Genomic DNA, 144,179 nt, shown 5'->3' with positions numbered 1-144,179 from the left:
CAATGCAAAAAAATCTGGGAACCGATTATTATTTTAAGGAGAAATAAAAGTGACATCATTGAGCTCTAAACAAGGCAGTAAATGGTCTGCTTTCCTCCTGAAATCTCGCCAGCCTTAGAATAAGAAGTATCAGGGATCCCCATCACTTTAATGTCCCCCACTCAGCAATTCAGTATCGCTCCTTCTATTGATACCACTATTACTATATGGAACCTATTGCAAGGTATCAGAGAAGAGTGATTTCAGTGCTGTAGGATTGTAGGGATAGTGGGGGTAATTCAGACCTGATCACTAGCAAGCAATTTTTGCACTGCTTAGATTAGATAGTCGCCACCTACAGGGGGAGTATAGTTTAGCTGTCCAGGGGGTATATTTACTAATATTCGTGTTTTAGCCATTTTTAAGGGTGTTTGATCTCGAATGGTATCGGGTGCATTTTACTGCAACTTTTTGAATCCTGATACAGTCATTTACTAAGCTGCCGAGTTTTCCACATTCGCTCAGTTTAGATGGCTGGCCAGGTCTAGAAAGAGTCCTGGTGGTTCCAAACGTCTTCCATTAACGGATGATGGAGGCCACTGTGCTCATTGGGACCTTCAAAGCAGCAGATATTTTTCTGTAGCCTTCCCCAGATTTGTGCCTCGAGCCAATCCTGTCTCGGAGGTCTATAGACAATTCCTTTGACTTCATGCTTGGTTTGTGCTCAGACATGCACTGTCAAGTGTGGGACCTTATATAGACAGGTGTGTGCCTTTCCAAATCATGTCCAATCAACTGAATTTACAACACTTCAGCTGTAGGAACATCTCAAGGATGATCAGTGGAAACAAGATGCACCTGAGCTCAATTTTGAGCTTCATGGCAAAGGCTGTGAATACTTATGTACATGTGATTTCTTAGTTTTTTATTTTTAATAAATTTGCAAAAATCTCAAAAAAGCGTTTTTCACATTGTCATCATGGGGCATTGTGTGTAGAATTTTGGTGGAAAAAATGAATTTATTCCATTTTGGAATAAGGCTGTAACATAACAAAATGTGAAGCGCTGCAAATACTTTCTGGATGCACTGTAAGTATCAGTGAAGACAAAACATAATAAGAGAAGTATTGATTTCCACATTCATTTGTTTGACCTTGATTATGGGACATAACTAACCATTTCTATAAGAAATGGCAGCAGTAGGTAGAGGATGGAACATAAAAGAAATAGGAAAGTCACACACTACATTGAGTTTACGCACAGGAAGGGTCATGTTTAAAATGATAACAGCTGAAAATCATATCCATATCATATTTTCACCAACACTGTAATTTCAGTAGCGTAAATGCTTTAATTAGTGTCTAGTTACCATATGTTACCAAATGTTCTCACTACTGCATAAAGGAAATAGATGATAGGAGTGGATGAAGTCAATGCAAAAAAATCTGGGAACCGATTATTATTTTAAGGAGAAATAAAAGTGACATCATTGAGCTCTAAACAAGGCAGTAAATGGTCTGCTTTCCTCCTGAAATCTCGCCAGCCTTAGAATAAGAAGTATCAGGGATCCCCATCACTTTAATGTCCCCCACTCAGCAATTCAGTATCGCTCCTTCTATTGATACCACTATTACTATATGGAACCTATTGCAAGGTATCAGAGAAGAGTGATTTCAGTGCTGTAGGATTGTAGGGATAGTGGGGGTAATTCAGACCTGATCACTAGCAAGCAATTTTTGCACTGCTTAGATTAGATAGTCGCCACCTACAGGGGGAGTATAGTTTAGCTGTCCAGGGGGTATATTTACTAATATTTGTGTTTTAGCCATTTTTAAGGGTGTTTGATCTCGAATGGTATCGGGTGCATTTTACTGCAACTTTTTGAATCCTGATACAGTCATTTACTAAGCTGCCGAGTTTTCCACATTCGTTTTTTCCGATGTCGATGTGATTCGTAATGTCAGGCAGTGTTTTACGGGAGTGATGAGTAAAACACTGCCTGACAAAACACAAGGAATCCCGGACGGATCTGTGAGATCCGTGCAGGGCTTCATTGTGTGCATTGTGAGCAGTGCAGAATGGGTTAAAAACAGATAAAAAAATTGCGTGGGGTCCCCCCTCCTAAGCATAACCAGCCTCTGGCTCTTTGAGCTGGTCCTGGTTGTAAAAATACAGGGAAAAAATTGACAGGGGTTCCCCCATATTTTAACAACCAGCACCGGGCTCTGCGCCTGGTCCTGGTGCAAAAAATACGGGGGACAAAAGACGTAGGGGTCCCCCGTATTTTTTTACACCAACACGGGCTCCACTAGTCAGAGAGATAATGCCACAGCCGGGGGACACTTTTATATTGGTCCCTGCGGCCCTGGCATTAAATCCCCAACTAGTCACCCCTGGCCGGGGTACCCTGGAGTAATGGGAATCCCCTAAATCAAGGGGTCCCGCCCTCCAGCCACCCAAGGGCCAGGGGTGAAGCCCGAGGCTGTCCCCCCATTCACGGGCGGCGGATGGAGGGCTGATAGCCTTTTGTGTAAAAAAAAGAATATTGTTTTTTGTAGCAGAACTACAAGTCCCAGCAACCCTCCCCCGCAAGCTGGTACTTGGAGAACCACAAGTACCAGCATGAGGGGGGGAAACGGGCCCGCTGGTACCTGTAGTTCTACTACAAAAAAATACCCAAATAAAAACGATGGAGGAGGGGCATAGAGGGAGGAGCCAGTTCACACCCAGTCTTAAGTCTTTTTAGTGTGCCCAAGCTCCTGCGGATCCCGTCTATACCCCATGGTCCTTTTGGAGTCCCCAGCATCCTCTACGGACTAGGAGAAAAGTATTTAACAGTGAGTACCAAAATCCTATTTTCTCTTACGTCCTAGAGGATGCTGGGGACTCCAAAAGGACCATGGGGATTATACCAAAGCTCCAGAACGGGCGGGAGAGTGCGGACGACTCTGCAGCACCGACTGAGCAAACGCCAGGTCCTCACCGGCCAGAGTATCGAACTTATAGAATTTAGCAAAAGTGTTCGAACCCGACCAAGTAGCCGCTCGGCAAAGCTGTAGTGCCGAAACACCTCGGGCAGCCGCCCAAGATGAGCCCACCTTTCTGGTAGAATGGGCTTTAACTGACTTCGGCACCGGCAACCCCACCGAAGAATGAGCTTGCTGGATCGTATTACAAATCCAGCGTGCAATAGTCTGTTTTGACGCGGGATGACCAACCTTGTTGGCCGCATACAAAACAAACAACGCTTCAGTTTTCCTAGTAACAGCTGTCCTAGAAACGTAAATTTTTAACGCTCTTACAACATCCAGAGATTTTGGAATCGCCACTTCTTCCATAGCTACCGGAACCACAATAGGTTGGTTAATGTGAAATGACGAAACCACCTTTGGTAGAAATTGTTGACGAGTCCTCAATTCCGCCCTATCTGCATGAAAAATCAAGTACGGACTCTTATGAGATAAAGCTGCCAATTCCGATACTCGCCTGGCAGATGCCAGCGCCAAAAGCATAACTACCTTCCAAGTGAGAAATTTTAATTCAACCGTCCGCAAAGGTTCAAACCAGGAAGACATGAGGAACCGAAGGATGACATCAAGGTCCCATGGCGCTACAGGCGGTACAAACGGTGGATTGATACGCATTACACCCTTCACAAAAGTCTGAACCTCTGGGAGGGCAGCTAACTCTTTTTGAAAGAAAATAGACAAAGCCGAAATTTGCACTTTGATGGAACCCAATTTCAGGCCTGCATCTACACCCGCCTGTAAAAAGTGGAGAAAACGACCCAAGTGAAAATCCTCCACAGGAGTCTTCTTAACCTCACACCAGGAAACTTATTTCCTCCAGATACGGTGATAGTGTTTCGCCGTAACCTCTTTCCTAGCCTTAATGAGAGTTGGAATGACCTCCCTGGGAATACCCTTACGAGCTAAGATCTGGCGCTCAACCTCCATGCCGTCAAACGCAGCCGCGGTAAGTCCGGAAATACGCATGGACCCTGTAACAACAGATCCTCTCTTAGAGGAAGCGGCCAAGGATCTTCCACCAGTAAGTCCTGAAGATCCGGGTACCAGGCCCTTCTTGGCCAGTCTGGAACGACGAGAATCGCCTGAACCCTTGCTCGACGAATGATCCCCAGCACCTTTGGGATGAGAGGAAGAGCAGGGAACACATACACCGACTGGAAACCCACGGAGACACCAGGGCGTCCACTGCCGTGGCTTGAGGGTCCCTTGACCTGGAACAATACCCCGGGAGCTTCTTGTTGAGCCGAGACACCATCATGTCTATCAACGGAATTCCCCAGCGTCTTGTCACTTCTGCAAAAACCTCTTGGTGCAGAGCCCACTCTCCCAGATGGAGGTCGTGTCTGCTGAGGAAATCCGCTTCCCAGTTGTCCACCCCCAGTAGGGAAACTGCTGACAGTGCGCTGACGTGTTGTTCCGCCCAGCGAAGTATATTTGTGGCCTCCGCCATTGCCGCTCTGCTCCTCGTTCCGCCTTACCGGTTTATATGGGCCACCGCTGTGATGTTGTCTGACTGTTGCTTGGAGTAGGCCGTTGTAAATGGCTCTTAACTCTAGAACATTTATGTGGAGACAGGCTTCCTGGAGCGACCATTTTCCCTGGAAATTTCTTCCTTGGGTGACTGCGCCCCAGCCCCGGAGACTTGCATCTGTTGTCAGAAGTACCCACTCCTGGATACCGAATCGGCGTACCCCAAGGAGGTGATGAGCTTGTAGCCACCACAGGAGAGAAATCCTGGCTCTGGGAGATAGACTTATCTTCCGGTGAATGTGTAGGTGAGACCCGGACCATTTGCTCAGCAAGTCCCACTGAAACACGTGGGCATGAAATCTGCCGTATGGAATGGCTTCGTACGCCGCAACCATCTTCCCCAGAACCCGAGTACAATGATGGATTGACACACTTGACGGCTTCAGAAGTTCTCTGACCATCGTCTGCAATTCCAGAGCCTTTTCTTCTGGAAGGAATACCTTCTGTAACTCCGTGTCCAGAATCATGCCCAGAAAAGTAAGCCGAGTGGTCAGGATCAACTGGGATTTCGGCAAATTGAGGACCCATCCGTGTTGTCGCATAACCGATAGAGACAACTCTACACTTTTCAGCAATCGTTCCTTGGACCTCGCCTTTATCAGGAGATCGTCCAAGTACGGGATAATTGAAACCCCTTGTTTGCGCAGAAGAACCATCATTTCCGCCATGACCTTGGTGAAAATCCTCGGAGCCGTGGAAAGCCCAAACGGCAACGTCTGAAATTGGTAATGAGAATCCTGTATCGCAAACCTGAGGAAAGCCTGATGCGGAGGATATATCGGGACATGTAAGTAGGCATCCTTTATGTCGACTGACGCCATAAAATCCCCCCCCTTCTAGCCTGGAGATCACAGCTCGAAGGGATTCCATCTTGAACTTGAAAACTTTCAAGTATGGATTGAGGGATTTTAGATTTAGAATTGGTCTGACCAAACCGTCCGGTTTCGGCACAACAAAGAGGCTCGAGTAGAAACCCTCCCCCCGCTGAGACGAGGGAACGAGAATAATGACCCTCTGTAGACACAGTTTTTGAATCACTGCTAGCACCACCTCCCTGTCCGGAAGAACTACTGGTAATGCCGAAATGAAGAACCGGTGAGGGGGCATCTCCTGAAACTCCAGTTTGTATTCCTGAGACACGATCTCTAGTACCCAAGGATCCAGGCCTGATTGAATCCAGACCTGACTGAAAATTCGTAGACGGCCCCCCACCGGTTCGGACTCCCCCAGGGAAGCCCCAGTGTCATGCGGTGGACTTGGTAGTAGCAGGGGAGGAGTTTTGGTCCTGGGCGCCCGAACCTGCAGAAGGTTTCCTTCCCCTTCCTCTACCTTTTGAAGCGAGGAAGGACGAGCCTTTTCCACGCATGTATCTATTGTGACAAAAGGACTGCATTTGCTGATGTGGTGCCTTTTTCTGTTGTGTGGGAACATAAGGAAGAAACGAGGACTTACCCGCAGTCGCGGTCGAGACCAGGTCAGCCAAGCCGTCCCCAAACAAGACAGTACCTTTGAAGGGTAGCGCTTCCATAGCCCTCTTGGAGTCGGCATCAGCGTTCCATTGATGGATCCACAGGGCCCTCCTGGCAGATATCGACATAGCATTGGTTCTTGAACCCAAGAGACAGACGTCCCTCGCTGCATCTTTTATGTAATCTGCAGCGTCCTTAATATAACCAAGAGTTAGAAGGACATTATCTTTATCAAGAGTATCCATATCATTAGCTAAATTCTCAGCCCATTTAGCAATAGCACCACTCACCCATACCGACGCCTCGGCGGGTCTGAGCAATGCACCCGAATTAGCGAAAATGGACTTCAGAGACGTCTCCAGCTTGCGATCCACCGGATCTTTGAGAGCTGCTGTGTCAGGCAACGGAAGTGCCACTTTCTTAGACAAACGAGATAAAGCTTTGTCAACATTTGGAGATGCCTCCCATTTTTCCTTGTCCTCAGAGGGGAAAGGATACGCCATGTAAATTCTCTTGGGAATCTGCCATTTCTTATCCGGCGACTCCCAAGCCTTTTCACAAAGAGTATTCATTTCATGAGAGGGGGGAAATTTTACCTCAGGTTTTTTTCCCTTGAACAAGCAAATCCTTGTTTCCTGAACCGCAGGTTCATCAGAAATGTGCAAAACATCTTTTATAGCCACAATCATGTACTGAACACTCTTAACTAAACGTGGATGTAACGCTGCCTCAGTGAAATCGACGTCGGAATCAGAGTCCGTGTCGGTATCAGTATCCACCACTTGAGTAAATGGACGCTTTTGCGACCCGGATGGGGTCTGTACCTGAGACAAAGCCTCTTCCATGGACTTTTTCCACACCTGCGTCTGTGACTCAGACTTATCTAACCTCTTTGATAAGAAAGCAATGCTAGCAAATCAGGTGTCGGCTGCGTCGACAGTCCCAACTCTAGCCCCGCATCCGCTCCCCCAATAACCTCCTCCGGTGAATAACCTTCAGCCTCGGACATGCCGACACGTAGTACCGACACACCACAACACCCAGAACGTCCCTGCTAGGTGACAGGCCTACAACAAAGCCCAGATAGAGGACACAGAGAGAATATGCCAGCTCACATCCCAGCGCCCATATATCGCAAAAACCGATATATGTACCCAGCGCTGCCCACTATTAAGCACCACACTGCGGCCCCCCTCTGAAAATGCCCCCCCCCCGTTACTTGGAGAAGCATGGAGGTCCCGCCAGCGTCTATCCCTCAGCCGCGTGGAGCAGGGAAAATGGCGCCGGTGAGCTGCGGGTCGAAGCTCCGCCCCCTTCCCGGAGCGCTTCGGCCAGACAAATTCAAACAGTGTAAAAATGCCGGCGGGGGTCCGTACACGGTGCCGAGGCACCCACAATCTTTCTGCCGCCCCAAAAAAAAGCTCCAGTAACATGCTGCCCAGGGCGCCCCCCCCCCTCCCCCCCCCCCTCCCCCCCAAGCGCCCTGCACCCAGTGAATACCGTTGGTGATGTGTGTGGGAGCATGGAGCACAGCGTCACCGCTGTGCTTTACCTTCCGTTACTGAAGTCTTCTGCCGTCCTGAAGTCTTCTGATCTTCTCATACTCACCCGACTTCTTTCTTCTGGTTTCTGTGAGGGGGTGATGGCGTGGCTCCTGGAACAAGCAGCTAGGCGCACCAAGTGATCGAACCCTCTGGAGCTAATGGTGTCCAGTAGCCGAGAAGCAGAGCCTTGAAACTCACAGAAGTAGGTCCTGCTTCTCTCCCCTCACTCCCACGCTGCAGGGAACCTGTAGCCAGCAGGTCTCCCTGAAAATAAAAAACCTAACAAAAGTATTTTCTAGAGAAACTCTGTAGAGCTCCCCTAGTGTGCATCCAGTCACTCCTGGGCACAAAGTCTAACTGAGGTCTGGAGGAGGGGCATAGAGGGAGGAGCCAGTTCACACCCAGTCTTAAGTCTTTTTAGTGTGCCCAAGCTCCTGCGGATCCCGTCTATACCCCATGGTCCTTTTGGAGTCCCCAGCATCGTCTAGGACATAAGAGAAAACAATATTTTTTTTGACACAAAAGGCTATCAGCCCTCAATTCGCCGCCCGTGGATGGGGGGACAGCCTCGGGCTTCACCCCTGGCCCTTGGGTGGCTGGAGGGGGGGACCCCTTGATTTAAGGGGTCCTTACTCCTCCGGGGTACCCCGGCCAGGGATGACTAGTTGGGGATTTAATGCAAGGATCGCTGGGACCAATATAAAAGTGTCCCCCAGCTGTGGCATTATCTCGCTGACTAGTGGAGCCCGGTGCTGGTGTTAAAAATATGGGGGACCCCTACGTCTTTTGTACCCCGTATTTTCTGCACCAGGACCAGGCGCAGAGCCCGGTGCTGGTTGTTAAAATATGGGGGAACCCCTGTCAATTTTTCCCCCGTATTTTTACAACCAGGACAAGCTCAAAGAGCCCGAGGCTGGTTACACATAGGAGGGGGGACCCACGCAAATTTTTTTTTCAATTTTTACACTAAACAGACCCTTTCCCATAGATAACCATGCACAGATCTCACTGATCCGTGCCCGATTATCCAAACTCGCCTGGAAAAAGCAGGTCTATGTTTTTGCAGCTTTTTTTAACGAATCGCAAAAAAATACACCCGCAATTAAGCATTCAGAGACTAACACCCAAATACGAATTAATAGTAAATTCCCGTGTTGTATGAACAAACAGCCGCGTTTGACCGATGGTCTATTCATTCGTATTTCTGAACTTTGCCGTCAAAACCATTACGAATAGCCCAAACACTGCAGAGATTTGTGCTTAGTAAATTCCCATGTTGCCACTTTGAAAAAAAAAAAAAACAAATCGGACAAACACTAAATTTTTGTAAATATACCCCCAAGTGTGCGAACGCATGTGTAGCAGAGCTGTACAAACAGATTTTGTTCAGTCTCTGCACAGCCCAGGACTTACTCAGCCGCTGCGATCACATCAGCCTGTTCGGGACCAGAATTGACGTCAGGAACCCTCCCTGCAAACGCATCGACACGGCTGCGTTTTTCCAGACACTCCCTGAAAACTGTCAGTTGACACCCACAAATGACTTCTTCCTGTCAAACTCCTTGCCATCGCTGAGCAGCGATCCGCTATGTACCTGTGCGATGTGTCTGCGTATTTGGTGCATACACATGCGCAGTTTGGACCTGATCGCCCGCTGTGCAAAAACGCACAGCAGCGATCAGGTCTGAATTACCCCCCGAGAACCAATGTCATACAAATACTAGAGGGTAAATATACTTTGTGCCCTTTATAAAGCACCTTCAGCAGATGGAATTTAAATTGAAAATAATATTAACTACATAACCAACCGTTTCCTACTTTATATTATTCCCCACCTTAAATGCAATGGCTGAAACCGAAACTGTGGCAGTCTGGAAAAGCAGTGCTTAATAAATTTAGCCCTGGCATGTAAATGAAGTAAAGTTTGAGTATCCTATATCTGTTATTCTAACTGAAATATTCCAAAAAATAAAGATTTTGCACGCTGACATGTCATATGACACTGACATTATGTGAGAGGCCAGTTAGCAGTATTGTTTAGTATAAAGGTGGTCATTCCGAGTTGTTCGCTCGTTGCCGATTTTCGCTATGCTGCGGTTTGCTGCTAAATGCGCATGCGCATAGTACGCAGCGCGCATGCGCTTAGTTATTTAACTAAAAACTTAGCAGTTTTGCTGTTGTTCGTGTGGCGCTTTTCATTCGCACTGCTGATCGGTGAGTGATTGACAGGAAAGGGGCGTTTCTGGGTGGTAACTGAGCGTTTTCCGGGAGTGTGCTAAAAAACGCAGGCGTGCCAGGTAAAAATGCGGGAGTGTCTTGAGAAACGGGGGAGTGGCTGGCCGAACGCAGGGCGTGTTTGTGATGTCAAACCAGGAACTAAATGGACCGAGCTGATCACAATCTAGAAGTAGGTCTGGAGCTACTCAGAAACTGCAAAGAATTATTTAGTAGCAGTTTTGCTAATCTTTCGTTCGCTATTCTGCTAAGCTAAGATACACTCCCAGAGGGCGGCGGCCTAGCGTTTGCAATGCTGCTAAAAGCAGCTAGCGAGCGAACAACTCGGAATGACCACCAAAGACCGGGTCCAACTCATGACATACAAAAACAAAGGTGTTGGATGTGTTAGCGTTTCATTAGCACATTTTGAAGGAACTTCAAGGAGTGCAGGAGAGGTGGGAAAAATTAAAAAGTGTAATACTACTATTACTACTCCTCATTGGGGCCGCCTGATTGCGGTGAGGTGGGCAAGATCAAACATTGATTACCTAGGTATTCGTCTCCCCAAACGCCCAGCCGACCTATACAGATTGAACTTCTCTAGAGCATTGACAGATACGGCGAGAGAACTAGAGGGTTGGGCCCACCTTATGCTATCATATGTGGGGAGAGCGAATCTCATCAAGATGGTGACGTTTCCAAGATGGTTGTATGTTTTGCAGGCTTTGCCTCTTCTTTTATCCCAAAAAGATATTGGCTCCTTAAACGCACTCTTTAGAAAGTTTATTTGGGGAGCTAAAAGACGAATAGGGCTGATAAAGTTGCAGCAACCAGTCACCAATGGGGGTATTAATTTTCCGAATATATTACATTACAATCATGCGGCAATATTACGATACCTGTGAGACTGGTTATCTGATAAGGACCTTTACGCTAACACTTCGCTGGAAGGACAGTTTTTAACGAACTGTAACCTGACAGGTCTGTTACACTTACATGATAGCGAAGTAGGAGACAACATACGTAATAACCCCTTACTGTGGACTACAAAACGAATTTGGCATATACTCCGACATAGACGAAACTTAAACCCCTATAATACCCTCTTCTCACAATTTCTACACAATCCGGACTTTCAGGGCGGATTGGCGGCATCACCTTATGATAGACTTAAATCAGAGGGTCTGTACAATGTGGGGACACTTGTAGACAGGGGTACCAGGACACCACTTTCATATACATCAGCATCAGAAAAATTCCCTAGTTTCCAACGATACCCGTTTGCCTATATTCAGGCTAAACATTATGCCATATCAGTGATAAGAAAATTATCTGATGATGACTGGAATAACGCACTAGATGTGTTGCTAGCATCTGATCTAACTGTAAAGGGAGCGATCTCACACCATTATGCTTTTTTGAGACAAAGTATTGATCATAACCAAATTCGGTCGGGCATGCACTCATGGGTGCGCACTATCCCCTCATTGACTTGTGAAGGATTGTTGAAGTCACTTTGTTGGTCAAGAAAAACAATTCCGGCGATGCATTATCAAGAAATATTTTTGAATATTTATTATAAGGCTTACTTTTCACCCCACCGGCAACATTTGGCAGGGTTGATACCATTCGCATCTTGTCCCAGATGTAATGCTGATATAGCAGATATGTACCATTACTTTTGGAAATGCCCCTTGCTACGAATATTCTGGCTTAAAGTTAGACGATTTGTTCTTGATAATTTGGTAAACTATGTTCCATTGACAGATAAATTGGCAATATTTGGTATGCTACCAGAGGAGCAACGTATAGAGAGAGGATGTAAACGCCTGTTATTGATTATAAGCGCAACAGCCCGCAAAGCTATTTTGCAGACATGGATTGAGGCAACTCCCCCCCACTCTGAAACTATTTACAGATAAACTACATCATGTGTTTAACATGGAGTGGATTGACACTATATTGGAGAAAGAGAAGCGTTCGTCAGGGTTCTTTGGAACCTGGGAAAGCTATATTAATATTTTACCGATTGATTTGCGTACCAGAATACGTGAATCCCTGAAATTTACACAATGGTATGCTATCCGAGAATTAGCGGATGATCCACCGGTGAATGTGTTACCCTAATTACCTTACCTGAGCCCACTGAATTATTGAGATAAAAGAGACGGATAGAGACACGGGAGGAGGATGGGAGATAGGTCTTGAGTGCGCGGTCTTATGGGAAGGGACATAACACTGTATTCATGTATAACGGACATATATTGGTTACGTGTTTGAATATTATGCTGATTAGAAGTATTTGAGATGTATATTTGGATTAATATCTGGCTGATGCATTGCAAGCCGCACTGCACTGAGCTTTTTCAAAGTGTTTTAAGGTTATGAAGGAAAATGTATGTATTATGGATCTTTGAGTGTTTCAATAAAAATTGTATTAAAAAAAAAAGTGTAATACTAAAAGCAACAGACCTTTGTATCAAAAGAGTTAGGAAAAGCATCACAAAAAAAGGAAGCCAGTGTGGTTTACAAAAGAGGTAACAACTAGTGTGAAAGCAAAAGAAGAGTCATTTAGGAAATATAAGCAGACTCAAAATAATAACGACAAAGAGGTGTTTCTTGCAGGTAGAATGAGGCTAGAAGTAGAGATGAGCGCCTGAAATTTTTCGGGTTTTGTGTTTTGGTTTTGGGTTCGGTTCCGCGGCCGTGTTTTGGGTTCGACCGCGTTTTGGCAAAACCTCACCGAATTTTTTTTGTCGGATTCGGGTGTGTTTTGGATTCGGGTGTTTTTTTCAAAAAACCCTAAAAAACAGCTTAAATCATAGAATTTGGGGGTAATTTTGATCCCAAAGTATTATTAACCTCAAAAAACATAATTTACACTCATTTTCAGCCTATTCTGAACACATCACACCTCACAATATTATTTTTAGTCCTAAAATTTGCACCGAGGTCGCTGTGTGAGTAAGATAAGCGACCCTAGTGGCCGACACAAACACCGGGCCCATCTAGGAGTGGCACTGCAGTGTCACGCAGGATGTCCCTTCCAAAAAACCCTCCCCAAACAGCACATGACGCAAAGAAAAAAAGAGGCGCAATGAGGTAGCTGACTGTGTGAGAAAGATAAGCGACCCTAGTGGCCGACACAAACACCGGGCCCATCTAGGAGTGGCACTGCAGTGTCACGCAGGATGTCCCTTCCAAAAAACCCTCCCCAATCAGCACATGATGCAAAGAAAAAGAAAAGAAAAAAGAGGTGCAAGATGGAATTATCCTTGGGCCCTCCCACCCACCCTTATGTTGTATAAACAAAACAGGACATGCACACTTTAACCAACCCATCATTTCAGTGACAGGGTCTGCCACACGACTGTGACTGATATGACGGGTTGGTTTGGACCCCCCCCAAAAAAGAAGCAATTAATCTCTCCTTGCACAAACTGGCTCTACAGAGGCAAGATGTCCACCTCATCTTCACCCTCCGATATATCACCGTGTACATCCCCCTCCTCACAGATTATCAATTCGTCCCCACTGGAATCCACCATCTCAGCTCCCTGTGTACTTTGTGGAGGCAATTGCTGCTGGTCAATGTCTCCGCGGAGGAATTGATTATAATTCATTTTAATGAACATCATCTTCTCCACATTTTCTGGATGTAACCTCGTACGCCGATTGCTGACAAGGTGAGCGGCGGCACTAAACACTCTTTCGGAGTACACACTTGTGGGAGGGCAACTTAGGTAGAATAAAGCCAGTTTGTGCAAGGGCCTCCAAATTGCCTCTTTTTCCTGCCAGTATAAGTACGGACTGTGTGACGTGCCTACTTGGATGCGGTCACTCATATAATCCTCCACCATTCTATCAATGTTGAGAGAATCATATGCAGTGACAGTAGACGACATGTCCGTAATCGTTGTCAGGTCCTTCAGTCCGGACCAGATGTCAGCATCAGCAGTCGCTCCAGACTGCCCTGCATCACCGCCAGCGGGTGGGCTCGGAATTCTGAGCCTTTTCCTCGCACCCCCAGTTGCGGGAGAATGTGAAGGAGGAGATGTTGACAGGTCGCGTTCCGCTTGACTTGACAATTTTGTCACCAGCAGGTCTTTCAACCCCAGCAGACCTGTGTCTGCCGGAAAGAGAGATCCAAGGTAGGCTTTAAATCTAGGATCGAGCACGGTGGCCAAAATGTAGTGCTCTGATTTCAACAGATTGACCACCCGTGAATCCTTGTTAAGCGAATTAAGGGCTGCATCCACAAGTCCCACATGCCTAGCGGAATCGCTCCGTGTTAGCTCCTTCTTCAATGCCTCCAGCTTCTTCTGCAAAAGCCTGATGAGGGGAATGACCTGACTCAGGCTGGCAGTGTCTGAACTGACTTCACGTGTGGCAAGTTCAAAGGGCATCAGAACCTTGCACAACGTTGAAATCATTCTCCACTGCACTTGAGACAGGTGCATTCCATCTCCTATATCGTGCTCAATTGTATAGGCTTGAATGGCCTTTTGCTGCTCCTCCAACCTCTGAAGCATATAGAGGGTTGAATTCCACCTCGTTACCACTTCTTGCTTCAGATGATGGCAGGGCAGGTTCAGTAGTTTTTGGTGGTGCTCCAGTCTTCTGTACGTGGTGCCTGTACGCCGAAAGTGTCCCGCAATTTTTCTGGCCACCGACAGCATCTCTTGCACGCCCCTGTCGTTTTTTAAAAAATTCTGCACCACCAAATTCAAGGTATGTGCAAAACATGGGACGTGCTGGAATTTGCCCATATTTAATGCACACACAATATTGCTGGCGTTGTCCGATGCCACAAATCCACAGGAGAGTCCAATTGGGGTAAGCCATTCCGCGATGATCTTCCTCAGTTGCCGTAAGAGGTTTTCAGCTGTGTGCGTATTCTGGAAAGCGGTGATACAAAGCGTAGCCTGCCTAGGAAAGAGTTGGCGTTTGCGAGATGCTGCTACTGGTGCCGCCGCTGCTGTTCTTGCGGCGGGAGTCCATACATCTACCCAGTGGGCTGTCACAGTCATATAGTCCTGACCCTGCCCTGCTCCACTTGTCCACATGTCCGTGGTTAAGTGGACATTGGGTACAACTGCATTTTTTAGGACACTGGTGAGTCTTTTTCTGACGTCCGTGTACATTCTCGGTATCGCCTGCCTAGAGAAGTGGAACCTAGATGGTATTTGGTAACGGGGGCACACTGCCTCAATAAATTGTCTAGTTCCCTGTGAACTAACGGCGGATACCGGACGCACGTCTAACACCAACATAGTTGTCAAGGACTCAGTTATCCGCTTTGCAGTAGGATGACTGCTGTGATATTTCATCTTCCTCGCAAAGGACTGTTGAACAGTCAATTGCTTACTGGAAGTAGTACAAGTGGGCTTACGACTTCCCCTCTGGGATGACCATCGACTCCCAGCGGCAACAACAGCAGCGCCAGCAGCAGTAGGCGTTACACGCAAGGATGCATCGGAGGAATCACAGGCAGGAGAGGACTCGTCAGACTTGCCAGTGACATGGCCTGCAGGACTATTGGCATTCCTGGGGAAGGAGGAAATTGACACTGAGGGAGTTGGTGGGGTGGTTTGCGTGAGCTTGGTTACAAGAGGAAGGGATTTACTGGTCAGTGGACTGCTTCCGCTGTCACCCAAAGTTTTTGAACTTGTCACTGACTTATTATGAATGCGCTGCAGGTGACGTATAAGGGAGGATGTTCCGAGGTGGTTAACGTCCTTACCCCTACTTATTACAGCTTGACAAAGGGAACACACGGCTTGACACCTGTTGTCCGCATTTCTGGTGAAATACCTCCACACCGAAGAGCTGATTTTTTTTGGTATTTTCACCTGGCATGTCAACGGCCATATTCCTCCCACGGACAACAGGTGTCTCCCCGGGTGCCTGACTTAAACAAACCACCTCACCATCAGAATCCTCCTGGTCAATTTCCTCCCCAGCGCCAGCAACACCCATATCCTCCTCATCCTGGTGTACTTCAACACTGACATCTTCAATCTGACTATCAGGAACTGGACTGCGGGTGCTCCTTCCAGCACTTGCAGGGGGCATGCAAATAGTGGAAGGCGCATGCTCTTCACGTCCAGTGTTGGGAAGGTCAGGCATCGCAAACGACACAATTGGACTCTCCTTGTGGATTTGGGATTTCAAAGAACGCACAGTTCTTTGCGGTGCTTTTGCCAGCTTGAGTCTTTTCAGTTTTCTAGCGAGAGGCTGAGTGCTTCCATCCTCATGTGAAGCTGAACCACTAGCCATGAACATAGGCCAGGGCCTCAGCCGTTCCTTGCCACTCCGTGTGGTAAATGGCATATTGGCAAGTTTACGCTTCTCCTCCGACAATTTTATTTTAGGTTTTGGAGTCCTTTTTTTTCTGATATTTGGTGTTTTGGATTTGACATGCTCTGTACTATGACATTGGGCATCGGCCTTGGCAGACGACGTTGCTGGCATTTCATCGTCTCGGCCATGACTAGTGGCAGCAGCTTCAGCACGAGGTGGAAGTGGATCTTGATCTTTCCCTAATTTTGGAACCTCAACTTTTTTGTTCTCCATATTTTATAGGCAGAACTAAAAGGCACCTCAGGTAAACAATGGAGATGGATGGATTGGATACTAGTATACAATTATGGACGGACTGCCACGGTTAGGTGGTATAAAAAAACCACGGTTAGGTGGTATATATTATAATAATAATACAATTATGGATGGACGGACTGCCTGCCGACTGCCGACACAGAGGTAGCCACAGCCGTGAACTACCGCACTGTACACTGGTTGATAAAGAGATAGTAGTATACTCGTAACAACTAGTATGACACTATGACGACGGTATAAAGAAAGAAAAAAAAATACCACAGTTAGGTGGTATATATTATAATAATAATACAATTATGGATGGACGGACTGCCTGCCGACTGCCGACACAGAGGTAGCCACAGCCGTGAACTACCGCACTGTACACTGGTTGATAAAGAGATAGTAGTATACTCGTAACAACTAGTATGACACTATGACGACGGTATAAAGAATGAAAAAAAAACCACGGTTAGGTGGTATATATTATAATAATAATACAATTATGGATGGACGGACTGCCTGCCGAGTGCCGACACAGAGGTAGCCACAGCCGTGAACTACCGCACTGTACACTGGTTGATAAAGAGATAGTAGTATACTCGTAACAACTAGTATGACACTATGACGGTATAAAGAATGAAAAAAAAACCACGGTTAGGTGGTATATATTATAATAATAATACAATTATGGATGGACGGACTGCCTGCCGACTGCCGACACAGAGGTAGCCACAGCCGTGAACTACCGCACTGTACACTGGTTGATAAAGAGATAGTAGTATACTCGTAACAACTAGTATGACACTATGACGACGGTATAAAGAAAGAAAAAAAAATACCACAGTTAGGTGGTATATATTATAATAATAATACAATTATGGATGGACGGACTGCCTGCCGACTGCCGACACAGAGGTAGCCACAGCCGTGAACTACCGCACTGTACACTGGTTGATAAAGAGATAGTAGTATACTCGTAACAACTAGTATGACACTATGACGACGGTATAAAGAATGAAAAAAAAACCACGGTTAGGTGGTATATATTATAATAATAATACAATTATGGATGGACGGACTGCCTGCCGACTGCCGACACAGAGGTAGCCACAGCCGTGAACTACCGCACTGTACACTGGTTGATAAAGAGATAGTAGTATACTCGTAACAACTAGTATGACACTATGACGACGGTATAAAGAAAGAAAAAAAAATACCACAGTTAGGTGGTATATATTATAATAATAATACAATTATGGATGGACGGACTGCCTGCCGACTGCCGACACAGAGGTAGCCACAGCCGTGAACTACCGCACTGTACACTGGTTGATAAAGAGATAGTAGTATACTCGTAACAACTAGTATGACACTATGACGACGGTATAAAGAAAGAAAAAAAAATACCACAGTTAGGTGGTATATATTATAATAATAATACAATTATGGATGGACGGACTGCCTGCCGACTGCCGACACAGAGGTAGCCACAGCCGTGAACTACCGCACTGTACACTGGTTGATAAAGAGATAGTAGTATACTCGTAACAACTAGTATGACACTATGACGACGGTATAAAGAATGAAAAAAAAACCACGGTTAGGTGGTATATATTATAATAATAATACAATTATGGATGGACGGACTGCCTGCCGACTGCCGACACAGAGGTAGCCACAGCCGTGAACTACCGCACTGTACACTGGTTGATAAAGAGATAGTAGTATACTCGTAACAACTAGTATGACACTATGACGACGGTATAAAGAATGAAAAAAAAACCACGGTTAGGTGGTATATATTATAATAATAATACAATTATGGATGGACGGACTGCCTGCCGACTGCCGACACAGAGGTAGCCACAGCCGTGAACTACCGCACTGTACACTGGTTGATAAAGAGATAGTAGTATACTCGTAACAACTAGTATGACACTATGACGGTATAAAGAATGAAAAAAAAACCACGGTTAGGTGGTATATATTATAATAATAATACAATTATGGATGGACGGACTGCCTGCCGACTGCCGACACAGAGGTAGCCACAGCCGTGAACTACCGCACTGTACACTGGTTGATAAAGAGATAGTAGTATACTCGTAACAACTAGTATGACACTATGACGACGGTATAAAGAAAGAAAAAAAAATACCACGGTTAGGTGGTATATATTGTAATACAATTATGGATGGACGGACTGCCTGCCGAGTTCCGACTGCCGACACAGAGGTAGCCACAGCCGTGAACTACCGCACTGTACTGTGTCTGCTGCTAATATAGACTGGTTGATAAAGAGATAGTATACAATACATACAACAATATACTACTATACTGGTGGTCAGGCACTGGTCACCACTAGTCACACTGGCAGTGGCACTCCTGCAGCAAAAGTGTGCACTGTTTAATTTTAAATTAATATAATATTATGTACTCCTGGGGGCTCCTGCTATAACAACCTGCAGTGCTCCCCAGTCTCCCCCACAATTATTATAAGCTTTGCCTTTTATACATTGATGTGCAGCACACTGGGCTGAGCTGAGTGCACACAGACTGAGTCACACTGTGTGACTGGCTGCTGCTGTGTATCGTTTTTTTTCAGGCAGAGAACGGATATAGCAGAGAACGGATATATTATATTAAAATAAATAAAAGTTAACTAACAACAACTGCACTGGTCACTGTGGTAAACTCTGTCTGACTCTGCACAATCTCTCTCTCTCTTCTAATCTAATTTCTAATGGAGAGGACGCCAGCCACGTCCTCTCCCTATCAATCTCAATGCACGTGTGAAAATGGCGGCGACGCGCGGCTCCTTATATAGAATCCGAGTCTCGCGAGAATCCGACAGCGTCATGATGACGTTCGGGCGCGCTCGGGTTAACCGAGCAAGGCGGGAGGATCCGAGTCTGCTCGGACCCGTAAAAAAAACATGAAGTTCGTGCGGGTTCGGTTTCAGAGAAACCGAACCCGCTCATCTCTAGCTAGAAGGTGATCAGGCATGCAAAGGCAGAAGCTGAGAACAACCTGGCCCAGTCAGTAGATAAAGGGTGTAAAAAATGTTTAACTATATATAGTAAGTGAAAGGAGAAACTCAAAGGAGGAATAATAAGACTTAAGACAGAGGGGGGGGGGGGGATGTAATAGTGTGTGAGAATCAGGAAATGAGAGATTTTGTGAGAGTTCTCCTGTTTGCCTGGTTGACTTTGCCATGTAAATGATTTCCACCATAAAAAAAAACAGGAGAACTCTCACAAAATGTCTCACTTCTGATTCCCACACCCAATTACATATCCCCCAGAGAGTTAGAGTTTGGTTGAGGGAGACAAGGCAATAGCAGATCATCTAAATAATAATTTTTGCACAGTATTCACTACAGAAGGAGAGGGGAAGGGTTTTCACAGTTAAGTTGAAAGGACATTCATAAAAATATGGTAGATGAAAAGGGATGCATTTGGCATCCTGGCAGTCGGGAAGCTGGTGGCCATCTGACCAACGCCAGAATCCTGACAACCTCAGGAAACCGGAGGTGGGACACTGACAGCCAACACCCCGAAGGTGAGTATCGGGGTGGGGGTCAAGGTTAGGACCTGGGGGGAGGGCTAGGGCTAGGCACTAGGGAGGAGTAAGGGTTAGGCACTGGGGTTGGGGGGTGTTAGCCGTAGCCAACACCCCCAGAGGGTAAGCCCTAGCCCACACCCTCGGGAGGGTTAGGATAGGGTAGGAGAGAGGGGTAAAATATTTACCCCATCCGGTGTTGGGATTGTAGATGTAGCATATCTAGACTTTAGTAAGGCATTTGATATGGTCCCACATCGCAGACTGCTAAATAAACTCAAAAGCGTGGGAATTGATTATAAAACAATTGAATGGATTATTTCTTATATAGCGCAGCAAATTCCGCTGCGTTTTACAATTGATTACAACCTTGTTGCAGGATAGGAAACAAACAGTTGTAGTAAATGGAGTGCATTCACATGAGGGTAATGTTACCAGTGGAGTACCTCAGGGATCTGTACTTAGGCCAATGCTCTTTAATATCTTTGTTGGTGACATTGCAAATGGTATTACAGGGGAAATTATGCCTTTTTGCAGGTAACACAAAGAAATGCAACTGGGTAGACACACCAGGAGGGGTAAAACAAATTATTAATTATCTAAAGTAGGTAGACTTAAGGAATGGTCAAGAAAGTGGCAACTACGGTTTAACGCTAAAAAATGCTAAATCATGCATTTGGGTCTCAAAAGGCCAAAAGCTAAATATAGTAACAAGAGTACTTTAATGGAAACTATTGAGGAGGAAAGGGATCTAGATGTCACTATAAAAGGGCACTTAGAGGCAAGTAAGCAATGTAACAAAGCAATGAGGAAGGCAAGTCAGATGTTTAATTGCAAAGAGTACAGAATCAGTAACAGGAACAAATAAATAATAATGCCACTTTATAGGTCATTGGTACGGCATCTTCTGGAATACTGTATTCAGTTCTAAAACCATATATCCAGAAGGATATAAATACATTAGAGAGTGTACAAAGAAGGGTAATTAAAATGGTGCATGTCCAACATCACAAAATGCACAAGGAAAGACTAAAAGATCTTAACATGTATAGTTTGGAGCAGAGAAGGGAAAGGGGGGACATGATAGAAACTTTCAAATATATCAAGGTGTGACAGGACGGGCCCGTACGAAAGCACTCGCCGCTTTCGCGTCCCGTCTCCTGCGCACAGAATGGAGGGTCAGGTCACACGAGGCCTGACCACATAGGGGATTCCCGCTTACCGTCAGTAACCGCCTGTAACTGACTCCACCCACTGCGCTGTGGGCGGGTTTATGCTGCCACCACCAAACTCCTAACCTGCCGTGGCGTTTGGAACCACGGTTCTGCTCTGTATGTGCCGACGCACTGCCTTACCACACCTGTGTGGTGTTGACGAATCCCTACTAGCCACTTGCTAGGCCTCAACCGGTAGCTGGCGGAAGGCGGAACTTGGAGACGTTAGGTGCTTCCCTGGACAGCCGGAGGACAGGGCTATGTTTGGCATAACCCTGTAGGCAGTAGCGGATCTTGCCACGGGCAAGCAGGACTTTTGCCCGGGGCGCCGCCTTCCGGAGGGCGCTGGCGCCATCCGGAGGGCGCCGCACCGTGGCAAGATCCGCCACTGCTGCCCGCTGTGTCCCCTGTCCGCCTCCGCTGCCCGCTGCCCGCTGCCGTCCCCGTCCGCCTCCTGTGAAGGGAACTAGACGCTATGCGTCTAGTTTCCCTTCGTGGAGAGTAACTTTGCTGAGCGGTGCGCGATGACGTCATCGCGCACTGCACAGCAAAGGTCAAGCATTCAAGCGGCGCTAGCAATGTACAGGGGGTGTAACTGACCACGCCCCCTGTATTAGGACACAACCCTTTTCCTGCCCGGGGCGCAGAGCGCCCTTGAACCGGCCCTGCCTGTAGGTCACAAGATGAAGCAATCTTCTTGAGGCAGATGAGATGTTTATTTGCTCAATAATAGCCTTAAAAAAGACTCTTCCCTATTGCTAGGGGCAACAGCATACAGCAAGATGTTCCAGCAGAATAAAGATGGTACAATTACAATTTCCATGGGGCAACTGCCCTCCTTTTATCCTACTCCAATACACATTACCACAGGGGGTAAGCCCGCCCTGTGGTGTACAACCAATCAATGTTTACCCATGGGCTGTGCATGCCTTGGTCACATGCACAGCTTTCATTGTTCTCTATGGACAGTGGGGAGTGGTCGTTCTCCTTTGACTGTGCCATCCTGGAGGATCAGGATACGCCCTGGTGCCGTTCAGTCTAGGCTGGGGGAAGTTTTCCCTCCTAAACTGACTTCCAGAAACCTGCCCGGGACCTAGCCCACTCCCTGCAGCCTGGATTTGGGCTCCAGAACTGGGCAGCCTAGATCCCCGGTCAAGGTTTCCTGGCCACTACGGGTGATCTCCATGGAGCTCCAGAAAACCACTCAGCTTGTTTCAAAGCTGAGCTTCTTCTCTCTCTTCCAAGCCAACTTTCAAGTGTGAGGCTGGAAGGGAAAGGATTCCGTTTTTGGGGAAAAGGTCTGGGAGAATCCATCAGCCTGCACAGCCATGGATTCCCCCCTCCTGGGACACACAACCAAGTAAGTGCATTTTACCTTTAAATACATCACATTTAAAATACACTGTACATTCCCCTTTAAATATACACTGAGCCTGTGCCCTGCACAGACTCCACACTCCCAGGCACTGCAGTGCCTCCCAGCACAATACACTTTTTATTACATTTAAAACACAATGTTTTTGTTTTACATACTGTGTCTAGCGCTGGCTCCCCTAGCCCTGCAGCCTGGCTGCTAGGGCTCTCTCTCTCGGTGCTGGAGGTATATGGCTGGCTTTCCCCATCCTCCAGCCTACCTGCCTGCCACTGGGGTCCAGGGAGCTGGCTCACCCTGTCCCCCCAGTGTGGCACTACTTCACTGGCCTCGCCGCACGGTGCGGCGCACCCCCCTTATTGGAAGCCCGGCGGCTCAGGACGCTTGTCCCAGCCGCCGTGGCTCTGTGCCCTTTGCAGCACTGAGGTGCCGGGAGCGTAGCTCCCAGACCCCAGTGCTCACCAGCCTGATTATCCCCACGCCGCTAGGGAGCCAGCTAGCCCGGTCCCCCATGAGCGGCGCTGAACTATGTGGCCTCGTCGCAGCGTCCAGCGGGGAGCCGGGCTGCAGCGCACCCCCCCTGCTGCCCAGCAGCCCGGGACGTTCGTCCTAGCTGCCGCGGCTGGCCACCTCCGATGGGCTGAGGCGCCAGGAGCAGAGCTCCCGGCCCCCAGCGGCGGCACCCACAGAGAGCACTGCAGCGGGAGCTGAGCTCCCAGCCACAGCGGCTCCACCTTCTCCCCCCGGCGCGCACACAGCTAGTGCGCCGGGGGCTGTGCTCGCTGCCGCGGTCGCCGGGAGCAGAGCTCCCGGTCTCCGGCGGCGCACCTCTCATGGCTGCAGCGGGAGCTGATCTCCTGGCTGCAGCGGTTCCCCTCTCCCCCGGCGCGCACACACTGCTCAGCGCGCCGGGGGCTGCCCTCACTGCCGCGGTCGCCAGAGAGGTCCGGGACCGCGGTGAAGATATGTACATATAAAAACATTTTTAAATACATGGCGCCAAGCGTCCATTACATTTTTAAAAGTGGTGCCAAGCGCCCAGGGTCCCCATAATGGCGCCGGGCACTAGGGGTTATCCCCTTCAGTGCCGCGGCGGCCATTGTCCACGTGGGCTGGGGTCTCTCCGGCCACACTCCTCCCCCCAATTCAAGCGGGTCAACCAGGGACCCATGTCCCAACAATTTGGTCCCTGGTCCCGCAGTCCTTAATGAGGTTACCGGGAGTTCTTTGGTGGTTCAGGCTCCTCCTGACGTGACAGTCCATCCGCATTGCTATGAGCCTTGCCTTGCTTGTGGATAATATGAAAGTCATAAACCTGAAGAGCAAGGCTCCACCGCAACAGTCTGCCGTTTTCCCCCGTGGTGTGCTGGAGCCACCGTAATGGATTGTGGTCCGTTACCACCGTAAAATGGCGGCCATAAAAATAGGGCTGTAGCTTCTTCACATCCCAAACAATAGCCAAACACTCCTTTTCAATTGTGGCATACCCCACCTCCCACCATAGCAGTATTCTGCTCAAACAGGCCACAGGGTGCTCCTGCCCATGTGGCTCCTCCTGGCTCAGTACTACTCCCAGTCCGTGCAGTGGCACAGTAGTTCGTAAAACACAGTCCTGGTCAAGAATGTGCGCAATCAGCACTGGAGCGGGTACCAGAGCCTCCTTCAATGACTGGAATGCCAACTCGCAAGCGGGTGCAAAGTCCACTGACTTGGGAATGCCCTTCCTAGCCATCTCTGTACAGGGGTTCACTACAGGACTAAAGTGAAGGACAACGTGTCCGTAGGGCCTTACAGGTTCTAAGGTCAGTACCTGTCTGGGTGATGTGGGTCAGGGACAGCCTCTGGTGGCCTCTGCTTTGGGCCTACCCCTGTCTCCTCCCACATGGTGCCCCAGGCACTGCACCTCCGTCATTTCTATCTGGCAACTGTCTGCCCTCCAATCCTCCTCTGTCGACCTATGACTCGGGAAACCTACCCTGTCACCTAGGCCTACTCCTTCCTCCACGTCCGCTACCTGTGCCACAGTGATGGCGGCCAGACCACCAGCCTCTGGATCCTGTATGGCATCCACTACAGGGAGGCTGCGTGTCTTCCCCGATCTACTGAGCACAGGCAGGGGACCTGCTATGTTCACAGCAACTTGCTGCAAGGGTTCTCCTATGGGCAGAGGCCCAGAGACAACACAACCTCTGGAGTGCCCCAGCTGCCAACGCATGGCACCAGCCTTACAGTTGGTCTGGGCGTCATCCGACATTCCAGACCAGGGTAAGCTCTGTGTCAGGCACTTCAGGGTACGGTCTGTCTCCGGGTTACTGTCCAAAGGGGTTTCGCTGGCAACCGACACCGGTTGCGCAGGAACGTTCCCTGGGGGACCAGGTGGACACATTCCCTATCTGCTCTATCCCCTCCCACTTTCCTGGCTACCCTGTACCTTAACCCTTCCCACCAGGTCAAACTTCCTGCCCCAACCCTGTCAAGGCCGCTGCCAGAGTGGCGCCTCATGCCTTTCAGGGATGGGTCAGAGGGTTGAGCCTCCCTAAACTCCTGCCTGCGGCCCTCAATCTCTCCTAAATTGGGACACACTACAGGGGGATCTAGGTGGGGACTACTAGGGTCAGTCTGGTAGGGGTCAGTCATGGAAAAGTCAGTGTGGTTTCTCATACTCACCGCCGGAGTTGGCAAACCACTTGGGTCAGGAGCATCATTGGGCACCCCCACAGGATCAAACGAGCTGGACCCAACATCCTATGCGTTGCTAGTGGACGTAGGCATACCAGAGGCAAAAGGCATGCGGGGTCGATGTGCTGATCTAGCCGCTGTAATCTTTTCCTCTGGGCTGGTTGAAGCTGTGGTTGGCTGTGCTGGCAGTTGTCTAGCAGCTGTAGTCTTTTCCTCTGGGCTGGGCTGTGCTGGAGCAGCTGATGTCAACGGTGGTTGTGGAACTTGACTCCAGGGAATGGCGCCAACAAACGTAGTGACGATCCCACCACCCAGATCATTTCCTAGGACCACATCAGTTGGGAAACCATCCATGACGGCAATTTCTCGCAACTCTGGTCCAGCTCCCCAGTCCAGGTAGACTCTTGCCATGGGAACAGCTTTCTCCATTCCATCTGCCAGGGTGACCTTGGCAGTGCGACCCTGCAATACTGCAGCAGGATCTATAAGGTGAGGGCTCACCACAGTGATTGAGGCCGCAGAGTCTCTTAGGCCTTCCCCCTGCAGGGGTCCCACGTGGACCGGCTGCAGGTGCCTCCACATATTGTGAAGGGGCTGTTTGGCCATGCAGGTGACTCTCTCCGCAGAGTGCACCTGTCTCTCGCCACACTCCATCGGACTGACTGGAGGGGGAACAGTCTCTGTAGGCTCATCTCCTCTCGTCAAACAAGCGATCCGGGCTCCAGCACTCGGATTTGGGGCACGAGTCTGGGGTGCTTGGGATGCAGGACAGTTCATCCTCAGATGTCCGATTTTCCCACAGCCGTAGCACTTCCTCTCCAGTCGTGGCACCGATGATCTCTGATCAGTTGCAGGGACGCTGCGGTGCGGTTGCTGGCCAAGAGCACCCGGGTTGGAATATGCTTGTCTTTGGGGGTGATGAGCTGAAGAGGGGGGTCCCCTTGGTGGTACAGTCTTTTGGAGCTGGCTGTTGGCTGGGCGCTTCTGCCCCTGTGGCCGAATTGCCACATACTTGTCTGCTAACTGGGCAGCCATCTTTAAGCTGGGTGTCTCCCAGTCTAGCACCCACTCCTTCACTTCTGGGGCGCACCTACGATAGAACTGCTCCCTGCAGATCAGGTCGATCAGTGCGTCCCATGTAGTGGCTTCCGAATCCTTTACCCACTTCACCACGTACTGCCGCAGCTGGTTGGCGAACTGCTCATGGGTGCTGCTAGGATTCTTGGGCAAGTCTCTGAACTTCTTCCTGTAAGACTCTGGAGTGATGAAGAATCGCTGGAGGAGGGCCTTCGCAACTTTGTCGTAGTTCCCACAGTCCTCCGTGGCCACTCCTCGATAGGCCTCCAAGGCCTCTCCATGCAGAGTGGGCACAAGGTGTCTCACCCACTCCGACTTGGGTAAATCGTGTAGTTTACAAGTCCTTTCAAAAACTTGTAAATGTCCATCAATGTCCCCATCACTGTCTGCAAACTTGGCAAACTGAATGCGTCCTGATCTGTGTACAACAGCTGACAACGGCTCCCGGGGTACCACGGCTTGTGATGCCCGCTCCGCATGCCACATCCGAATGACAAGCATGCGTTCTTGCTCCGTTGCCCTTTCCCCCAATTCCGCTAGCCGATCTGCTAGGGTATCCGGGCCGCCCCCCCTGGGACGTTGGGATCCTGGCCCTGCTAGGGATTGCTGGGAAACATTGCTGCTGTGAGAGAGGGCGGGGCTTGTGGGTCTCACCGGTTCCTTACGAAGGTCCACTGTTGGGCCGTCCTCTGCGATGCTAACGCCGTCAGTGCTTTCCACCTCCGCCCGATGGGACTCCTCCACACTCATGAGCGCCGCCTTCATGACGCTTCTGGACGCGTTGAAAGGGATATCCACACCCTTCTCCTGGCACACAATCTCCAGATCATCCTTGGACATTCCGCTGAATTCCGCCATCTTGTGCGTTCTCCTGCGCTGCAGTTACTGCTCCCCTGAGTAACTCGGCTTCTCCAATCGGGTGATGAAAAGCCGCCTGGAATTATCCCACTGCTATGCCACCAATTTCTGTGACAGGACGTACCTGTACGAAAGCACTCGCCGCTTTCGCGTCCCGTCTCCTGCGCACAGAATGGAGGGTCAGGTCACACAAGGCCTGACCACATAGGGAATTCCCGCTAACCGTCAGTAACCGCCTGTTACTGACTCCACCCACTGCGCTGTGGGCGGGTTTATGCTGCCACCACCAAACTCCTAACCTGCCGTGGCGTTTGGAACCACGGTTCTGCTCTGTATGTGCCGACGGGGGAGGCTTGATAGGACTTGTAGTACTGCTATAAAAAACAATGGCCCTCATTCCGAGTTGTTCGCTCGGTATTTTTCATCGCATCGCAATGAAAATCCGCTTAGTACGCATGCGCAATGTTCGCACTGCGACTGCGCCAAGTAACTTTGCTATGTAGAAAGTATTTTTACTCACGGCTTTTTCATCGCTCCGGCGAACGTAATGTGATTGACAGGAAATGGGTGTTACTGGGCGGAAACACGGCGTTTCAGGGGCGTGTGGCTGAAAACGCTACCGTTTCCGGAAAAAACGCAGGAGTGGCTGGAGAAACGGTGGGAGTGCCTGGGCGAACGCTGGGTGTGTTTGTGACGTCAACCAGGAACGACAAGCACTGAACTGATCGCACAGGCAGAGTAAGTCTGGAGCTACTCAGAAACTGCTAAGTAGTTAGTAATCGCAATATTGCGAATACATCGGTCGCAATTTTAAGAAGCTAAGATTCACTCCCAGTAGGCGGCGGCTTAGCGTGTGTAACTCTGCTAAATTCGCCTTGCGACCGATCAACTCGGAATGAGGGCCAATATTCTTATTTTTACACAAAAGGCTTTCAGACCCCCATCCACCGCCCTTGGATGGGGGGGACAGCCTCGGGCTTCACCCCTGGCCCTTGGGTGGCTGGAGGGGGGACCCCTTGATTTAAGGGGTCCCCACTCCTCCAGGGTACCCTAGCCAGGGGTGACTAGTTGGCGATTTAATGCCAGGGCCGCAGGGACCAATATAAAAGTGTCCCCCGGCTGTGGCATTATCTCGCTGACTAGTGGAGCCCGGTGCTGGTGTTAAAAATACGGGGGACCCCTACGTCTTTTTTCCCCCGTATTTTTTGCACCAGAACCAGGCGCAGAGCCCGGTGCTGGTTGTTAAAATATGGGGGAACCCCAGTCAATTTTTCCCCCGTATATTTACAACCAGGACCAGCTCAAAGAGCCCGAGGCTGGTTATGCTTAGGAGGGGGGACCCCACGCAATTTTTCCCCTGATTTTTAACTATTTCACACTCCTTCCCACTGATCAACATGCACGGATCTCACTGATCCGTGCATGCCTATCAGAATACGGTAAAAAAAAGCAGGTCTATTTTAAAACTGCTTTTTTTTACGATTTGTATTTTTTCACGACAGTGTTTGGCTATTGCCGGCAGTGTTTGTGAATTTGAATTTTTAGTAAATTACCGAGTTGTATAAAATAACAGGCGTATTTGACCGATGGTGTATTCATTCGTATTTTTTTTCTTTGTCTTCCAAAAAATACGAATGCCCTCATCACTGCCGAGATTTGAGTTTAGTAAATTCCCGAGATGACACTTTGATGAAAAAACACCAACTCGGTCAAAATCGGGAGCTTAGTAAATATACCCCATTGTCTTGTCCATGGCCTACAATGCTGTTAAGCGGTCCCTACATGAGACTGTTGGGCAGACCTTGGGCTGTATATTGTGGTAGGGGCTATTATACTGACCTGGGTTGCCCATGTATGGTGGCATACAGCTGTGAAATAAAGGTTAAAGTTTGCAGGTGACTGTCCACCCACAGTGTTAGGTTAATTTCTGTGTTACACTCCAGACAATACACACCCTTTACTGTATATAAATATTTTTACCCTTTGCAAATCCTGGATAAAATAAAATTAGGCATCATACAGTAACTATTCTAAAGGTGGAACTGTATATGGTAAAGGCATGAACTCCTGTGCAAACTGGAGCTCTACTGCCACTATAACTTTGGCCACCCTGCTCCCAACACCTACAAGCCCCATATTGTAGGCATATACTGTATGCACTTATTAAGGTGGTACAGAATTTCCAAAGCTGTATATGCACTGTATGTAGTGGGTGGGTACTGCACCCATTATTTTAAGAACAGGTTTAAGGCCCGTGCTCACGTGCAGATCTGGGGAGAGATGTGTGCTGAGCGAACCGCTCATCACACATCTCTCCCCCCACTCAGCACAGTGCGATGTGTGCTGAGCGTGCGGGGGCGGGCACTCATTTCACCCAGCTGGTGAAATGAGCGACCTGTTAGACTGAGCCTGCAGGCCAATCTAGCACCAGTGATAACGATGCGTTGGCTGCGCATCGCTATCGCTATGGGGGGGGGGGGGGGGTACATACGAAGCGATAATGCTTAAAATCTAAGCAATCTAGTCAGATTGCTTAGATTATCGCTCCGTGAGTACCCCCCTTTAGCCTTTTAGGGACGGGGACCAAGAAAGTAAGTCTCAGGCTATATAAGTTAAAATTAATTTGATTAGCGCACAGGTAAGTTAAGACAGCATGAACCAATTACTGTTAAGTCTAAAGCCAGAAAACAGGATTTTAATTACCTACCGGTAAATCCTTTTCTCGCAGTCCATAAGGGATACTGGGGACAATTTAGTATGTTGGGGTATAGATGGGGTCCAAAGGAGCCACTGCACTTCAAATTACTTCAACAGGGCGTGCTGGCTCCTCCCCCGTATGCCCTCCCTCACAGCTCAGTCTAGGAAAACTGTGCCCGAAGGAGAAGACATACTTGAGAGGAGGAAACATAACAAGACATGAGTGGTGAAAGCAACGAACCAGCACGCAGCAACAACAAAACTAGCAACCGCTAGTGAGCTAGAAAACCCCCCAGCAACACCTGTAATGAAACAACTTCACAGAAGAACCATAACTTGCAGGAAGTGAAGAACAGAGGCAGGCGCCCAGTATCCCTTATGGACTACGAGAAAAGGATTTACTGGTAGGTAATTAAAATCCTCTTTTCTCTATCATCCATAAGGGATACTGGGGACAACTTAGAACGATGGGGATGTCCCAAAGCTCCCAGAACAGGCGGGAACATGCTGAGACGCCTGCAACACCGTATGTCCAAACTGGACATTCTCTGTGGCCAGGGTATCAAACCTGTAGAACTTGACAAACGTGTTTGTCCCAGACCAGGTAGCAGCTCGGCACAGTTGCAGAGCTGAGACACCAAGGGCAGCATCCCAGGAAGAACCCAAAGAACTGGTAGGGTGGGCCCTGACAGACCTAGGAACAGGTAAGGCTGCAGAAGTATAGGCCTGTTGAATAGTAAACCTAATCCAACGGGCAATGGAGTGTTTGGAAGCAGGAAGACCTTTCTTGGAATCCGATTTTCAGACTGTTGTAGTCCTCTTGACGTAAATCCTCAGGGCTCGCACCACATCCAAGGACTCAGGCAGAGAGGCCGAAGCTGCCAGAACCACAATAGGCTGATACAGGTAGAATGCAGAGACCACCTTTGGCAGGAACTGTTGACGAGTCCTGAGTTCTGCCCTGTCCGCATGAAACATCAGGTAATGGCTCCTACAGGACAAAGCACCCAGCTCTGAAACCCGCCTGGCTGAAGTCAAGGCTAAGAGCATCACCATCTTCCACGTGAAGAATTTGTCTTCCACTGACATCAGAGGCTCAAACCAAGAGGATTGGAGGTATGTCAGAACCACGTTGAGATCCCAAGGAGCAGTAGACCGCACAAAGGGAGGTTGAATATGCAGAACAACCTGCAGGAACGGCTGTACCTCAGGCAGAGCAGCTAATTTGTTCTGGAAGAAAATGGGTAAGGCAGAGATCTGAACCGTGATGAAGCCCAACCATAGGCCCATATCCATGCCAGCTTGTAGGAAACGCAAAAATTGCCCCAGACTAAATTCCGCAGCTGGACATCCTCAGCCCTCACACCAGGAAACGTAACATTTCCAGACATGGTGGTAATCGTTCCACTTGACAGGCTTCCTGGCCTGAACCATGGTGGTAATGACCTTAACCGGAATACTCTTCTTAGCTAGAATGTTCTGCTCAACTGCCATGCTGTCAAATGAAGCCGCCATAAGTCCAGGTAAACGACCGGCCCTTGCTGAAGAAGATCCTCCCGCAGTGGGAGGGCACAGGGTTCTTCTACTGCCATGCCCAGAAGATCCGCATACCAGACCCTTTGAGGCCAGTCGGGAGCAATGAGAATTGCCTGAATTCCTTCTCTTCGGATTCTTTTTAGGATCTGAGAAAGTAAGGGAATCGGAGGAAATAGGTACACCAGCTGGTAATCCCACGGTACACCAGCGCGTCCACCGCTGCTGGCTAGAGGGTCCCTCGTCCTGGAACAATAGCACAGAAGCTTGCTGTTGGGCTGAGAGGCCATCAGATCGATATGGGGATGTCCCCATAGATCTGTTATCATCTGGAACACCTGTGGATGCAGACCCCACTCTCCTGGATGGAGGTCATGTTGGCTTAGGAAGTCCGCCTCCCAGTTGTCCACTCCTGGATTGAAAATAGCTGACACCACCCTTGCATTCCTTTCGACCCAAAGGAGAATCTTGGATACTTTGCGCATGCAGGCCCTGCTCTTTGTTCCTCCCAATTGACGTATGCCACCGCCGTGGCATTGTCCGACTGAACTTGAATGGCTTGACCTCGAAGCAGATGAGCTCCGTGCAGCAGAGCATTGTATATCGCTCTGAGTTCCAGTATGTTTATCGGAAGGCAGGCCTTGAGTTCCGACAACCTGCCCTGTAACTGTGCCCCTTGGGTAACAGCGCCACAGCCCCGAAGGCTGGCATCCGTGGTCACGAGAATCCAATCCTGGATCCCAAAACTCCTCCCCACCAAGAGGTTGGCAGGTTGTAACCACCACAGAAGAGAGATCCTGGCCTGTGGGGACAGACGAATGACTTGGTGCATCTGCAGATGTGAACCCGACCACTTCTTCAGGAGAACCAGTTGGAAGGTCTGTGCATGAAACCTGCCAAATGTAATGGCCTAGAAGGAGGCCCCCATCTTGCCCAGCAGACAGGTGCAGAGATGTACCATTGCGTGGTTGTAGAACCGCTCAAACCAACGCTTGAAGAGCCTTGGCCTTGTCTGCAGGGAGGAAAACTTTTCGAGGTACCGTGTCCATGATCATTCCGAGGAACTGGAGGCGTTGGACTGTATCCAGGTGGGATTTCTGAGAGTTCAGAATCTAACCATGGCGTGACAATAGGGATGTCGTGCGGCAGGTGCTGTCCAGCAGGATTTCCCATGATCTTGCTTTTATTAGTAGATCGTCCAGGTTGGGGACAATGTTCACCCCCTGAATCCAGAGTTGAAACATAATTTCCACCATAACCTTGGTGAAAACCGTTGGGGCTGTGGATAAGCCGAAGGGCAGCGCCTGGAACTGTTAGTGTTCCTCCATCAGAGTAAACATGAGGTACATCTGATGAGGCATCCATATTGGGACATGGAGGTAGGCGTCCTTTATATCCAGGGAGACCAAGAATTCCCCCTCTTCCAGACCTAAGATCACCGCTTTCAGAGACTCTATTTTGAATCGGAAAACCCACAGATATGGGTTTAATGACTTGAGATTCAAAATGGGTCTCACAGAACCGTCCGGTTTTGGTACCACAAAAAGGCTGAATTAATATCCCTCGCCTTGTTGTTCAGGTGGCACAGGAACAATGACCTGTGTCAGGGTTAACTTTTGAATGGCATCCTGCAACGTGGAGCGTATGGTTTCTGAAGCTGGTAAACCTGACTTGAAAAACCTGCGAGGTGGAAGACTTTCAAATTCCAGCTTGTAGCCGTGGGAGATCAAATCTTTTACCCAGGCGTCCTGGCAGGAGCTGTTCCAGATGGAGCTGAAGAATCTCAGATGAATTCCCACCCTGAGGTCCCCCTGGAGTGAAGGGACACCGTCATGCTGAGGGTTTGGAGGAGCCAGAGCTGACACTCTGGTCCTGAGATCCTGTGGTAGCCGGCATGCGAGACTTACCTCTGGAACCTCATGCTGCATTTGATGCACCTCTGGCTTTACCCTTAAAGCGCGCTGTCCGAAAGGACTGCAAAGAAAGTTCAGTGTAAGAGCGTCTAGGTGGTGGAGCAGCAGAGGGGAGGAATGTGGACTTTCCAGCCGTCGCCTTAGAAATCCAGGTTTTCAATTCACCACCAAACAGCCAATCACCTGTGAAGGGTAAGGCTTCCACACTCTTTTTAGATTCAGCGTCCGCTACCCACTGGCGTAACCACAACACTCTGCGTGCAGAAACCGCCATGGTAGAAGTACATGCATTAATAACACAGATTCCCTTGATGGTATAGCAAAGGAAGCGGGCAGACTCCTGAATATACTGAACCAGCAGTCGGCTAGGGACTTATTCCCTGCTAAGACCTTTGAGGAGACATCTGTGTTCGGCAGCAGCAAACGCGTTTTGATGGCCTGTGAGGAGGAGGAGGCGCTGTGAGGAGGAGGAGGCGCTGTGAACCGGAATTGAGGTCGGACATACACATGAGGTTGGAAGCGCGGGAGGAGGGGTATGCGGAGGTGCCGGTGAGGGGGGACCGGATCGGGTCAATCAGGTACTGGGTACCGTAGGGGGGTAGAGGGTGCACCGGTGAGGGGACCAGAGCAGAGCGCACAGCAAGAGTAACAGCTGCCGCTCTCTGTGGAAGTTGAGTGGGGCTGCATTTTTGAGCGAGGGGCTGTAAATTGAGTGACTGAGGGGCTGAGACTTTGTGTGTGTCTGTGTGTGTGTGTGTGTGTGTGTGTGTGTGTGTGTGTGTGTGTGTGTGTAAGGGGCTAACATCTTGTGTGTGTAAGGGGTTAAGATCTTGTGTGTGAGGGGCTGAGATTCTGAGTGTGTGTGTGTGTGTGAGGGGCTGAGTTTTTGGATGCGTGGGGCTGCCTGTTTTGTTTTTGTGCGTGTGTGTGTGTATACTAGGTACTACCCGGTGAAGCTGCTGCAAATTGCTGCCGACACAGCCGGCCTGTGGGGTCAGAACCTACTGCTGAGCTGCACAAGGGGACGGAGTTTGCTGCTGCAGCCATCAGAGGAGAGGACGGAGTCAGCTGCCGTTGCTGCTGCTGCCACTGGAGGTGCCAGGGACTACTGCTGCATAAAAGAGTAGGATCAAGGGGCACACAAGGATAGATAAGTATAAGCCCAACTTCAGTATTGTATAAGTGAGTGGGGTTTTTTTTCTGTTTTTTTTTGTTTTTTTTATTCAATTACTGTCCTACTGTTGTATATTTTTCTAGTCACAGCTAGGCTATAGTACTGTATTGCATTGCTTGGATTGTTTTACTTCTTCATTTTCTTCTGAAGGTAGCAGGGAGTTAGACCTTACAAGCAATATGGGTGGGGCTGAGATTGGGGATCTCACTCAGTGCATGTCATGCATGATGTATGCTCACCTGGAGCAACCGTACCAGTGTGATTACATCTGCACGAGGTGTGTGCGAATGGTTGCCCTAGAAGCCCAGGTAACTGATCTAGAGCAAACCGTTACGCAGCTGAGGGAGATTCACATTCTCGAGCAAGGCTTAGACAGTGTCGAAGTCGAAAATATTTCAGTACACACATCATGTAAAAACTACACTCAGATGGCCTCCGTGAGCGTACTTGTTCTGCCGTGCGTGCACATATTCGCAATTTGCGTATGATCGCTCCCGCGGTCCTGCGTATTAGCGCGTGGTATGAGTAATTACGGTAGTATTTGTAATCGCATGGAAAATCCATAAAAACACAATACATATTTAATCCAAATAGTGCACAATGTACACATAGTCTACATGCACCACATCAGCGAGTTACACTTGCTTAAAGGGTATGATAACAAAGGGATTCACCTTTACAGGATAGGAGGGGACAGAATTAGGTTAGAAGGTGGTGTTTGGTATCCAGCTGTAGGGTATTTTAAGAGCAATATTCCAGTGTTAGTTTGCAGAAGATCGCATGCTCCTGTGAATAGTTATGTGCAGGAGCAGAATATTAATATCAACTGTATTTACTGTACTCCTGATATTCGGCGGGAACCCAGTGGAGAACATCTGCAAGTGCACCTGGACCAGACATCGCCCACCTATTCAAACTGACCTATGACCTTTCCTGTACTGTAAATGACCATCACAGTGACCAATAGACAAAGAGATTACAGTTTCCATTGGACAAATGTATAAAAAGCCAGCTGCAGGCCCGGTCACACACAATCTCTGAAGATCATCTACCTTGATGATTGAGGACCGGACCAGGAAGCGCAGGCGAACAAACGTATGTACCATTGACTGTAGCCTTTTTCTCTTATTGTATTGTATTATTCTTGTAACCCCCTGCTAGTAAAATAACTGTTGGTGGGTTGGACCCCAACATAGTTTTGAAATACAATTTGGTGTCGTGTCCCATTTCCTGCTAAGGTTTAAGGTATATTTCTATCACACATGTAGCTGCATTGTGCTCTCAGCGTGTCTCTGTGTGTGTGTATGCACTGCGCGTACTTTGTACGTCCGTCGCGGCGTGAGTACGCAAAGTGCGTACAGCGTACGGGCCTTTGTATGCTGTGTAAAAAGTACGTAGGGTAAGGATTACATACAGCGGCCGCAGCGGCTCGAATTAAAGTGTATTAAGGTATAGCTTTCTGTCCTGTAAAATAATCAGCATTCACAATTGGGAGCTGGATCCGGTTTTTCACACACTCAAGGGCTAGCAGATCATAGCAGACTTTAATCTATCAGCAAAGGGTGGAAATACATCTTTACGTTAAACCTTTTTCTGGTTGCTGGATGTTTTAAAACCCTATTTTGTGTGCTGTTAGATTGCGTCTGCTCTGTCTATTCTGCAGAAGTGCTGATAGAATCTGGAGGTAAACAGGAAAAAAGCTATTCAAAAAATCTGTGTAATTTTTTGCCGCCAAAAGCGTAGACAAAGGGTACCGATACTTTGCATATCCTCTCACATATTGGGGGTCATTCCGAGTTGTTCGCTCGTTGCCAATTTTCGCAACGGAGCGATTAAGGCAAAAATGCGCATGCGCATGGTACTCAGTGCGCATGCGCTAAGTATTTTAGCACAAAACTTAGTAGATTTACTCACATCCGAACGAAGATTTTTCATCGCTGAAGTGATCGGAGTGTGATTGACTGGAAGTGGGTGTTTCTGGGCGGAAACTGACCGTTTTCTGGGAGTGTGCGGAAAAACGCAGGCGTGTCAGGGAAAAACGCGGGAGTGTCTGGAGAAACGGGGGAGTGGCTGGCCGAACGCAGGGCATGTTTGTGATGTCAAACCAGGAACGAAACGGGCTGAGCTGATCGCAATCTGTGAGTAGGTCTGGAGCTACTCAGAAACTGCTAAGAATTTTCTATTCGCAATTCTGCTAATCTTTCATTCGCAATTCTGCTAAGCTAAGATACACTCCCAGAGGGCGGCGGCCTAGCGTGTGCAATGCTGCTAAAATCTGCTAGCGAGCGAACAACTCGGAATGACCCCCATTGTTGCCACAAGGTATAGATTTTTAGATCAATTTAGATCTGTGTGAAATCAGATACATTTGTTGCCATATAGATAAATTTGAGTTAGTGTGTTAAGGGAATAATTATAATAAAAACACAAAACGCAGTTCTGGCCTGGTTGTAAAGGGTTACACAGAACAAGTGTGGGTTGTGTTTGTGAACGATTATAGTTTGTATTGCTCACATTTATAGAGGTTGTGTGATTTGTTTTATTGCGGATGCACGTTTTGTACACGTGGCCCGCACAAAGTACATGAGCGCGCACGCGGCGTAAAAGGCACGCATGGTCGCGTGTTTACGCAAGGTTGCGTAGGAGTGCGGACGCTAAGTACAAATCACACGATAGTTGTTCAATTAAAGGAGGGATAGTATACCTTAAATACAAATGGCACAGTACTATCCGATTTCAAAAGCAGATTAGTATAAGACGTTTGTCTAAACTGTACTGCCTCTGGGGTAAAGCTGCCGATCAGAAAGAGTGAAAATTTTCTGTACAGAAAAACACTGTGTATTTGTGTGAGCTGAAAGCAGAGTGAGTGGATTTGAACCCCGGAATTCGGGATCCCGTCGTTGGTACACCAAGTAAGTGGAGGCTTGGCGGCGTGAGGCGGCTGACTCACGTTAGTATAGATAGTAAAGTACGCAAATCGTGAGATTTGCAGAGGAGCATAATAGGGAATTGTGCATTGTGTAGTAAAGGTTTTTTGTTACGCTCCGGCTGAGGATCGCAGCTTGTGAATTCGACTCCGGTGGTCGTAGAGCGGATAGGTAACAAGTACCTATACGCTGTGCGATTGGACCACGCGTTTGGGGGTGTGATACGTGATGCAACTTGATACCCTTGTGTGAACTTTTTGCACAAAAGCGCGGTATCATTAGCACCATGTAGAGCATACGCAAGTGTGATTTGTGTACAAGTGCATAGGAAGTTTTCGCTGGTCTCTCAGGAAAATCTTCAACGGTAGATATTCACTGGAAAAGGTAAGTTACTCCTAAAACTTCCAGTGAATAGAAGCCAGTTAGGGCCTCACTGGGTACGGCGGAGGTCACTATTGGAGTGAGTCGTGGTACATCAGCGGAGAAGGAGCGAGTGAAAGCGTTAGGTGTCTTTCACCGTTTATTGTGTTGTGCATTTGGGGATTGCGTTTACAGGCAAAAAGTCCGCGATGGGATCCAATTTCACAAGCAGTGGACGTTTGGTAGCTAGGGTTCAGGCTGGAGAATTGCGGCCGAGAGGGTCAGCAAGGTTTATTATGTGTGAGAAATATGGTTCACACACGGAGGCTTTTTGCAATGAATGGGTACGTATGACTGCGGAAGATAGGGTATCATTCCCTAGGATGGGCAGCTTTGAGACAGAGGTAGTGCAGAACATAAGGATTAAAATATGTCTGATTAAATATAGGAAGCAAAGAATTAGACATACAGATTGTTTAAACTTGTGGCAGCAAGAGGGGGAGATGCAGAAGGAACTAGCTCGCACAGCAGGTTCCAAACCTAGCGGGAAAGCAATGGTGACCGCACCACCACCACCATATGTTGATGGGGAGAAATTGGCTACAAGCAATGGTGCATTGGTAAAGGATAGGAAAGTAATTAATCCATGTGTTAACCCTAACCCTTGCCAGCTGTATCCCGTTTTACATTTTCCCCAGGACTGTGAGCAGGAAGATGAGCCCAGCACGATATCGGCACTCTCTCTAGCAGCCACCATACGGAATACTCAGGTGGGCACAGCCCAACTACCAAGGGTTGTAGTGATGCCCCCTAGCGGAGGGGTAAGTGAGGTTTTGTCCACAGGTAAGTACGGCACCATACACTATGCAGAGACAATAGCTCCCCGCATTATAGAGTCAAGCCAAAATAATGTAGTTGAATTAAATCCTGTCAGGGTGATTGCAGTTCCCAACGGGAGAACTGACAATCAGGGAGTAACTCCCATCAGGAACATTGCCATGCATTGTCCCTGGTCCCGAGCAGAGTTAAGGTCAATTATGTCAGAATTCCCCGATCCCAGAAAAGATCTAGTCGGATGTCAGAAATTCGTTAGAGAGTTAGGTAACGCCCATGAACACACAAACAAAGATTGGCGAACAGTGCTACGGGTGTGTCTACCCTCAAATATTGACATCACGAAATTCATAACGGATTGTAAGTTAGATGCAGAAGTACCTCTCACTGATGAATACAATCAGGAGAACGTAAAGCAAATCAATCTGCAATTAGGAGTGTATTTCCCTACCATTGTTAAATGGAATAAAATCTTCTCCATAAGACAAAAGGAAGGTGAAATGGCATCTGAATATTTCCATAGAGCACTGCAGGATATAGCTAGATACACTGGGATCGAGGATATTAAGGATAATGCACACCACAGGGAGGTAGCTGTTTCTGTGTTAATGGACGGTTTAAAGGAATCACTAAGGACAAGGGTGCAAACCTCTCTACCTAACTGGAGAGGTATCTCGGTGGCTGCATTGAGAGAGTCTGCAATCGAGCATGATCGGAATATCAGTAAACACAGGGAGTCGCAAGGGGATAGGCTGATGATGGTAAGTATACAGGCTCTTACAGCAAAACCACATCAGCCAAGACCCCAGACTCCTGATGGTAAGTCGTGATCAATAGTATGTTTCTATTGTAAGAAGGAAGGACATTTTGCAAGGGACTGTAGGAATAAAGGGACACATAATGTATACAGACCCCCTAGACCTGAATACGAGCCACACTAGAATTCACATAATTGGGATCAGGGACCATATAGAAGAGAATACGAGCCACATAGAGGGGAAACAAGGAGGTACCCACCCAGGAGAGACTGGCAGGCCTCCGAAAACTCACAACTAACTCCCGCACATAGTGTAGCTGCCAATGCGCTGCTGGAGGGTCCCACTACACAATAGGGGTTGGCCCACACCTGTAGTCTGCAGCCAGTGAAGTTGATTGCTAGCCTTGGTAGTGAACCTGAGGTCATGGTTGATGTAGCTGGTGTACCATTACCTTTTCTTGTAGATACAGGGGCAGCCAGGTCAGTGTTGAATTACACATCAGGTGTAAAAACCACGGGTAAAACGATTTCGGCAATGGGAGTAATAGGAACGGTGCAACAATACCCTTTGAGTAGACCTGCAGAGATTACGATAGGGCCCTTGCAGACAAAACATTCCTTTCTGCTGGCTGCGTCGGCTCCGACTAATCTACTCGGCAGAGATTTATTGTGTAAAATACGGTGTGTCATATATTGTACTCCTGAGGGTGTCTTCTTGGATATACCTGAGAACCATGCTCAAGAAGTGCAAGATATACTAGACACCCCGCAAAGGCTAATGTCGCATTCTACTGTTATAGACACGTGTCCATCGCAGGTAGAGGAAATGATCTCACAAATACCGGGTTCCCTTTGGACCAAAGTGGACAGGACACTGGACTGATGGCGAATGTAGCTCCAGTAGCAGTACAAGTAAAAGACGGCAGGATAGCTCCAAAAATCCCTCAATATCCTCTGAAGCCAGAGGTAGAGTTAGGAGTGTACCCTGTCATAGAGCGGCTGCTACAGCAGGGCATCCTAGTCAGGACGTCCAGCACCGCCAATAGTCCCATCTTCCCTGTGAAAAAGAGTGGGGGGAGCGTTACAGGCTAGTGCAGGATCTAAGGGGGATAAACAAAATAGTTGAGAGCCAATTCCCCGTAGTGCCCAATCCAGCTGTCATCCTTATGCAAATTCCCTCTACCACAAAATTCTTCTCTGTCATTGGCCTCTGTTCTGCTCTCTTTTCTGTCCCTCTTCACCCTGACAGCCAATACCTTTTTGCTTTTACGTACAGGGGAGTACAGTACACCTGGACTCATCTTCCCCAAGGTTTCATTGACAGCCCAAGTATTTTCTCCCAGGCCTTACATGACTGTTTGCAATCTTTTCAACCTGAGAGTGGGTCAGTGCTAATACAGTATGTTGATGACTTGTTGTTGTGTTCTGACTCACTCGACTCGTCCTTGAAAGATACTAAACAGCTTCTGTTTCATCTTTCCCAGACAGGAACAAGGTTTCAAAAGATAAGTTGCAGTTGTGCCAGACCAGGGTTAAATACTTGGGACACTGCTTGATGCAAGGACTTAGACACCTCACCGCTGATAGAATACAGGCGATTCGCGACATGACTCTGCCACAAACTCAGCAACAGATCCGCACTTTCCTCGGATTGTGTGGGTACTGACGTAACTGGATTCCGGGGTTCTCCGTACTGGCTTTACCTTTGCAAGAAATGGTATCTTTGAACAAACCGGAACGGATCTCTCACACAGATGAGTCCGAACTGGCATTTGAGAGACTCAAACAGTGTTTATCACAAGCACCTGCATTAGGTATGCCAGATTATGAGAAGCCCTTTGAATTGTACGGTACTGAAAGAGCTGGGTGCATGGCAGGAGTCTTAATACAGAGACATGGTGATGCCAGCAGACCAGTAGCCTACTACAGTGCACAGTTGGACACTGTAGCACGGTCTCTCCCCACTTGCTTGCGAAGTGTTGCAGCGATAGCTTTGTTGGTAAGTAAAAGTGAGGACGTAGTATTAGGACACGACTTAATCATTCATACACCTCATGCAGTACCAGCCTTACTAAACTCTGCCCAAACTAGACATGTCTCATCTGCTTGGTTTAGAAAGTGGGAATTATCACTGATGGCCCCTGTAAACATCACCATTAAGAGATGCAGCTCACTAAATCCTGCAGCCTACTTGCCAAGTGTGCCTGGTCATGCACAAAGGGTGAAAGAGGATTTAATGCAGATACTGATACTCATGATTGTATGGAATAACTGAACCAAACTTTCACTGCGAGACCTGACATCAGTGACAACCCACTGGAAGGAGTAGACTTACCTTCTACACTGACGGTAGTTGCCACAGACAGATGGAATCGGGAAACCTGTGCACCGGATATGCAGTTGTAGATGACGAAGGTATCATAGAAGCTGAACCCCTTGGCCCACCACACTCAGCGCAAGTCGCTGAGCTGGTTGCCCTAACCAGAGCATGTGAGTTGGCCAAAGGTAAGTCAGTTAATATATACACAGACTCTAGGTACGGCTTTTGAGTGGTGCATAATTTTGGGGCCCTGTGGCGCCTCAGAAATTTCATGACGGCAGCTGGCACACCTGTAGTGCATACATCCCATATCAAAAGGCTCCTGACAGCAATACAGGAACCAGACAGAGTGGCTGTTATCAAGTGTAAAGCACACACTTACAACCAAGACCCAATCTCACTTGGTAACAGCCGGGCAGATGAAGCTGCAAAATCAGCAGCAAGCACCACCATACAGATGAACATCACATCACTGATGACATTTAACATGGTCAACACACAGCAGCTAATTGAAATGCAAAAGTTGTGTTCCCTACAGGAAAAGGCGGTCTGGATGGCGAAGGGGTATGGTCAGGAGTCCTCAGGACATTGGACAGATGGACACTGTAAGCCAGTGGCCCCCAGAGCATATCTTCCAAGTCTAGCTGAGGCGGCACATGGTCTGACTCATCTGGGCAAAGAGGGTATGTGCAAGCTGGTAAGAGCCTACTGGAGTGCGCCAGGATTCTCTTCTCATGCAGATAAGATAGCAATGACATGTCTTACTTGCTTGAGGAAGAATATTGGCAAGGCAATACCAATGGAGCCATCCCATATCCCTCCTACAGACGGACCTTTTCAGGTAAAACAAATCGACTTCATACAGTTACCACCCTGTATTTTATTATTCTTATTATTCTTTATTTATATGGCGCCACAAGGGTTCCACAGCGCCCAATTACAGAGTACATAAACAAGTAATCAAGCAGGAAAACAGCAACTTACAGTTGACAATATAGGACAAGTACAGGGTAAATAAACATAGCTACATCAGCAGATGACACTGGAATAAGTATCAGGTGGCAGAAGACTGCTGGATTTGGTGCAGTTGAATATTATTAAAGTAAGAAAAGGATAAGCACATGAGGGAAGAGAGCCCTGCTCGTGAGAGCTTACATTCTAAAGGGGAGGGTAGACAGACAGGAGTGAGACAGTGAGACAGGGGTACATAGAGAGCGTGGAACAGAGGTTTAGGATGAGAGTTGGCTGGGTTTGGTGAAAAAGTGGGTCTTGAGAGCCCGTTTGAAGTTTTGTAGAGAGGTGGAGAGTCTGAGGGGGAGAGGTAGGGAATTCCAGAGAAGTGGTGCAGCACGTGAAAAATCTTGGAGGTAGGAGTGGGAGGAAGTAATCCGTAGGCAGGAGAGTCGACGTGCATTAGCAGAGCGAAGAGGACGGGTGGGAGTGTAAAGGGAGATAAGGTCAGAGATGTAGATGGGAGAGGAGTCGGTGAGGGCTTTGTAAGTGAGTGTGAGAAGCTTGAAATGGATTCTGAAAGGGAAGGGAAGCCAGTGAAGGTCTTGTAGGAGAGGAGAGGTGGACGTAGTGCTTTTGGTGAGGAAAATGAGCCGGGCAGCAGCATTAAGGATAGATTGGAGTGGAGAGAGGTATTTGTCAGGAATGCCAGTCAGGAGGAGATTACAGTAGTCCAGTCTTGAGATGACCAGTGAGTGGATAAGAGTCTTAGTAGCATCCTGGGTCAGAAAGGGTCTAATCCTGAAAAGATTTTTTAGATGAAAACGGCAGGTTTGTGAGAAGTGCTGAATGTGTGGTTTGAAGGAGAGGGAGTAGTCAAGGATTACTCCAAGACAGCGCACTTGGGGGCTAGAGGAGATAGTAGTATAATAGATAATGAGATTGTAGGAGGTTAGGTTATATGGGAGGGAGGGAAGATGATCAGCTCAGTCTTAGACATGTTAAGTTTAAGAAAGCACTGGGACATCCAAACAGGGATAGCAGAGAGACAGTTGGAGATACGAGTGAGGAGAGCAGGGGAGAGGTATGGAGAGGAAAGATAGGTTTGAGTGTCATCAGCATAGAGATGATATTGGAAACCAAAAGAACTAATGAGCTTACCTAGTGAGGACGTATAGAGAGAGAAAAGAAGAGGACCAAGGGCAGAACCGTGGGGTACACCTACAGTTAGTGGAAGTGAGGGGGAGGTGGAGTCATGAGAGGAGACAGAGAATGAACGATCAGAGAGGTAGGAAGACAGCCAAGAGAGGGCACTATCACGCAGACCAATGGAGTGAAGGATTTGCAGTAGGAGAGGATGGTCCACAGTGTCAAAAGCAGCAGAGAGATCAAGAAGAATAAGTAGAGAGTAGTGGCCCTTAGATTTGGCAGCATAGAAGTCATTGCATACTTTTGTAAGGGTAGTTTCAGTGGAGTGGAGAGGATGGAAGCCAGACTGGAATGGGTCAAGCAGTGAGTGTGAGGAAAGAAAGGAAGTAAGGCGGTTGTAGACAATATGCTCAAGGAGTTTGAAGGCAAAAGGGAGGAGAGAGATGGGGCGGTAGTTCTAGAGAGTGTTTGGATCAAGGGTAGGTTTTTTAAGAATAGGAGAGATGAGTGCATGCTTGAAGGCAGAGGGGACAGTGCCTGATGAGAGGGAGAAATTGAGAAGGTGGAAAAGATGGGAACAGGCAGAAGGAGAGAGGTAGCGGAGGAGGCGGGAGGGGATAGGGTCAAGTGGGGAGGTGGTGAGGGGACAGGAACGAATGAGGGCCATGACTTCCTCTCCAGATGCATGAGAGAAAGATGTCAGAGTTGGTGGGAGGGATGGGGAGGGGTGGTAAGGGATGGGAGGAGGCTGGTTACTGATGGTCTGGTGTGATGTGATATCCTGACGTACGGAGTCAATTTTGGATGTGAAGTAAGTGGCAAAGTCAAGAGCAGAGAGTGAGGAGGGGAGACGAGGTGGAGGTGGGCAGAGTAGTGAGTTGAGAGTGGCAAAGAGGTGCAATATGCACAATATGTTATTGTGCATATTGTTATGCACAATAACATAATTATTTTGCATAACAATTAGAGTAACTATATAGCGAGCACACTTACTTACACTTTCATGTGGCTAAATTAAATTAAAATACAAATTATCGTGTGCCGATATTTGCTTTATATTAAATATATGAAAACATTTATCACCTTTATGGTCCCACATACTTTGCTCCTCCTTCAATTTCTCCAGCTGCTTCTGCAAAAGCCTGATGAGGGGAATGACCTGACTCAAGCTGGCAGTGTCTGAACTGACTTCATGCGTGGCAAGTTTGAAGAGTTGGAGAACCTTGCACAACACGGAAATCATTTTCCACTGCGCTGGAGTCAGGTGCATTCCCCCTCCTTTGCCTATATCGTAGGTGGATGTATAGGCTTGAATGGTCTTTTGCTGCTCCTCCATCCTCTGAAGCATATAGAGTGTTGAATTCCACCTCATTAGCACCTCTTGCTTCAGGTGATGGCAGGGCAGGTTCAGAAATGTTTGCTGTTGCTCCAGTCTTCGGCACATAGTCGAAAGTGGGCCGCAATTTTTCGGGCCACCGACAGCATCTCCTGCACGCACCTGTCATTTACAAAAAAATTCTGCACCACTAAATTAATTGTATGTGCAAAACATGGGATGTGCTAGAAGTTGCCCAGATGTGAAGCATGCACAATATTGGTGGCGTTGTCTGATATCACAAATCTCCAGGAGAGTCTAATTGGGGTAAACCATTGTGCGATGACGTCCCTCAGTTTCCATAAGAGGTTGTCAGCGGTGTGCCTCTTACGGAAACCGGTGATACACAGCGCAGCCTGCCTAGGAACGAGTAGGCGTTTGTGAGATGCTGCTACTGGTGCCACTGCTGTTGTTGCTGCGGAAGGTAATACATCTAACCAGTGGGCTGTCACATTCATGTAGTCCTTAGTTTGTCCTGCTCCACATGTCCGTGGTTAGGTGGACAGTGGGTACAACTACATTTTTCAAAACACTGAGGACACTTTTCATAATGTCCCTGTACAGTCCGAGAATCGCTTTCCCAGTGAAGTGGAATCTAGACGGGATTTGGTACCGAGGACACAGTACGTCCATCAACTGTCTAAATACCACTGCACTTATGGCTTCAGTAATCCGCTTTGCAACAGGGTGACTGCTGTCATATTTCATCTTCCTCGCAAAGGACTGTTGGCAGTCAATTGCTTAGTTGAAGTAGTACAAGTAGTCTTCCAACTTCCCCTCTGGGATGACAATCGACTCCCAGCAGCAACAACAGCAGTGGCTGCAGCGGCAGTAGGCGTACCACTCAAGGATCCTCCGGAGGAATCCCGGTCAGGAGAGGACTCGTTAGTCATGCCAGTGACATGGCCTGCAGGACTGCTTCTGTTCCTGACTGAGGAGGAAATTGACATTGAAGAAGTTGGTGGTGTGGCTTGCACACCACCAACTTGTTGGTGTCAGTGGACTGCTTACGCTCTTACCCAAAGTTTCTGAACTTGACAATGACTTCTGATGAATGCGCTGCAGGTGACGTATAAGGGAGGCTGTTCCTTGGTGGATAACGTCCTTACCCCTACTTATTACGGATTGACAAAGGCAACACATGGCTTGACACCTGTTGTCCGAATTTGTGGAGAAATAATTCCACACCGAAGAGGAGGTTTTTTTGGTATTTTGCCCAGGCATGACAATGGGCTTTCTCATCCCACGAACAACAACTGTCTCCACTGGTGCCTTATTCAAACAAACCACATCACCATCAGAATCCTCATTGTCAACTTCCTCCTCAGTGCCAGCTACACCAATATCCTCCTCATCCTGGTGTACGTCTACAGTGACATCCTCATTCTCAATATAAGCAGTTGGACTGGCGGTGCCCTTCCCAGCACTTGCAGGGGGTGTGCAAATGGTGGTAGGAGCCTCCTCTTTCCATACTGTCCTGGGAAGGTCAGGCCTAGACATCACAACCACGGACACACTTAGACTCTCCTTGGAGATTTGTGATATCTCTGAACGCACAGTTGTCTTTTACTGTGCTTTAACAAGCTTTTTTTGTACATTTTCGAGAGAGAGGAGGGCTTCCATCCTTATGAGAAGCTGAGCCACCAGTCATGAACATAGGCCAAGGCCTTAGCCTTTCCTTGCCACTTCGTGTCGTGAATGGCACATTGCTAGTTTTATGTTTCTCGTCAGATAAATTCTTTTTTTCTGATTATTAATTATTGCTTCTTGGATTTTACATAACCTCTATGACATTGGGCATTGGCCTTAGCAGAAGATGGTGATGGCATTGCATCATCAATGTCATGACTGGTGGCAGCAGCAGCTTCAGCACTAGTACTAGGAACTGGAAGTGGTTCCTGATCTTCCACTATTTTTTCCTCCAAATTGTTGTTCTCCATTTCACAGGACAGCACACATTTATTATTACAGCACACAGAACAGTGTCCCTTTATTTTCACAGCACCCCTGTATTCTTACAGCATACAGGACCAGTGTGCTTTTATTTGAACAACTGCACCCCTAAATTTTTACAGCATACATGGCCAGTGTAATGTTACTTTAACAGCAGCACCACTATATTTTTACAGCATACAGGAGGATAGTGACCCTGCCACCTGTACAACACAGTGATAGCCAGGACAGAAACACCCTTGTACTTGTACAGCTGCAGCACCCGTAACAGGCAGCACATGAAACACCAGTGACAGCCAGGACAGCACCCCTAACAGCACAGGTACACCACAGTGACTGGAGCAGCACCCCTACAGAGCACACACTGACCTCACCTGACGTCACCACCTACAGAGAGACAGAGGTCTGTCTCCCTCACTCTCCAAGTTCGGAGTGAAAATGGCAGCAACGCATTTATATGGAATCCAAAACCTACGAGATTCTGACAGCGGGATGATGACATTTTGCCTTGTTCTGGTTTCCGAGTCTGGCGGGAAGCCCCGATCCGGACTCGGATCCGGGCTCAGAGCGTGAAGTTCGGGGGGCTTCAGTTCTCTGGGATCTGAACCCGCTCATCTCTACTCTTCACCCATTCAAACTGAATCCTATTTTATTGATCCACTGAGCTACTATATTATGCTTGTTTAGAAAACAGATCTTGAATCCATCACTTTAGCATCTGTTCATGCCCCCAACACAGGAGAGGCCACATTTTTTTGCAGAGTTTTGAGGCTTTTTGCAGAATTTTTGAAAAACTAACTTGTGCAGCTTCAGGCCACATCATGCTAGGCGCCGATTCTGGAGTCAGTTACATAGAAACATAGAATTTGACGGCAGATAAGAACCACTTGGCCCATCTAGTCTGCTCCTTTTTTTTATCCTTTAGGTAATCTCAACCCTTTTTGAACCTTAATTCTTTGTAAGGATATTCATATGCCTATCCCAAGCATGTTTAAATTGCTCTACATTCTTAGCCTCTACCACCTCTGATGGGAGACTATTCCACTTATCCACTACCCTTTCTGTGAAGTAATTTTTCCTTGAATTTCCCCTGAACCTGCCTCCCTCCAGTTTCAGTGTATGTCCTTGAGTTCTAATACTTTTCTTCCTTTGAAGAATGTTTCCCTCCTGAACTTTGTTAAGACTCTTGGTATATTTGAAAGTTTCTATTCCCTTCTCTCCTCCAAACAAGAGAACAGTTATTAGAGATGAGCGGGTTCGGTTTCTCTGAATCCGAACCCGCACGAACTTCATGTTTTTTTTCACGGGTCCGAGCGACTCGGATCTTCCCGCCTTGCTCGGTTAACCCGAGCGCGCCCGAACGTCATCATGACGCTGTCGGATTCTCGCGAGGCTCGGATTCTATCGCGAGACTCGGATTCTATATAAGGAGCCGCGCGTCGCCGCCATTTTCACACGTGCATTGAGATTGATAGGGAGAGGACGTGGCTGGCGTCCTCTCCATTTAGATTAGGAGAGAGAGAGAGAGAGAGATTGACCTGAGGCTGATACTGTAGAAGAGAGTGCAGAGTTTAGTGACTGACCACAGTGACCACCAGCAGTGCAGTTGTTTTATTTAATATATCCGTTCTCTGCCTGAAAAAAACGGTACACACAGTGACTCAGTCACATACCATATCTGTGTGCACTGCTCAGCCCAGTGTGCTGCATGCCTGCATCATCTATGTATATATTATATATCTGACTGTGCTCAGCTCACACAGCTTATAATTGTGGGGGAGACTGGGGAGCACTGCAGTGCCAGTTATAGGTTATAGCAGGAGCCAGGAGTACAAGACAGTCACATACCATATCTGTGTGCACTGCTCAGCCCAGTGTGCTGCATCATCTATGTATATATTATATATCTGACTGTGCTCAGCTCACACAGCTTATAATTGTGGGGGAGACTGGGGAGCACTGCAGTGCCAGTTATAGGTTATAGCAGGAGCCAGGAGTACATATTATATTAAAATTAAACAGTGCACACTTTTGCTGCAGGAGTGCCACTGCCAGTGTGACTGACCAGTGACCTGACCACACTGACCACCAGTATAGTTAGTAGTATACTATATTGTGATTGCCTGAAAAAGTTAAACACTCGTCGTGTGACTTCACTTGTGTGGTGTTTTTTTTTTTATTCTATAAAAAACTCATTCTGCTGACAGACAGTGTCCAGCAGGTCCGTCATTATATAATATATATACCTGTCCGGCTGCAGTAGTGATATATATATATTTTTTATATCATTATTTATCATCCAGTCGCAGCAGACACAGTACGGTAGTTCACGGCTGTAGCTACCTCTGTGTCGGCACTCGGCAGTCCATCCATAATTGTATACCACCTACCCGTGGTTTTTTTTTCTTTCTTCTTTATACATACATACTACTACATCTCTTTATCAACCAGTCTATATTAGCAGCAGACACAGTACAGTACGGTAGTTCACGGCTGTGGCTACCTCTGTGTCGGCACTCGGCAGTCCGTCCATAATTGTATACCACCTAACCGTGGTTTTTTTCTTTCTTTCTTCTTTATACATACATACTACGACATCTCTTTATCAACCAGTCTATATTAGCAGCAGACACAGTACAGTACGGTAGTTCACGGCTGTGGCTACCTCTGTGTCGGCACTCGGCAGTCCGTCCATAATTGTATACCACCTAACCGTGGTTTTTTTTTCTTTCTTCTTTATACATACATACTACGACATCTCTTTATCAACCAGTCTATATTAGCAGCAGACACAGTACAGTACGGTAGTTCACGGCTGTGGCTACCTCTGTGTCGGCACTCGGCAGTCCGTCCATAATTGTATACCACCTAACCGTGGGTTTTTTTTCTTTCTTCTTCATACATACATACTACGACATCTCTTTATCAACCAGTCTATATTAGCAGCAGACACAGTACAGTACGGTAGTTCACGGCTGTGGCTACCTCTGTGTCGGCACTCGGCAGTCTGTCCATAATTGTATACCACCTACCCGTGGTTTTTTTTTCTTTCTTCTTTATACATACATACTACTACATCTCTTTATCAACCAGTCTATATTAGCAGCAGACACAGTACAGTACGGTAGTTCACGGCTGTGGCTACCTCTGTGTCGGCACTCGGCAGTCCGTCCATAATTGTATACCACCTAACCGTGGTTTTTTTTTCTTTCTTCTTCATACATACATACTACGACATCTCTTTATCAACCAGTCTATATTAGCAGCAGACACAGTACGGTAGTTCACGGCTGTAGCTACCTCTGTGTCGGCACTCGGCAGTCCGTCCATAATTGTATACTAGTATCCATCCATCTCCATTGTTTACCTGAGGTGCCTTTTAGTTGTGCCTATTAAAATATGGAGAACAAAAATGTTGAGGTTCCAAAATTAGGGAAAGATCAAGATCCACTTCCACCTCGTGCTGAAGCTGCTGCCACTAGTCATGGCCGAGACGATGAAATGCCAGCAACGTCGTCTGCCAAGGCCGATGCCCAATGTCATAGTACAGAGCATGTCAAATCCAAAACACCAAATATCAGTAAAAAAAGGACTCCAAAACCTAAAATAAAATTGTCGGAGGAGAAGCGTAAACTTGCCAATATGCCATTTACCACACGGAGTGGCAAGGAACGGCTGAGGCCCTGGCCTATGTTCATGGCTAGTGGTTCAGCTTCACATGAGGATGGAGGCACTCAGCCTCTCGCTAGAAAAATGAAAAGACTCAAGCTGGCAAAAGCAGTAGCACCGCAAAGAACTGTGCGTTCTTCGAAATCCCAAATCCACAAGGAGAGTCCAATTGTGTCGGTTGCGATGCCTGACCTTCCCAACACTGGACGTGAAGAGCATGCGCCTTCCACCATTTGCACGCCCCCTGCAAGTGCTGGAAGGAGCACCCGCAGTCCAGTTCCTGATTGTCAGATTGAAGATGTCAGTGTTGAAGTACACCAGGATGAGGAGGATATGGGTGTTGCTGGCGCTGGGGAGGAAATTGACCAGGAGGATTCTGATGGTGAGGTGGTTTGTTTAAGTCAGGCACCCGGGGAGACACCTGTTGTCCGTGGGAGGAATATGGCCGTTGACATGCCTGGTGAAAATACCAAAAAAATCAGCTCTTCGGTGTGGAACTATTTCAACAGAAATGCGGACAACAGGTGTCAAGCCGTGTGTTCCCTTTGTCAAGCTGTAATAAGTAGGGGTAAGGACGTTAACCACCTCGGAACATCCTCCCTTATACGTCACCTGCAGCGCATTCATAATAAGTCAGTGACAAGTTCAAAAACTTTGGGTGACAGCGGAAGCAGTCCACTGACCAGTAAATCCCTTCCTCTTGTAACCAAGCTCACGCAAACCACCCCACCAACTCCCTCAGTGTCAATTTCCTCCTTCCCCAGGAATGCCAATAGTCCTGCAGGCAATGTCACTGGCAATTCTGACGAGTCCTCTCCTGCCTGGGATTCCTCCGATGCATCCTTGCGTGTAACGCCTACTGCTGCTGGCGCTGCTGTTGTTGCTGCTGGGAGTCGATGGTCATCCCAGAGGGGAAGTCGTAAGCCCACTTGTACTACTTCCAGTAAGCAATTGACTGTTCAACAGTCCTTTGCGAGGAAGATGAAATATCACAGCAGTCATCCTACTGCAAAGCGGATAACTGAGGCTTTGGCATCCTGGGTGGTGAGAAACGTGGTTCCGGTATCCATCATTACTGCAGAGCCAACTAGAGACTTGTTGGAGGTACTGTGTCCCCGGTACCAAATACCATCTAGGTTCCATTTCTCTAGGCAGGCGATACCGAAAATGTACACAGACCTCAGAAAAAGAGTCACCAGTGTCCTAAAAAATGCAGCTGTGCCCAATGTCCACTTAACCACGGACATGTGGACAAGTGGAGCAGGGCAGGGTCAGGACTATATGACTGTGACAGCCCACTGGGTAGATGTATGGACTCCCGCCGCAAGAACAGCAGCGGCGGCACCAGTAGCAGCATCTCGCAAACGCCAACTCTTTCCTAGGCAGGCTACGCTTTGTATCACCGGTTTCCAGAATACGCACACAGCTGAAAACCTCTTACGGCAACTGAGGAAGATCATCGCGGAATGGCTTACCCCAATTGGACTCTCCTGTGGATTTGTGGCATCGGACAACGCCAGCAATATTGTGTGTGCATTAAATATGGGCAAATTCCAGCACGTCCCATGTTTTGCACATACCTTGAATTTGGTGGTGCAGAATTATTTAAAAAACGACAGGGGCGTGCAAGAGATGCTGTCGGTGGCCAGAAAAATTGCGGGACACTTTCGGCGTACAGGCACCACGTACAGAAGACTGGAGCACCACCAAAAACTACTGAACCTGCCCTGCCATCATCTGAAGCAAGAAGTGGTAACGAGGTGGAATTCAACCCTCTATATGCTTCAGAGGTTGGAGGAGCAGCAAAAGGCCATTCAAGCCTATACAATTGAGCACGATATAGGAGGTGGAATGCACCTGTCTCAAGCGCAGTGGAGAATGATTTCAACGTTGTGCAAGGTTCTGATGCCCTTTGAACTTGCCACACGTGAAGTCAGTTCAGACACTGCCAGCCTGAGTCAGGTCATTCCCCTCATCAGGCTTTTGCAGAAGAAGCTGGAGACATTGAAGGAGGAGCTAACACGGAGCGATTCCGCTAGGCATGTGGGACTTGTGGATGGAGCCCTTAATTCGCTTAACAAGGATTCACGGGTGGTCAATCTGTTGAAATCAGAGCACTACATTTTGGCCACCGTGCTCGATCCTAGATTTAAAGCCTACCTTGGATCTCTCTTTCCGGCAGACACAAGTCTGCTGGGGTTGAAAGACCTGCTGGTGAGAAAATTGTCAAGTCAAGCGGAACGCGACCTGTCAACATCTCCTCCTTCACATTCTCCCGCAACTGGGGGTGCGAGGAAAAGGCTCAGAATTCCGAGCCCACCCGCTGGCGGTGATGCAGGGCAGTCTGGAGCGACTGCTGATGCTGACATCTGGTCCGGACTGAAGGACCTGACAACGATTACGGACATGTCGTCTACTGTCACTGCATATGATTCTCTCACCATTGAAAGAATGGTGGAGGATTATATGAGTGACCGCATCCAAGTAGGCACGTCACACAGTCCATACTTATACTGGCAGGAAAAAGAGGCAATTTGGAGGCCATTGCACAAACTGGCTTTATTCTACCTAAGTTGCCCTCCCACAAGTGTGTACTCCGAAAGAGTGTTTAGTGCCGCCGCTCACCTTGTCAGCAATCGGCGTACGAGGTTACATCCAGAAAATGTGGAGAAGATGATGTTCATTAAAATGAATTATAATCAATTCCTCCGCGGAGACATTGACCAGCAGCAATTGCCTCCACAAAGTACACAGGGAGCTGAGATGGTGGATTCCAGTGGGGACGAATTGATAATCTGTGAGGAGGGGGATGTACACGGTGATATATCGGAGGGTGATGATGAGGTGGACATCTTGCCTCTGTAGAGCCAGTTTGTGCAAGGAGAGATTAATTGCTTCTTTTTTGGGGGGGGTCCAAACCAACCCGTCATATCAGTCACAGTCGTGTGGCAGACCCTGTCACTGAAATGATGGGTTGGTTAAAGTGTGCATGTCCTGTTTTGTTTATACAACATAAGGGTGGGTGGGAGGGCCCAAGGACAATTCCATCTTGCACCTCTTTCTTCTTTTATTTTTCTTTGCGTCATGTGCTGTTTGGGGAGGGTTTTTTGGAAGGGACATCCTGCGTGACACTGCAGTGCCACTCCTAGATGGGCCCGGTGTTTGTGTCGGCCACTAGGGTCGCTAATCTTACTCACACAGTCAGCTACCTCATTGCGCCTCTTTTTTTCTTTGCGTCATGTGCTGATTGGGGAGGGTTTTTTGGAAGGGACATCCTGCGTGACACTGCAGTGCCACTCCTAAATGGGCCCGGTGTTTGTGTCGGCCACTAGGGTCGCTAATCTTACTCACACAGTCAGCTACCTCATTGCGCCTCTTTTTTTCTTTGCGTCATGTGCTGATTGGGGAGGGTTTTTTGGAAGGGACATCCTGCGTGACACTGCAGTGCCACTCCTAAATGGGCCCGGTGTTTGTGTCGGCCACTAGGGTCGCTAATCTTACTCACACAGTCAGCTACCTCATTGCGCCTCTTTTTTTCTTTGCGTCATGTGCTGATTGGGGAGGGTTTTTTGGAAGGGACATCCTGCGTGACACTGCAGTGCCACTCCTAAATGGGCCCGGTGTTTGTGTCGGCCACTAGGGTCGCTAATCTTACTCACACAGTCAGCTACCTCATTGCGCCTCTTTTTTTCTTTGCGTCATGTGCTGATTGGGGAGGGTTTTTTGGAAGGGACATCCTGCGTGACACTGCAGTGCCACTCCTAAATGTGCCCGGTGTTTGTGTCGGCCACTAGGGTCGCTAATCTTACTCACACAGTCAGCTACCTCATTGCGCCTCTTTTTTTCTTTGCGTCATGTGCTGATTGGGGAGGGTTTTTTGGAAGGGACATCCTGCGTGACACTGCAGTGCCACTCCTAAATGGGCCCGGTGTTTGTGTCGGCCACTAGGGTCGCTAATCTTACTCACACAGTCAGCTACCTCATTGCGCCTCTTTTTTTCTTTGCGTCATGTGCTGATTGGGGAGGGTTTTTTGGAAGGAACATCCTGCGTGACACTGCAGTGCCACTCCTAAATGGGCCCGGTGTTTGTGTCGGCCACTAGGGTCGCTTATCTTACTCACACAGTCAGCTACCTCATTGCGCCTCTTTTTTTCTTTGCGTCATGTGCTGATTGGGGAGGGTTTTTTGGAAGGGACATCCTGCGTGACACTGCAGTGCCACTCCTAGATGGGCCAGGTGTTTGTGTCGGCCACTAGTGTCGCTTAGCTTAGTCATCCAGCGACCTTGGTGCAAATTTTAGGACTAAAAATAATATTGTGAGGTGTGAGGTATTCAGAATAGACTGAAAATGAGTGGAAATTATGGTTTTTGAGGTTAATAATAATATGGGATCAAAATGACCCCCAAATTCTATGATTTAAGCTGTTTTTTAGTGTTTTTTTAAAAAAACACCCGAATCCAAAACACACCCGAATCCGACAAAAAAAATTCGGTGAGGTTTTGCCAAAACGCGGTCGAACCCAAAACACGGCCGCGAAACCGAACCCAAAACCAAAACACAAAACCCGAAAAATTTCAGGCGCTCATCTCTAATTATCAGTGTTATTTGTGACAAACCTCACAAATTTCTTGCCACCTGGTCCCACTAAGTAAACCATTTTGCCTAATCCCTGTAATTCTACCTCAATATGTTCTGTGAAATGACAAGTGTGTTCATTACTCTCCAACAACTCTTTTCCTTTACTATGAACACAAGGGGCGGTATCTGTAACTGCGAACACTAGGGGTCGCAAATAATAACTGTGTATGTTCATCCAACATATAAGTTCAGGAAATGCAGAAAATAAATAACACAGTCAAATAAATTCACGCTCACTAAAATACATGTATACTCAATAAAAAGTCCATAAAAATATACTCCGAAGATTTATGTGGGGCTTTAAATTTTCCTCTCTGGTAGTCAACAGTCGACGAATATCTCAGAAGGTGATCTCCTCAATGACATGAAAATAGAAGAAACAAGACAACCATATATTGGGGGTCATTCTGAGTTGATCGTAGCTGTGCTAAATTTAGCACAGCTACGATCATCTTCCCTGACATGCGGGGCGACGCACAGCACAGGGCTATGCTTTTGTTCTTGAACAGTAACTCCTGGCCAGTGCAGCTCCTGCGACTGGCCGGGAGTTACTCGTCGCTGCCCCGGGCCGCAGTGGCTGCGTGTGACGTCACGCAGCCGTTGCGGCCGCCCCCGGACCCCGGACCGGCGTTTGGCAGCCGTGTCGCCCCCTCCTGCCCAGCGACCGCCTCTGCCTGTCAATCAGGCAGAGGCGATCACTAGATATCGACGGCCTTCGGCCATCTGGTATGCGCCGGCACACTGCAGTGCCGGCGCATGCGCAGTTCCGACCCGATCGCTGCGAACAATTGCAGCGTGCGATTGGGTCGGAATGACCCCCATAGTGTAGTATATTCCAAGACATAAGGTAAGTCACACACATGAAAGGTGATATGGGTGTTTTTTCTTCCACCCAAATTGCCTTGTATCTACCGCAACCATTTTATCATTTTGTTTAACTCTCAGGATTTCTGTGTTATGTTTCCACCCTGTTCCTTTTTCTATTTTTATCCCCAAAATGTAATAGAATAAAATAAAAAAATAATGGTCCTAAAATATGACGAGCAATGCTGGTAAGAACTCTGGAGTCAATCCACTGGATTGTAATCTCTCACAAGTAGGGCTTTCCTGACCCCAACCATATCTGCATATATTTTGTTTACCTTGTATGTTCCGCATTCTGAATTGTTCAGTGCTCTGGTGCCTTACAAATAAATAACTATAACTGTAGGTCTCCCAGACACGGATGGGGTTGCCACTCCATGCATCATTGATTCCTGGAGATCCACTCCCCCATCCCCCATCCCAACCTTGAACCCCCCGACACCAAGCAACTCAGTTTACGGAAGCCCGATCTCACACTTACCTGCTCACACCCCTGTAGAGTATGCGAACAGTTTTGTGCAAATTGAGGATTCGAGCAAGGGTTGCGAGATATACGGGGCAGTGCTGGTGTTTACTTTAAACACCTCTGCAACAGCACTTTGTAATCCTTCATCTGCACCTGAATTCCCCCGCTATAGGTACCCTACTTTCCCCGAATCCCATACTGAAGATAGGGATGTGGATCATGTAAGAAGGCATTTTATACCTGTCCTCACCAGAGAGGCTCTATTAGAACAGCTAGTTTTCTATATTGCCAAATTCCCTAACCAGTGCTCCTTTTTTCTATGAGCCGTTGCTGCAAGCAGTTGTTTGCAGGGATGAAGTACAGGCAGCATTCAGGCTCTGTTGCAGGTCCTACATTGCTTTAAGAGAACAGCAGAAAAAGGGCGTTTCTCAACTTCACAAATATAACACATAGGGGCCTATTCATTATTATACAGCTAGCCCCACTTGCTGTATAATAATGAATATGTGTTATATTTGTGAAGTTGAGAAAAGCCCTTTTTCTGCTATTCTATTAATGCAATGTAGGACCTGCAATAGAGCCTGAATGCTGTACTTCATCCCTGCAAACAACTGCTTGCAGCAACGGGTCATAGTAAAAAGGAGCCCTGGTTAGGGAATTTGTCAATATAGTATACTAGCTGTTCTGATAGAGCCTCTCTATAACAAACAAACACACACACACACACACACACACAGACACACAGACACACAGACAGACAGTAAAAACACTCATTCTCACTTCTCCTGCTGGATCTATCATGGCTGCACCGTCCCTTCCTTCGAGGTCCGTGCGATGGCGTCTTCTGCGCAGACCTCCTCTTACTGTCCACACTGCGCAGACCTGCTCTTCCTGGACGGCCGGGTGAGGTGGGGGCGGGACCTCCTCTCCTATCGGCCGGTGGGCGCAATGCAAAGCGCACGCCGCACACTGTGCAATGAGTTGCTGACGCGCGGGAGGGGGGAGGGGGATCCCATTATTCCAGGAGAATCCCGGAATCCGGGAGAGAGCAAAAGCCTCCTGGAGGGTTGCCACAAAATCCTGGAGAATCCAGGAAATCCGGGAGAGGTGGCAACCCTAGGCACGGACTATACATTAACAAAGTTGCCAGGGGATCCTCTGGCATGCCTGCCGTCTATGTTGGCCTTGTTTTTCATAAAAAAATAAGTGACTTTATTGCTCACTGATGTCAGAAAATCATGAATCAAATAGGATCATAGTGTAAATTAGTGTGAAATGCTATGATAAAAAAATACATCCACTATTTAACTGCAATATTGGGGTCCATGTAACTATTCAGTGGTGAGCCTTGCATTCTACATCACAACACTTGAAATTGCCAAAAAGCTAATTTTAAGCCTATAAAAAATGGGAATTTATTGTGGTGACATTGAGATGCGGACACCTTGGGAGCTATACCCAGGCATTGCCAGGCATTCCTCACCTCCAGGTCCTAAATATAGGTATTTATATTATCTTCAGATAATCAACAAATTTTCATTGCATGTACACGTCGAGTCACATTATTATGACCACCTCCTACATTTGACGTTGGCAGCACGTAACCCATGAAGTAGGTCACGTGTCATGCGCTGGCTTGGTGGGTATATAAGGTGTGCAATAGACCATCTGCGCACATATCACTTGTTGCTGTCATGGGTTAAAGGGTCGATTTACCAGAGTTGCAAAAAGGGATGATTATTGGCTTTCGAGCCAAGGGTGGCAGTATTTCTGAAACAGCGCAGTTTGTGAACTGTTCGTGTGCTGCTGTGGTGAAGGTGTATTGTGACTTGTGAGTGGACAAATGTCACCCTTGTGAATAACCGATGTAGAGATTGCGGAGCACCACTTGCCATGGCTGAACATCGGCTACAAAGGTGCATGAGGGCCGACCAACACACTACAGTGGAGCAGCTCACTGTCAAAATGTACTTGTGCTAACCTGCCAGCTCCTTATTGAGTCACTCCCAGCCCGTCTAGCTGCTGTCCGTGCTGCACATGGCGGTTATTGTGGCTATTAGCTAGTGGTCACAATAATGTGACCATGTATCTTATACTGCACAGGTTCTCAAACTCGGTCCTCAGGACCCCACACAGTGCATGTTTTGCAGGTAACCCAGCAGGTGCACAGGTGTATTAATTACTCACTGACACATTTTAAAAGGTCTGCAGGTGGAGCTAATTATTTCACTTGCGATTCTGTGAGGAGACCTGCAAAACATGCACTGTGTGGGGTCCTGAGGACCGAGTTTGAGAACCTGTGTTATACTGTATATATCATTATTTCCAACACTAAAACAACTATAGCCTGTATACAAGAAAACACTCACTTGTAGCATGCCAAGGTACACTAGTAGGTATTCCCAACGTGACCTGTGATTTAAAAGGAGTATAATCAGACAAAGTTTATTCATCTAAAACCTTACAGCTTAAAGACAATATACTGCTTTATAGTATGTTCTAATCACTCTGAAAGGCTATCACTGTTACTAGCAATACGCATTACATAAAACATGAAAAATTCTTTAAGTAAAAAATAACAATCAAATATGAATCATTTTCACTTCCTACAGCCACAACTTCTATATTACTATAATGATATTAAATTGATGTTAATGTTAATCATGATAAACTAATCAGCTACAGCTAAACTTGTTACTTGCCTAAACTGTAAACTCATATCAAGCCCACTTCATGGTACACCAAGTTACCTGATAGCAAACATACTGTATATGTGTATTATGATGCAGGGACGTGCGGTGAGATAAATGGTTCAGGAGGCACTGTCTATAGCACCAGAGCCAGATTTACGCGCAATATATGACCCAAAGCGTACATCTGGGCATTATACACAGGTGCAGCAGTATAAACTCCTGGAAATTTGGTGAGTTTTGATCAGAGATGTGCGGAAAACATTGGTAGATGAGGCACTGCCTAACCTGCCACAGACTTTTTACTCCAGAGTTTTGGCTATAAAAATGGTTAGAATAATGCAATGAAGATATTTCTAACATATTCTTTGTATTTTTCATATACTTTATACAGTAAAAACTCTGGCACAAACGTTAGTATGACAGGAAAGGCTCTGCCTCACCTGCCTCACCCCACTGCATGTCACTGTTATGATGAGGAGGGGGCTGCAGGACCACCTGATGAGTTTCATAAGCATTAGAAGTAAAATAAGACGGTGTACTAGCATGCCACAGGCCTGTGTATTCATTAGCTGTATTAATTATGCCGTGCTGCCACCTACTGGAAAGACAGGGAAATAGGTCTTGGGGAAGTTCTTCAATTGTGTTTGGACTTGGAGGTTTGAAGAGGATTGCAGGAGACTGAGGAGACGTCTGGATTGATTCCTCTGCTAGCAGCTAGAATGGGCAGCTGTAAGTTACATACAGTATAAGGTGTTAGAACAAAAGGAATAAATAACTGCTGTATGGCTGAACTATATAATCACATAGGAAACACACTGCCTAAGACAAGGAGACAAGGAGGGTGTGCCATCCCCCTGCCAGGAGACCTGACAAGAGGCACAAAGAATAATCAAGCACTGTCCTGTCCCGACTAGGCTACTTACACTTGTTACACAGCTGCCATGACTATTCCCTGCTCTTCTCCATTCTTCTCACTACATGCAGAGCTATAGCTGTGTGTCAGCCCAACAGCAAAGCTGAGCAGAACAGTACGTGAAAGGGCTCCTCATCCACATTTAGGGGTATATTCAATTGACGTCGTAAGCTGCCGTCCGTCTAAAAGACGGCAGTTTTCTACTTTTTTAAGGTCGGAAGGGGATCCAACCTATTCAATATATTCGATAAGTCAAGGAATTTTGACTTGTCGAAAAGCACGTGGATTTTCTATTTGTATGTATTTGGGTAGGTGGCCATGGGCTGCATGCACCCCACCTATGAGTGGTGAGTGCAGACACTGCACCCCGCTTCTGGGGTGGCGAGTGCTGTGGTTTTCTATATTTGTTTTTGTATATATATATATATATATATATATATATTCTAAAAAAAGTCCCCAAAATTGTTAACTTTTGTTAAAATTAGCATTATGTAAATAATAGCAATTTCAACTTGATTTGCCATTTTTGTTAAAAATGTATATTGTATCAGCTATTATTTACCTAATTTGATACTTTAAAAAAAAAGACAATTTTGGGGACATTTAAAAAAAAATATATATATTAGCCAGTTATAGCAGGTGGTTAAGGAGCCAACAAGAAAGGCTGAGGCTGTTAGATTTGTCAAATTAATATTACTGTCCTTTATGCTTTATTTATATAGGTATTGATGAAAAGGGTTGACTCTAGAAGTTTGTGCACTTAAAATTAGAATTGCAAACACAGCAGGCTCAATTTGCATGTGGAGTTTTTTTTTAAATTCACAATTACAGTGCCTGATCTTTCCTGGGTTTGTATCAGGAGCAGGTTATAAGAACTTTGGCCAAAGACAGGATGCTTCTAATTGGTCCGTGGGATGACAGGGGGGCTCATATAATACTTTCTGTTGCTATGGTACACTGCTGCCCAGAAGACACTTGCTTCAGTGGTTTCTCCTGCTCTGTACTGAACCATACCTGTCCCCTGGAGATCAGTATGAATTACAGACGGTCGGGATGCCGCCCGTCAGTATACAGACAATGGCATCCCGGCCGTCAGTATGCCAGCAGCGGGGCGAGTGTAGAGAGTCCCCTTGCGGGCTCGGTGGCTCGCTGCACTTGCCACAGGTTCTATTCCAACTCTATGGGTGTCGTGGATGAGTGTGGTATGGAGGGTCGACAGTGTCTAGGTCGACCATATTGGTCGACAGTAACTAGGTCAACAGGGTTTTTCTAGGTCAACAGGTCAAAAGGTCGACATGAGTTTTTTTTATTTTTTTGTGTAATTTTCTCCGTACAGTGACTGGGAACCCCAATTAGTGCACCGTGTCCCCTCACATGGCTTGCTTCGCTCGCCATGCTTCGGGCAAAGTGCCTCGCTCCGCTACCGCTGCAGGTTACTATTCCTAATCGTAGTCCACGTGGATCGTTAAGTATGAAACAGTTCAAAAAAAGAAAAAAATTGTGAAAAATTCATGTCGACCTTTTGACCTGTCGACCTAGAACATATCAACTTGGAGACCCTGTCGACCTAGTTACTGTCGACCAGTAGTGGTCGACCTAGACATTGTCGACCTAGAGACCGGATACCGTCGTGGACACCCACGAGTGGGAATAGCCCCTGTGAGCTGGGATTCCTGCAGGCAGCAACGTAACTGCATCCCATACCCTGATAGGAGGAACTATGAATGAATCTTATTGCTGGTTTTAATAGTATAACATGTTATTTTTGCATCTTAGTTTTCTTGGTAATTTTCATCCTTGAAACATGACACACATTTCAGTGCTTCATAATTGTTATGCACAGTAATTCTGAGCAATTGCTATCCACCACTTTGTGGAACATTATTGTTAGGATTTTATTCTAAAATAAAAATGTTCAATATGTAACACATACTTTCTGTGGATTCCCTTATTTAGTTGTACACTAGTTCTTTTCAGGGCAGCACATCATTCATATGGTTCTATTTTTACTGTGTAATAGTTTAATGTTATATTTTTGGAGCTAGGTGGTCATTACTTGTTTAAGCAATACTTCCTACAAACTTGTATTTATTAAAGTAGGTTACACTCTATGGACTAAATATGGTCAGTTAGTACATGCTCTTGTAACATGCTGAAAGATTGTTTTGTTTTAGTTAATGTTCCATAGGCATTTTTCCATTTCTTAGTTTGGCCACTGGGTGGCGCTGGATTATGAATGACTGGAGCTTAGAAGAGATGAGTCCAAAGCTGGGGACACAGCCCCACATCATGCTTAGCCACACATATGGAATATGTGATAAGGGAGCCTCATGCAAATGTTCAGCCTGCATTTTCTCCACATTATGAGAGTCATGCTAAAAAAAATTGAGAAAATGCTTAATGCATGCATAGTTCTGGATTAATGAAAGGGCACATAAAATCCTGGGCCATAACTAGGAATGTGCGAGCAGTGCTGTCACACAGGGCTCACGGCCCAGAGGATGACACAGCGACTGCTCCACAGCACCAGCATCTGGCTAGCAGGGTGCTTAGAATGGGACCCTGCAGCCAGTATAGGTGCTGCAGTGCTGCCCGTAAAATGCTTTGGATGCCCCTGGCATGCACCGTGCAGTCTGTACAGTGCTCTCAGGATGCTCTGGGCATGTACCGTGCAGTCTATACACATGCTTTGGATGCTCCTGGCATGCACCGTGCAGCTTGTACAATGCTCTCAGGATGCTCTGGGCATGCACCGAGCAGTCTGTACACATGCTTTGGATGCCCCTGGCATGCACCGTGCAGCCTGTACAGTGCTCTTAGGATGCTCTGGGCATGCACCGTGCAGTCTATACACATGCTTTGGATGCCCCTGGCATGCACTATGCAGCCTGTACAGTGCTCTCAGGATGCTCTGGGCATGCACCGTGCAGTCTGTACACATGCTTTGGATGCTCCTGGCATGCACCGTGCAGCTTGTACAGTGCTCTCAGGATGCTCTGGGCATGCACCGTGCAGTCTGTACACATGCTTTGGATGCTCCTGGCATGCACCGTGCAGCTTGTACAATGCTCTTAGGATGCTCTGGGGATGCACCGTGCAGTCTGTACACATGCTTTGGATGCTCCTGGCACGCACCGTGCAGCTTGTACAGTGCTCTCAGGATGCTCTGGGCATGCACCGTGCAGTCTATACACATGCTTTGGATGCCCCTGGCATGCACCATGCAGCCTGTACAGTGCTCTCAGGATGCTCTGGGCATGCACCGTGCAGTCTATACACATGCTTTGGATGCCCCTGGCATGCACCGTGCAGCTTGTACAATGCTCTCAGGATGCTCTGGGCATGCACCGTGCAGTCTATACACATGCTTTGGATGCTCCTGGCATGCACTGTGCAGCTTGTACAATACTCTTAGGATGCTCTGGGCATGCACCGTGCAGTCTGTACACATGCTTTGGATGCTCCTGGCATGCACCGTGCAGCTTGTACAGTGCTCTCAGGATGCTCTGGGCATGCACCGTGCAGTCTGTACACATGCTTTGGATGCTCCTGGCATGCACCGTGCAGCTTGTACAATGCTCTCAGGATGCTCTGGGCATGCACCGTGCAGTCTGTACACATGCTTTGGATGCCCCTGGCATGCACCGTGCAGCCTGTACAGTGCTCTTAGGATGCTCTGGGCATGCACCGTGCAGTCTATACACATGCTTTGGATGCCCCTGGCATGCACCGTGCAGCTTGTACAATGCTCTCAGGATGCTCTGGGCATGCACCGTGCAGTCTATACACATGCTTTGGATGCCCCTGGCATGCACCGTGCAGCCTGTACAGTGCTCTCAGGATGCTCTGGGCATGCACCGTGCAGTCTATACACATGCTTTGGATGCCCCTGGCATGCACCGTGCAGCCTGTACAGTGCTCTCAGGATGCTCTGGGCATGTACCGTGCAGTTTATACACATGCTTTGGATGCTCCTGGCATGCACCGTGCAGCTTGTACAGTGCTCTCAGGATGCTCTGGGCATGCACCGTGCAGTCTGTACACATGCTTTGGATGCTCCTGGCATGCACCGTGCAGCTTGTACAGTGCTCTCAGGATGCTCTGGGCATGCACCGTGCAGTCTATACACATGCTTTGGATGCCCCTGGCATGCACCATGCAGCCTGTACAGTGCTCTCAGGATGCTCTGGGCATGCACCGTGCAGTCTATACACATGCTTTGGATGCCCCTGGCATACACCGTGCAGCTTGTACAATGCTCTCAGGATGCTCTGGGCATGCACCGTGCAGTCTATACACATGCTTTGTATGCCCCTGGCATGCACCGTGCAGCCTGTACAGTGCTCTCAGGATGCTCTGGGCATGTACCGTGCAGTCTATACACATGCTTTGGATGCTCCTGGCATGCACCGTGCAGCTTGTACAGTGCTCTCAGGATGCTCTGGGCATGCACCGTGCAGTCTGTAAACATGCTTTGGATGCTCCTGGCATGCACCGTGCAGCTTGTACAATACTCTTAGGATGCTCTGGGCATGCACCGTGCAGTCTGTACACATGCTTTGGATGCTCCTGGCATGCACCGTGCAGCTTGTACAGTGCTCTCAGGATGCTCTGGGCATGCACCGTGCAGTCTGTACACATGCTTTGGATGCTCCTGGCATGCACCGTGCAGCTTGTACAATGCTCTCAGGATGCTCTGGGCATGCACCGTGCAGTCTGTACACATGCTTTGGATGCCCCTGGCATGCACCGTGCAGCCTGTACAGTGCTCTTAGGATGCTCTGGGCATGCACCGTGCAGTCTATACACATGCTTTGGATGCCCCTGGCATGCACCATGCAGCCTGTACAGTGCTCTCAGGATGCTCTGGGCATGCACCGTGCAGTCTATACACATGCTTTGGATGCCCCTGGCATGCACCGTGCAGCTTGTACAATGCTCTCAGGATGCTCTGGGCATGCACCGTGCAGTCTATACACTTGCTTTGGATGCCCCTGGCATGCACCGTGCAGCCTGTACAGTGCTCTCAGGATGCTCTGGGCATGCACCGTGCAGTCTATACACATGCTTTGGATGCCCCTGGCATGCACCGTGCAGCCTGTACAGTGCTCTCAGGATGCTCTGGGCATGTACCGTGCAGTCTATACACATGCTTTGGATGCTCCTGGCATGCACCGTGCAGCTTGTACAGTGCTCTCAGGATGCTCTGGGCATGCACCGTGCAGTCTGTACACATGCTTTGGATGCTCCTGGCATGCACCGTGCAGCTTGTACAATGCTCTTAGGATGCTCTGGGCATGCACCGTGCAGTCTGTACACATGCTTTGGATGCTCCTGGCATGCACCGTGCAGCTTGTACAGTGCTCTCAGGATGCTCTGGGCATGCACCGTGCAGTCTGTACACATGCTTTGGATGCTCCTGGCATGCACCGTGCAGCTTGTACAGTGCTCTCAGGATGCTCTGGGCATGCACCGTGCAGTCTGTACACATGCTTTGGATGCCCCTGGCATGCACCGTGCAGCCTGTACAGTGCTCTTAGGATGCTCTGGGCATGCACAGTGCAGTCTGTACACATGCTTTGGATGCCCCTGGCATGCACCGGGCAGCCTGTAGAGTGCTCTTAGGATGCTCTGGGCATGCACCGTACAGTCTATACACATGCTTTGGATGCCCCTGGCATGCACCATGCAGCCTGTACAGTGCTCTCAGGATGCTCTGGGCATGCACCGTGCAGTCTATACACATGCTTTGGATGCCCCTGGCATGCACCGTGCAGCTTGTACAATGCTCTCAGGATGCTCTGGGCATGCACCGTGCAGTCTATACACATGCTTTGGATGCCCCTGGCATGCACCGTGCAGCCTGTACAGTGCTCTCAGGATGCTCTGGGCATGTACCGTGCAGTCTATACACATGCTTTGGATGCTCCTGGCATGCACCGTGCAGCTTGTACAGTGCTCTCAGGATGCTCTGGGCATGCACCGTGCAGTCTGTACACATGCTTTGGATGCTCCTGGCATGCACCGTGCAGCTTGTACAATGCTCTTAGGATGCTCTGGGCATGCACCGTGCAGTCTGTACACATGCTTTGGATGCTCCTGGCATGCACCGTGCAGCTTGTACAGTGCTCTCAGGATGCTCTGGGCATGCACCGTGCAGTCTGTACACATGCTTTGGATGCTCCTGGCATGCACCGTGCAGCTTGTACAGTGCTCTCAGGATGCTCTGGGCATGCACCGTGCAGTCTGTACACATGCTTTGGATGCCCCTGGCATGCACCGTGCAGCCTGTACAGTGCTCTTAGGATGCTCTGGGCATGCACCGTGCAGTCTATACACATGCTTTGGATGCCCCTGGCATGCACCATGCAGCCTGTACAGTGCTCTCAGGATGCTCTGGGCATGCACCGTGCAGTCTATACACATGCTTTGGATGCCCCTGGCATGCACCGTGCAGCTTGTACAATGCTCTCAGGATGCTCTGGGCATGCACCGTGCAGTCTATACACATGCTTTGGATGCCCCTGGCATGCACCGTGCAGCCTGTACAGTGCTCTCAGGATGCTCTGGGCATGCACCGTGCAGTCTATACACATGCTTTGGATGCCCCTGGCATGCACCGTGCAGCCTGTACAGTGCTCTCAGGATGCTCTGGGCATGTACCGTGCAGTCTATACACATGCTTTGGATGCTCCTGGCATGCACCGTGCAGCTTGTACAGTGCTCTCAGGATGCTCTGGGCATGCACCGTGCAGTCTGTACACATGCTTTGGATGCTCCTGGCATGCACCGTGCAGCTTGTACAATGCTCTTAGGATGCTCTGGGCATGCACCGTGCAGTCTGTACACATGCTTTGGATGCTCCTGGCATGCACCGTGCAGCTTGTACAGTGCTCTCAGGATGCTCTGGGCATGCACCGTGCAGTCTGTACACATGCTTTGGATGCTCCTGGCATGCACCGTGCAGCTTGTACAGTGCTCTCAGAATGCTCTGGGCATGCACCGTGCAGTCTGTACACATGCTTTGGATGCCCCTGGCATGCACCGTGCAGCCTGTACAGTGCTCTTAGGATGCTCTGGGCATGCACAGTGCAGTCTGTACACATGCTTTGGATGCCCCTGGCATGCACCGTGCAGCCTGTACAGTGCTCTTAGGATGCTCTGGGCATGCACCGTACAGTCTATACACATGCTTTGGATGCCCCTGGCATGCACCATGCAGCCTGTACAGTGCTCTCAGGATGCTCTGGGCATGCACCGTGCAGTCTATACACATGCTTTGGATGCCCCTGGCATGCACCGTGCAGCTTGTACAATGCTCTCAGGATGCTCTGGGCATGCACCGTGCAGTCTATACACATGCTTTGGATGCCCCTGGCATGCACCGTGCAGCCTGTACAGTGCTCTCAGGATGCTCTGGGCATGTACCGTGCAGTCTATACACATGCTTTGGATGCTCCTGGCATGCACCGTGCAGCTTGTACAGTGCTCTCAGGATGCTCTGGGCATGCACCGTGCAGTCTGTACACATGCTTTGGATGCTCCTGGCATGCACCGTGCAGCTTGTACAATGCTCTTAGGATGCTCTGGGCATGCACCGTGCAGTCTGTACACATGCTTTGGATGCTCCTGGCATGCACCGTGCAGCATGTACAGTGCTCTCAGGATGCTCTGGGCATGCACCGTGCAGTCTGTACACATGCTTTGGATGCTCCTGGCATGCACCGTGCAGCTTGTACAATGCTCTTAGGATGCTCTGGGCATGCACCGTGCAGTCTGTACACATGCTTTGGATGCTCCTGGCATGCACCGTGCAGCTTGTACAGTGCTCTCAGGATGCTCTGGGCATGCACCGTGCAGTCTATACACATGCTTTGGATGCCCCAGGCATGCACCGTGCAGCCTGCACAGTGCTCTCAGGATGCTCTGGGCATGTACCGTGCAGTCTATACACATGCTTTGGATGCCCCTGGCATGCACCGTGCAGCTTGTACAATGCTCTCAGGATGCTCTGGGCATGCACCGTGCAGTCTATACACATGCTTTGGATGCCCCTGGCATGCACCGTGCAGCCTGTACAGTGCTCTCAGGATGCTCTGGGCATGTACCGTGCAGTCTATACACATGCTTTGGATGCTCCTGGCATGCACCGTGCAGCTTGTACAGTGCTCTCAGGATGCTCTGGGCATGCACCGTGCAGTCTGTACACATGCTTTGGATGCTCCTGGCATGCACCGTGCAGCTTGTACAATGCTCTTAGGATGCTCTGGGCATGCACCGTGCAGTCTGTACACATGCTTTGGATGCTCCTGGCATGCACCGTGCAGCTTGTACAGTGCTCTCAGGATGCTCTGGGCATGCACCGTGCAGTCTGTACACATGCTTTGGATGCTCCTGGCATGCACCGGGCAGCTTGTACAGTGCTCTCAGGATGCTCTGGGCATGCACCGTGCAGTCTGTACACATGCTTTGGATGCCCCTGGCATGCACCGTGCAGCCTGTACAGTGCTCTTAGGATGCTCTGGGCATGCACCGTGCAGTCTATACACATGCTTTGGATGCCCCTGGCATGCACCATGCAGCCTGTACAGTGCTCTCAGGATGCTCTGGGCATGCACCGTGCAGTCTATACACATGCTTTGGATGCCCCTGGCATGCACCGTGCAGCTTGTACAATGCTCTCAGGATGCTCTGGGCATGCACCGTGCAGTCTATACACATGCTTTGGATGCCCCTGGCATGCACCGTGCAGCCTGTACAGTGCTCTCAGGATGCTCTGGGCATGCACCGTGCAGTCTATACACATGCTTTGGATGCCCCTGGCATGCACCGTGCAGCCTGTACAGTGCTCTCAGGATGCTCTGGGCATGTACCGTGCAGTCTATACACATGCTTTGGATGCTCCTGGCATGCACCGTGCAGCTTGTACAGTGCTCTCAGGATGCTCTGGGCATGCACCGTGCAGTCTGTACACATGCTTTGGATGCTCCTGGCATGCACCGTGCAGCTTGTACAATGCTCTTAGGATGCTCTGGGCATGCACCGTGCAGTCTGTACACATGCTTTGGATGCTCCTGGCATGCACCGTGCAGCTTGTACAGTGCTCTCAGGATGCTCTGGGCATGCACCGTGCAGTCTGTACACATGCTTTGGATGCTCCTGGCATGCACCGTGCAGCTTGTACAGTGCTCTCAGAATGCTCTGGGCATGCACCGTGCAGTCTGTACACATGCTTTGGATGCCCCTGGCATGCACCGTGCAGCCTGTACAGTGCTCTTAGGATGCTCTGGGCATGCACAGTGCAGTCTGTACACATGCTTTGGATGCCCCTGGCATGCACCGTGCAGCCTGTACAGTGCTCTTAGGATGCTCTGGGCATGCACCGTACAGTCTATACACATGCTTTGGATGCCCCTGGCATGCACCATGCAGCCTGTACAGTGCTCTCAGGATGCTCTGGGCATGCACCGTGCAGTCTATACACATGCTTTGGATGCCCCTGGCATGCACCGTGCAGCTTGTACAATGCTCTCAGGATGCTCTGGGCATGCACCGTGCAGTCTATACACATGCTTTGGATGCCCCTGGCATGCACCGTGCAGCCTGTACAGTGCTCTCAGGATGCTCTGGGCATGTACCGTGCAGTCTATACACATGCTTTGGATGCTCCTGGCATGCACCGTGCAGCTTGTACAGTGCTCTCAGGATGCTCTGGGCATGCACCGTGCAGTCTGTACACATGCTTTGGATGCTCCTGGCATGCACCGTGCAGCTTGTACAGTGCTCTCAGGATGCTCTGGGCATGCACCGTGCAGTCTGTACACATGCTTTGGATGCTCCTGGCATGCACCGTGCAGCTTGTACAATGCTCTTAGGATGCTCTGGGCATGCACCGTGCAGTCTGTACACATGCTTTGGATGCTCCTGGCATGCACCGTGCAGCTTGTACAATGCTCTCAGGATGCTCTGGGCATGCACCGTGCAGTCTATACACATGCTTTGGATGCCCCTGGCATGCACCGTGCAGCCTGTACAGTGCTCTCAGGATGCTCTGGGCATGTACCGTGCAGTCTATACACATGCTTTGGATGCTCCTGGCATGCACCGTGCAGCTTGTACAGTGCTCTCAGGATGCTCTGGGCATGCACCGTGCAGTCTGTACACATGCTTTGGATGCTCCTGGCATGCACCATGCAGCTTGTACAATGCTCTTAGGATGCTCTGGGCATGCACCATGCAGTCTGTACACATGCTTTGGATGCTCCTGGCATGCACCGTGCAGCTTGTACAGTGCTCTCAGGATGCTCTGGGCATGCACCGTGCAGTCTATACACATGCTTTGGATGCCCCTGGCATGCACCGTGCAGCCTGTACAGTGCTCTCAGGATGCTCTGGGCATGTACCGTGCAGTCTATACACATGCTTTGGATGCTCCTGGCATGCACCGTGCAGCTTGTACAGTGCTCTCAGGATGCTCTGGGCATGCACCGTGCAGTCTGTACACATGCTTTGGATGCTCCTGGCATGCACCGTGCAGCTTGTACAATGCTCTTAGGATGCTCTGGGCATGCACCGTGCAGTCTGTACACATGCTTTGGATGCTCCTGGCATGCACCGTGCAGCTTGTACAGTGCTCTAAGGATGCTCTGGGCATGCACCGTGCAGTCTGTACACATGCTTTGGATGCTCCTGGCATGCACCGTGCAGCTTGTACAGTGCTCTCAGGATGCTCTGGGCATGCACCGTGCAGTCTGTACACATGCTTTGGATGCCCCTGGCATGCACCGTGCAGCCTGTACAGTGCTCTTAGGATGCTCTGGGCATGCACAGTGCAGTCTGTACACATGCTTTGGATGCCCCTGGCATGCACCGTGCAGCCTGTACAGTGCTCTTAGGATGCTCTGGGCATGCACCGTACAGTCTATACACATGCTTTGGATGCCCCTGGCATGCACCATGCAGCCTGTACAGTGCTCTCAGGATGCTCTGGGCATGCACCGTGCAGTCTATACACATGCTTTGGATGCCCCTGGCATGCACCGTGCAGCTTGTACAATGCTCTCAGGATGCTCTGGGCATGCACCGTGCAGTCTATACACATGCTTTGGATGCCCCTGGCATGCACCGTGCAGCCTGTACAGTGCTCTCAGGATGCTCTGGGCATGTACCGTGCAGTCTGTACACATGCTTTGGATGCTCCTGGCATGCACCGTGCAGCTTGTACAATGCTCTTAGGATGCTCTGGGCATGCACCGTGCAGTCTGTACACATGCTTTGGATGCTCCTGGCATGCACCGTGCAGCTTGTACAGTGCTCTCAGGAAGCTCTGGGCATGCACCGTGCAGTCTGTACACATGCTTTGGATGCTCCTGGCATGCACCGTGCAGCTTGTACAGTGCTCTCAGGAAGCTCTGGGCATGCACCGTGCAGTCTGTACACATGCTTTGGATGCCCCTGGCATGCACCGTGCAGCCTGTACAGTGCTCTTAGGATGCTCTGGGCATGCACCGTGCAGTCTATACACATGCTTTGGATGCCCCTGGCATGCACCATGCAGCCTGTACAGTGCTCTCAGGATGCTCTGGGCATGCACCGTGCAGTCTGTACACATGCTTTGGATGCCCCTGGCATGCACCGTGCAGCTTGTACAATGCTCTCAGGATGCTCTGGGCATGCACCGTGCAGTCTATACACATGCTTTGGATGCCCCTGGCATGCACCGTGCAGCCTGTACAGTGCTCTCAGGATGCTCTGGGCATGCACCGTGCAGTCTATACACATGCTTTGGATGCCCCTGGCATGCACCGTGCAGCCTGTACAGTGCTCTCAGGATGCTCTGGGCATGTACCGTGCAGTCTATACACATGCTTTGGATGCTCCTGGCATGCACCGTGCAGCTTGTACAGTGCTCTCAGGATGCTCTGGGCATGCACCGTGCAGTCTGTACACATGCTTTGGATGCTCCTGGCATGCACCGTGCAGCTTGTACAATGCTCTTAGGATGCTCTGGGCATGCACCGTGCAGTCTGTACACATGCTTTGGATGCTCCTGGCATGCACCGTGCAGCTTGTACAGTGCTCTCAGGATGCTCTGGGCATGCACCGTGCAGTCTGTACACATGCTTTGGATGCTCCTGGCATGCACCGTGCAGCTTGTACAGTGCTCTCAGGATGCTCTGGGCATGCACCGTGCAGTCTGTACACATGCTTTGGATGCCCCTGGCATGCACCGTGCAGCCTGTACAGTGCTCTTAGGATGCTCTGGGCATGCACAGTGCAGTCTGTACACATGCTTTGGATGCCCCTGGCATGCACCGTGCAGCCTGTACAGTGCTCTTAGGATGCTCTGGGCATGCACCGTACAGTCTATACACATGCTTTGGATGCCCCTATCATGCACCATGCAGCCTGTACAGTGCTCTCAGGATGCTCTGGGCATGCACCGTGCAGTCTATACACATGCTTTGGATGCCCCTGGCATGCACCGTGCAGCTTGTACAATGCTCTCAGGATGCTCTGGGCATGCACCGTGCTGTCTATACACATGCTTTGGATGCCCCTGGCATGCACCGTGCAGCCTGTACAGTGCTCTCAGGATGCTCTGGGCATGTACCGTGCAGTCTATACACATGCTTTGGATGCTCCTGGCATGCACCGTGCAGCTTGTACAGTGCTCTCAGGATGCTCTGGGCATGCACCGTGCAGTCTGTACACATGCTTTGGATGCTCCTGGCATGCACCGTGCAGCTTGTACAATGCTCTTAGGATGCTCTGGGCATGCACCGTGCAGTCTGTACACATGCTTTGGATGCTCCTGGCATGCACCGTGCAGCTTGTACAGTGCTCTAAGGATGCTCTGGGCATGCACCGTGCAGTCTGTACACATGCTTTGGATGCTCCTGGCATGCACCGTGCAGCTTGTACAGTGCTCTCAGGATGCTCTGGGCATGCACCGTGCAGTCTGTACACATGCTTTGGATGCTCCTGGCATGCACCGTGCAGCTTGTACAGTGCTCTCAGGATGCTCTGGGCATGCACCGTGCAGTCTGTACACATGCTTTGGATGCTCCTGGCATGCACCGTGCAGCTTGTACAATGCTCTTAGGATGCTCTGGGCATGCACCGTGCAGTCTGTACACATGCTTTGGATGCTCCTGGCATGCACCGTGCAGCTTGTACAGTGCTCTCAGGATGCTCTGGGCATGCACCGTGCAGTCTGTACACATGCTTTGGATGCTCCTGGCATGCACCGTGCAGCTTGTACAGTGCTCTCAGGATGCTCTGGGCATGTACCGTGCAGTCTGTACACATGCTTTGGATGCTCCTGGCATGCACCGTGCAGCTTGTACAGTGCTCTCAGGATGCTCTGGGCATGCACCGTGCAGTCTGTACACATGCTTTGGATGCTCCTGGCATGCACCGTGCAGCCTGTACAGTGCTCTCAGGATGCTCTGGGCATGTACTGTGAAGCAGCCTGTACAGCTGTCCTCAGGATGCTCCGGCCAGTGCAGTACTACCCGGTGTTGGCAGCCTTGTGGCGCAACGCCATGATGTAATGCATTCAGGGGTGGCACAAGGTGCACTGCCATTCTGTTATTGATGATTTAAATATAGTCTTACACTGCATCACATAGCAAACTAAAGATTTACTTCCTATTTCCTCAAAATCTTCAAAATGATGCATGCCATGGAGAAATGAAAAGCTTTTAAACTCATATCCACTTTCTGTGCCACCTATCATTGCCTTATTGTCACTTCTCATTTCTTCCCACTTCCCATCCCCCCTGTGTCTGTTTCACCCTATAGACTGATAATGCTCCTTTTATTACGCTGTTCCCTGCTGCTTAGTGACAAGCCCGAAACTCACTGAGACAGGAGGGTGGGAAAATGAAACTTGCTCTACAATAGACTAATTAGATATACAGTAGGTATTGTTTTATCAAGGTCTCCTTGGTGGCAGTTATGTGAGTATACAAAATGAGGGGTGCAGATACTGATAATTATACTTTCATTTCTTTAAACAGAAATGTGTTGTAATTAACTGTATACATTTATTAAAGTCAGTTGGAGTTTTGTTATCAGGCTGAACAAGTAATGAGCACCAGCTATCCAATATGCTTGAAATATAATTTATAACCCTGGATAGTGAATACCTCTTTGGATCTGGGGCATGCAAGTTATTTTGTAGCTGAAAGAAGTAACGCTGTTTTCAGGTCTGTTGATAAAAGATCTCTTATACAAAGCATTCACCAATCTATAACTGTTGCCAGGCAGCATAGTGTACATTCATTGAGTTAGTAGCTGAATTCTCTTGTGTTATTGGTCTCAATATGGTTCTCTTATTCATGAATTTAAATGTAGCCCATGGGACACTTATTTTAAATACAAAGGACCCACTGTGCTTTTAGCTACAATAAAATATAGTAATGATATCCAAATATTAGACTCATGCATCCAACAGATATGTGAAATGTCAGATTGCCCGACTTATGAGTATATGAGCATGCGCAAAATAGATGTAGAATTATGGATAGCATGCCAGTGTTAAGAGAGGTAACACAGTATATATTTACATTGGCATATCTCATGCATATTGTGTGTTTAACTTCTAACTTTAATCACTTAAGAAAAGGCAGTGTAATTAAATGTGATTCCATGTAAGTAATCACACAAAATGAACATTTCTTGGTCAGAACTGCAGATCCCCTTGAACTCTATGGATGACATTAATTAGCTGGAGTTCACCCTAAGATATTAAATATAACAATAAATGATTACACTTAAATTTATCAATCTTCATACATATACATCAAATAAAAATACCATGTGGCACAGCGTACGGAAAACAGTAACAAGATTTTACCTTGTTAATGTACAAATCTCTAGTATAGCCGTGAAACTAGAAAAAATTCTATTTTAATTGCTCCTGCCTTTAATTTAATAAAGTCACTAATTATTATTGATAGTTGCCATTTGATTGCACATTGGTTTGCCAGCAGTTATGGAAGAGGTCTGCATTGAGTATAGGGGTGATAGTCTATAGAAATAAAGGAAATTAAATGTTCTTAAATATCTTTGATGTAAAGTCTATATTATTTTACACCTTACTCAAAAGAACAAAAAACTTTTATGTATAATTTTAAAACGTACTTTATTTATTACGTTTTTTTTTTGTGTTCTCATAAGAAAATAGGAAATAATCCCTCCTTATGTTCAGAGTATTCAACTATTTTAAAACGGAGTTCTAACGTAGAAAAAAAAATACACTAAGTATATTTTATAAAATATACTCTTTTACCCTGAAGTGTGAACTTAACAAACCACATCTACTTATACCCCTTTTCCAGCAAAGTCCCAGGTCTAACCCATGATATGGAACACAGGCCCAAATGTATTAAGGCTTATAAAGTGATAGAGACAGATAAAGAGTGATAAAGCACCAACCAGCCAACCAACTCATCCTGTAACATGGTAGTTAGGAAGGTGATTGGTTAGTACTTGATCACTCTTTATCAGTCTCCACTTTATCACTTTTTAAGGCTTAATACATTTGGGCCACAGTTCCAAACCATGTCAGACCCAGGAGAGACTCCTTTTCCACCGCAGCATCAATCCAGGTTATTCCTGGATCAACGCTGTTCACACTGCACACAGATGCAGTGCCATCACTTGGAGAAGACATCATCTCCTTGCGCCAGAATGCGGCACTCCCCCATGCTGTAAATGTGACCCAGGTCAGATAACCCCGGTTATCTGTGTACACAGCAGCTCACCTGGATCCTTCCCGTGTAAAACCCTGCTCGGTACCCGGAAAGGAGGTGGACAAACATCCTGGGTTGTTGCGTGTTAATGTGCAATAACTCTGGATTTCCAAGTCAGTGGATGAAGGGTATTAGAACTTCTTACAGGTAATTTAATATTGTAAACTACAGAGTGCACAGAAGGACAGTCAGACATGGAATGGACATTTGCCTTCATATGTCTTTATGACTATTACAGAATATTACACGTGCTGTTAGCTTTTACTAAAGTTATCTTAACTTACATAAACTATAAGATCACTGTTGTACACTAAGGGGTCAATCCTATTAGCCGCAATGATTTTGTTGGTGCAAATCATAGGGCATGAAGCAATTTGGTGTGAATTCAGCCCAAAACCAACCTTCGCAGCTAATTGGATGGACTCCCTATTATGAGAATAAGAGCTAGACAGTAACCAGAATTGCTTTTATACCATTTTGCCTCTTTTCTCATTAATGTAATTTGTAGTGGCTACTCTCAAAGTGACACTGAACACAAGGATTGTGGCATTAGGGACTAGTAAACTAGACCTTTATTTAGAGTTTATTTTAGAATCAGCTGTGTGTATCTTATGCTATTATGTATTAGCATGTCTTTTGTTGGGTGCAATTTGCATTTTCTTCCCTCTTTTTTTCTTTAGTTTCCCTCCATCCCAATCCATTGTGATTTCCAGCAGCTAATTCCTGGAGATCACTTCCTCCCCCACCCTGCGGGGTGCCACAGGCAGTTTGCTACTGTAGTGATGAAAGGCCCAAGTCAAATATCCAACCTGGCTACACACAATCCACAATTCAAATACACAGAGCACTTGGAAACAAATGAGTTAGTTACAGGATTAATTCCGGAGCTGCCTGAGAATATTATGTTTAGCGAGTTATGTTGTAGTTTGTGCCCTTTTCACAATGAAGGGATCATGTTACATAGCATTTATATATAAACACAGTGCAGCACTATAGTGTGCTCAGGTTTTATGTTTTATTGTGTTTATAGAAGGAGAATAGTTACAGTACATATAATAACTTTATTTATAAACTATTGACAGAAAACAAATCTGCGAAAGGATACAGTAAAAGCTCTAGGAAAATATATAATGATAAACAGTTCAGGAGAATTTACAATGCGTTTATCTGGTAAATGTTCTTGTAATTAACGTATGTAAAAAACAGATATTATTAGGTGACAGACTTTATTCTACTGTTTTCACTTGGTTCATTTATCTCACAAATGGCTATCTGTGTGCTTGTCATTTTATGGAACTATGTATACAAAATCTGAACTGAGTAAAAATGGTCTGGACACACCATTGTAGAAGTGGTGGAAATCTGCATTTCCCCATCATCTTCGTCCTTCACACTATCTAGATACTGTACAAATAAATATAAATGTTTGTTATTCTTTGTAACTAGTATTAATTAAATATATTGTTACAGTATAGATAGATGTGCTGTATGGTGGTCTGCGTAAATGGCATTGTGCCACGGAATAAAACTGGATTTGGTAGGTGTGTGACTACACAATGTACCTAATATGTGTCACTCAGTACATAAATGAAGAATGAGTCTTGCCTTTGTGATTTCTGCATAATAAAATGCAATGCAGTTCAATTTTATCACCCATTCAATTCAGTAAAGTCATGCAAAGAGCGTAACAAGCATATGGAAAACACAATAAAATGAAAAGATGAGAATGTCCTTTATAAAGTAACTGTAATGTAATGGAAATGTGTGGTAGGTCCTTATTAGTATAATGTCATGGCAATGAGGGTCATTGTATGGTTAGTTGAGTGATTTGATGGGTAAATGATTGTATAATGTAATGACCCTATGAATCAGGTTAGCTGAGGGCATTGGTGTGGGTGTTGGGCACCGATAATATATAATCTACCGTTTGACAGTTACTTTCTTTGCCTCTGTTTCCTGTGTTTTCCCTCCACTCATTTGTTTTGTTTTCAGTCTGAGCATTGTGGTAATGACTGTCCCAACCCCCAGCCTGCCTGCCACAAGCAGTGTCCACAAGACAGAATGGAACAGAAGAGGAATTCCTATAAATGGATAATGTATCAGCCAGTGTAAATGATGAGGATTATTACAACTACTGGTATTTATAATCACAAGACGGGATGCTGAATGCTTTTATACAGGTCACAGAGCGCTTTGCAATGTGCAGATTGCTCCTAATATGTTAATTAATACTGAAGGGGTATTATCATTTTATGTTATTATAGTGTGTATTATATATTAAGATACTGTATCACACATATTCTATGTTGATGTATTACATCATAAGCACTCATTCACACATTGTGCTGGGAAAATAAAAAATTAAAAAAAATATTGAACTAACATTTGATTTCTATATATTTAAATATTGAATTCCACTGCACTGTCCTTATCCTCCTTATCATGCCTTCTGTTATTTATCAACACAATCTATCTTCTCAAGTATATGTTAATGAATGAGAAAAAAAGTGTGCACTGCGTTCTAGAATTCTTTTATACTCTGTTTTCTATATAGCATACCTCCCAACTGTCCCGATTTTCGCGGGGCAGTCCCGTTTTTTTTAGGACTGTCCCACCCATGGGCCACAGTGTCCCGCGGTGGGTGGGTGGGTGGGGGGCAGTTGGGAGGCTCCAGACACTCGCTGCTCTGCTCAGTCAGTTCAGAGCAGAGCAGCGGTGAATAGACGCTGTGCGTATGGGCATAGTGTCTATTCACTAGAGACAGAGGGACTGGGGGTATGCCAGCAGCTCACAGAGCACTGGCCATGCCCTCATACTAACGAAAAATGGGGGCGTGGCTCGCGATGGCGGCACTCCCATGGAGCCATGCCTCCTTTTCTATAGGCCACGGCCCTTATCAGGCGGCCGCCGCACCAATGTGTCCCTCCTTGACTTCTCTGAATGTTGGGAGGTATGTATATAGTATGTTTCTCTAAGAACCCTGTATAATGATTTGCTGTATTTACATATGTCATTACATTCTCTTGCATTACCTTAATAAAATTACTTCTCAAAAAAATATATTTTTTTAATGTTGCATGTAGAATGCAGTGTGTGAACGACACAATTTATTCTACCATTCATTCTTATTCTTCCTATATTTGTATAATTATTATTATTATCCTTTATTTATATGGCGCCACAAGGGTTCCGCTCTGCAGCATCTATCAAGGTACATATAAAAATGAGCAAAACAAGAAACAGTGACTTAAGGTGGGTACACACTTAAGGATATAGTGAACAATATCGCTAATTTTGCCCCTCCTGAGAAACGTACTTTACTATATCGCCCAGTGTGTATGCTGCCGATGACAAGCGATGTGTGACCCTCTGTCTCGGCCGTGCATGCAGCTTAATTTGGACTCATTCTCCAAAGCTGCATGTTCTGGCCGGCCGCGGCATGTTGTCACTGTGCGATATCATTAGTGATATCGCACAGTGTGTATGCCCACTATCTGTCAGACCGGCCCCGGAGGGGAAACACTAGATTATGTGATCATTAGTGATATTGCCTAGTGTGTACCCACCATAACAGTACAAGACAATGTAGGACAAGTACATGGTGTATAAACATTGCTGCATCAGTGGACAAGACACTGAAATAAGCATCAAGTTGACAGAAACCGACGGTTAGGTGCCATTATAGGGAACAGAATATAGCCTAAGTAAGGGAAGAAAAAGCACATGAGAGGAGAGGGCCCTGCTTGTGAAAGCTTACATTCTAATGAGGAGGGGCAGACAGACAAGGGTGATACAGATGATCATGATCATGGGTCAGAGAGGAATGGGTGAGGGCTTTATAAGTGAGTGTGAGAAGCTTGAATAGGATTCAGAAGGGGAGCCAGTGTAGGGCTTGTAAGAAAGGGGAAGCGGACAATGTACATTTGGACAGGAAGATGAGCTAGACTGTAGCATTGAGGATAGATTGGAAAGGAGAGAAGCAGTTGTCAGAGAGCCCAGATAGGAGATTACAGTAGTCCAATCTGGAGATGACCAGTGAGTGGATATGGGTCTTATTAGCATCCTGGGTGAGAAAAGGTCTGATCCTGGAAATAGTTTGAGATGTAAACAGCAGGATTGTGAGAGGTACTGAATGTGTGGTTTGAAGGAGAGGGAGGCGTCAAGAATGACTCCAAGATAGTGTACTTATGGGCTAGAGGAGATATTTGTGCCATCAATAGATAATGAAACTTTGGGAGTTGAGGACATGCAGGAGGGTGGGAAGATGATCTGCTCAGTCTTAAACATGTTAAGTATAAGAAAGTGCTGGGACATCCAAGAAGAGATAGCAGAGAGATAGTTGGAGATATGAGTGAGGAGAGAGGGGGAGAGGTCAGGGAAGGAAAGGCAGATTTGAGTTTAACAGCATAGAAATGACACTGGAAGTCAAAAGATCTAATAAGCTTACCTAACGAGGATGTATAGAAAGATAAGAGGAGAAGTCCTAGAACAGAACCTTGGGGGACTCCCGTTGTTAGAGGAAGTGTGTGTGTGTGTGTGGGGGGGGGGGGGGGGATCATGGGAGGAGACAGAGAAGGAATGGTCAGAGAGGTCGGAGGATGGCCAGGAGGAGGCTGTATCATGCAGACCAAGGGAGTGCAGGATTTGCAGGAAGAGAGAGTGGTCTACAGCGTCAAAAGCAGCAGAGAGTTCAAAGAGAGTAAGCAGAGAGTAGTGACCCTTAGATTTGGGTGCATGGAGGTTATCGCAGACTTTAGTGAGAGCAGTTTCAGTGGAGTGAAGAGGACGAAAGCCTGTCTGAAGTTGGTTAAGGAGGGAGTTTGTGGAAAGGTAGGCAGTAAGGCAATTGTAGACAATATGATCAAAGACTTTGGAGACAGCAGGGAAGAGAGGGATGGGTCAATAGTTGAAGATAGTGTTAGGATCAAGGGTAGGTTTTTTTAAGAACAGGGGAGACTAGGGCATGCTTGAAGGCAGATGGGACAGTGCATAATAAGAGAGACTGAGGAGGTGGGCAAGATGGGAACAGGCAGAAGGAGAGAGGTAGGACAGAAGATGTCAAAGAGAAGTCAGAGTTGGTAAGCAGGATGGGCAGGGTGGTCCGGGAAAATAGGGGAAAGTTGCTGAGGGTCTGGTGGGATTAGATGTTCTGATGTATGGAGTCAATTTTGGATGTGAAATGGGTGCATAGTCAAGGGCAGAGAGTGAGGAGGAGAGTTGAGGGGTGGTTGGGCATAGGAAGGAGTTGCCAGTGGCAAAGAGATGCCGGGGGTTTGAAGACTGGGAGGAGATGAGGTTCTTTAAATACAACTGTTAAGAGAGGGAAAGGGTAGCACTCTAGGATGAGAGCATAAATTTGAATTGGAGGAAGTCCGCCTTAGAACGTGGTTTCCTCTAGAGATGAGCGCCGGAAATTTTTCGGGTTTTGTGTTTTGGTTTTGGGTTCGGTTCCGCGGCCGTGTTTTGGGTTCGACCGCGTTTTGGCAAAACCTCACCGAATTTTTTTTGTCGGATTCGGGTGTGTTTTGGATTCGGGTGTTTTTTTCAAAAAACCCTAAAAAACAGCTTAAATCATAGAATTTGGGGGTCATTTTGATCCCAAAGTATTATTAACCTCAAAAACCATAATTTACACTCATTTTCAGTCTATTCTGAATACCTCACACCTCACAATATTTTTAGTCCTAAAATTTGCACCGAGGTCGCTGTGTGAGTAAGATAAGCGACCCTAGTGGCCGACACAAACACCGGGCCCATCTAGGAGTGGCACTGCAGTGTCACGCAGGATGTCCCTTCCAAAAAACCCTCCCCAAACAGCACATGACGCAAAGAAAAAAAGAGGCGCAATGAGGTAGCTGACTGTGTGAGTAAGATAAGCGACCCTAGTGGCCGACACAAACACCGGGCCCATCTAGGAGTGGCACTGCAGTGTCACGCAGGATGTCCCTTCCAAAAAACCCTCCCCAAACAGCACATGACGCAAAGAAAAAAAGAGGCGCAATGAGGTAGCTGACTGTGTGAGTAAGATAAGCGACCCTAGTGGCCGACACAAACACCGGGCCCATCTAGGAGTGGCACTGCAGTGTCACGCAGGATGGCCCTTCCAAAAAACCCTCCCCAAACAGCACATGACGCAAAGAAAAAAAGAGGCGCAATGAGGTAGCTGACTGTGTGAGTAAGATAAGCGACCCTAGTGGCCGACACAAACACCGGGCCCATCTAGGAGTGGCACTGCAGTGTCACGCAGGATGGCCCTTCCAAAAAACCCTCCCCAAACAGCACATGACGCAAAGAAAAAAAGAGGCGCAATGAGGTAGCTGACTGTGTGAGTAAGATAAGCGACCCTAGTGGCCGACACAAACACCGGGCCCATCTAGGAGTGGCACTGCAGTGTCACGCAGGATGGCCCTTCCAAAAAACCCTCCCCAAACAGCACATGACGCAAAGAAAAAGAAAAGAAAAAAGAGGTGCAAGATGGAATTGTCCTTGGGCCCTCCCACCCACCCTTATGTTGTATAAACAGAACATGCACACTTTAACCAACCCATCATTTCAGTGACAGGGTCTGCCACACGACTGTGACTGATATGACGGGTTGGTTTGGACCCCCCCCAAAAAAGAAGCAATTAATCTCTCCTTGCACAAACTGGCTCTACAGAGGCAAGATGTCCACCTCATCATCATCCTCCGATATATCACCGTGTACATCCCCCTCCTCACAGATTATCAATTCGTCCCCACTGGAATCCACCATCTCAGCTCCCTGTGTACTTTGTGGAGGCAATTGCTGCTGGTCAATGTCTCCGCGGAGGAATTGATTATAATTCATTTTAATGAACATCATCTTCTCCACATTTTCTGGATGTAACCTCGTACGCCGATTGCTGACAAGGTGAGCGGCGGCACTAAACACTCTTTCGGAGTACACACTTGTGGGAGGGCAACTTAGGTAGAATAAAGCCAGTTTGTGCAAGGGCCTCCAAATTGCCTCTTTTTCCTGCCAGTATAAGTACGGACTGTGTGACGTGCCTACTTGGATGCGGTCACTCATATAATCCTCCACCATTCTTTCAATGTTGAGAGAATCATATGCAGTGACAGTAGACGACATGTCCGTAATCGTTGTCAGGTCCTTCAGTCCGGACCAGATGTCAGCATCAGCAGTCGCTCCAGACTGCCCTGCATCACCGCCAGCGGGTGGGCTCGGAATTCTGAGCCTTTTCCTCGCACCCCCAGTTGCGGGAGAATGTGAAGGAGGAGATGTTGACAGGTCGCGTTCCGCTTGACTTGACAATTTTCTCACCAGCAGGTCTTTCAACCCCAGCAGACTTGTGTCTGCCGGAAAGAGAGATCCAAGGTAGGTTTTAAATCTAGGATCGAGCACGGTGGCCAAAATGTAGTGCTCTGATTTCAACAGATTGACCACCCGTGAATCCTTGTTAAGCGAATTAAGGGCTCCATCCACAAGTCCCACATGCCTAGCGGAATCGCTCCGTGTTAGCTCCTCCTTTAATGTCTCCAGCTTCTTCTGCAAAAGCCTGATGAGGGGAATGACCTGACTCAGGCTGGCAGTGTCTGAACTGACTTCACGTGTGGCAAGTTCAAAGGGCATCAGAACCTTGCACAACGTTGAAATCATTCTCCACTGCACTTGAGACAGGTGCATTCCACCTCCTATATCGTGCTCAATTGTATAGGCTTGAATGGCCTTTTGCTGCTCCTCCAACCTCTGAAGCATATAGAGGGTTGAATTCCACCTCGTTACCACTTCTTGCTTCAGATGATGGCAGGGCAGGTTCAGTAGTTTTTGGTGGTGCTCCAGTCTTCTGTACGTGGTGCCTGTACGCCGAAAGTGTCCCGCAATTCTTCTGGCCACCGACAGCATCTCTTGCACGCCCCTGTCGTTTTTTAAAAAATTCTGCACCACCAAATTCAAGGTATGTGCAAAACATGGGACGTGCTGGAATTTGCCCATATTTAATGCACACACAATATTGCTGGCGTTGTCCGATGCCACAAATCCACAGGAGAGTCCAATTGGGGTAAGCCATTCTGCGATGATCTTCCTCAGTTGCCGTAAGAGGTTTTTAGCTGTGTGCGTATTCTGGAAAGCAGTGATACAAAGCGTAGCCTGCCTAGGAAAGAGTTGGCGTTTGCGAGATGCTGCTACTGGTGCCGCCGCTGCTGTTCTTGCGGCGGGAGTCCATACATCTACCCAGTGGGCTGTCACAGTCATATAGTCCTGACCCTGCCCTGCTCCACTTGTCCACATGTCCGTGGTTAAGTGGACATTGGGTACAACTGCATTTTTTAGGACACTGGTGAGTCTTTTTCTGACGTCCGTGTACATTCTCGGTATCGCCTGCCTACAGAAGTGGAACCTAGATGGTATTTGGTAACGGGGGCACACTGCCTCAATAAATTGTCTAGTTCCCTGTGAACTAACGGCGGATACCGGACGCACGTCTAACACCAACATAGTTGTCAAGGCCTCAGTTATCCGCTTTGCAGCAGGATGACTGCTGTGATATTTCATCTTCCTCGCAAAGGACTGTTGGACAGTCAATTGCTTACTGGAAGTAGTACAAGTGGGCTTACGACTTCCCCTCTGGGATGACCATCGACTCCCAGCAGCAACAACAGCAGCGCCAGCAGCAGTAGGCGTTACACGCAAGGATGCATCGGAGGAATCCCAGGCAGGAGAGGACTCGTCAGAATTGCCAGTGACATGGCCTGCAGGACTATTGGCATTCATGGGGAAGGAGGAAATTGACACTGAGGGAGTTGGTGGGGTGGTTTGCGTGAGCTTGGTTACAAGAGGAAGAGATTTACTGGTCAGTGGACTGCTTCCGCTGTCGCCCAAAGTTTTTGAACTTGTCACTGACTTATTATGAATGCGCTGCAGGTGACGTATAAGGGAGGATGTTCCGAGGTGGTTAACGTCCTTACCCCTACTTATTACAGCTTGACAAAGGGAACACACGGCTTGACAAATGTTGTCCGCATTTCTGGTGAAATACTTCCACACCGAAGAGCTGATTTTTTTGGTATTTTCACCAGGCATGTCAACGGCCATATTCCTCCCACGGACAACAGGTGTCTCCCCGGGTGCCTGACTTAAACAAACCACCTCACCATCAGAATCCTCCTGGTCAATTTCCTCCCCAGCGCCAGCAACACCCATATCCTCCTCATCCTGGTGTACTTCAACACTGACATCTTCAATCTGACTATCAGGAACTGGACTGCGGGTGCTCCTTCCAGCACTTGCAGGGGGCGTGCAAATGGTGGAAGGCGCATGCTCTTCACGTCCAGTGTTGGGAAGGTCAGGCATCGCAACCGACACAATTGGACTCTCCTTGTGGATTTGGGATTTCGAAGAACGCACAGTTCTTTGCGGTGCTTTTGCCAGCTTGAGTCTTTTCAGTTTTCTAGCGAGAGGCTGAGTGCTTCCATCCTCATGTGAAGCTGAACCACTAGCCATGAACATAGGCCAGGGCCTCAGCCGTTCCTTGCCACTCCGTGTGGTAAATGGCATATTGGCAAGTTTACGCTTCTCCTCCGACAATTTTATTTTAGGTTTTGGAGTCCTTTTTTTACTGATATTTGGTGTTTTGGATTTGACATGCTCTGTACTATGACATTGGGCATCGGCCTTGGCAGACGACGTTGCTGGCATTTCATCGTCTCGGCCATGACTAGTGGCAGCAGCTTCAGCACGAGGTGGAAGTGGATCTTGATCTTTCCCTAATTTTGGAACCTCAACATTTTTGTTCTCCATATTTTAATAGGCACAACTAAAAGGCACCTCAGGTAAACAATGGAGATGGATGGATACTAGTATACAATTATGGACGGACTGCCGAGTGCCGACACAGAGGTAGCTACAGCCGTGGACTATTGTACTGTACTGTGTCTGCTGCTAATATAGACTGGATGATAATGAGATGTAGTATGTATGTATAAAGAAGAAAGAAAAAAAAACCACGGGTAGGTGGTATACAATTATGGATGGACTGCCGAGTGCCGACACAGAGGTAGCTACAGCCGTGGACTACCGTACTGTGTCTGCTGCTAATATAGACTGGTTGATAATGAGATGTAGTATGTATAAAGAAGAAAGAAAAAAAAAACCACGGGTAGGTGGTATACAATTATGGACGGACTGCCGAGTGCCGACACAGAGGTAGCTACAGCCGTGGACTACCGTACTGTGTCTGCTGCTAATATAGACTGGTTGATAATGAGATGTAGTATGTATAAAGAAGAAAGAAAAAAAAAACCACGGGTAGGTGGTATACAATTATGGACGGACTGCCGAGTGCCGACACAGAGGTAGCTACAGCCGTGGACTACCGTACTGTACTGTGTCTGCTGCTAATATAGACTGGTTGATAAAGAGATGTAGTATGTATGTATAAAGAAGAAAGAAAAAAAAACCACGGGTAGGTGGTATACAATTATGGATGGACTGCCGAGTGCCGACACAGAGGTAGCTACAGCCGTGGACTACTGTACTGTGTCTGCTGCTAATATAGACTGGTTGATAAAGAGATGTAGTATGTATGTATAAAGAAGAAAGAAAAAAAAACCACGGGTAGGTGGTATACAATTATGGACGGACTGCCGAGTGCCGACACAGAGGTAGCTACAGCCGTGGACTACCGTACTGTACTGTGTCTGCTGCTAATATAGACTGGTTGATAAAGAGATGTAGTATGTATGTATAAAGAAGAAAGAAAAAAAAACCACGGGTAGGTGGTATACAATTATGGATGGACTGCCGAGTGCCGACACAGAGGTAGCTACAGCCGTGGACTACTGTACTGTGTCTGCTGCTAATATAGACTGGTTGATAAAGAGATGTAGTATGTATGTATAAAGAAGAAAGAAAAAAAACCACGGGTAGGTGGTATACAATTATGGACGGACTGCCGAGTGCCGACACAGAGGTAGCTACAGCCGTGGACTACCGTACTGTACTGTGTCTGCTGCTAATATAGACTGGTTGATAAAGAGATGTAGTATGTATGTATAAAGAAGAAAGAAAAAAAAACCACGGGTAGGTGGTATACAATTATGGATGGACTGCCGAGTGCCGACACAGAGGTAGCTACAGCCGTGGACTACTGTACTGTGTCTGCTGCTAATATAGACTGGTTGATAAAGAGATGTAGTATGTATGTATAAAGAAGAAAGAAAAAAAAACCACGGGTAGGTGGTATACAATTATGGATGGACTGCCGAGTGCCGACACAGAGGTAGCTACAGCCGTGAACTACCGTACTGTGTCTGCTGCGACTGGATGATAAATAATGATATAAAAAATATATATATATCACTACTGCAGCCGGACAGGTATATATTATATAATGACGGACCTGCTGGACACTGTCTGTCAGCAGAATGAGTTTTTTATAGAATAAAAAAAAAAACCACCACACAAGTCACACGACGAGTGTTTAACTTTTTCAGGCAATCACAATATAGTATACTACTAACTATACTGGTGGTCAGTGTGGTCAGGTCACTGGTCAGTCACACTGGCAGTGGCACTCCTGCAGCAAAAGTGTGCACTGTTTAATTTTAATAATATGTACTCCTGGCTCCTGCTATAACCTATAACTGGCACTGCTCCCCAGTCTCCCCCACAATTATAAGCTGTGTGAGCACAGTCAGATATATACATAGATGATGCAGCACACTGGGCTGAGCAGTGCACACAGATATGGTATGTGACTGAGTCACTGTGTATCGTTTTTTTCAGGCAGAGAACGGATTATATTAAATAAAACTGCACTGTCTGGTGGTCACTGTGGTCAGTCACTACTAAACTCTGCACTCTCTACAGTACTCCTAAGCTCCAGTAAATCAAGTGTCTCTGTCTCAAATCAATCTCACTCTCTCTCTTCTAATCTAAATGGAGAGGACGCCAGCCACGTCCTCTCCCTATCAATCTCAATGCACGTGTGAAAATGGCGGCGACGCGCGGCTCCTTATATAGAATCCGAGTCTCGCGAGAATCCGACAGCGTCATGATGACGTTCGGGCGCGCTCGGGTTAACCGAGCAAGGCGGGAAGATCCGAGTCGCTCGGACCCGTGAAAAAAAACATGAAGTTCGGGCGGGTTCGGATTCCGAGGAACCGAACCCGCTCATCTCTAGTTTCCTCCACTATCGTTTAGCAGTTTGTGAACATTTTTACAGATATATGGTGAATTTGGAATGTCAGCGTTGAGGTGTTAATCTGCGAGGGTGAATAGTGGTCGCTGGATCAACAAAGTCAAAAGTAAAGGTAAGGGAGGCTTTTATAGGGAAGTGGCTTGTTCAGGCAGGAGAGAGAGAAAGTAGGAGAGAGAAGTGAGTTGAACAGGGAGGTTAAGAAAACAGTTGATAGCCTCAATGAGATTATAAGATTGCAGAAATTGAGTTTTAAGGTAGAGTGTATTAGAAATTACAGGATGTGAGGGTAGGCAAATAAGCAATATTAATTCAGACAGGACTTTCAAATATATAAATGCAAAATGAAAACTGTACAACTGTGCAAGCAAATGTTTGTGAAAAACTGAAAGTATAAATACAAGTAGTTGCAGGTGAAGTGGTAAGGTATTGCAGCGTCCAAAACACAGAGTTTAATGCTGAGTATTCAGGTTATAAAGAAAGGAGTTATTTTATGTGAAGAGTAAGAGTACTCCAATTTGTTTGAAAGCTGTCCTCCAGTATTCCAGATTATGGATAGAATGTTCTCATTTTGTTTTCCTTCGGTTTAATGTCGATGTAACGTCGAAATTATGATTAAAATGTTAACTGCACTTTTTAAAATGTACCTTTTATATATGCACCTTTAGCGCACACATATTCCGCAGCTCTTTACAGAGAGAATATTTGGCCATTCACACCAGTGGAGTTTACAGTCTATATTCCCTACCACATGTACACGCACACTCATTCGTGCCTGAGTTTATGTTTATTGGGAGTCAGTTAACCTACCAGTATATTTTTGAACTGAAACCTAGAGGAAACCCACACAAGCACAGGGAGAATATACAAACTGCACACCATTAGGGCCTTGGTGGGAATCCAACCCATGACCTCCGTGCTGTGAGACAGCAATGCTAACCATTACATCGTGTGTGCTGCCCACTTATTATAGATGTACAGTATGGCCCTCATTCCGAGTTGTTCGCTCGCAAGGCGATTATAGCAGAGTTACACACGCTAAGCCGCCGCCTACTGGGAGTGAATCTAAACATCTTAAATGTGCGACCGATGTATTCGCAATATTGCGATCAAAACCGAGTTAGCAGTTTCTGAGTAACTCCAGACTTACTCTGCCTGTGCGATCAATTCAGTGCTTTTCGGTCCCGGCTGACGTCATAAACACACCCAGCGTTCGCCCAAGCACTCCCACCGTTTCTCCAGACACGCCTGCGTTTTTCCCGGAAACGGTAGCGTTTCCAGCCACACGCCCCTAAAACGCCGTACATCCGCCCAGTAACACCCATTTCCTGTCAATCACAATGCGTTCTCCGGAGCGACGAAAAAGCCGTGAGTAAAATTACTTTCTTCTTAGTAAAGTTACTTGACGCATGCGCAGTGCGAACATTACGCATGCGCACTAAGAGAATTCTCACTGCGATGCGATGAAAAATACCGAGCGAACAACTCGGAATGAGGGCCTATGTTCATATATATTAATGTGTGAAAAGCATAAGAGCAGTTAAGCGTGAAAGAGCCTTTAGAGCGCCATTATTTCCTTTAGAGCCTTTAGAGCCTTTAGAGCGCCAAATCTCCCTTCTAACTTTGATTCACTTTTTTGCTGCAGCTTCTATGATTAAAAGTTGAATGTTCAGAAAGAGATGATGAGATTAGCGACTAACGTCATCAATTAGTTGAATCATTTGAAAATAATGTGAAATTCTGCAGAAAGAGACAATGGGCTTAGTGACAAATATGCCATGTATACAAATTAGTTTAATCATTAGAAAACAAGATTGTCGGAGCCAAAAGAAATTTAGCACACCATTGAGTACCAGGCATTAGTCATAAGCCTGCACAATAGTAATTATAACTTAAGGCAGAATTAAAACAAAAAATGCTATACACGCCAGAAAGTCTCTCACAGAGGAAACACCCACAGTCACATCTATTTTTGTTTAGAGGCAGCTCTGCAAAATGAGCAAATTACTAGTGAATAACTCCAAAAATATTGCTGTTCCAAATTTCATACTGGACGCTTTCTATCTTGTGCCAAGTAGTGCAATGCTGTTCAACAGCGTATATATGTATTTTAGAAATATATTTAAATATATTTATATTCTGTAATACTATAGAATAAAAGCAAAAATACTTTAAACAGAATCCTACATCAGATTAACACTTTTTTTTTCTTCCTAATAGAAGGCAAAGCCCTATGGGGGTCATTCCGAGTTGATCGCACGCTGCCGATTTTCGCAGCACAGCGATCAGGTTACTACTGCGCATGCGTATGCATCGCAATGCGCACGTGCGTCGTACGGGTACAAACAGCATCATTGCTGGGCAATGCTTCTTGCGACAAATCCATTCGCAGGTTTGATCGCAAGGAGATTGACAGAAAGAAGGCGTTTATGGGTGTCAACTGACCGTTTTCTGGGAGTGGTAGGGAAAATGCAGGCGTGTCCAGGCATTTGCAGGGCGGGCATCTGACGTCAATTCCGGGACTGGACAGGCTGAAGTGATCGCAAGGGCTGAGTAAGTTCAGACCTACTCTAAAACTGCAAAAAAAACTTTTTCGCCCCGCTCGGCTGCACATGCGATCGCACACTTGCAAAGTGAAAATACACTCCCCCGTGGGCGGCGACTATGCGTTTGCATGGCTGCAAAAAGTAGCTAGCGAGCGATCAACTCGGAATGAGGGCCTATACACTTTGCAGAAGGTGAGGCAGCCATCTTGGTATCGCTCAGTGTCTGTCATATGTAATCGTTCACATCTGTCGCTGCTCTAATGCAGTTTACGGTCTTATTTCTCATACGTCCTAGAGGATGCTGGGGTCCACTTCATGACCATGGGGTATAGACGGTTCCGCAGGAGCCATGGGCACTCTTAAGACTTTTCAATGGGTGTAAACTGGCTCCTCCCTCTATGCCCCTCCTCCAGACCTCAGTTTTAGAAAAGTGCCCAGGGAGACTGGATGCACTCTAGGGGAGCTCTACCGGGCTTCTCTGAAAAGACTTATGTTAGGTTTTTTGTTTTCAGGCAGAACTGCTGGCAACAGTCTCCCTGCTTCGTGGGACTGAGGGGGCAGAAGTAGGAACCAACTTCCTGAAGAGTTTCATGGCTCTGCTTCTGGCTGACAGGACACAATTAGCTCCTAAAGGGTACTGAATGCTAGCCGTGCCTAGATGCTCACTCCCACAGCCCGCTGTCACCCCCCTCACAGAGCCAGAAGTCAGAAGACAGGTGAGTAAAAGAAAAGTGATGGCTGAGGTACAGCGTGGCTGGCGGGAGCACAGTGCGCCATTGCTGCCCACACACAGGCACTGCAGGCTGCTGGGCGCTGGGGGGGGGGGCGCCCTGGGCAGCAAAAACACCTCTATAAACTGACAAAAAGGGGGCATAAGATGCCCAGGCACAGCCCTACCCCCGCCAGTATAAATATTATGAAAAGTTTCTGAGGTAAATAGGGCGGAGCTTCTTCCTCAGGCAGCCAGCAAACTGCTCAGTGCCATTTTCTCTCTCCTCAGGCTGCAGAGACATCGCTGGTCCTCCTTCACTTCTAACTACAAGTATCAGGGTGCAAAACGGGGGGGCACAAGTGAATTTGGTGCTTTACAAGTGTGTTTTTCTGTGTAAAAAGCGCTGCATGTCAGTGGGCATTCTGTGTTCACAGGCATTAGATACTGGGGCTGAGGTTGTGAACTGGCTGCTCCTAAACTGTGTCCCTCTGACAGATTTTACTGTGGGTCTGTCCCCTATAAGTCCCAGTGTGTCTGTGTGTGTGTATTACACGTGTGTAAGACATGTCAGAGGCACAGAGTTCCTCCCCGGAGGAAACCATTTTAGGGACACAGAAGTGTAATGTGGTGGCGCTGCCGGCACACCAAGAGCCTGCATGGGTGAAAGAAACACGTGATAGTATGCATCATATCAATAGGAGATTAGATAAGTCTGAATCTCATGCTGAGTGCTGGAGAAAATGTGTGGAGGATGTGATTTTTCAGCGCTCTGTTCATCCATCCGCAGGCGACCCCTCTGGGTCACATAAGAGACCATTTGCGAATATTGTGAATACTGATACCGACACGGACACTGATTCTTGTGTCGACGATAGTGACTCCAGAGAAATAGATCATAAATTGGCAAAAAATATACAATATATGATTGTGGCTATAAGGGAAGTTTTGGAAGTCACGGAAGCCACTCCTGTACCTCAGGAGAAGGCTTATTTCTATAAAGAAAAGAAATCTAAGGTCACTTTACCTCCTTCCCACGAGCTTAATACACTCTTTGAAGGGATGTGGGCGAATCCCGAAAAGAAATTCTGTATTCCCAAGAGAATTCAGATAGCTCATCCTTTCCCGGTGGAGGCTGGAAAAAATGGGAGTCACCCCCTGTCTTAGACAGTGCATTGTCCAGGTTGACAAAGAAGGTAATTCTCCCTGCACCTGGCACAGCTTCACTAAAAGAGCCGGCAAACCGAAAGATGGAAATTACATTGAAATCCATTTATGTTGTCAATGGTACGCTGCTCAGGCCCACAATTGCTTGCGTGTGGGTGAGTCGCGCTATTGAAAAATGGTCAGAAAGCGTGTCATCAGAAATGAACATGATTGATAAAGATGAGATACTCCTTAAGTTAGGGAATATCAAAGATGCTGCCGCACATATGCTAGAAGCGATGAAAGATATTGGACTCTTGAGTTCACAAGCCGCTACCATGGCAGTATCGGCTCAGCGGGCGTTGTGGATTCGCCAGTGGAACGCGGACGCAGATTCCAAAATAAATATGGAGGCTCTCCCATATAAAGGTGAGACCTTATTTGGCGATGGACTGGATGCGTTAGTCTCGGCGGCTACCGCAGGTAAGTCGACATTTTTGCCCTCTGTGCCTGCACTGGCAAAAAAGACATATCACCCGCACATGCAGTCCTGTCGGCCCAATAAATACAAAAAAGCGAGAGGTTCCCCCTTCTTTGCGGGTAGGGGAAGGGGAAAGGGAAAGAAGTCCACAGCAGCTTCAGGTTCCCAGGAGCAGAAGTCTACCCCTACTTCTGCCAAATCTTCAGCATGACGCTGGGGCTCCTTTGCGGGAGGCCGCTTGGGTGGGGGCACGTCTCAAACTGTTCAGCCAAGGTTGGATTCTGTCTGACCTGGATCCCTGAGTGTTGCAAATAGTGTCCCAGGGATACAAGCTGGAGTTTCAAGACGTTCCCCCATGCCGATTTTTCAAATCGACCTTGCCAGCTTCTCTTCCAGAAAGGGAAGCAGTAACAGCGGCAATCCAAAAATTATGTCAGGATCAGGTCATAGTCCTGGTACCTTTGTCACAACAAGGGTAGGGGTTTTATTCAAGCCTTTTTGTAGTTCCGAAGCCAGGCGGCTCGGTCAGACCGATCCTAAACCTGAAAAATCTGGATCTTTGCTTGAAACGATTCAAGTTCAAAATGGAATCACTGAGGGCAGTGATTTCCAGTCTGGAGGAGGGGGATTACATGGTGTCTGTAGACATAAAAGATGCTTACCTGCATGTTCCCATTTATCCTCCTCACCAGGCTTAACTGAGATTTGCGGTTCAGGATTGCCATTACCAATTCCAGACGTTACCTATCGGTCTCTCCACGGCGCCGAGGGTATTCACCAAGGTGATGGCAGAGATGATGGTTCTCCTGCGTCAAAAAGGAGTCAATATAATTCCTTATCTAGACGGATCTCCTGATAAAGGCGAGATCCAGGGAGCAGTTGTTACAAACCATCACACTCTCCCTGTCAATACTTCAACAACACGGTTGGATCATAAATTATCCAAAGTCACAGTTTGAACCGACGACAAGATTGTCTTTTCTCGGGATGATTCTGGACACAGAAGTTCAGAGAGTAATTCTTCCGGTGGAAAAGGCTCTGGAAATCCAGAAAATGGTAAAACAGATATTGAAACCATTGAGTGTGTCTATCCGTTAGTGCATTCGGTTGTTGGGGAAGATGGTGGCGGCCTACAAGGCCATATAGTTTGGCAGGTTTTATGCCAGGGTATGCTAGTGGGACCTGTTGGACAAGTGGTCGGGATCCCACCTACACATGCACCGGAAGATAATCCTGTCGTCAAAAGCCAGGATTTCGCTCCTGTGGTGGCTACACAGTTCTCACCTACTAGAGGGACGCAGGTTTGGGATTCAGGACTGGGTCCTGGTAACCACGGATGCAAGTCTCCGAGCCTGGGGAGCTGTCACTCAGGGGGAAAGCTTCCAAGGAAAATGGTCAAGTCAGGAAGCCTGCCTTTACATAAATGTACTGGAATTGAGAGCCATTTACAACGGCCTTCAACAAGCGTTACATCTTCTTCAAGATCATTCCGTGCAGATCCAGTCGGACAATATAACAGCAGTCGCATACATAAACCGGCAGGGTGGAACGAAAAGCAGAGCGGCAATGGCAGAGATGACGAAAATCCTCCTCTGGGCAGAAAGACATGTAAAGGCTCTGTCAGCAATTTTCATTCTGGGAGTAGACAACTGGGAAGTAGACTTCCTCACCAGACACGATCTCCATCCAGGAGAGTGGGGCCTCTACCAAGAAGTCTTCGCAGAGGTGACAAGTCTTTGGGGAGTTCCTCAAGTAGACATGATGGCATCTCGTCTCAACAAGAAGCTTCAGAAATATTGTTCCAGGTCGAGAGACCCTCAAGCAACAGCAGTGGATGCGCTAGTGGCCCAGTGGGTGTTCCAGTCGGTGTATGTCTTCCCTCCACTTCCGTTGATCCCAAAGGTGCTCAGGATCATAAGGAGAACAAGAGTTCGAGCAATCTTCATTGCCCCAGACTGACTAAGGAGGGCTTGGTACCCAGATCTTCAGGAGTTGTTCATAGAAGATCCTCGGCCTCTTCCTCTTCGCGAGGACCGGCTGCAGCAGGGTCCGTGCGTGTATCAAGACTACCTTTGACGGCATGGCTGTTGGGCGCCAGATCCTTGCCCGTAAGGGTATTCCAAAGGAAGTCATCCCCACCCTTATTCAGGCCAGAAAAGGAGTAACATCGAAACATTACCACCGTATTTGGAGGAAATATGTGTCTTGGTGTGAATCCAAGCAAGAAAGCTCCTACGGAAGAGTTTCAGTTGGGACGTTTTCTCCATTTTCTGCAGGCTGGTGTGGAGGCGGCCTCCGATTGGGGTCAATCAAGGTCCAGATTTCGGCCTTGTCAGTGTTCTTCCAAAAACAATTGGCCTCTCTTCCAGAGGTTCAGACCTTTGTGAAAGGGGTTTTGCACATCCAGCCTCCATTTGTGCCTCCAGTGGCACCATGGGACCTTAATGTGGTGTTGCTGTTTCTTCAATCGGATTGGTTTGAGCCTCTACAAGAGATAGAGTTGAAGTTTCTCACTTGGAAATTGGTGATGCTTCTGGCATTGGCATCTGCACGGCGGGTGTCTGAGTTGGGGGCCTTGTCTCACAAGAGCCCTTACCTGATCTTCCATGAAGATAGGGCAGAGTTGAGAACTCGTCACATTTTCTTCCAAAGGTGGTTTCATCTTTCCACATAAACCAACCTATTGTGGTGCCAGTAGTTACTAACATGTTCGCTGAGTCAAAGTCTCTAGATGTGGTTAGAGCTTTGAAGATTTATGTTGCTAGAACAGCTCGAATACGGAAAACAGAGTCTTTGTTTGTCCTGTATGCTCCCAACAAGATTAGGTGTCCTGCTTCCAAGCAGACTATTGCGCGTTGGATCAGAAGTATGATTCAGCACGCTCATACTACGGCTGGATTGCCGTTACCGATGTCGGTGAAGGCCCATTCCACTAGGAAGGTGGGCTCATCCTGGGCGGCTGCCCGGGGGGTCTTGGCATTGCAACTTTGCCGAGCAGCTACTTGGTCGGGGTCAAACACATTTGCTAAATTTTACAAGTTTGACACCTTGGCCGATGAAGACCTCAAGTTCGGTCAATCGGTGCTGCAGGGTCATCCGCACTCTCCCGCCGATACTGGAGCTTTGGTATAAACCCCATGGTCATGAAGTGGACCCCAGCATCCTCTAGGGCGTATGAGAAAACAGGATTTTGATACCTACCGGTAAATCCTTTTCTCCTAGTCCGTAGAGGATGCTGGGCGCCCGTCCCAGTGCGTACTTTACCTGCAGTTTTTTTTTTTTAGTTACACATGTTGTGTTTTATTAGTTTCAGCATGTTTGCTGTAATTGGTTCATGCCTGTTGGGGTGTGTTATGTTGAATGCCATGTTGTGCGGCATGGTTGAGGTGTGAGCTGGTATGTATCTCACCATTAGTATTAAAGCAAATCCTTTCCTCGAAAATGTCCGTCTCCCTGGGCACAGTTCCTATAACTGAGGTCTGGATGAGGGGCATAGAGGGAGGAGCCAGTTCACACCCATTGAAAAGTCTTAAGAGTGCCCATGGCTCCTGCGGAACCGTCTATACCCCATGGTCATGAAGTGGACCCCAGCATCCTCTACGGACTAGGAGAAAAGGATTTACCGGTAGGTATCAAAATCCTGTTTTCTCTAACATGCACAGGACTCATACACATTTTTGGACTGTAGGAGGAAACTGGAGAACTTGGAGGAAACCCCCAGAAACACAGGAAAAACATGCAAACTCCAAATAGATAAGACCCTGGAATCAAATCCAAGTTTTTAGCAATAGCTAAAAACTGTCCCATTGTGCTGATTTGTACTGATTTGCAAATGGCACTAGCAGGGCCGGTGCAAGGTTTCCCGGGACCCTAGGCAAAACTTCTGCCTACTGCCCCTTCCCCCTACCCGCCCTTCAGGTGAAAGGCATGCTGCTGCTCTCCCCCACCCCCAGTCTGTTGCATGGCTGCTCTCTTTCCCCATCTCCCCAGTCTGCATGGGTGCCTGCTGCTCTCACCACCCCCCTCCCCTCACTCTGTTAAATGTCTGCTATTCTATTCCCCCCACCATCTGTGTGCATGTTGGTGCTCATCCCCCCAGACTGTGTGCATGCCTGCTGCTCATCTCTGCCCCCCCCCCCCTTCCCCTTACTCTCCCCCTCTTTCCTTATCAAATGCAGAGAGTGCACTGTGCAGCCACCTTACCTGCAGGCTGCGATGCAGAGTTGGGACTGAGTAAACTGTGAAAGAACCTGGAATGAAGAGCAGCGCCGCATGTCACCCCTGGCCAAGACTCCAGGAGCTGTCAAAGTTACTGCCTGTGGCTGGAGGCTGCAATACGGGAGCTTGGCAGTCGCTGCTACTGTAAGATATGAGTGCCGGGGGTGTTGCAGCACCTGTGGGAGGTAGGACCATGCTACATTTTTTTCAGGCATCTGCAGCAGGCCGCCCCCTCAGGTTGCGGCGCCCCTAGGCATCTGCCTAAAGCTGCCTAGTGGAAGCTCCGGCCCTGGGCACTAGCAAAAAATATTAACTAATACTTCGCCCTTCCCCCTATCCCATACTAAGGACTCCCATAATTTGCCATAACCCAAGTCAGTCTGTGCTATGCTACAGCAAATTACAGTACACAGAGCAATGAATGGAACAGTTCACATGCAAACTACGCTGTGTTACTTGGTAACATAGGGGCTGATTGGACATAGCTATGATTCTGTACTTGTATTACAATTTAAAACTGCTCTACTTTATCCTCCCCATCCCAGTTATTTTTCATATTGTGACAAAAGGTGCACTGCATTCCTGGCAGGGGTAACTTACAGCTGGATTCTGAGTTGGGAATAAAGTAAAAAGGAGCATGTAACTGTGCACCTTGGTAAAACCATTTAGCACTTCAGGTTGGGCAGAGGTAAAATGTACAGAGAGATTCAGATTTGAGAGGAGCTTGTCCAAACTGAAATCTAAATTGCAGTGTAAAATAAAGCTTTGTGACATCAAAAAAATGTGTCTTTGCCCCCCTTGCATGGCAACATGGTTTGTCCAGGTGCAGTTACTTGCTCTTGCTTGTATTATTCCCAACTCAGAATCAGGTCCATAGATAATATTTTTAGGGTACAGCGTTGTTACAATACTTTAGTGTTGTTTTGAGAAAAATTAATAAAGTGGCAAATATGTGCAAATAAAGAAATATATAAGCAGTCAGTGTACTAGACCTTTGAAAATACACTATGTAGACAAAAGTGATTGGACACTGACAGCAAATAGAGCAACAAAATTTTATTGACATCAGTACATTGTAGGTCCACTACGTGCAGTGATTACTGCAGACATCCTTCTTGGCAAACTGTCCACAAGTTCCTGGACAACAGCAGGTGGTATGTTTAGCCATCCGCCTTAAGTACAGTGACCAACTGTGACAGTGAAGAAGGTTGAGTCGGTCTAGAACGCACCCGTTGCTCCAATTCATCCCAAAGATTCTCAGTGGGGTTATCATCTGGACTCTAAGCTGGCCGGTACATCCGGGTTACCACATTTTTGGACCAATCACTTTTGTCTACATAGTGTATGTGGACATCCATAGCACCACTATCATCTAGGATTCCCTAGAAACCGCCACACTGAAGTCTAAAATCCTTTAAAAATTATACAGCAGCAGGTAGCTGAAATAACATCAAGATCACACAGATATGAGAGGGTCATATAGCAACCACTTACTGATGATAGGTTAGTATGTTTCTGTGAAGTATACAAAGCACTTCATTTCCCTATACATACAATTGCACACACCTGCTCATTCTGCATGTTTTAAGCTACCTGTGGTACTTCAATTGCCGAGGGGTCTAGTTGGAGTCTCAAATGAAGGGTAACTTAATGTTTCAGAATAACAAATTATCCATTGTTTTTGCTTAGAATGTAAATTAAAAACACAAAAAAATAGTAACTTCTCTAGAAACACACAACAGATATAGCAACTTACATGTTTATTGAGATTATCACTAGATAATACATTGTTTGTACCTTTTTGAATCCAAAAGATAATATAACAATGTATTTATTTATTTCTTTATTAACAGTTTCTTATATAGTACAGCAAATTCCTTTGCGCTTTATAATTGGAAACAGTGATAACATAAAACAAAACAATTCGAAACAACAGTGAAAAAACTAGACTGGGTAATAACAGACCGACATAGAGGTAGGAATGTCCTGATCACAAGCTTACAATCTATAGGGAGGTAGGCATTGATACACAAGGATGGGTGTTATCTATTGCATAAAGTTCCATCAAATTGCAAAGGTACTTGGTGGACAGTATGATATGGTGACACAGCAATGTTGGCCTGGGGTCAGGAGGATGGGAAAGTGAAAAACTAGAAAATATGTGAGGGTATGAGTGGCCTCTATAGTGGGGATGTAATTGGATAGGTACATTTTTAAAGATTATTTAGGCGGTTCCAGAATTTGATAAGCTTGCCGGAAGAGGTGAGTTTTCAGGGAACACTTGAGGGTTTAAAGACTAGAGGAGAGTCTTATTGTGCATGGGAGGGCATTCCATAGAGTGGGTGTATCCCAAAGAAAGTCCTGCAATCATGAATGGGAGTGAATAATGAGTGTGAATTAGAGATGTAGATCTTGTGAAGAGCGAAGAGGTCAGGTTGGGAGATATTTTGAGATAAGCGAACAAATGTACTTTGCTGTAGTTTGGTTAATGGCCTTGTGTTTGAGTAAAAGTATTTTATTTTGAATATGGTAGAATACAGGTAACTAATGGGGGACTGACAGAGTGGATCCGAAGACGATGAATGGCTAACATGGAAGATTAGCCTCGCAGCAGCATTCGGAATGAATTGCAGTAGTGAGAGTCTCTTTCTAGTAAGAACAGTAAAAAGACTATTGCAATAATCAATGCAGGAGAAAATGAGAGCATGGATTAGAGTTTTTGCAGTTTCTTGTGTAAGGTACAATATGGTCGTATTTTGGATATGTTTTTTAGATGCATGTAGCAAGATTTAGAGACAGATTTAATGTGGGACAGTTCAGAGTCGAGGATGACACCGAGGCAGCAAGCTTGTGTAGTAGGATCGAGTTTTCAACAGTGATAGAGATATCAGGTTGGCAACTACTATTGGTTGGAGGAAATGTAATTAATTCTATTTTGACAATATAAGGTTTGAGGTGATGAAATGACATCCAAGATGAAACAGCAGAAAGGCATTCAGTGACATTGCCCAATACAGATAGTGACATATCTGGTAGGATAGGTAGATTTGAGTATCATCCACGTACAGATAATACTGAAATCTAAAAGAGTTGATTAGTTTGCCAAGAGATGTGGTATAGATTGAGAAAAGCAGAGGTCCTAAGACGGAGCCTTGCGGTAATTGAATTGAAAGAGGTAGTGAGGAGGAGGTGTATTCAGAGAATGTAAATAAAGTTACAAGCAGGACCGCCACTTAAACCAAAGTTACCCAGTAGTGATCGATTACAATAAAGACATTTGGGTTTCTAGGGGCAAGGGGCTTACCAGCGCAAGCCACTCTGCCGGCATCCTGGTCGCCGGGATGCCAGCATCGGTATAATGACGCCCGGCATCCCAGCCATCGGTGACTCATACCGATCCTATTTTACAGTGTTCAATTGAGCTAATGGTGCAAGCAATTGGCAACCTTACTTGGCTTGGGTGTAAATCAATAGATCTACATGAAAAAGACAGTTAATAGGTCGACGTGCAAACGGTTGACATGGTCAAAACATTGACAGGTAAAAAGTAGACAGTGCTTAAAGTCAACCAATTCAAAAGGTTGACAAGTTCAAAAGGTCAACATGACAATGGTTGACACACTTATGGTCGACACAAGGTGGGGTTTTTTTTTTACTTTTTCATCCTGTATCATCCACATGGACTATGATCGAGAATAGTAACCTGTGCCAAGCTCAGTGGTAGCGTAACAAGGCACCTTACCAGAAGTGTTACATGCAAAGCAGTATACTAATTGGGGTGTTAACCTTTGTTTTATCAACCATTTCCATGTTTACCTTTGACCCGGTCGACATTTTGCATGTCGACCTATTTGCTGTCTTTTTCATGTAGATCTGTTAGTTTACACCCAAGCCAGGTGAGGTTGCCAATTGCTTGCACCATTAGCTTGATTTAACACTGTAAAATGGGATCAGTATGAGTTACCGATGGCTGGGATGCCAGGCGTCATTATACCGATGCTGGCATCCCGGCCACCAGGATGCCGGCAGAGTGGCTTGCGCTGGTAAGCCCCTTGCGGGCACGGTGGCTCGCTATACTCGCCAATTCTCCCTCTGTGGGTGTCGTGGACACCCATAGAGGGAGAAAAGCCTGTGGCGCCGGAATTCTGGTGCCGGCTTTGTACCACTGTGTGGGATCCCGGTGCCGGCATTGTGATCACCGGCATCTCGTGCAGCGGTATGTTAACCGCATACCTGTAAAATACCTCATATTCCCCTATTTTAGAGAAACACTGAGACCTAACAAACCAAAATGACAGTTCAAAAACCATTATTAAATTATTATTATTACTATAATACAGCACCAGCATATTCTGTTGCACTTTACAATTTGAAACAAACAGTAATAAAACAAGACTGGGTAATAACAGACATAGAAGTAAGAGGGCCTTGCTTGCAATTTTAGAGGTTCTTGGTGGGCTGAATAACACACAGTAGTACTGGATCATGGTCAGGACTCAATTGTAAAAGTGAATAAATAGAAAATATGTAAAGTTATGTGTGGACTGTATAAAGAGGATGTATCTGGTTAGGACAGTTTATGGAGGTTATGTGGGTTGTTCAGGGAATGCTTCTAGGTTTGGAGACTAGAGGAAAGTCTTACTGTATGTGTGGGAGTGCATTCCACAGATAGGTGCATCCCAAGAAAAAACCTGTAATCGTGAATGGGAGCATGTGGTTGAGAGATGCAGATCTTGTGCAGAGGGGAGAGATCGAGTTGGGAGATACTTTGAGATAAGCGAAAAGATGTTGGTGTACTTTTGTTAATGTTAGCAGCGGCGGATCGCGCCGGCTTCCGGGCGTTGCTAGGCAGCAGGGCCGGCTCGTCACTTCCGCCGCTGACACCCTGTCCCCGGCCAGTTGCCTAGCAACCGAAGACGCCGGGCGGCCGCCCTGCACTGCAGTCCCGGCTATTACTAAGCAGCCGGGACGCCGCGCGCTGTGCGCCAACTGACAGCTGGTTGAATCGGGATCCGGGGGCTGGGCTGCCTGCTGATTAGTCAGCAGGGGTTTTTATGGGAGCCAGAATAGGACAGCCCCACCAGTGATAGCTTCCTGTGGAGCCTGTACCTGCCTCTGGAGTGTTCCTGCTTAAACAGCCAGTACGTTCCAGCAACCTGTGTCCTGTTTTCTGGAGACTGGTCCTGGGGATCTATTCCTGCCTTCCAGCCGAGTGATCCTGTATCTTGAGCCTTATGGTCCTGGTTGCTTCCTACGTTCACCTTTCCCGGTGTCGTGAGTAGCGGCTATGCCACACCTTACGCTGAAGCTGTATTCATCTTATTTTCTTGTCATTGTGTTTTCTGCGGAGGTTCCACCACTGTTGTCCTTGCCGTACTACAAAGGGTTCGTATTCGGTACTTGGGCAGCGTTACTTTGGTTTGCCGTTTTTCTTGGCGGCCGCGCCGCACATAAATGTTTTATTTTTTGTAGTGTTTTTCTTCATTGTTCTCTCTGTCTTGGTTAACGCCTTATCACCTAATAAGACCGGGGGGCATCGGAGTCCGGGCGGACCTAATTCAAATGCGGATGCCTTGGGCACAAGAAACCGTAGTCTTGCAGGCGTTAATCGACCACTAGGGAAGGACAATGGAGTCAGGGATTTTTGTTAGGGGTAGCTACGTATCTCAGTCCTACCGCAGCTTCACGTCTCTGTACTCAAAACTCTTCTATTGCCACCCAATCTCTTGGGTTCCGAGTACGTTGAACATAACATTATCACCGGCCAAAACAAATTAGGGTGGCCTTGAAATTCTTTCCCCATGAATCCTTCAGTGCAAGGTCAGAATCCCAGCCAGGTATTGGCTAGTCAGATCCAGAATCTCACCCAGATGGTGCAGGATCTTACCCTTCGGGTGAGGTCTCAGGAGGATCTTTTACGAACTTCCCAGATTGTAGCTCCAGAACCCAAGATGAATCTTCCCGACCGCTTTTCAGGTAACCAAAAATATTTTTTTCATTTTCGGGAGAGCTGTAAACTTTACTTTCGTTTAAGGCCCCGGTCCTCAGGTTCAGAATCCCAGCGGGTGGGCATAGTTATGTCTTTACTTCAGAGGGACCCACAAACTTGGTCCTTTGGGCTAAAACCCGATGACGCAGCGTTACTTACTGTGGATTCCTTTTTTAAATCTTTAGGTCTGTTGTATGACATTCCGGATAGGGAAGCATCTGCAGAGAGCCATTTACATGCGTTAAAACTAGAGATGAGCGCCTGAAATTTTTCGGGTTTTGTGTTTTGGTTTTGGGTTCGGTTCCGCGGCCGTGTTTTGGGTTCGAACGCGTTTTGGCAAAACCTCACCGAATTTTTTTTGTCGGATTCGGGTGTGTTTTGGATTCGGGTGTTTTTTTCAAAAAACACTAAATAACAGCTTAAATCATAGAATTTGGGGGTCATTTTGATCCCAAAGTATTATTAACCTCAAAAACCATAATTTACACTCATTTTCAGTCTATTCTGAATACCTCACACCTCACAATATTATTTTTAGTCCTAAAATTTGCACCGAGGTCGCTGTGTGAGTAAGATAAGTGACCCTAGTGGCCGACACAAACACCGGGCCCATCTAGGAGTGGCACTGCAGTGTCACGCAGGATGTCCCTTCCAAAAAACCCTCCCCAAACAGCACATGACGCAAAGAAAAAAAGAGGCGCAATGAGGTAGCTGTGTGAGTAAGATTAGCGACCCTAGTGGCCGACACAAACACCGGGCCCATCTAGGAGTGGCACTGCAGTGTCACGCAGGATGGCCCTTCCAAAAAACCCTCCCCAAACAGCACATGACGCAAAGAAAAAAAGAGGCGCAATGAGGTAGCTGTGTGAGTAAGATTAGCGACCCTAGTGGCCGACACAAACACCGGGCCCATCTAGGAGTGGCACTGCAGTGTCACGCAGGATGGCCCTTCCAAAAAACCCTCCCCAAACAGCACATGACGCAAAGAAAAAAAGAGGCGCAATGAGGTAGCTGTGTGAGTAAGATTAGCGACCCTAGTGGCCGACACAAACACCGGGCCCATCTAGGAGTGGCACTGCAGTGTCACGCAGGATGGCCCTTCCAAAAAACCCTCCCCAAACAGCACATGAAGCAAAGAAAAAAAGAGGCGCAATGAGGTAGCTGTGTGAGTAAGATTAGCGACCCTAGTGGCCGACACAAACACCGGGCCCATCTAGGAGTGGCACTGCAGTGTCACGCAGGATGTCCCTTCCAAAAAACCCTCCCCAAACAGCACATGACGCAAAGAAAAAAAGAGGCGCAATGAGGTAGCTGACTGTGTGAGTAAGATTAGCGACCCTAGTGGCCGACACAAACACCGGGCCCATTTAGGAGTGGCACTGCAGTGTCACGCAGGATGTCCCTTCCAAAAAACCCTCCCCAATCAGCACATGATGCAATGAAAAAGGTTAGGTGGTATACAATTATGGACGGACTGCCTGCCGAGTGCAGACACAGAGGTAGCCACAGCCGTGAACTACCGTACTGTACTGTGTCTGCTGCTAATATAGACTGGTTGATAAAGAGATGTCGTAGTAGTATGTATGTATAAAGAAGAAAAAAAAACCACGGTTAGGTGGTATACAATTATGGACGGACTGCCTGCCGAGTGCAGACACAGAGGTAGCCACAGCCGTGAACTACCGTACTGTGTCTGCTGCGACTGGATGATAAATGATATAAAAAATATATATATATCACTACTGCAGCCGGACAGGTATATATTATATATTATATAATGACGGACCTGCTGGACACTGTCTGTCAGCAGAATGAGTTTTATTTTTATAGAATAAAAAAAACAACAACACACAAGTGAAGTCACACGACGAGTGTTTAACTTTTTCAGGCAATCACAATATAAGTATACTACTAACTATACTGGTGGTCAGTGTGGTCAGGTCACTGGTCAGTCACACTGGCAGTGGCACTCCTGCAGCAAAAGTGTGCACTGTTTAATTTTAATATAATATTATGTACTCCTGGCTCCTGCTATAACCTATAACTGGCACTGCAGTGCTCCCCAGTCTCCCCCACAATTATAAGCTGTGTGAGCTGAGCAGTCAGACAGATATATAATATATATAGATGATGCAGCACACTGGGCTGAGCCTGAGCAGTGCACACAGATATGGTATGTGACTGAGTCACTGTGTGTATCGCTTTTTTCAGGCAGAGAACGGATATATTAAATAAACTGCACTGTGGTGGTCACTCACTATATAATATTATGTACTCCTGGCTCCTGCTATAACCTATAACTGGCACTGCAGTGCTCCCCAGTCTCCCCCACAATTATAAGCTGTGTGAGCTGAGCAGTCAGACAGATATATAATATATATAGATGATGCAGCACACTGGGCTGAGCCTGAGCAGTGCACACAGATATGGTATGTGACTGAGTCACTGTGTGTATCGCTTTTTTCAGGCAGAGAACGGATATATTAAATAAACTGCACTGTCTGGTGGTCACTCACTAGTAAACTCTCTGCACTCTCTACACTTCTACAGTACTCCTCCTAGTCCTAAGCTCCAGTAAATCTCTCTCTCTTATAATCTAAATGGAGAGGACGCCAGCCACGTCCTCTCACTATCAATCTCAATGCACGTGTGAAAATGGCGGCGACGCGCGGCTCCTTATATAGAATCCGAGTCTCGCGAGAATCCGACAGCGTCATGATGACGTTCGGGCGCGCTCGGGTTAACCGAGCAAGGCGGGAGGATCCGAGTCTGCTCGGACCCGTGAAAAAAACCATGAAGTTCGGGCGGGTTCGGATTCAGAGAAACCGAACCCGCTCATCTCTAGTTAAAACAGGGTAAAAATCCTGCTGAGGCATATTGTACTGAGTTTCGTCGTTGGTCGAACGACTGTGGCTGGAATGATCCTGCTTTGCGCAGTCAGTTTCGCCTCGGCTTGTCAGAAGTGATCAAAGATAGTCTCATTCAGTACCCGGTTCCGGAGACTTTGGATAAGCTCATGGAGCTTGCTATTAAGATCGATCGCTGTCTCCGAGAGCGGAGGACTGAAAGAGGGGCTAGTTTTAGGCCCAGTCCATGTGTGTTTGCTCTCTCTGAGGACATAGAGGAAACCGTGCAAGTGGGTCTGTCCCGACTTTCCTCTGGAGAGAGAACCAGAAGGTTAAATTTAGGGCTCTGCTTATACTGTAGCGGCAAGGGACATGTTGCGCGCAGCTGCCCAAATAAGCAGAGAAATGCCCTGACCAAGTGAAAGTTGAGGGGGTTCACTTAAGTCTTCAATTAGTCTCCTCACGATTCCTTGTTAGTTCCTGCTGAAGTAACTTCAGGGAATCAGAATTCTTTTGTTTTAGCATTTATTGATAGCGGAGCTGCTGGGAAGTTCATGGATCTTACTTGGGCTCAAACTCTAGGAATTCCGCAGCTCCAGCTTAGTAGACCTATTACCATGCGCGATAGTGGCCCTCTCTCTAACGGGGTAATTACTCATCAGACTCCACCATTGCATTTGACTGTGGGTGCGTTACATTCTGAGAGGATTGAATTCTTTCTCACCCATTGTCCGGCCGTGCCTCAAGTCTTGGGTCACCCCTGGCTTGCCAACCATAATCCAACCATTGATTGGCAATCTGGGGAAATTTCACGGTGGTGTTCCAACTGCGCTAAGAGGTGTATTACGCGTCCGGTACGGGTCGCTGTCATTGCTTTACCCAGATTGCCGTCCGCTCAGGTTTTGGCAGTCTTGTTCCTTCATCATATTTTCAGGTTCCATGGATTACCCATTGATATTGTCTCGGACCGGGGACCGCAGTTTATTGCCCATTTCTGGAAGCTCTTTTTTGCGCATCGTTAAACATGAGACTCAGTTTAACCTCTGGATACCATCCACAGTCCAACGGGCAGACGGAGCGTGTGCACCAATCGCTGAAGCAGTATCTGCGCCTTTATAGTGCCAAGCTTCAGACTGATTGGTTGGATTATCTTCCCCTGGCCGAGTTTGCTTACAACAACACCTGTCATTCATCCACCAAGGTGTCTCCGTTCTTTTCGGTCTTTGGCTTTCACCCTAGAGCCAATTCCTTTACTCCTAATTGTCCATCCTCTTCCTTGGCCTTAACTTCCCGCCTCAGAGCTATTTGGAAGAAGGTACACCTTGCACTTAAGAAAGCTGCCTTCCAGGAGAATTTTTCTTCGGATAGGTTCCGACGTCCATGCACCTTTAAGGTGGGAGACAAGGTGTGGTTGTCAACCCGTAACATCAAACTCCGACAACCTTTGGCTAAATTGGGACCCAGATTCATCGGGCCATTTCTTATTATCAAAAAGGTCAATCTGGTTGCTTTTTGGCTGCAATTGCCGAAGTCACTTAAAATTTCCAACACCTTTCATTGTTCTCTGCTCAAGCCATATGTTCTTTCCAGGAAATTTCCTCGGAAAATTATCCGGGGTAGACCTCCTGTGGATGTTCAGGGCCAACAGGAATTCCTGGTAGAGAAGGTTTTGGATTCTAAATTGTCCCGTGGTCTGCTGTACTGTCTGGTCCATTGGAAGGGGTACGGCCCAGAGGAGAGATCTTGGGTCCGGGACAAGGATTTGCATGCCCCTAGACTAAAAAAGATGTTCTTCTGGAATTTCCCCATAAACCTGGGTTTAGGGGTTCCTTAACCCCTTCTCAAGGGGAAGGGGTACTGTTAGCAGCGGCTGGTCGCACCAGCTCCCGGCCATTGCTAGGCAGCGGGGCCGGCGCGTCACTTCCACCGCTGACTTCCTGTCCCCGGCCGGTTGCCTAGCAACTGGAGACGCCGGGCGGCCGCCCTGCACTGCAGTCCCAGCTGTTACTAAGCAGCCAGGATGCTGTGCGCCAACTGACAGCTGGTTGAATCAGGATCCGGGGGCTGGGCTGCCTGCTGATTAGTCTGCAGGGGTTTTTATGTGAGCCATAATAGGACAGCCCCACCGGTGATAGCTTCCTGTGGAGCCTGTACATGCCTCTGGAGTGTTCCTGCTTACAGCCAGTACGTTCCAGCATCCTGTGTCCTGTTTTCCGGAGTCTGGTCCTGGGGATTTATTCCCTGCCTTCCAGCCATGTGATCCTGTATCTTGAGCCTTAGGGTCCTGGTTGTTTCCTACGTGCACCTTTCCCGGTGTCATGAGTAGCGGCTCTGCCGCACCTTACGTCTGAAGCCGTATTCTCCTTATTTTCTTGTCATGGTGTTTTCTGTGGAGGTTCCACCACTGTTGTCCTTGGCGTACTACGACGGGTTCGTATTCGGCACTTGGGCAGCGTTACTTTGGTTTGACGTTTTTCTTGGCGGCCGCGCTGCACATAAATTAGTTATTTCTTTTCTGTAGTCTTCTCCTTCATTGTCGTGTCTGTCTTAGTTAGTTCACCCCTTGTTCTCTCTGTCTCGGTTAACGCCTTGTCCGGGCGGACCTATTTCGCCCGTTCAAACATGGCTACCGTGGGCACAAGAAACCATAGTCTTGCAGGCGTTAATCTACCACTAGGGAAGTACAACGTCTCTGTACTCGGATCTCTTCTATTGCCACCCAATCTAATGGGTTCCGAGTACGTTGAACATAACAGTTAATAACCTAATGTGTAACAACAGTATTTTATATTGAACTAGCGTTTGCCCGCGGTTTTGCTCACGTGGGTGTCTGTTATTGCTCAGCGATTAGTAATTTTGCAAAGACAGTTGTTCCATCTAATATTGTGATGTATATTTTCTGTTGTACACGTTGATCACAAAATTTCTTTGTAAACAATATTTATAGTTTTTCCTTGAGGGATTAACACAAAAAAAATGCTTGGTGCTACTAACTTGTGAGCAAGCCACGTAAAGCTGCCCATGGGAGAAGCAGCTAGTCCTGAGATTGACGCCTGCAGCCCTGAGCATTTGTCCCTGTGACTTGTTGATTTTTATAGCGAAGCAGGCATTTACTGGAACTTCAGGAGCTTGAATTGAAAAGGAAAACTGTTGAGGATAAGGGTATAAACAGTCTCATCTGCTCCACATCCCAATAGAATCTCTGCCTCAGTTAAGTTCCTCTGCAGAGCAGTCACATTAAGTCAGGTTTCTTTTGCATAACTTTGGCGGAGTCAAGTTCTGCAGAAGCATGATTGGAAAACACCCGAGTGTCAATCACCTGTTTTTTTTTATTACTCCTCTCTCTGATGTCACATTGAGATCATACATACCTCAGTTTCTTTCTTGGTCACTAAGCTACACAATAGCGAATACATGATCCAAATTCATCCAGTAGTTTTTGCATGATGCCGGTACGAACAGACAAAATTCTGACATTTTTTTTCCGTCTCCATAAACAATCCCTAGAAGTATTTTTTTTTTAAATTGCTATGCACAGACAAACCTTACAAATTTTATTATATGTATAGATATGGTAGAATGGAGGGAGTGGAGCAGCAGAATATGAATGTTTAGCAAGAAAAGATTAGCTACGCAGCTGCATACAAAAAAGATCATAGTGGTGAAAGTATATTTTGGGAAAGACCAGTAAGGTGACAATTGCAGTAATCAATACTGGACATTATGAGTCCATGAATTTGAGTTTCTTGTGTAAGATATGGTCATATTCTGAATATGTTTTTTTAGATGTATGTAACATTATTTTGAGATAGATGTGGGGAACAAAGGACTGTTCAGAGTCAAGGATGACACCTAGGCAGCGAGCTTGTGGGGCAGAGTTGATTGTCGAGTTATCAACAGTGATAGAGATATGAATTTGGTAACTACTATTGGCCGGTGGAAATATGATTAACTCTGTTTTGGAAATATTAAATTTGAGGTGGCTAAATGACATCAAAGACTACATTTCTGAAAGACATTTAGTACCAAAGCCAATACAGATGGTGACAAATCTGGGAAGGATAATTAGATTTTTGTATCATCCGCATACAGATGATACTGAAATCAGAAGGAGCTGATAATTTTTCCAAGAGACGTGTTGTAGATGAATGAACATGTTAATGGTATAACTAGTGGCATTGTTCTCGAACTGAAGCGCCATCTGATGATTGCATAGCAAACTGTAAATTCCTGTCTTTGTTAGTCAATGTTTAGAATAATTCTGCAGAGAAAATCCATATCAGCCACATCTGTGGCCACCAACAATCTCTCCTGGTAGTATTAAAGGAAAGAAGTACAGCTGGACACATCCTAGAGCATGGTCCATGAGCGTTCTAATGTAAATAATGCCTTGTGCACATCCAAGATTGGCAAGTAGCTAGAGCTCTATAAATCTCTGGGCACACCAGATATATGGTTCACCAAGTATTGCCATGGTCAGTATTGATAATGCCGATATTACCTTAGACCGCAAAGCTCTAGATCTAGATACACTATTACCGTGGAGCAGTTATGGCCGCTAGACTGAATACACGTGCTACGGGTCAATATTGGAGGGCAAACATGCCCGTAGCACTGTCCGCCAATCTTTGTTTGTGGGTTCGGTGGCGTTACCTAGTTCTCTAATAAACCTCTGACATGCGGCTAGATCTTTTCTGGGATCGGGAAATTCAGACATAATTGTCCTCAATTCTGTCCGGGACCAGGGACAATGCATAGCAATGACGGGAGTGATTCCCTGAGCGTTATGCTTCCCATTGGGGATTGCGATCACCCTGACAGGATTTAGTACAATTACATCATTCTGGGTTGCTTCTACAATGTGAGGTGCAATTGTCTCTGCATAATGTACTGTACCGTACTTACCTGTGGACACGACCTCGCCTGTCCCTCCGCTAGGGGCCTTTGCTACTGCTCTTACTGGTTGGGCCGTGTATGGTGGCTGCCAGAGAGAGTGCCGATATCGTGCTGGGCTCATCTTCTTGGTCGCAGTCCTGAGGGAAGTTTAAGATGGGATACAACTTGCACGGGTTAGCATTAATACATTTATCAAGTTCACTCTTATCATATATTAGTATGCCATTCTCTGTAGCCACTTTCTCCCCTGTAATATACGGTGGTGGTGGTGCAGTTGCAATCAGTTTCCTGCTAGGGTTGGAACCAGCTGTGTGAGCTAGTTCCCTTTGCATATCACTCTCTCGTTGCCATAAATGTAAACAGTTTGAGTGTCTGATCCTTTCTTTTCGGGATTTTAACAGACATATCCTAATCCTTAAATTCTGCAACACCTCTGGATTAAAACTGCCTACCTTAGGGAATGGTTCCCTATCTTCCGCAGTCATACGTTCCCATTCATTGCATAAAACTTCTGTGTGTGAGCCATATTTCTCACACATTATGTACCTCGCCGACCCCTTGGGCCGCAGAATATCAACCTGAACCCTGGTTGATCGTCCCCTACTTGAGCAACTGGCCCCCATCTTTTGCAGGTATTGCCTTCTCAGCAAATTCCTACAAAAAACCAAAATACTCAGTGGTAAGGCAACGGTGAAAGTTCTCCGAGCGCTTTCACCCACCACGCCCACGTTGGCCAATACACCTAAACACTGTCGTCAGCGCCGGTCGTACCCAACCTCGGGCCCCTGTGTAACCTCTATTTACTGAGAGTGTGTGGGAGTGACTTACCCTTCCCAGTAAATATTGGTCGTTGGAGATTTCCTGAGTGACCAGCGAAACTCCCTTAAAACAAAAAAAATTGTTACACAAATCACGTTGCGTGTACTACACTTAGCGCCAATGAGCCCACGACTTTTACACACAACTCGTAAAAGGGTATCACGGTGGGCTAAGTATTGTACTCACAAACGCGCGGTACAATCGCACAGCGTATAGGTAACTGTTACTTATCCGCTGTACGACCAATGGAATCGTTTTTCAGGCTGCGAAACCTCAGCCGGAGCGTATATGGGTACTACACCAACCACCTGGGCTGCACTCTCTACACAAAACCTCGCTGACCTTTTAGGCCGAGGTATATAGAGCTTCGCTTGACTTTGTCAGCGGTTTTCTGACTTCGCTGACCTCTTGGTCTGCTGTTATACTAACAGCGGAAGCACAATAGTCTGATCTAGGTCAGGTGCTTCCGCCGGAAATCCGGCGGACCCACTATGCGTTCCACACGTTTGGAACGCATAGCGCATTTTGGTTTCTTTTACCATTTCTCTTCATTTTTATTCGTCCATTCCACCCGGCCCAGTAAAAACACCACATATATTACCCAGTCCATATGTTAAAGGGAAGATTCATATTAAAATAAAGAACTTAGGATTATAACAGGGTCCCGCCCAGGAAGGGGCGACATAGACATCATACCAGGTATAAATAGAGGGTATGGTAGAGCTCACATGCACCTTGAAAAAGACTAAATAGTTGAAACGCGTTGGTGGAGCATGTGAGGATTTGAGGTACCTCTCCAACCAGTTCTAACAGCAGGAAAACGGTGAGACATCCCGGGTTAACATCTTTCTTTCACTGTTGGATTTTGCTGAATAACACCCATGAGACTGTTTGTTGTGGTATGCAATCCAGAATTTGTTTTTAATAATTTTTATGATAAATGCATATGAAAACCTCACACACCCCTTCGTGTTTGTGCTTTATACTGAGCCCAATACTAAGTCAGGGAGTGAACGAGGAAGACCATCCAGCCTGCTGAAATAAAGAAACCGCTACATGAAAGTACGGCGTCTATTGAAGTAAGCATAGATGTGAGCATCATCTAGAAGTATCTGTTTGTGAATATTTGGGGCACATGCTTTTTTGGCACCAGGAGTATTTACTTAGAGGCTTTAAAGAAACCTTTATAGGCTTTCTCCAAGTGTATGAAAGTAAGCACACATGTGAGGAGCCACGCCTATCTTGAAACACCAGGGTGAACCCTTACGGATACCTACACACTTCCCCGTATCACCATAGTTCATAGAGTCCGGGCAGAAGTCACCCTCATTCAAATTAATTTTTTGGGGAATCCCACTGAACCCTTGTACATTATTTGTGTTCTCTCTACATGCAACATCTTTTGAAAGCTACTTCCATGAAGAACACGTATTGAGAACAATAACGAACTTCCTTACCATCATTCTTGGACAGTGATCTCACGGTGAAATACAACCATCATCTTATCTTTGCGCCAACAGTAGGTTCCATCCAACCTTTTCTTGTTTAATTGCTCCTTTATACCTTAATCAATGTTAACGTGAGCAAGCCACTCTCACGCCACCAAGTGTCCACTCACCGGATGTGGTCTCCGACGGGATCCCGAATTCCCTGGGTCCACAAAACCTTTATTGTTTGCACACTCACGCTCGTTCACTCATATACACTTTGGTTTTTCTGTACAGAAAATTAACTTTCATTCAGGAAAACAGCCCCAATTCCAGAGGTGATACAGTAAAAAAGGTATTTAAACTAAATATTGGACACTGATCAATTTGTGCTATTATCGCGTGGCTACCGTTTCGCGCCTAAACTAAAACACTGCTATTGTGTGATTTGTATTAAGTGGGCGTACCTGTACGCACGTTGCGTAAACACACCACGTGTGTAGGCCTTTACGTTGCATACGCAGTCCCGTACGCTGTACAAGACACGTGTACAAAGGCCGTACGTCCGCAGTACTACAAATCCCACACTTCTATAAATGTAAGCGATATTTAACTATAATCACTTACTTAACACACACACAGTTTCTACTGTATAAACCTTTACAACTAGGCCAGGCTGCGTGTGCGTCTAACACTTACTTCTTTAACTATTAACACTATATTTTAACTAAATAGCAACACATTTTCTCAGTACAGGTCAAAATGAATCTAGTAATCAATGCGTATGGCAATAATGCGAGCAGATATGCAAAGTACAAAATACAGGTGTGTGCGTGTGTTGTGTGCGCATTTGGCGCCAAAATAGAAATTCACAGATTTTAAAAAGAAAAATTGCTTTTGCGTTCTTTCCTTACGGATCCCTCCAGCATCCCTTCAAACCATGCAGGGCAGACGCTTATCTAATCAGCACTTATTGTATCCCCCGACCAAGAGAAGGTTTACAGGGGACACCTTTCCGCCCTTTGCTGATAGATAAAGTCTGCGAAAACTCTGCTAGGCTGCGGGTATGAGAAGGAACCGGACGAGCTCCCAATTGATAATGCCGATATTACCTTAGACCGCAAAACTATAGCTCTAGATACACTATTACCGTGGAGCCGTTATGGCCACTAGACTGAATACACGTGCTACGCACTTTGTACACTATTTGTGTACAGAGTTCCGCATGTGGTACGTACTTGGCGTACGGAGTACGCTCAGCGTGCGCACACACAATGAGTAACCTTTACACCTTGTTAATGATACAATGTAATGATATGCTTACACTTTAAACCCTTAACAGTAAAGTACAGCATTGATGTTATACCTTTAAACCTTAAGTAGCGCTGGAGGTACAAAGTACCCGCAGTGCGTACACCTTATCAATGCTTATACACCTTATACAGATAAATCTACTTTAAAGCCCATGCAGGAAAGTGAAAACACAACACTGATTTGTAGTTGCAACCACATGGTTCTAAGGCCTCAGTGGATTAATTCCAAAAGGTAAAACAATACAAATCATACACTACAGGCTAACAAGTAAATCTAAACAGAATAATGGCTACAGAGAATGTACATACGTGAGAATGTTCGCAAGCTGGTCATACAGATAGCGTTCAGAGTCTTCTGACCGGCCAGGCAACAATGGTCTTTTTATACACAACATGCATACACAATACAATGGTCACTGTAATCTCATTGTCCATTGGACACAGGGATGTGTCTCTACATTACAGAAAAGTTGCTGACAAAAATAACCAATTAAAGCATTAGAAGAAGTTACTTGTGCTTAAGGATATCTGTATTTCAAATCTGCTTTTATGGATTAGTAAAATTTTGATCCATGAAAACAGTAGAACATACTCATCAACAAACATTATACTATTTTGTTTCTTTTTTTCTTTTTCCCTTAGTTAGACCACTACAGATTACACCACAACAGATTGTTGGTGACTGTTTCTGCATTTTAGAAGCCTGTTGAACGTTACTTATATGATGTACTTTAATTTGGGGAAGTCTTTTTTTAACACAGCACAATTTCACAAATGTTTCTGTTTAAGGCACTAGAATTAGTAACACACACACACACACACACACACACACACACACACACACACACACACACACAGATTAGATAGATAGATAGATAGATAGAGAGATAGATAGAATTGTATTTTTTATTTTATTTATTTTTTATTTTATCTAACAAACAAACCTATACATGTAATTAAACTGAAACCTCTAATCTAATTTTTTTCAAAACCATCCCTAATTAAACTATAAATTACAAAACTATATACCATACATACACAATAAATGAGGATGGTCTTGTGGTAATGTAACACAGGCTATCAGGCAGGAAAACATTTGTTCATTTCTCTTACGTCCTAGAGGATGCTGGGGACTCCAAAAGGACCATGGGGTATAGACGGATCCGCAGGAGCTTGGGCACACTATAAAGACTTAAACTGGGTGTGAACTGGCTCCTCCCTCTATGCCCCTCCTTCAGACCTCAGTTGGAATTTGTGCCCAGGAGTGACTGGACACACACTAGGGGAGCTCTACAAAGTTTCTCTAAAAGACTTTATGTTAGGTATTTTATTTTCAGGGAGACCTGCTGGCTACAGGCTCCCTGCAGCGTGGGAGTGAGGGGAGAGAAGTCAGACCTACTTCTTCTTAGCTCAAGGGCTCTGCTTCTTAGGCTACTGGACACCATTAGCTCCAGAGGGTTCAATCACTTGGTTCGCCTAGCTGCTTGTTCCCGGAGCCGCGGCGTCAACCCCCTCACAGAAGCCAGAAGAAAGAAGCCGGGTGGGTATAAGAAGAACCGAAGACTTCAGTGACGGCAGAAGACTTCAGTAGCGGAGGTACAGCGCAGCGGTAGCGCTGCGCTCCATGCTCTCACACACTTCACCAACGGCACTCACAGGGTGCAGGGTGCTAGGGGGGAGCGCCCTGGGCAGCAGTTACTGAGGTTTTGGCTGGCTAAAAAGAGGCTATACAGTGTCCGATCACTGTATAGAGTACCCCCGCCAGTTTACAGATTCAAATTTTAGCGGGCTACAGCGCGCCGGGAAGGGGGCGGGGCTTAGCCGCACATTGCTCACCAGCGCCATTTTCACCTATCTCTACAGCGCTGCAGAGACGCTGCCCGGACCTCCAAGCTTCCGCAAGTACAGGGGGAGGAAAAACGAGGGGGGCACATAAAATTGGTGTTTTTCAATTTATATTGCCGGCGCTGAGCATATTACTAGCTTCGGTTAGTGTATGGGCGCTGGGGGTGTGAGCTGGCATACTCTCTCTGTGTTCTCCCTAAGGGCTTCTCTGTGGGTCTGTCCCCGGGTTTGTGGACTGTGTGAGTGTGAGTGTGTCGGCACGAGGTGTCGACATGTCTGAGCCTGGGTGTTCCTCCCCGGAGGGAGTTATGGGTGCTGCAGAAAAAGATTTAAGTATGTGTCTGTCGGCACAGCCGGCCGCTGATTGGATGACTATGCTGAGTACACTGAATACAAATGTGGCTTTATTGTCAAAGAGACTGGATAAATCTGATTCTCAGACACAAACATGGAGACAGTCGGTGGAAGACGCATTGTCTCAGGTACAAACAGTCTCAGGGTCACAGAAGCATGCTTTTAACCAGATGGCAGATACAGGTACCGACACGGACTCTGACTCCGATGTCGATTTAAATGAGGCTTCTTTGCATCCACGGGTTGTCAAGAGTATTCAGTACATGATTATAGCCATTAAAGATGTTTTACGTATATCTGAGGAACCTGCCGTTCCTGACACAAGAGTTTGTTTATTTAAGGGTAAAAGACCTGAGGTAAAATTTCCCCCCTCTCATGAAATGAATGCGCTTTGTGAAAAGGCTTGGGAGTCGCCTGAAAAAAGGTGGCAGATTCCCAAGCGAATTTTGATGGCATATCCTTTTCCCTCTGATGATAGGGAAAAATGGGAGTCGTCTTCAAATGTGGACAAGGCTCTATCCCGCTTGTCCAAGAAGGTAGCACTTCCGTCTCCTGACACTGCTGCCCTCAAGGATCCGGCGGATCGTAAGCTGGAAACGACTTTGAAGTCCATTTTTGTCAATACTGGTGCATTGCTCAGACCTGCTGTGGCGTCGGTATGGGTGAGTAGTGCTATTGCAAAGTGGGCTGAAAATTTGGCTTCTGATATGGATGCTCTTGATAAAGATAATATTCTTCTGACTCTTGGTTATATGAAGGACGCTGCAGATTACCTAAAAGATGCGGTGAGGGATGTTGGTCTCTTGGGATCAAGAGCCAATGCCATAGTGATTTCGGCCAGGAGGGCGCAGTGGATTCACCAATGGAATGCTGATGCAGACTCCAAGAAGAATATGGAAGCTCTTCCTTTAAAAGGTAGTGTCTTGTTCGGTGAAGGCCTGGCTGACCTGGTGTCGACCGCTACGGCGGGTAAGTCATCTTTTCTTCCTTATGTTCCCACACAACAGAAGAAGGAACCCCATCAGCAGATGCAGTCCTTTCGGCCTAATAAATACAAAAGAGATAAGGGCTCGTCCTTCCTCGCTTCAAAGGGTAGAGGTAGGGGAAGGAAGTCGCCTGCAGTATCAGGCACCCAGGACCAAAAGTCCTCCCCTGCCTCTACCAAGTCCACTGCATGACGCTGGGGCTCCCCTGGGGGAGTCCCTACCGGTGGGGGGCCGTCTCCGATTCTTCAGTCAGGTCTGGGTTTGTTCGGATCTGGATCCTTGGGTCTTAGACATAGTGTCCCAAGGGTACAGACTGGAGTTTCAGGAGATGCCCCCCAATCGGTTTTTCGTGTCGGCCTTGCCAACTTCTCTTCCCGAAAGAGAGGTGGTAAGAGATGCGATACAAAAGTTGTGTCAACAGAGGGTCGTGGTGCCGGTTCCCCCATCAGATCGGGGGAAAGGGTTCTATTTGAGCCTCTTTGTGGTACCAAAGCCGGACGGTTCGGTCAGTCCAATTCTGAACCTAAAATCTCTCAATCCATACTTGAAAACTTTCAAGTTCAACATGAAGTCTCTTCGAGCGGTGATCTCCAGCTTCGAAGGGGGAGATTTTATGGCGTCAGTCGACATAAAGGATGCTTACTTACACATCTCGATATTCCCTCCTCGTCAAGCCTTTCTGAGGTTCGCGGTACAGGATTGTCATTACCAATTTCAGGCGTTGCCGTTTGGTCTTTCCACGGCCCCCGAGGGTTTTCACCAAGGTAATGGCAGAGATGATGGTCCTCCTGCGCAAGCAAGGGGTCACAATTATCCCGTACTTGGCGAGGTCCAAGGAACAGTTGTTGAGAAATGTGGATCTCTCCCTGTCGGTTCTGCGACATCACGGTTGGATACTAAATTTGCCAAAGTCTCCGTTGATCCTGGCCACTCGGCTGCCCTTCCTGGGCATGGTCCCGGACACGGAGATACAGAGAGTGTTTCTTCCGGAGGTCAAAGCTCTGGAAATCCAGACCATGGTCAGGGAGCTCCTGTGGCCGACAAGTGTGTCGATTCATCAATGCACTCGGGTACTAGGGAAGATGGTTGCGGCTTACGAAGCCATTCCATTTGGCAGGTTTCATGCCCGGGTGTTTCAGTGGGATCTGCTGAAAAAATGGTCCAGGTCTCACCTGCACATGCACTGGAAAATAACTCTATCTTCCATAGCCAGGATTTCTCTCCTTGGTGGCTGCAAGGCTGTCACCTTCTAGAGAGACACCGATTCGGAATCCAGGACTGGGTCCTCCTGACAACAGATGCAAGTCTCCGAGGCTGGGGCGCAGTCACGCAAGGAAGTAATTTCCAGGGAAAATGGTCAAGCCAGGAATCTTGTCTCCACATAAATGTTCTCGAGTTGAGAGACATTTACAATGGCCTGCTGCAAGCAAAGAACCTTCTTCGGGGTCTCCCTGTCCTGATCCAGTCGGACAACATAACAGCAGTGGCGTACGTAAACCGCCAAGGCAGAACAAGGAGCAGGGTGGATATGGAGGAGGCCACAAGAATCCTACGCTGGGCGGAACAGCACGTGAGCGCTCTGTCAGCAGTCTTCCTCCCGGGAGTAGACAACTGGGAAGCAGACTTCCTCAGCAGACACGATCTCCATCTGGGAGAGTGGGCTCTTCATCAAGAGGTGTTTGCAGAAGTGACAAAGCATTGGGGACTTCCTCTGATAGACATGATGGCGTCTCGCCTCAACAAGAAGCTTCCGAGGTATTGTTCCAGGTCAAGGGACCCCCAGGCCAGCGCAGTGGACGCCCTGGTGTCTCCGTGGGTGTTTCCGTCGTTGTATATGTTCCCTCCGCTCCCTCTGATTCCGAAGGCTGAGGATCGCTCGACGAACAGGGGTTCAGGCGATACTCGTCATTCCAGATTGGCCAAAGAGGGCCTGGTATCCGGATCTTCAAGAATTACTAGTGGAAGATCCCTAGCGCTTCCTCTACGAGAGGACCTGTTGTTGCAGGGGCCTTGTGTGTTTCCGGACTTACCGCGGCTGCGTTTGACGGCGTGGAAGTTGAGCGCCAAATCTTAGCTCAGAAGGGTATTCCAGGGGAGGTCATCCCCACTCTCCTTAAAGCTAGGAAGGAAGTTACGGCAAAACATTATCACCGAATTTGGAGGAAATATGTTTCATGGTGTGAGACCAAAGCAGCTCCGTCGGAGGTGTTTCACTTGGGTCGGTTTCTACATTTTTTGCAGGCTGGCGTAGATGCAGGCCTGAAATTGGGTTCCATAAAAGTGCAGATTTCGGCTTTATCTATTTTCTTTCAGAAATAATTGGCCCTCCTTCCCGAGGTTCAGACTTTTGTGAAGGGAGTGTTGCATATCCACCCTCCATTTGTTCCGCCGGTGGCGCCGTGGGATCTTGAAGTGGTCTTGCAGTTCCTTATGTCTCACTGGTTTGAACCTTTGCGTAAGGTTGAGTTAAAGTTTCTCACTTAGAAAGTGGTCATGCTTTTGGCTCTGGCGTCGGCCAGGCGAGTGTCACAGTTGGCAGCCTTGTCTCACAAGAGCCCGTATTTGATTTTCCATTCGGATAGGGCAGAATTGAGGACTCGTCAACAATTTCTGCCGAAGGTGGTTTTTCCTCGTTCCACATTAACCAACCTATTGTGGTGCCTGTGGCTACGGATGCTGTTGCGGTTCCAAAGTCTCTTGATGTTGTAAGAGCTTTGAAAATTTATGTCGCCAGAACGGCTCGTACCAGGAAAACAGAAGCTTTGTTTGTCCTGTATGCTTCCAACAAGATTGGAAATCCTGCTTCTAAACAAACTAGTGCTCGCTGGATTTGTAATACGATTCAGTAGGCTCATTCTTCGGCTGGGCTACCATTGCCGAAGTCGGTAAAGGCCCATTCTACTAGGAAGGTGCGTTCTTCTTGGGCGGCTGCCCGAGGGGTCTCGGCACTTCAGCTTTGCCGAGCAGCTACGTGGTTGGGTTCAAACACATTTGCTAAGTTTTACAAGTTTGATACCCTGGCTGATGAGGACCTCATGTTTGCTCAATCGGTGCTGTAGAGTCGTCCGCACTCTCCCGCCCGTCTGGAGTTTTAGTATAGTCCCCAGCATCCTCTAGGACGTAAGAGAAAATAGGATTTTAATACCTACCTGTAAATCCTTTTCTCCTAGTCCGTAGAGGATGCTGGGTGCCCATCCCAGTGCGGACTGTTACTTGCAGTTGTAGTATTACTGGTTGTATTTGTTTACACATGGGTTGTGTATTAGTTTATTCTAGTGATGTGCACCGGAAATTTTTTGGGTTTTGTGTTTTGGTTTTGGATTCGGTTCCGCAGCCGTGTTTTGGATGCGGACGCGTTTTGGCAAAACCTCCCTGAAAATTTTTTGTCGGATTCGGGTGTGTTTTGGATTCAGGTGTTTTTTACAAAAACCCCTCAAAAACAGCTTAAATCATAGAATTTGGGGGTCATTTTTCCACTCATTTTCAGTCTATTCTGAACACCTCACACCTCACAATATTATTTTTAGTCCTAAAATTTGCACCGAGGTCGCTGGATGACTAAGCTAAGCGACCCAAGTGGCCGACACAAACACCTGGCCCATCTAGGAGTGGCACTGCAGTGTCAGACAGGATGGCACATCAAAAAAATAGTCCCCAAACAGCACATGATGCAAAGAAAAAAAGAGGCGCAATGAGGTAGCTGTGTGACTAAGCTAAGCGACCCAAGTGGCCAACACAAACACCTGGCCCATCTAGGAGTGGCACTGCAGTTTTCTAGCAAGAGGATGGGTGCTTCCATCCTCATGTGAAGCTGAACCACTAGCCATGAACATAGGCCAGGGCCTCAGCCGTTCCTTGCCACTCCGTGTCGTAAATGACATATTGGCAAGTTTACGCTTCTCCTCAGACGCTTTCAATTTTGATTTTTGGGTCATTTTACTGAACTTTTGTTTTTTGGATTTTACATGCTCTCTACTATGACATTGGGCATCGGCCTTGGCAGACGACGTTGATGGCATTTCATCATCTCGGCCATGACTAGTGGCAGCAGCTTCAGCACGAGGTGGAAGTGGATCTTGATCTTTCCCTATTTTACCCTCCACATTTTTGTTCTCCATTTTTTAATGTGTGGAATTATATGCCAGTATCAATAGCAATGGCCTACTACTATATATACTGCGCACAACTGAAATGCACCACAGGTATGGATGGATAGTATACTTGACGACACAGAGGTAGGTAGAGCAGTGGCCTACTGTACCGTACTGCTATATATTATATACTGGTGGTCAGCAAACTGCAAAACTGAAATGCACCACAGGTATGGATGGATAGTATACTTGACGACACAGAGGTAGGTAGAGCAGTGGCCTACTGTACCGTACTGCTATATATTATATACTGGTGGTCAGCAAAATCATGCACTGTACTCCTACTATATACTACAATGCAGCACAGATATGGAGCGTGTTTCAGGCAGAGAACGTATAATACTGGTGGTCACTGGTCAGCAAAACTCTGCACTGTACTCCTCCAATATAATACTGGTGGTCCCCAGTCCCCACAATAAAGCAGTGTGAGCACAGATATATGCAGCACACTGAGCACAAATATGGAGCGTTTTTCAGGCAGAGAACGTAAAATACTGGTGGTCACTGGTCAGCAAAACTCTGCACTGTACTCCTCCTATATAATACTGGTGGTCCCCAGTCCCCACAATAAAGCAGTGTGAGCACAGATATATGCAGCACACTGAGCACAGATATGGAGCGTTTTTCAGGCAGAGAACGTATAATACTGGTGGTCACTGGTCAGCAAAACTCTGCACTGTACTCCTCCTATATAATACTGGTGGTCCCCAGTCCCCACAATAAAGCAGTGTGAGCACAGATATATGCAGCACACTGAGTACAGATATGGAGCGTTTTTCAGCAGAGAACGTATAATACTGGTGGTCACTGGTCAGCAAAACTCTGCACTGTACTCCTCCTATATAATACTGCTGGTCCCCAGTCCCCACAATAAAGCAGTGAGCACAGATATTTGCAGCCACCTGAATAAAACTGAGAGGACGCCAGCCACGTCCTCTCACTATTATTTCCAATGCACGAGTGAAAAATGGCAGCGACGCGCGGCTCCTTATATAGAATACGAATCTCGCGAGAATCCGACCGCGGGATGATGACGTTCGGGCGCGCTCGGGTTAACCAAACAAGGCGGGAAGATTCGAATCTGCCTCGGACCCGTGTAAAATGGGTGAAGTTCGGGGGGGTTCGGATTCCGACGAACCAAACCCGCTCATCACTAGTTTATTCAGCTTGTTGCTGTATTTAATTCATACGGTTATCTGGTTTTATACTACTCCAGTTGTATGGTATGTTTGTGGTGTGGGCTGGTATGTTTCTCGCCTTTTGTTTAAACATAAATCCTTTCCTCGAAATGTCCGTCTCTCCTGGGCACAGTTCCTATAACTGAGGTCTGGAAGAGGGGCATAGAGGGAGGAGCCAGTTCACACCCAGTTTAAGTCTTTATAGTGTGTCCAAGCTCCTGCGGATCCCGTCTATACCCCATGGTCCTTTTGGAGTCCCCAGCATCCTCTACGGACTAGGAGAAAAGGATTTACCAGTAGGTATTAAAATCCTATTTTTTGACACTCCTATAGAGATGTAAGCAAAATGAATGAGGATTTCCTACTGCTCTGGAGGACGTAGTCATTTGTACGACAGTAATGCTGTCAACATCATTATGTGTAAGGCTGTAATGTTATTTAGAGCATTTTACTGTGTCAGCATTATAACTTTACATGTGATGCTTTACATCATACTTGCCTACTTTAGAAAACTAGAATCAGGGAGATTACAGTAGGATGTGCCGCGCGAAGCGCACTGCCAAGGCCAAAGGACATGTCTAGTTCTACAAATGGGTGTGTCTATACTTAAATGAATGTTGTTGCGAGATATTTCTATATAACATTAGTAACAATATATTTTGGGAAGTTTTGATTCTAACACTGCTGTCTGCAATACAGGGTTTCTTGTTTGCAATATATATTCGCTGTCATATTTCTTTTCTTTTCACTCAGCACAATATACATGATAAATGTGATGCCTATGCAATAAATTCCAAATGCAAGTTGACCTTGTGTGAATTCATCCCTAAACATATAAGTAAATTATGATTTTGATGTATTAAATGTTACCTTGTTGTGGACACTGGATTGTCTGCATCTTGGAGGCACTACCTATATTTATTGGATGTGCTGTTTTCCATACCATTACAGCATAAACCAAATCATTAGACGCCAGATACTCTAATTAAACAAATGTGTGCAACCAAAGAAAGATTCTTACCCTAACAGCAGAAGCAGAGGCTATTGGTCAGTGCACTGCACACCAGCAAAGATAAGAAGACCCTGTGTCTGATCATGTGCTGTGTCCCTCTCTACTGTCCGTGTCAGGGGTTCCCACAAGGGGGGGATAATGAGAGTGGACAGCAGTTACTCCTGAGCAGATACAACAAATCACTGTTCTTGCAAAGAAACTCCTTAGTGTCACCCCTGGCAGAATCTGAAGAATCCAGGAGATGTGACCTACAAAGCAGGGCAGCAGGAGATTTATGGCTTAAATGGGAGCCTCCTGCAGAATGCGGGACAGTAGGAAACTATGCTTTACATTCATATTTAAATTTATAATGATGACACAGTTAAAATGCTTTACGCAACATTACACTGTGTCTGCTTTATCCCACCTCAAACTGAATATTTCAAAGACAGAGTTAATTATATTTCCACCGGCCAATAGTAGGTACCAACCTGATATCTCTATCACTGTTGAAAACTCGACTATCTACCCTACCCCACAAGCTCGCTGCCTAGGTGTCATCCTTGACTCTGATCTGTCCTTTGTTCCCCACATTCAATCTGTCTCAAGATCATGTTACATGCATCTAAAAAACATATCCAAAATACGACCATACCTTACACAAGACACTGCTAAAACTCTAATCCACGCTCTCATTATCTCCCGCATTGATTATTGCAATAGTCTCCTAACTGGTCTTCCCAAAACGAGACTCTCACCACTACAATCCATTCTGAATGCAGCTGCGAGGCTAATCTTCCTCGCTAGACGTTCATCGTCTGCAGATCCGCTCTGTCAGTCCCTCCATTGGTTACCTGTACTCTACCGCATTCAATATAAAATACTTTTACTCACACACAAGGCCATTAACCAAACTACACCAACGTACATCACTTCGCTTATCACAAAATATCTCCCAACCCGACCTCTTCGCTCTTCACAAGACCTGCGTCTCTCATCCACGCTCATTACTCGCTCCCACTCACGACTTCAGGACTTTCATCGTGCTGCACCCACTCTGTAGAATGCCCTACCACGCACAATAAGACTCTCCTCTAGTCTCCAAACCTTCAAGCGTTTCCTGAAAACTCACCTCTTCAGGCAAGCATATCAAATTCCAGAACCGCCCACATAACTTTCAGAAACCTTCCTATCAAATTGCATCCACTCTGTACAGTCCACACATATCCTCACATGTCTTCTCATTCTATGCAATAGATAGGCATATGTACACAAGGAAAGGTGCTATTTCCCTATAGATTGTAAGCTTGCGAGCAGGGCCTTCCTACCTCTATGACTGTTATCACCCAGTTTGTTATTGTTATTTCAAATTGTAAAGTGCAACGGAATTTGCTGCGCTATATAAGAAACTGTTAATAAATAAATAAAATAATAACTAATAAATGGATATAAAGCAGTTGTCATTTTGACTGTTAACAGCATTACTGTTGACAAAACATACAGTAGGTATTCCTGCTCCAGATCTTAGTACCAGGAACAGCAGTAGTCTGGTATGCCCGCTAACACTATGCAATCTTTCAGGGTGAGCAAGCCACATATGTCATAGTTGCATCACCAGAGACAAAGTACCAGCCAATCAGCTCCTAACTGTCATGTTACAGGCTGTGTTTGAATAATGACAGTTAGGTGCTGGTTGGCTGGTACTTTATCTCTGTCCACTTTATCTCTCTCCAAGGCTTAGTACGTAGACCCCATCATTTTAAAACTGGCACAGTAAACCGGTACAGTTATTTGCGAGATCCCGGCAGTCAAAATACCGTCCCTGGAATCTTGACACTGTTCGGAATGCCGAGACCGGCTGCGGGAAGGGAGGGTTAGGAGGGCATTGGGGAGAGTTAAGTATACTTACCTTGCCTCTGTCGAGATTCTCACAATCGGTATGCCGCAGTCGGTTTTCTGACTGCCGGCAACCCTTATGTGACTTAGTGCTAGAAAGAGACAAGAGCTGACTCTGATTATTAAGTTGCCATGTAACCACAATTGTAATTGGTGGCCAGGTGTTCATTTGGGGTGGTGCACCTACATTTGGCCTTCACAGTTTTATTTTTACTTCTTTAGTTCTCATTAAAATATAAAAACATATGTGTTATCATTAGCAGCACATATCTTTATATAAGCCCTCTGGTAGCATATCATTTGCCAGTACTAAAGAGGAGTGTCAGGAAAGGCAGCTAAGTCTAATTAGGCTGCAACTCCAAGAGGTGTGCTGCGCTGACATGCGCAAGCCCCCAATCCAACTCTCCATAAGTGGCTGCAAGTGCAAGTTAGATAAAACTCAAAATACAGTTGCATTTTCATGCACATGCACAATGTAGCAAAGTGCGTTTCACTTACGCATCTCAGTTGGACTTCAGTGCATATCTAAATTCGGCCCTATATGTCTGTGTTTTTGTAATGGCCAAAATGAAAACGGTGCTCAGATGTGTCCACTTGAAACAGAGGGCCTAATTCAGATCTGATCGCAGCAGCAAATTTGTTAGCTAATATGCAAAACCACGTGCACTGCAGGGGGGAGGGGGGGGCAGTATTTACCCTGCAGCCAGTATTTACAGAAACAAAATAACCCACCCAAATCTAACTCTCTCTGCAAATGTTGTATCTGCCACACCTGCAGTGCACATGGTTTTGCCCAACTGCTAACAAACTTGCTGCTACGATCAACTCTGAATTACCCCTATGGTTTTGCCCATTAGCTAACAAATTTAGATCTGAATTAAGCCCAGATTTTGGCTCATTCAGTGTTGCTGGCAGGAAGGTGGGACTGGTTGCTTGTGGGATTCTGTACGAGCAATATAGGGCTGTTACAGAGGTAGACGCTATTTGAATTAATTTGCAGTCACAGAGTGTCCCTGCTCTGCCCATGTCCTATCCTCCTGCACTGCTTACCTGTGCCAGCACTGGTTCTCCTCTGATGTCCCCTTTCTGTCGTGGCAGTGAGGGGAGAATGCACATGCCCATCTGCCTTTCTGCATTATTATATAGATGTTTACTACTCTTGAATAGAAGAAGGCTGCTCATTGGTGTATTTAAAAAATATATATACATGTACATACTTTATCAATTAGCAATTCACATGCTGCAATTGACTCGGGTACTTCTTATCTGCTTTCTCCAGCCATGTACGGTTATGTGTATACTTTGGATTTCTCCTGCTAATGAGAGGGCCGAGCAGCACCAAAGGTGATCACAGAAGTCCTGGCTATATAGGTATGCTGAGATCGTATTAAGTGGAGTCAATTATGGGGTCTGACTCCCCTAATTTACTATTATTGGGAAAGGAGGGGGTTCGTAAAGGAAAACATCTGAAATCATATAGCTTGTTTTATGCATTTTTTGCTACAACATGGTGGTTTTGTTGTACAGTAGAATGACCTGTATCTCTGACTGCATGGCTTAGTTAATAAGCAATTGCTGTGTGCTCTGGCAGTGCTGAGCGTGATCTCTCAGCACAGTGTGAAGGGAGGTGCAGGGTATCTGCAGCGTGTGATAAATGACACTTTTGAACACATGCCATACAGCGACTCCTGTGACATCTAAAGTGCGTATGAGCGTTACACTCCTCTCACCACTACGATCATTACCTAGAGTAGAGGCTAACCTGTCCTTAGAGGACCTATCAGGGTCCATAGCCATAATATGGAGTTATTACTACATTGTATAACCAGAATCATCCCTTACAATGAATTACAAGTTTGTCTACATCACCATGCTAAAATGTACAAGTGTAAATGTATCTTATTTATTTTGTTAGGATTAGAAGTAAGTACTAACCTTGGGGTTGGGGTTAGGGTTAGGCACTGGGAGGGGGGGTTAGGGTTAAGCCTTGGGGAAGTTAGGGGGTTAGGGTTAGGCTGCGGGGGTGGGGCGGCAGTTAGGGTTAGGCTTGGCAAGGGTGTGGGTTATGGTACAATACTTAAGGCCAGTATTGACGGGAGAGATGTGTGCTGAGTGATCTTAACACAGACCGTTCAGCACACATCTCTCCCCCCGCTCAGCACAGCAAGATGTATGCTGAGCGAGGAGGACGGACGGGGGGGGGGGGTGAAGTGAGCGACCTGCTAGACAATCTAGCACCGGCCACAACGATGTGTGGGACCGCGCATCGCTATCGCTGTGGGGGGTACACACGGAGAGATCAGTGCTTAACTTCTAAGCAATCTAGTCAGATTACTTATAATTTAAGCACTGATCTCTCCGTGTGTACCCCCCTTTACAATTTTAGGATCCCGCTATCTGCTTTCTGACTGCCGGTATTTTGTACCCAACCTATATTGTTAGTATGCAGTGTTGTAATAAACTTACCCATTTGATTATTTATTAACAGTTACTTATATTACAGCATATTCCGTAGTGCTTTATTTATTAACATATATGGGATTTGAGAGGAGATTTATTAAACATGCTAAAAAGGACAATTTCTCAGATTCTAGCTATCATTTTATAGAAAGTACTAGATAAATGATGGCTAGAATCTCGTTACTATGGGCAACTTCACTTGTCCTCTTTAGAAAGTTTGAGTAATTTCCCCCTTAGTATACCTTTTAAGATGCAGCAATAACAAAGGTTTTAGTGGCTGTTATGGTGTTAACTCTGTTTTCTCTCAACTTTTTATCTTGCTGTCCACGTGCCTCCATCTAAAGCAATGGATACATATAAGGGGGACATACATGAGAATATAACTCTGTTGTTCAGTGTATCAGTGATCAGTAGTTGTTGGGGGTGTGAATTTCCTGGAAATAGGAATAGGATGCTGCGATGAAAGAAAATAGAGGTTCAGGCTGAAACTAAGTTTACTGGCGAATGGACAAGAGACACTGGGAGAGCAGCAGTGAGTGCAGGGATAGTCCAACAGCCGCTGTACTGTGTGTGTCTCAAACGCAAGCTCCTGCATTCCGGGAGTGTCTGGCTGGCTGTACAGGGGTTTGATGCTTTCTCATGACCTCTCAGGTTCCTGAGTCCAGCTGGGAGCTATTTATTTCCTGCCAGTAAATCAACGCAGTTTGCTTATGCTGCAATGTCTTCCACTGACCTTATGTAGGGGTCCCGGCTGCACACACCTATGTTCACCACGGGATCTGGTCTGAAGATCAACACTGTCTAGGTCGACCACTATAGGTGAACAGTCACTAGGTCGACAGGGTTGGAAGGTCGACAGGGTTTCTAGGTCAACATGTGCTAGATCAAAAGGTCGACATGAGTTTTTCAATTTTTTTTCTTTTTTGGAACTTTTTCATACTTAACGATCCACGTGGACTACGATTGAAACGGTAATCTGTCCGAAGCATGGCGAGCGAAGCAAGCCATGCGAGGGGACACGGTGCACTAATTTGGCTTCCCGGTTACTGTACGCAGAAAACGACACCAAATAAAACCCAAAAACCTCATGTCGACCTAGACACTGTCGATTTGATAATCCATACCCGTTCACCACACCAATACAATACCCAAAGTTGTTTATAACCTTTCGTTAAAGGTCACTCACTATACACACTTTGGATCAAAATCCTAGTACGTAGTCTGATAGGTCTTACCTCATTAAGAGTGCCTCTGATTGAAAGCTTCATGGGTCTATTTACTAACAATTGGTGCTAACTAGAAATCTGAATTGTTGCTATTCTCAGCAATGCAGATTTTTTTTTTTTGTATCACAATTTAATTTTAGTTGTCAGAGTCCCAACAAAAACTCAGTTACTGTGCTAGGGGTTTCCCTCCTTCACTGACAGCCTAGTCACAGTAACATGCGAGCAGCAGTTCGTTTGATGCTTCTCAAGATAGCATGACGAAAATAAAATATTCCTACCATCAGATATACCAGGGGTAGCAACCTGTGGCACTCCAGCTGCTGTGGAACTACAAATCCCAGTATGCAAGTTATTATCGTCCATTATTTATATGGTGCAACAAGGGACCCGCAGCCCAATTATGGAGTATATAAACAAGTAAGCAAAACAAGAAAACAGCACTTACAGTTCAAGACAATATAGGACAAGTGTTGTTATTATTATATTTTATTTTTAAGGTGCCACAAGTGTTTTGCAGCGCCGTACATACGACACACATTAGAACAATACAGGGTACACAGAACATAACATCACAGAAACAGAAAAACTAAAATAGAGCACAGGAAACAATTAGCACCACGATTCTCAGTCCACACTACAGATGAGATGTAAGGAAGCAAAGTAGTAATCAGTGTACTACTAAGGGCAGGCAGCATTGGAAGAGATGAACAGTAACACGCGAGAGGAGATGCAGGTATAGACAGTCACTGAGTAGGAGCGAGCTGTAGTTGAAGTGCGAGAGAAGAGAGTTGTGAGAGCAGGAGGTAAGAGGGCCCTGCTCCAAGGAGCTCACAAGTACAGGGTATATAAACATTGCTGCATCAGCAGATGATATTACATTTTAACAATGTTTAAAAAAAATTGCAAAGCACAACAATTTCCTATCAACTAAACCCACAAAAAGCAGCCACTTATTTGCATTTAAATAACCAGCAGCAATGAGTGAGTTGGCCTCATCTCTGGTTGTTAGCTATTAGCAGCATTAACTAATATTTGCATTAGCTGCAAGAGAAGTGAATCCAATGGTAGCCAATCAAAAGCCAACTAGTTCAGCCATTCATCATCATTAATATTGTCAACACTAGTAGTTACACTAGGTGTTCCGCAGTTGCAACAGATATGGCCACTGACAGGTGTATGGGTGTAGGTCTCCAACTCTGAATCCATCATAGTTGCATGAAAACACAATTACTTTACTCTTCACTTTTGCTTGCTCAGAATGCCCCCTCCTTCCCACATTGTACCTTGTGTGTCGCAAGGATGAAATGCATCTGGTTCTAAATAGTCACATCCTTTTCAGACCATTTCTGACAATGGGCATGATACTGAGTTGGGAATAAAGCAAAAAAGAGCAAGTAACTGTGCACCTGGACAAACCATGTTGTAATGCAAGAGATGCAAATACTTTGTTTTAATTTGCACGCAGGGTAAATACTGGCTGCATTTGCATATAGCCCACAAATACTGCACATCTTTACTGTCACACTGTAATTTATATTTGAGTTTGGACACGTACCTCTCTGCCCCACCTGCAGTGCTACATGATTTTGCCATGGTGCAGTTACTTACTATTCTTTTCTTTGCTCCCAACTCGGATTAAGGCCCAATGTGTGTGCAAAACAAACACTTTTTTACACTATGCTAAGTGGCTTATCGCCAACACTGAATAAGGCCAATGTGTTGTTTGTGCCCCCTTCCCTGAAAGCAGGGAACAACCCTGTAAATGCATCCTCTACATCCTTCTATGCATACGTCTGATCGGAATGGCATAAGCCAATGCGGGCATTACGGAGAAAGCCAGGGTCAGAAACTGCACCTGTCATAGGGCTGGTGAAAGTTTCCATGGTGTGTCTAAAGACGCTCCAAGACGGAAATGCGACATCTCAAGACGCTGCAAGTGGGCATTTCAGTTTTGGAAACATTGGCTGCAGAAGTAGCATAAGATGCAGCCGCATCTGCATCCCGCACAGAATCAGGCCTTGTAAGTCTGGACCTTGTCACACTGTATGTTTTATAAATATACCTCCGTGCCTTGTGTCCACTGCAGGGTGTGCCTGGTCTAGAACGTTTATTAAATCGCAGTAATCAACAAGAGACCTGACATACGGAAACACTTAGCAGTTAAGTTGAGTGTGCAAAAAATTTTCTGTATGGACTATAAGTGTGGGAAAAACTTTAATGACAGGTCTCCTATGGAGCACCAGAGTGTGGATATTAAGTCGCTACAGTTACACACAGGAAATGTTCAGAGAAGTTGGTATTGTGAACACTCACCACGCCTCTTCACGTAATGATTTATGACACAACAATGTTTTATTTCATGATGTGAAAGACCTGTATGGGATATTCGTGCACAGCTGTCAGTATGAAGAAATAACTTTGGTCAGAAGTTTGTTCTGACAAGCACATGTGGCCAAAGGCTGCACAGGAAATGTGGCTACTTTATGTTTTACCCTTAGTGCTAGGGAGACATGCAGTGGATTCCAAATGTTTTATTGAAATGTTAAATATTCAGAGTTTGTAACAATATTACAGCTTGTTTGGAAAACAATAAAGCAGTACAAAGCAACTGTATACCCTTTATGATTCATCGCTATAGATTGGGGTATATACAGTACACTATCATTGTCACTGGCAAGTGAAGGAGTTGGGATTTTGGGTGACAAATGGTTAGAAGGTCAGGTTCAGCAAGGAGTTTGCACTAAATATGAAAAATACTAGACTGGACCAAATGAAAGATGATCCTTTACTCTAGTCCAGGGGTGGCCGGACTTTTGGGACCTGGGATCTACTTTCTGTTCACTTAGTTACCGGTGATCTACCGGCATCAAATAACACCAATAATAACACTCACATTTAAAAATAGCATTAAGAATGACAACATCAAATAATCCCCTCTGTGCAAATACCCCCTTCCAGTCCTCTGCATAATAGCCCCCTGTATAATACCCTCCTCCATGCAAATACCCCACTTTGCAGATACCCCCCTTCCAGTCCTCTGCATAATAGCCACTGGCGTTTCTATAATAGGTGCAGTGTGTGCGGTGCACACGGGCCCCTGAGTCCAGAGGGGGCCCCCACCGCACACACTGCACCCATTTGTAAAATACTTACCCCTCCGAAGTCCAGCGCCGCTAGAACACAGTGAAAATGGCCCAGCGGCCATTTTCACGGTGTTCTGCGCATGCGCAGTAGAGATATCTCAGGAAAAATGGCCGCCGCACCATTTTCCTGGAGATCTGCGCATGCGCAGTAGAGTCTGAGCCCTCTAGTGCTCAGACTCTACGGCACTCCGGGCAGAGAGGAGGGGGCCCGACGGAGGAGGCTGAACACGGGCCTCCTCCTCTCTTAAAACGTCCCTGATAATAGCTCCCTGTACAGTACCCTCCACTGTGCAAATACCCCAATTTGCAGATACCCCCCTTCCAGTCCTCTGCATAATAGCCCCCTGTACTCCACCCTTTGCAGATCCCCCCTTGTGTGCAAATATCCCTTTGTGAAGATACAGCACTCTGTGCAGATCCCTCATTTGCAGATCGTCCCTCCCCTTGTGAAGAAACCCCCATTTGCATAACTTACCTGACAAGTTGTCACGCTGCCTAGCTTCAGTCCTCCCTCTCCCGCAGTCACGCTGCATGGCCTCCCACTGGCTGCTTCTCCTGTCGTTGCCACCGCCGGCTGGATCAAACTGGATCCAAATAGAGCCCATTCTCCTCACATCGCGGCTGACGTCACCTGCGCCCCCGCACACTGCATCCCTGCGAACTGTGAAGAGAAGCAGCGGTGGCAGGCCCCTTACAATTATTTTCTGTTAAGATCTACCGGCGGATGCTCCGCGAGCTACCGGTAGATCGCGATCTACCTTTTGGCCAAATCTGCTCTAGTCTATGTAGACCTGGCCTTTGACAAAAGGTCCACAAAAGGGGGGTGTGGCCTGGAGCCTGAACGAGGAGGAAGCACGATCAGGGAGCTCCTCTGTAATATTAACTAAAAACCTATTTAATCTGCCCTCTGCTGAGTTAAACCGCTCCACAGTAAGCCCCTGTGACTGTGAGTAGCCCCCTCAGCAGTGGTCTAGTGCTGCGGAGTCGGGGAGCCGGTTTTCTGGCTCCCGCGGATTGCGGCCTAGCACCACACTGAAGCCGGGGCCTCAATTTTGGAAGAAAAGCCCGAGGCCGAGCGGAGCGCCGAGGAGTGCGGCGGTCTTATTGCTGCCCATGCCTAGGACTCCGGGACGGGACGCTCTCCCCGGGCGACTGGGTCTGGGCGCGCTGTGGGGGAAAGGAGAGCGGCGACCGAAGCGGAGGACCGGAGGGCGGACGGCCCGGAGCTCCGGAAGCGGCGGCCATCTTAAATCCGCAGAACAGCTCACGGACGCGCAGAACGGGTGTCCCGAGGCCCGGTGCTCTGGGAGAGGTGAGCTACGTGTCCGGCTGGACCCCTCTTTCCGAAGCCCGCACTATACATTTAAACTCGGTGGCCCGCCATTTGCACGCACCTGACCGGCATCCCTGCAGCGTTGAGACCCATTGATACCCTGAGGAGGTGTGGGGGGACGCTGGGATACCCTGTTCAGCAGAAAATCACGGCTGTGAGACTGCTGGACCACTTCATACAAAGCTGAGTACCTGAGAGCACCCTAATATCGCAGTTTCTATCTAGATATCTGAGCCCAAGGGGCTGAATACACGGCTGCTTGCCCCCGTACAGGAGCAAACGGTTGAAGGGATGAGTGTACCTGGGCAAGGGCCCTGCTTGTGCTGCGCTGAGATGTGATCTTTCACTCGAGATGTTCTCCTAATACCTCCCCGCAACCGTTTTAGCTGATACATACCCACACGAGCCGTGACCCTATTGACGTGAAGGGGCCGATACTCCTCAGGTACCGAATTATGTACTTTTCTGTGATATCTGAAGCCATGCCTCCAAAGAAGCATAAACCCTCCAAGCAGATTAAACAAATTCCCTTCTTTAAGCCGTCTCCATTCCGAAACAAATCTTCAGAGGCTGGGGCTGCGGCAGTAGGCCCATCTCCTCAACTTATGCGGTCTCCTCCCTCGATCTCTGAGTCCCCTGCCAGGGAAGCTTCCCCATCGATACACCTCGAGGACAGTGAGGCGCTGACAGTGGGAAGTATGAAACTCTTGCTACATAAGTTCAAAGACGACGTAACATCTGAGTTCAGAACCACGTTGAAAACCTGCCAGAACTCTATTGATGATCTGGGGGATAGGACAGGTCAGCTGGAAACGAAGATGAGCGAAGTAGTTAGCTCCCATAACACATTGATAGACTCTCATGACACCTTGGAGGGTGAAGTGAACTTTCTGCGGGATAAAGTGGCGGATTTGGAGGACCGCTCGCGCAGGAATAATTTGAAACTCAGAGGGGTCCCCGACTCGATCTCGAACAGCAGCCTCCACGATTACACTCTGGAGATATTCAAAAAACTGTTGCCTTCTGCCAGTTCCTCAGATCTCCTGCTAGACCGTATACACAGAATCCCGAAGGCCCGGGGTGCTCCAGAGGGTGCGACCAGAGATGTATTGATGAGGGTCCACTTTTATCATATAAAGGAAGCTCTGTTGAAGGCGGTCAGACCCTCCTCTGATACAGCGGATGCCTTGGGTAACCTTCAATTATATGGAGACCTGTCGCAGTACACCCTCAGCAAAAGACGTTCTCTTCAACCGATTACTGCTGCTCTTCGGAAGGCAGGCATACTCTACAGATGGGGATTCCCCACACGCCTGTTAATCTCCAGAGATGGCTCAACCATAGCGGTTACGTCTCTCGATGAAGGTATGAAGCTGCTACGTAAATGGAACCTGGGGGAAGAACGCAATCCCAGTTCCCCTGATCATCGGATCCAGCAGGACTGGTCGATAGCTGAGAAGTAGAGGCATTATATTTACACTTACCTATTACTACTACCTCTGACGGGATTGGAGTCTCAGAACATTGATTCAACTACAAAGATCGTCTCATTTAGATTAAGGTTTAATCCGGTCACTGCAAGTATGTTTGACTATTATTGGCCGATACCTATTACATCTGAGCGTGAGTTTACGAATGAGACACATAATGTTTGTAATCTACATGTTTTAGTTTCTTTTTCTCACTTAATTCATATTCGCTAAGATAAATGCACTAATTCTCAATATTCTGTGATGTACTGTAGATTTCTCTGGCCCTGTACTTCCCGGTTATAGGTGTAGTAGGCCGTATGGGCGTATATACATACAGTTTTATAATTTACAGTTGTTTGGTTGCGGGGGGGTTGGCCACCAACCCCTCTTTCAAATGGTGAGGCGCTGGAAGTTGTGGCGCCTTACTGTGGCCCCATATCTTTATGGGACCTGTTTCCTTTCTCTCTTCTGCATTTCTCTCTTGTCTTCCCCTGTTTGTCCCCCTCATGTGTCTTGTCTTCCCCAGGGAATTGTTCCTAACTATCTGATTCAGCGGTTGAAGCTTTACCTCACGTTCCTAACTATCTGATTCAGCGGTTGAAGCTTTACCTCACTTTACCTCACGTTCCATGGTCAGGTTAGTTTCACTAAATGTTAAGGGATTAAACTCCCCACAAAAACGCAAATTGGCATTGTCCTCCTTCCATAAAATGAAGGCGAATGTGGTTGCGGTTCAAGAAACCCACTTTAGGAAAGCGGATCCCCCAAAATTTTACGACAACCGGTTCCCTACCTGCTATATGGCAAATGGCCCTACAAAAAAAGCGGGGGTAGCGATACTCTTTTCCATGCATTGCTCCTTTACTCTTGAATCCCAAATAAAGGACCCTGAGGGCAGATATCTCATATTAATAGGACAGTTGGAAAACACGTCGGTCACCTTAGTGTCATGCTATGCCCCGAATTCGGGTCAGCTAAGCTTCTCTAGGAGACTTTGTTCCCTGATACAAAAACACAATAAGGGGGCAACTATGATACTGGGGGATTTCAATCTAGTGGTAGACCCTTTATTAGACAGATCTAACCCTAATAGAGGCACCTTGAGGGGGAATCGAAGTACACGTGACGGAGGGCCTAACCTCCGCCAGGTGTTAGGAGAGTTCGATTTGTATGACGTATGGAGAACTAAGCACCCCACAGATCGGGACTACTCCTTCTATTCACATGTTCACTCTTCATACTCTAGGATAGACCTCGCTTTGACACATAAGGAGACTTTAATGAACATACGGGAAATTAAAATCCTACCTATGACTTGGTCTGATCACTCCCCGGTAGAAGTAAACTGGGAGTTGGGGAAGGGTGGAACCCCTCCAGGGCCCTGGAGATTGGGAAGACTCTTTCTAAATAACCCTGACGCGCTTCTTACAACTCGCAAAGCCATACAATTGTACCTCGATACCAATAAATCGGAGGACACCTCGATTTTTAACAATTGGTGTTCTCTTAAAGCGGTGATTCGAGGCTCGGTCATCCAGACTGCCGCCAGAATTAAACGCTCACAACGGGCGGAACGCCTGCTTGCAGATACAGAGGCTACTAGACTGGAGTTATTACATAAAGCAGACCCTTTAAACAAAGCCACTTATAAACTACTGTGAACAGCCCGGGAAAAAGTAAACCTATTCTCACTTAGAGAGGTACAGCGAAACATTGATAGACTGAACCAGAGGTTCTATGTACTCGGTAATAAAGCGGGACGCCTACTGGCTAGGAAACTGCAGAACAGACGAGCTAGAACTAGGATACATTATGTATGTTCTGCGACAGGTTCTAGGGTGTCTGACCCCTATGACATTGCAAACACCTTTGCAGAGTACTACTCCCAACTCTATAATTTAAGGTCCGATCCGAATACCCCTCAGCCCGGAGAGGTTGATATCCAGTTGTTCCTGAAGGAGATTTCCCTACCAGGGTTGGATCCGGCGACCTGCCAGTCCCTGGGCTCCCCCTGGACTGCGGATGAGCTAGATGAGGCTATCACGGCGCTACCGAGGGACAAGGTCCCCGGCCCTGATGGCTTCCCCTCCAATTTTTATAAAGCATATAAGAATGAACTTGCCCCTTTACTACTGTCTGTTTTCAATGAGGCATCGGACGTGGGGGAGCTCCCCAGAGAAATGCTAGAGGCACAGATAGTTGCTATACCAAAACCAGGCAAGCCCCCCACGGCGGTGCAAAATTACCGTCCTATAGCTTTGTTGAACACAGACATTAAGCTCTTCGCAAGGCTGGGAGCTAACCGCCTTTCCCCCCTACTCCCTTCCCTTATAGCTGCTGATCAGGTGGGATTTGTCCCGGGAAGGCAGGCGCCGGACAATACTCGCAGGGTGTTTAACATATTAGAACACTGCGATCTGAATAAAAAGGCCCTTCTTATGATCTCACTCGACGCCGAAAAGGCATTTGACAGACTCCACTGGAGATATCTGAGAGCTGTTCTAAACAAATTTGGGCTGACTGGAAGGTTCTTGGACTCCATCTTCGCCCTGTATTCTGCCCCCTCTGCAAGGGTGTTTGTTAATGGATGCTTATCAAAGAATTTTAAAATCACTAACGGAACTAGACAGGGCTGCCCCATGTCACCTCTCATTTTTGCTTTAGCCATTGAACCGTTGGCCGAGCTTATTAGATCTGATCCGAATATATCAGGCCCAGAGATAGGAGGTATGACTCACAAGATCAGCCTATTTGCTGACGACATTTTGTTATGTTTAACACACCCAGAAACTTCACTAACTGCACTCCACACTATTCTGGAGTGGTATTCCAGAATTTCATATTATAAATTGAATACAACCAAAACGGAAGCCCTCCCGCTCCACATACCACCACGTACTGTGACTCGACTTAAAGATCAATATAGATACGCTTGGCAGGTCAGGTCCATTAAATATTTAGGAATTCACCTCTCACTAGATAGGGACCTATATGAATGCATCTATTTACCCCTCTTCTCCGCCTTCGAACACTTAATAAAGGAGTGGTCCCTCCATGAAATATCCTGGTAAGGTCGAATTAATGCGACCAAGATGATCTTACTCCCCAAACTCCTGTATTTGTTCAGAGCTATACCTCGCAGCTTCCCCAGGCCTCTTCTAGCTAGAGTTAATTCGATCTTCTCCCAGTACATTTGGAAGGGGTCTAGACCCCGCATATCTAGACAAGTTCTGGTACTGCCTAAGACGCTGGGGGGAGTGGCTTATCCCAATTTGGAAGCATATCACTCCGCTTGCCTTCTTAGCCAGGCTCGAGATTGGTTCAATATACACAGCCCCAAACCATGGGTTGTGATAGAACGATCCTTTTTGGGAATAACTGATTTGAGAGACCTATTTTTGGTGCCTTCTCAGGGTGTTCCTAAACAGTTGGGCCCAGGGGAATCGGTTAGATGCACTTTGAAAGCTTGGCATGCGATAGCGGCGCTAGATCCGATGATTCTACTCCCCTCAGCGGAACTGCAAACTAGGACTACTGCAAGTCTCATACCCAATCTTGGATTGGAGGCTTGGATCAAGGCTGGGGTCGAACACTTAGGGGATCTATACCTGGAGGGAGTTCTGGTGCCCTTCTCTAGGTTAGTAAGTCAAACAGGTATTCAGAGGCAAGACTTTTTTAAATATCTTCAGATACGACACTGGTTGCAATCCTGCGGGAGGGAGGGGGTAGCTCCCACTCCTCTTCCGGCCTCCCTTCGCCTCAGACTGTCCACCCCAGGACATGGAGGTGGGATATCTAAATGGTATCACTACATAATTCTCCTTTCCAAACAAGGAAAGACTCCCTCGCAGTTAAAGTGGGAAAGGGATCTCTCTGTTGACCTGCGGGAGGAGGAATGGGATTGTATTTTTTCAAAATGCTTTAAAATCTCGAAGTGTCTTCAACACTCTGAAATGTATTTTAAACTGTGTCAAAGGGCGTACTTCACTCCGCAGAGGCTACATATCATGTGGCCCTCGGTCTCCAGGATGTGCTGGAGGAATTGTGGCCAGGTGGGCAACATTTTACATGTCTTTTGGGAATGCCCTGCTGTGAGACCGCTGTGGACCGAAGTATTTGCCCTTCTCCGGGAGATATTGGGGAGGGAGATACCTAAGAACCCTATGTTTGCGTTATTCCATTATACATCACCTGACCTTTTACCATGTGATAGATATATTGCCGGCCACGTTCTTATTTCGACCAAGGCTGCAATAGGACACCATTGGTAAACAGCAAATTTACCCACTATTCAATCCATAGTCGCTAGCACGCATAAACACTTTTTGTTCGAATCAGCTGGAGTGAACTCTTCAACCTCATCATCCTCTGTGTTGAGTTCTTGGTTGAAATGGAAAGACTTCCGAGAGAAGAAAGGGATGCCTATGATTGATACTTCCCCCGTAGACTTGACAAACCTGCATTCCCCACAATCTGAGGATAACTAAGTAATATTGCTATAAACTAGACACACTTTATAATCACCTAAGCGATACCTGGTCTGCTGTATATGGGACGTTCCCACTAGAGGAACTTGACCCTTGTCTTTGTTAACCCTTATGTGTCTCTCTGAGTTGTCTTCCTTTATGTCCTAATCTATCTTCTTTTTCTTTAACTGTTAGTCTATATCTGTTTAGAGCCGGATCCAGGAGGACATGATTAAGACAAATACATAAACTGTTGTACTGATAAACTACCGACATATATATGCCTGTTATCCATTTCAGTCAACCCCTGCGTGGATTGGACTCCTCATGTGCCGATGTATCTGGCTTGTTTGTTTGTTTGTGTATAAAAAAATAAAATAAAAAAAAACTATTGTTTAAAAAAAAAAGGTCCACAAAAGTGTAGGCTAATGAACTGGAACATAGCAACCAATACGCCAAATGACAAATACTTACATAAAATTCAATATCAGTTTTTATTCATAGATGTGCTCATGATGATCTCTGTAGACCCAGAATCAGTAAGACCTTAGGATGTTAAGGTTGTGCGTCCATGGATGTTTTATTTAAACACAATATTTATTTGTGGGATCACAAAAAACAAACAGGAACCAACAGATGGTAATTATAGCATAGTACATTACAAATACAACCTAACAGTTGGTACGTATAAAGAGAACTAAGAAAAAATGATCCATTTTTGACCCAAAGAGCGGGTATTATAAAACAGAAAGAATGGCAGTCAGCCGAAAGTCCAACTGACTGATATTGAGGAGTAGTATAGGAGAAAGTAGAAAAGAGAGAGAGAAAGAGAAGAGAGAAAGGAAGATACAGAAAGATAGAATAGGTTAGGATAGAGTCCCCGGGAGGGTTCCATCAGATATAGCACAGAGCATTATTAGTTGAAAGGTGAAGGGGCATGTTGGGTAGTCAGCCATGGACTCCATATTTTATCAAATGACTTAAGGTGCATACACACGGAGAGATTTTGGCTATGAGAGATTTTGACTAACTTTTCCCTTGAACTGGCAGTAGGAGATTTTGACTAACTTTACCAGAGATTTTGTCTAACTATGCAAGAGATTTTGGCTATGGGAGATTTTGACTATCTCATTTAAATAAGGGGATGAGTGTCATATATAGGATGAATTTACAGGGTGGCTGGTATTTAAATAGCTAAAAGTTAAAAAAAAAAATTTGCGTGGGGTCCCCCCTCCTATGCAAAACCAGCCTCGGGCTCTTTGAGCCAGTCCTGGTTGTTAAAATACAGAGGAAAAAATGAGTAGGATTCCCCCATATTTAGACAACCAGCACCGGGCTCTGCGTCCGGTCCTGGTTTAAAAAATACGGGGGACAAAAGACATAGGGGTCCCCCGTATTTTTAAAACCAGCACCGGGCTCCACTAGCCAGGGAGATAATGCCACAGCCGGGGGACACTTTTATATTGGTCCCTGCGGCCGTGCCATTACCCCCCCAACTAGTCACCCCTGGCCGGGGTACACTGGAGTGAGGACCCCTTAAATCAAGGGGTCCCCCCCTCCAGCCACCCAAGGGCCAGGGGTGAAGCCCGAGGCTGCCCCCCCCATCCGTGGGCCGGTGGATGGGAGGCTGATAGCCTTTCAATAGTAATATTGTTCTTTACAGGAGGCCTATAGGTCCCAGCAAGCCTGCCCCAGCATGCTGGCACTTGGAGAACCACAAGTGCCAGCATGCCCGGACATAAAGGGCCCGCTGGCACCTGTAGTCCACCTGTAAAGAAAATATTAAAAAAAAAACACAACACATTCTTTTAAAAATCCTTTATTAAACTGGGTCTTCACCTGGGGGCGGCGGCCTTTAAGCTCTTTTGCATGGCCGCCGCCTTCCCAGGGCTTCCGGCGTCTTCACCTGGGGGGCGCCACCTCCCCAGGGCTTCTGGGGTCTTGCTCCGGCGTCTTCACCTGGTGGGCGGCGGCTGCTAAGCTCTTTTGCATAGCCGCCGCCCATCCAGGACTTCCACGGCGTCTTCAGGAGCTCTTCTCCGCTCCTCCTCCGCCGTCGGACTGACAGCCGCTGCCTCGCGCTGACTTATATAAGTCAGCGGGAGGGGGCGGGGCGATGACGCGGCGAGCCGTGATTGGCTCGCGGCGGCCATCTTGAATTTCAAAAATGACGCTGAGGCGCCATTTTTGAAACTGGTACCGCTCCGCTGCCAAACTCTGCAAGAGAAAGGTAAATTTCCGCCGCCCGCACCGCTGCCGCAACCCGCCGCCGCCCGCACCGCCACCCGCACCGCCGCCGCCCACACCGCCACCCGCCGCCGCCCGCACCGCCGCCGCAACCCGCCGCCGCCCGCACCGCCGCCACAACCCGCCGCCGCCCGCACCACCGCCGCCTGCAACATCGCTATCGCTGGGAAAAATCGCTGGCCTCTAGCGATTTTAACTAACTTTACCAGCGACATAGCCAAAATTGACTTGCCGGCACTGACTATTTTTCCCAGCGATAGCGACTTAGCGGGGACGCGCATCGCTATCGCTGCCTGTATACACACGGAGCGATCTGCACTAACTTTCTGAGCGATTTTGACTATATAGTCAAAATCGCTCAGTTATATCGCTCCGTGTGTATGCACCTTTAGAGGAGCAATTAATGATACTAGTCATGTAGTCCATACGGTAAACGTACCAGATGCGGGCAATTATAGACTGTACGGAGGGCGGAATAGGGTTTTTCCAGTCTGCGGCCAATTGATATGTCATTGCAGAAACTATGTGACGCAACAGTTTATTTAGAAATTTTGTCAGCATTGGCAGGTTATCCATGGATGTTTTAAATAATAAACCAACCTTCTAGATTTTAGTAGCAGCTAATTTATTTTACAAATATCTATTTAAGCTGTATGTAAGCTACTTTGTACTGGGTTGACCCTCAACTGCAAGTGTGCTCCTTAAATGATTTGCCTTGCTTTCTACACTATGAAGATAAAAGTGAAATTGTGTGCTCCTGCAGCAGACACGTGTTCATGAAGGTATAAACTGGTAGAGGGGCACTGATTAGATCATATGCTAACGAAATGGCTTGCTGGAAGGAGCTAACCGAGTTTCAAAAGGGGATCATTGTAGGCTGTGCTATGTCATGTTTCCAGGGTGACGCTGAAATGATATACAGAAATGTCGGTTACCAGGAAAGACTGGCCTGCTCAGAGTCCAGATCTTAACCATCTGGGTTGAATTGGAGTGACCGGTGAGTTCTAGACAGACTCAACCTTCTTCGGTATAACAGTTTGTCACTGTACTTAAGGTGGAATAATGGCAAAACATACTGCCTGCTGTTGTCCAGGCCCTTGTGGACAGTTTGCGAAGAAGGGTGTCTGCAGTAATCACTGCACGTGGTGGACCTACAATGTACTGATGTCAATAAAATCTTGTTGCTCTATTTCTTTTGTGACGAATTCTCTGAATTTTATTACCAGATAGATTCAGGGATTGTTACAGGTAATTTTCAGTGTGCGGAAGGGAATTTGGGGGTTGGGGATTTGCACCCCCCTTCCTCTTTGTCTGTTGTTTGTCTGTGACCCCTCCCTCTTCCAGCACCTGATATATAATTACCTCCAGGTATGATTGAGCAGCTTCCCAATTGTTTGTCTGCTTGTGTGCATGAGGCATTGAATGGGAGCAGCATTTGGAAGGCATGCTGTTCCTTGTAGTGCCAATGGGAGATCCTGGGGGTGGCTCCTGGGTAAGTTAGCTCTCTGTTTGGAAGTGTTTTAGTAAAAGCCTTTATCATGAGGCGTACTGTGACAAATTACATGGCCCTATGTGGGCACTGCTATTATGTAGGTTAGGACTGCTGTATCAGAGAAGCCGTGAAGTGGCCAGCAGCTAAACATGTGTTTGCAAACATTTGTGATGAATTCTCTGAATTTTATTACCAGATAGATTCAGGGATTGTTACAGGTAATTTTCAGTGTGCGGAAGGGAATTTGGGGGTTGGGGATTTGCACCCCCCTTCCTCTTTGTCTGTTGTTTGTC

This window comes from Pseudophryne corroboree, chromosome 4 (genome assembly GCF_028390025.1).
Source record: "Pseudophryne corroboree isolate aPseCor3 chromosome 4, aPseCor3.hap2, whole genome shotgun sequence".
In the NCBI taxonomy this organism is placed as follows: domain Eukaryota; kingdom Metazoa; phylum Chordata; class Amphibia; order Anura; family Myobatrachidae; genus Pseudophryne; species Pseudophryne corroboree.
Note: the sequence above shows the minus strand (reverse complement) of the source record.